General features: G+C 36.6%; 4 protein-coding genes, 1 long non-coding RNA gene and 1 other non-coding gene across 7 annotated transcripts; 2 read left to right on the top strand and 4 right to left on the bottom strand.

The window, feature by feature from the left end:
• Positions 1–1,378: 1,378 nt before the first annotated feature.
• On the bottom strand, positions 1,379–2,390 carry LOC127788091 (uncharacterized). The gene is made up of 2 exons (XM_052316206.1): positions 2,004–2,390; positions 1,379–1,903 (listed from the first exon to the last, which is right to left on the bottom strand). The coding sequence occupies exons 1-2, from the start codon at positions 2,388–2,390 to the stop codon at positions 1,379–1,381; spliced, it is 912 nt and encodes a 303-aa protein (XP_052172166.1).
• Positions 2,391–14,603: 12,213 nt separating this feature from the next.
• On the top strand, positions 14,604–19,552 carry LOC127789231 (dnaJ protein ERDJ3A). The gene is made up of 7 exons (XM_052318062.1): positions 14,604–14,795; positions 15,616–15,671; positions 16,315–16,388; positions 16,727–17,238; positions 17,341–17,682; positions 17,801–18,151; positions 18,934–19,552. Exons 1-7 carry the CDS (start codon positions 14,709–14,711, stop codon positions 19,219–19,221), a joined length of 1,710 nt encoding a protein of 569 aa, XP_052174022.1. The 5' UTR covers positions 14,604–14,708; the 3' UTR covers positions 19,222–19,552.
• Positions 19,553–25,426: 5,874 nt separating this feature from the next.
• On the top strand, positions 25,427–28,403 carry LOC127789346 (pyruvate decarboxylase 1). Its single transcript, XM_052318309.1, has 6 exons — positions 25,427–26,156; positions 26,236–26,399; positions 26,504–27,154; positions 27,252–27,369; positions 27,593–27,781; positions 27,896–28,403. The coding sequence occupies exons 1-6, from the start codon at positions 25,629–25,631 to the stop codon at positions 28,064–28,066; spliced, it is 1,821 nt and encodes a 606-aa protein (XP_052174269.1). The 5' UTR covers positions 25,427–25,628; the 3' UTR covers positions 28,067–28,403.
• Positions 28,404–47,932: 19,529 nt separating this feature from the next.
• On the bottom strand, positions 47,933–77,770 carry LOC127788689 (transcription factor bHLH140). Of its 2 annotated transcripts, XM_052317260.1 has the most exons (6): positions 77,574–77,770; positions 77,349–77,473; positions 67,301–68,244; positions 55,163–55,835; positions 54,887–55,057; positions 47,934–48,870 (listed from the first exon to the last, which is right to left on the bottom strand). In XM_052317260.1, the coding sequence occupies exons 1-6, from the start codon at positions 77,602–77,604 to the stop codon at positions 48,538–48,540; spliced, it is 2,277 nt and encodes a 758-aa protein (XP_052173220.1). In that variant the 5' UTR covers positions 77,605–77,770; the 3' UTR covers positions 47,934–48,537. The 2 variants fall into 2 exon arrangements, with proteins under 2 accessions (XP_052173221.1, XP_052173220.1); XM_052317261.1 differs by lacking the exon at positions 77,574–77,770 and having other exon boundaries at positions 47,933–48,870; positions 67,301–68,239.
• Positions 77,771–101,713: 23,943 nt separating this feature from the next.
• LOC127789395 (small nucleolar RNA R71) lies at positions 101,714–101,820 on the bottom strand. Its single transcript, XR_008020570.1, has one exon. It is a non-coding gene; the product is annotated as a small nucleolar RNA R71 (small nucleolar RNA).
• A 36,350-nt stretch (positions 101,821–138,170) lies between these two features.
• LOC127788304 (uncharacterized) lies at positions 138,171–138,748 on the bottom strand. The gene is made up of 2 exons (XR_008020315.1): positions 138,581–138,748; positions 138,171–138,423 (listed from the first exon to the last, which is right to left on the bottom strand). It is a non-coding gene; the product is annotated as an uncharacterized LOC127788304 (long non-coding RNA).
• Between the last annotated feature and the right edge of the window lie 5,431 nt (positions 138,749–144,179).

Genomic DNA, 144,179 nt, shown 5'->3' on the forward strand with positions numbered 1-144,179 from the left:
GATTGTATTTTGTTTTCTGTTGGACCACGACACTAGAGAATTTCCTAAAGATTGACATGAGCCATTAGTACTCTTTCTATCAATTTTACATCCATCATAGTTTGCACCAGTATAGGCTACAAGATTCAACTCATTTGATTTTGAATAGAATAATTCTAGATTTGATGATCCCTTGAGATATCTAAAGATTCTCTTAACGTCCTTAATGTGGGATTCTTTAGGATTTGATTGAAATCTAGCACATAGGAAAACATAAAACATAATGTCCTGCCGACTAACTATCAAATATAATAATGATCCAATCATACTTCTATATAACTTATTATCCACCATTTGACATATTTCATCATTGTCTAAGCTTAATGAACTACTCATAGGAGTGGCCATTGGTTTACATTCCATGATATTGAATTTCTTGAAAAGATCTAAAATGTATTTTTGTTTTTGTTGAGATAAGAATATACCTTCATCTTCTTGCCTAATTTGCATTCCTAGAAAATATTTTAATTCTCCCATTATGCTTATTTCAAATTCTCTTTGCATTAGATTTGCAAATTGATCATATAGGAATTTATTTGTAAATCCAAAAATAATGTCACCTACATAGATTTGAACTAATAGGATATCCTTGCCATGAGTTCTAATGAACCATGTTGTGTCTATTTGCCTTCTTCTAAATCTTTTTTCTACCAAAAATTTACTAAGTCTTTCATACCATGCTTTACGAGCTTGCTTAAAACCATACAATGCCTTAGTTAGTTTAAACACAGAGTTCCCATACTTAGAATTCTCAAAATTGGGAGGTTGTTCCACATATGCTTCCTCATTAATATATTCATTTAAAAATGCATTCTTAACATCCGTTTGGTATAGCTTGAAATTTTTATGGCAAGCAAATGCCAACAACATTCTTATAGCTTCTAATCTAGTAATTGGAGCAAAAGTTTCATCATAATTAATTCACTCTTATTAATTCCCTCTTCTTGGCTATATTCTTGAGCCACTAGCATAGGTTTATTTCTTATGACAATACCACTTTCATCCATTTTGTTTCTAAATACCCATTTGGTTCCTATAGTTGGGTGATCATTTGGTCTTGGAACTAGTTTTCATACCTCATTTCTTTCAAATTGATTTAATTCATTTTGCATTGCTATAATCCAATTTTCATATTTTAAAGCTTCTTTGATAGACTGTATTTTTACCAAGTATATATATACTCTACTTGGGTATAACTGTATGTTGCACGATAAAATGTCTCCATCACATCCTTTCGTTGTTTACATTGTTTCTTCAAGTTTTGCTTAAGGTGGAAGAAACAGAATACATGTGAGACATTGGGGAAGATAAGACTCATCGCATTCGCAATGCTTTGGTGTCAATCGGATACGATGATCAAATCCTCTAGCATGCCGATAGCCTCCCTTAATTTTGTCAAAAACCAAATCCATGATCTGTCAGACTCACCATATCCAAATCCAAAAGCGATAGGATAATTCATCTCCTCACCATCTTTGCAAATGGCAACAAAAATCACCCCTTTGTATTTACCTTTTAAGTGGGTGGCGTCAACGGAAACAATTGGTCTTATGTAAGATCGAAAACCCTTAAGGGAAGCTCTAAGAGCAAAAAATGAATATAATAAATGATTATTTTCATCAATTTCTATTATCGTGATACTGCCATGATTTGTTTCTTTCAACATGTGAAAATATGAGGGTAGCTGCTGAAATGGCTCATCTGCATTGCCGTAAGCAAGTCTCTTTGCAAACTGTAAAGACCTCCAAGCTTTAGTGTACATGATCTGCACACTATGTTGCTCTAACAACTCCCCAATTAGCATTCCAGGTGTATATTCACTGATTGCCACTCGTTTTGAGAACAAACTCCCTATGACAATAGCCTTCACACTTTAAAAATGTGAATCATAGACATTTGGAGTACATGTGACCCGGGATAAACTTCACCACATGCCAAAACGTACAACTAGGTCTGTATCTTACACGAAGCAGAAACTTGCAGTTCATATCTTTGCAACCGACCTCAAATCGAATAATGCACGAACGTCTGATTCTATAATCTATCTTCACATGAACACAATATTGTCCAAAAGCCAAAATCAGTTTCTGTTTACTTTTAAATAGTGCGCCTTGGGAAAACATATCACCCTGGTAGGGAATCAACACTTCAGGTTGCGTTGCCTCAATTACATAATTTTCTACTCCAGGAACAACCCAATTTCCATGTAAAGGGTTGTCATCAAATTGTGAATCTGAAAATCTTACTTCTAGGTACTCCGAACTGGCTCCTCCTTCATTATCATCACCACTGTCATCGCCACTACTATCATCACCATTATCATCTGTTTCATTATCACCATCATCATCCATGTGTGCAACGTCATCTGACAAACCAGTCGTACCATATGTACCGAAATCATCATTCTACATTGGATTACGTGATATAAGTGAAATGTCAACACCTGTATCTTGATTACCACCAAAAACTCCAGCATCTTTATAATATCCTAGTACTATGAGAATAATAATAATTAATTTTTTGTGTTATTTTTTTACATCCTTTAGATATTATAATTGAGAAAACTAATAGGTTTACAGTTGGTGGACTAAGTTGAAAAAGGAAAAGCTAAGTAAATGGGTTTAGAGTTAGTGGGTTAAGTTGAAAAAGGAAATGCTAATTAAATGGGCTTAGAAAGTGGGCTTAAAATTAATGAATTAAATGAAAAAATAATCTATTCAAAAGAAGATTTGAAAAATAATTAAGGTCACAAAATAATTAAAAATAGTGGGAGAAATAATTGAAAAATGTGGGAGAGAAAGTAGGGTATGAATAAATAATTAAAGATTATGGGTGATATTTAGTGAAAAATAATAAACAAAAGTGACAAAATAATTAAAGATAATGGGTGAAATAATTGAGAAATGTGGGAGAGAAAATAGGATGTAGACAAATAATCAAAAATAATTGGTGAAATAATTAAAAATGTGGGAGACAAAGTAGGGTATGGACAAATAATTAAAGATTATAAGTGAGATTTAGTGAAAAATAATTAAGAAATGTGACAAAATAATTAAAGATGATGGGTGAAATAATTTAGAAATGTGGGAGACAAAGTAGGGTGTGAACAAATAATCAAAGATAATGGGTGAAATAATTGAGAAATGTGAGAGACAAAATAGAGTGTGGACAAATAATTAAATATTATGAATGGGATTTAGTGAAAAATAATTAAGAAATGTGACAAAATAATTAAAGATAATGGGTCACTAGAATTATACTAAGGTTAATTCAACCTTCTATAAATAGAGAAAACTTGAAAGGTTTGAGAACTTAAGTTAAAAAGAGAAATGTTGAAAGAAAGATTTGAGAGTGAGAGAGATTTGAAAAAGAGAAAGAATGAAAAAAAGGGAAAAAATATAGAAAAAAATATCAAAAAATTCATAGAAAAATCTTATAGGCTGGGTTTAATAGTTCATGTAAAAATTTGTGACAGAAGGCATTGTTGGATACGCAAATCGAGGCTTCGTCTCAGTATAGAAGAATACCAAATTGCTCGGCGAGAAGGTGAGTTATCTTTAAAAAAAATTTCAAAAATATGATAATGATATTTTAGAAGTTTTGATGATGAAATTGGAAGAGAAATAAATGATTGGTATTTATTATGGATTTTTTTGAGACAATAGATGCTTTAAAATTAAAGAGAAAATGAGAAATAAATAGAACATGAATTCTAAAAATTATGAGGAACTTTTTGGAGTTTAGGAATATTGTTTTAAAAATTATTGTGAAGAGAAATTGAGAAAATTTTATGAGGAAGTATCTAATTCATAATTTGGAGGAAATAATAGGAGGAAATAGGAGAAATTAGGAAAATTAGAGAAAATTAGAAATCTGATTTTCTTAAATAATTATGATACCCAAGGTACGTCAAGGTTCATAATTGAATACGATTGGAAGTCCGACGTGAATTTTGAGACAAAATTATCTTTTTACAAAGTAAGTGGTACTTCCCAACTGGATTTAATTTTATGAAAATGCTTGATTTGTAAGTGGTTCGACCTAAAACCCAATTTTTATATAAATAATTTTGTCATGTTGTCATGCCTTGATGTGAGTATTTCATGTAGATTGCATTTACATGTATTGATGATGAAATATGCATATGAGTATGATGAGATTCACGGTCATACATTGCATGGGTTTGGGATTAGGTACTGACGTTGTTGCTTTGCCAAGGGTGCACCCATACACCCCGGTCTGGCAGGGAGACTGTAAAAATGACAAGTAATCTTAAGGTGTAGTTAATCCAAATATGAGAGTTATGATATTATGTGCATTACATACATACATGAGCATTAAATGTTTTGTTCCCTTACTTAGATGATTCATCATCTAACTTGGGTTTTGCCCCTAGAATATTCAAATGTTCTAGATGGAGATTGTAGCAGAAACGAAGTGAATGAGGCATGAAATAACACTTAGCAAAGTGCATGATGAGTTGTATGATGAGTTGAATGTATGTTATGTAGCCCATGTATTTAAGTTCTGCTACTTTGAATTCTGAACGTTCTGAGAAATGATGATGTATAGTCTCACTTATAGTTAATGATGATGTATAACCTTATTTATGGTTAATGAGAATGTATAACCTTATTTATGGTTAATGAGAATGTAAGAATTGATGTATGATTAATATTAAAATGTTAGGTTCGATTCTAGCTTCCGCATTTAATGTTTATATTGCTTCTCTTTCAAGATAAATGTATGGAAATTTTGGAATGGATAAGAGTAATGATATGGTTTAGTTCTAGTAGTATTGAAAAAAAAAATTATTATCCCAAAATTGTCTTAAGTTTTAATGCGCTCAAAAAACGCAGCGTTACAATTGGTATCAAAGCGAATTATAAGAAAACTTAGGAAAGATCATCAGGAATCTATGAACCCGAGGTTTAGAAAAACTTAGATTTAGAAATCCTTATTTATAAATTCGGGGATGGATGATCGAAGTCTTAAAGGTTACTGGATTTAAGTGTGGTATAGTGAAAATGCATGTCTAGGAAAGTTTTGGCTAAGAAAAGACTTGGTATTTAAGTGTGTCCGTTTGAAACCCACCTCTCTTTCTTGGGAACTTACCTGGTGTACTATTCACGAGCAAACAATATTCTAGTATACGGCTACTATTCTCAATAAATAGTGGAAGCTTGATGAAAGATGGTACAAGCGAAATGATCTAGCTATTAAAGTTAGGATTCGATGATATAATTCGGGTGTAAAGTTGACTCGGTAACCATGATTATGGATCCGAGAGGTTTAAAGACTGTTGATTTGAGGTCATTAGTCAAAATCCTTACAAGGAAAGATAGGATAACTGTGGTTATCGAGGATGATCAAATCATGGATAATTAGTCTGATGTGACATGGCCTAACTGATAAGTTGAGGATCAAAGGATAAGGATTTTTTAAGATCATTTAGTGTCTCGAAAATAAGATATGTAGATCAGGGATCCAACGGATTGGGTCAAACGAGAGGCCGAAGATGGCTAAGTGATGGCACGTGAGTTGCGTCAATTGATGAGGTGACAGTGGTGCAATCGATGAGACTCGTAGAGACGGGACAGGGAACCCTTGTAACGTGACAACACTACTAGTTTGGTGTTCGCAGTGAACAGATCTGGATCTAGGAACCCACTGTAAAAGGCTGATTGATGGCTTGTGGTAAGGTACGCGAGACCTGTCGACCAAAGCGTCATAATAGATGGCATGGGAGATGATCAGATACTGAAGATCTGGGACAACACAATAGGGTTTATACCTTGTAAAGGGTTCAAGTTCCAATGAACTGGAGTGCGAGGTGTGCCACTAGCTGGTGATATGACTACAGATTGTTGTTCAGATAGTTGTGAGAAATCTTTAGGACAATCATTTATGAAAATAAGGAGCCTGTTAATATGTGGTATAGGCACTTGCGGTCAGTGAAAAATCGTAAGAAAATTGAGGTAATGAGAGAAATACCAGGATGTGTTCTCGGAAGATGTATTGAAATTGTTTATTGACAAATAAAACTGCTATTAATAACTTGAGGTTATCTAATGATCAGCTATGTGTGGCTTGACTAAGGACGTAAATTATCAGGTTTTGAAAGAGATGATAATTAAGAGTCGATATTTTTATCTCGATTTGATGAATTATTAAACAGCTGCAAGAGGCTGAGATATTTATTATTGATATGCAATCAAGCGTAAAGATAAGGGAATGAGACATTAAAGTACTCAAAAATATAGCATTTGTTCCATATGTTCAATATAGTTACAAGAGATCAAGCCATAAGAAAAAAAAAACAGAGAGCTATACCCTAGAATGCTGCCAATGCTCAATGCCGATGATGACTACTGAAAATATCGGGTCCAAGCTCATCGACATCGTCATGATGAGGCCACTGGATACCGCTAGTTTCGCAGGGGTGAAATAGAGAAGTAGTCTCCAAAAAACTATAGGGAGTGAAGCATGTTCAGGCATAATGAGATAATGAGGCCACTAGATACCACTAGTCTCGCCAGGGTGAAATATAGAAGAAGTCTCTGGAAAACTAGGGAGTGAGGCATGTTCAAGAATAATGGGATATTCAAGCCACTGGCTACCGCCAGTCTCGCCAAGGTGAAATAGAGAAGAAGTCTCTAGAAAACTAGGGAGTGAGGCATGTTCAGGTCTAATGGGATATTCAGGCCACTAGCTACCGCTAGTCTCGCCAGGGTGAAATAAAGAAGTAGTCCCTGGAAAACTAGGGAGTAAGGCATGTTCGACCATAATGGGATACTCAAATCTCCATAATGGATTTGGATCATCTGCGGGTAGTGATCCATGCGAGATAGGTCCAAAAATGTCGGTAAAGCTCAGATCAGGTTCTAGAATAGGGTTTGGATGAGGTTGTGGGTGAGACCAAATTGGAATCGGTTGAAGATATGCAGAATGATTTGCAAATAGTAAATTTTGTAATAAAGCTATATAGGCTTGCAAGTTGACAACCTGTTATTGGAGATCGACAACCTGTTGTTCGAGGGAAAAAATATGGGATACACAGCCGTAAATAGGATCTTGAAGCCGAGCTAGAGCTTCCATAGTAAGTGTAACGGCTGCCCCAAACTGGTCACTTACCGAAAGTTAGCCCAGAATTTTGGAGGCATTACTGGTACCAAAGACCTGATGGATGACAATAAAATGAAAAGATGCTTTCTCATAACAGAAGTAAGCGGCAAAAACACACAATAACGTGTATCTCCTCCTCAAGACTTTGCATGCACTACATGGAAACCCGGGTCCTGACATGGATTTGGGCACTGGCTAGATCTAACCAGATCTGGGGACAAATAAAAAGGGTCGGATCTAGATGGATGGGATAGATCTAAGTGGATCGGGTCGAATTAAATTTAATTTAAGATGTAGATTGTAAGATTTCAAAACTAAGGCTATGAGGGAAAAAATGGCAGACCTGAAGAAGAATAGCAACGGGCAAGATCCGAGGGTCGGCGGTGGCCGAAAAGGCCAGGAGACGGTTGGTGGCTACACGAAGAGCAGGCGTAGGTGGCAGCAAGGCCAGATCTGGCCAAAAGGGCGATCGATGATGGTAGTGGGTTGTCGTGTTGGTTCAATCGACAATCACATGACTGTTGGAGGTGGCCAGAAGTTGCAGCGGCAGCGGGGCACTGTGCGTACAGGACGTTGAGGCCGTGGAGGCAACAGTCGGCGGTGGAGATCGAGGGGCCAAAGAAGTCAGCTGAAGGCGGACGCGGTGGCTGCGATGGAGGCCAAGGGTGGCCTGGATGGTGCGCGAGCGGTGGACGTTCGCGGAGGAGAAAACCAGAGGAAGAAGGAAGAAGAAGAAGAATAAAAAAAGAGAAAAAAAAAAAAAGAAAAAAATTATGAAAAAACGCGTTTTATTATTCCGGAGATGTTGGCAAGAAGAAAAAAAATATTCGGACATGCGAAAGTTAAGTTTGGGACTTTTCGGGTATTTATAATCCCAATCTTACGTTTCAAAACATGGAGCAACATAGATAGGTTATTCAACCAATCTGGTGCTAATATCGATGATGAAATTTTGAGATTTAGAATGTATAGCAAATTTTGAGGGCGGAATTTTTGTAAGGAGAGGAAAATGTAATATCCTAGTGTTTTGAGAATAATAATAATTAATTTTTTGTGTTATTTTTTTTACATCCATTAGATATTATAATTAAGAAAACTAATAGGCTTAGAATTAGTGGGCTAAGTTGAAAAAAGAAAAGCTAAATAAATGAGCTTAGAGTTAGTGAGCTAAGTTGAAAAAGAAAATGGTAATTAAAAGGGCTTAGAAAGTGGGCTTAAAATTAATGAATTAAATGAAAGAATAATCTATTCAAAAGAAGATTTGAAAAATAATTAAGGTGACAAAATAATTAAAGATAGTGGGTGAAATAATTGAGAAATGTGGGAGACAAAGTAGGGCGTGAATAAATAATTAAAGATTATGAGTGAGATTTAGTAGAAAATAATTAACAAAAGTGACAAAATAATTAAAGATAATGGGTGAAATAATTGAGAAATGTGGGAGAGAAAGTAGGGTGTTAACAAATAATTAAAAATAATGGGTGAAAGAATTGAGAAATGCGGGAAACAAAGTAGGGTGTGAACAAATAATCAAAGATAATGAGTGAAATAATTGAGAAATGTGGAAGACAAAATAGGGTGTGGACAAATAATTAAAGATTATGAGTGAGATTTAGTAGAAAATAATTATAAAATGTGACAAAATAATTAAAAATAGTGGGTCACTACAATTATGCTAAGGTTAATTCAATCTTCTATAAATAGAGAAAACTTGAAATGCTTGAGAACTTAAATTAGAAGGAGAAATGTTGAAAGAAAGATTTGAGAGTGAGAGATAGATTTGAAAAAGAGAAAAAAAGAAAAAAAAATATAGAGAAAAATACCAAAAAATTCCTAAAAAAAATCCTATAGGTTGGGTTTAGTAGTTCGTGTGAAAATTTGTGGCAGAAGGCATTGTTGGATATGCAAATCGAGACTTCGTCTTAGTATAGAAAAATATTGAATTGCTCCGTGGGAATGTGAGTTTTCTTCAAAAATTTCAGAAATATAAGAATGATATTTTAGAATTTTTTTTATGATGAAATTAGAAGAGAAATGCATGATTGGTATTTATTATGAATTTTTTTGAGGCAATAGATGCTTGAAAATCAAAGAGAAAATGAGAAATAAATAGAACATGGATTCTGAAAATTATGAAGAAATTTTTGGGGCTCAGGAATATTGTTTTAGGAATTATTGTGAAGAGAAATTAAGAAAATTTTATGAAAAAAGTATTTATTTCATAATATGGAGGAAATAATAAGAGAAAATGGGAGAAATTAGGAAAATTAGAGAAAATTATAAATCTGATTTTTTTAAGTAATTATGATGCCCAGGATACGTCAAGGTTTATAATTGAGTACGATTGGAACTCAAATTTTGATGCAAAATTACGCTAGGTTCAAAATTATCTTTTTCCAAGATAAGTGGTACTTCCCAACTGAATTTAGTTTTATGAAAATACTTAGTTTGTAAGTGGTTCAACCCAAAACCCGATTTTTATATAAATAATTTTTTCATGTTGTCATGCCTTGATATGAGTATTTCATGTATATTGCATTTACATTTATTGATAATGAAATATGCATATGAGTATGATGAGATTCACGGTCATACATTGTATGGGTTTGGGATTAGGTATTGAGTTTTAACGCGCTCAAAAAATGGGGCTTACAATCTTTACAAATCATATCAACATAAATCACTTTATATCTACCTCATTCGCACATAACAAATTCGACACTATAGCCGTCATCGATAGGGAACTTAGTACTTGGAAGATTGCTCGACGGTTCACTTAAAAAATGAATGTTGATGTCATACATTGTTTTATCAATTTCCGTCATTGTGTAAATAATATCAGTTAATTGACTAAAAGTCGCATTCTTGTTAGCCATCATACACTTCTTATTACCCCCAATGTACTTATCATCATCATTTCATTTCCCGTTCCACATGATAACCAACGGCACTTTATCCATTGCTGTAAAATTAGAAAGCAAGAAGTTAGGCTATTAAACTCGAATAGGTTAAATTCTCCAATTCTTTTTAACTATTAGTAAGTATAAAAGGTTTATTTTTTTTAGATTTGTACAATTCAAATGATTTTTGACTTATAAAACTATAATCTTATTATTAATTCTAATTATTCAGTTTATGTAGTTATGTAGTTTCTGACAAAAATTTAGTTATGTAGTTTCTGACAAAAATTTAAAATTCACTCTTAGAAATTTAAAAATTTTATGAAAAACTTATTAAATATTGTATTAAATATTTTAAACTAACTAAATAAATAAAAATAAATAATGCCCCTGATGGTAAAGTCGGCACCAGGTTTGGTGCCAAACCCGGTTACGGGTTTCATGGGCCACCAAACCCGGTGCCGGGTTTAGTGGCCCACGAAACCCAATTTCATTGTGTAGATCCGAATTTTTTTTTTCTTCCACATAAATTCTTCAGATCTTGAATAATAGACTAATCATATATTTTTTACTCACAATTATAATCATTCTACACAGTTTAATAAGCAATGTGAACATAAAAATAATTGAAAACCTAAATAGAAATCATAATCGATACCTTGAGATTGAGAATGCTTGTTGGAAAGGAAAGATGGTGAAACTTGGTGAATACGGCTTCAATGAAGTCTTAACTGTGAATGATGAAGAAGATTAAATGACCCAAGCAGCAAAATATTAAATTTAGGAAGAATGGTTGAATTTGGATACTTTCAACAATGGAGAAGAAAATAAGAGCGTGAATGTTGAAAGAGGAGAAAGAGAATACGTAAAGTCAAAGAGACAAGGGTATTTTCGTAAATGAAGATAAGGGCAATATAGGCTTTCCAGTTTAAAATCTCATTAAGAGTATTTTGGGCATCTCACATAAAAGTGGCTATAAAATGCAATTAATTTGTTTGATTTGTCAAAAATATTTTTTTACTAGAAAGTGGTTAAAAATAATTTTTTAAATTTCTTTTGAGTTATTTATGAATTTCTCCCAAATTTTTAATACATCCAATCCTCTTGGGTGTTCTTTCAAATTTTAAATTAAATTAAACGTATTCAATATTTTTCTAATCCTCCTTAATTAAAAAATAAAAATAAACATAAAAAAAAAAACTTTGCAGGAGTTAGCAATGCATCATTGTTCATTGCTAGCAACGTCAATGGCCATTAACTGGCTCATTTTCTATTGGCCCAAATAATTACCCAAGAATGGGGTTGAATTGAGTTTTTTAAAAATATTCATTTTTTTCTCAAATAGTAGTAAAAATATATGTTTGTGATGAGTAAAATATAATAGCAATAAAATTAAGTACAATAATCGAGTATTCAAACTTAAGAAAAGAGTGGATTTGTGCTCCACAAGATTTTGCAAGATTAAAGTGACTGACAAAGATGAATAAGAAAAAAGAAATTAAGTAAACACAACATGATAGTTATCATTGTTATTAAAATCTCGATTCAACGAATCCAATTTTATGATTTAAAGAATTTTAAGAAGCGTATTAACATTGGTTCTAATATTTAGAAATTTTATATTATTTAATATTTTTACAATTGATAGATGAACTAATTTTGAAATAGGTATATGTATTTTATTTATAGTAAGGAATATTAATAAGGTTGTAATAATTAGATTATTAAATAATATTAATTTATTTTTTTTATAAAATTATGTTATTATAAATATATATTTACATAAATTAAAAGGTATTTTTAATTATCTCTAAAATATTACGATTTTACAATTCAATTTTATAGATCCTCTTTCAATCCCACTTAAAATCTAGATTTTAACAATCTTGGTATTTATATATAGTGGTTTGACGACTTACTTGTGTCCACTACCTTGACTCCTTATTTAGGATTTTCAAATATATTAATGGAGTGCTTTTTGAAAAGGTAAACACTATCATCTATATAATCATTTTTCAATGATGTACTTTTTACGTAGGCTCAAGCACCTAATCAGCTGTGTGCCTTTTCACAAGGTCAAGCAATAACTTTTACAATAATTTTTAAAGAGCTAAACCAATAACCCACATGCAATGTTTTTTTAAGGCTAAAACAATAATTTTACAAAATAAGAATTGAAATACAAATGGAGAGAAAACTCTCATACTAGGTGTCCTCATAAAATAAGCTCAATATAGTTGGGAGGGCACTCAAGGTATTCCACATGAAAAATGCTATTGGTACACTTTTGTATATATTTTGAGCTATATAAAAGTGTACCAATGACAAAAAACTCCCTCATGAGGCGCATGGAGATGAGGGATATTTTGGTCATAATACCCCCTTATGTAGCCCAAAATATACAAAAGTGATATACATCTAGCATGATTCTTCTCACATAGATAAAAAAATGAATGAGAATGAAGTACTTGTTCTTTGCGGATGAGAATGATGAGAATCACTTAGACATTGTTCTTTTTAAGCTATTTTCTTGCTCTCTTATTCTTCTCATCACTTTTTCATGTTCTAATGCAGATATATATATATATATATATATGAAAGCTTTTCAGCACTCTAGAAATTTGTTCAATAATAACAGTTATTTTTCCTTTAGATGATTAGATAAAACATTCTATTTGAAGGAAAAAAACATATTAGAGTTTGTAATCTCCAGGAAATCAATTAAAAAGAATATTTCAAATATTCAATCTGAGAGCATTAAATCTTGTTTCGAACTGCATTAAATATGACCCAATGGTTATAAATGACTACAAATTTTTTTAAGTTTCACGAGCCGTACTACCCGAGTAATGTATGAGTGTTATAAGTAATGTTTTGAACATATTTTGAATTCCTTTCAAGTTATTCGAATAATAATTATTCATTACTCGACTAATTTTTTAAGACTCTATTTAAGTTACTCAAGTAATAAATATATATTACTCGAATAATTTTTTGACACTCTTTATTTCTCTACAGGTTATGTTTACATTACTCAACTAATACTTTAAAGCTTCTAGTTTCTTTACAAATTACTTGAGTAATATAAACCATTACTCAACTAATAATGCTTGTTACTCTAGTAATGTAAAGCATTACTCAACTAAATTTTTTCTACTACTTTGTAATCTTAATTTCTTAATTAATGTAATTACTCAATTAATAAACTTTGATTCTTGAGTAATGTCCTCAAATGAAGGATAAGCTAGATTTTCATAAACAATACTCGATTAACATATGATCAATTGTTTGATACTCAATTAAATTTTCATCATTCTTGATTTCTTGGTAAAATAATCAAATAACACAACTCAATACTTTGAGTAAGACTTTGCTTTTGTAACATTTGTCTCAAAATTTCTTGAAGTTATTCGAGTAATATATTTTTTTGGGGAAAATACTCAAATAATACTTCCTACAAGCATTTAAGCTTTAAGATTTAATGTGATTACTCAATTGATGAAGTATGATACTCAAACTTAACTTATGTAATACTCGATTGATGCATATTCAAACACTTAAGATTTCATTTCAAATCATTCACATGTATCCCGAAATAAGTTTTAACACTCTGATTTTCATAAAACATTCAATTTTGTTTTTAAGCCATAAATACTTAGGTAATCCTTGAGATTTCAATTAAACACTTAAACAATGTTTTATTAAACATCAAAATGAATCCAATAAGGGCTTTAATAGATTCAATATTTTCATTTGAGTTTGTTAACAATGATAAGAAAGAGTGGATTTGGTTCGTTGTCGACCTATTTATTATGTATGTGTGTAAAGAGAAAGAAGAATATGAGTACTCGATTTGGGGTTAATAACTCATTATTTAGGTTTAGCAAGCCTATTTTAGTCTTTTTCTTTTTTAAAAAGATAAAGAAGAATAGTAAAGTAGAACATAGTAGAGGAAAGAAAGAAAATGAAACACAATTAACGTCTAACGATAATATTTGCAATGGTGATGCCTACGAATATAATGTCAGTGATGTTGGTATTAATAAAGGTGATGTTATCGCTACTTGTTTCATTTTTTGATTTTTTATTGTTTAATTAAATAGGATTAGAAAAATACTAATTAAATTAACTTTAATTAACAATGTTTAACCTAAAACTGATGGAGGGGTGTCCCAGTACCAAAAAAAAATCACAAAGATACATAGGAACAAGAGAAAATGACAAGATAATTTCGTACAAATAACTTAAAATACAAGGAATCCGAATGCAATTTACCAAAAAAAATCATCAAGGACTTGTGTCCAGATCCATGAATAATCGGGTCGAGTATGGGTACAGGTAACCCACTCGGGGCGCCGTGGCCCGCGACAAGATGAAGAAACCACGTCGACTCGGCCCACGCATAAGTCGTTTGACGCAATCGAGAATTCTGAAATCCTATTGGTCAGTCACCGTGGAACTGTATCCATCGGCCACGTGTACGAAACGCCGAAGCGTCTCGACCTTTCTTCACCTCGCTTATTTCTATATCTTCTCTAATTCTCCCTCCGCTTCTCAAACGGATACGACGTTCCGCAATTCTCAGAGATTTTCCCCCAAACTTCACTGAGAAAATTCTCAGCCTTCGCGTCTCCAATCTGCAACATGAAGATTCGTTCAGCGTTTCCAGTCATCTTTTGTGCCTCCTTCCTGATTTTCTCGCTGGCCGCTAAAACCCTCGACCCCTACAAGGTACGTCCCACAATTCAGCGCGTTTCGACTCTGATTTTGATTTGCTACCCGTGCTTGCAATGTATGATGATTTCGCCACGGTGAGGTTGTAGATGCCAATTCTTTTCAGATTCAGTGTTTTTTCGCCTGACAATCGTTGGAATGGATTGAGAATTTTGTTTGCATTGGATGAATTATGGTTGATTCTTGTTGGACAATACTGGAGCTTGAAATTGCAGCTGTCTAGGTGGGAAAGGTGATTTATTCGGAGAATTTTTCTTTACTCGAGTTTGCAAATTTCTTGAAGGCCACGTTTTTTCGAAACTTTGGAGGATTTTTTTTTTCTGTTTGGTTATCCGTAAAAATATATTCGGATTGATAGTACTGTTTTCCTCTTCCTTGACAAATCAGTATCTTAACACAGTAGCAGAAATTTGTTATTTCACCTGAATCGCAACTTCTGGATTGCGTTTTTAGGATTGGGTTATTGAAACCCTAGCAATTCGGCGAGCTTCACTAAAACGGTTGTCTTGAACCTGTTTGGTAGTTTTTTTAGTCAATCGGGGAATGCTATCTTATATTAGCTCTTAGCTATGGTTGACAAGACCTTCTGTTTTGTTCTTGATTGGGTAGGTTGATTATTGGAAGGTTTCGGTTATAATTTAACTAGATTTGATTGCATGGGTTGAGTATTGGAAGGTTGTGTTTATATGGTTTTTGTGTTTATTATGACGGATTTTTTCAAAAGTGTTTGATGATTGCAGATTATTTTTTGCATTTTATTTTCTTCCTTCCCATTTAATTAGACTTCTTAATTATTGTGAAGTATATTTTGTTTCAGGTTCTTGGGGTTGAGCGAAATGCCAATCAACGTGAAATCCAAAAAGCTTTCCACAAGTATGTTTTTGGTGAAATTCTTTCTAGCATCTGGTCAATATGATCTTGTTACATAGAACCACAGCACTTGAAAAGCGAAACCAATGGTTTTTTCTTCAGATCTAATTTTTCCAATTGGAGGCTTGTTTTATCTTATTTTATGATAACCACGTAGCAAAAAGAATTTGGTGTGGGTCGTGTTGGAAGGGTTTCATCTGACACTGGTTTTCTTTTTTGTTCTCATGCTACTTTATACATGGTCGTATGTTTTATATCCTACTTCTTCTAACCATTTGTCTGTGGTTTGAACTCATGCCCTACACTTTTATATCATAATCAGAAGTGGTCGGTTGATAATATTTTAGTTATATCCTATGCTAATGGTTGAAGAAATTATGGTGAAGTATTTGCACATTCAGTGTTAACGATAGCTTAATTCTAAGGTCCAACGTTATATAGCCCACAAAGTTTTCAGCCTCCACAACATACAGTCAGACAATTGACCAATTTTCTTGCTTTTCCAGTCCTGAAATTGTGTGGATTTTCTTTTTCTTTTGTCCTTGTAATAATGAGGTCCATACACCATAGAATGATGTTAAGTAAGATCCACTGCTTGCTTATATGGGATCTTACAAACTGATGCGTTCTTCCACTCCTTTTGTAGGTTGTCTCTGCAATATCATCCCGACAAAAACAAGAACAAGGGTGCTCAAGAGAAGTTTGCTGAGATTAATAATGGTAAAATAATTATTTATTTATTTATTTTTTGCCCTTTTCTCGAACCATTTTTCTTCAAGGCTATTTATTAATCCTGCAATGCATAATTTGAAACCTGTACAAGTGGAGAAAGACTTGTTTCATTGTTTCTCTTCTCCCGTAGTCCTTGGATATCTCATGGGTTATTAAAATGTTTAATACAGCTTCTTCTTTTTTTTTATCATCTCTGGGCAATTTCTACATAACCATTGAGATGGAGGATATAGGATGTTCGACTGTTTTCCCTGTCTGAGAGCTTCTCTTGTTTGTTTGGGTCTTTCTAAGTGCTAATTTTTTGCCTTTTATTTTCTGATTTTTAGCATATGACATTTTATCGGATGAAGAGAAGAGAAAGAATTATGATCTATATGGTGATGAAAAGGGTAATCCCGGATTTCAGACTGGGAACACGGGGGACCAGGGTGGGTATACTTACTTCACAAATGGTGGACCAGGACAAGGTGGATTTACATTCAGGCCACAAGAATGGCAAACTATGGGTGGACATGGAGGTTCAAAGTCGTTCTCATTTTCTTTTGGTGGCCCTGGTGGCCAGAACTCATTTGGTTTTGGCTTAGATGATGTTTTCTCAAACTTATTTGGTGGTGGTATGGGAGGTGAAAATTGGTTTGGGAGTTCAACTCAGGCTAAGTCTGGTTCCACGAGGTCCCATAAGAGCATTCGTGCCGTAAACTCTCAGGTGTACAAGAAAGAAATAATTGATAAAGGAATGACTTGGCTTTTATTGTCTTATACACCTACATTGAAAGGGACCGAGTATTATGAATCTATTATAGAGGAGGTAGCTAACTCATTTCAGGGAGCCTTAAAGGTATTATATATTTATATACATGTATTCTTTCTAATTGTCCTCTGCTTTACATCTGTGCTGATTGTAGTGCTTACAAAAATTTCAATATATACTACATTTCAGGTCGGAAGCATAAACTGTCAAACTGAGTTGTCTTTTAGCAAGGATCTGGATGTCTATGCCCGCAAAGCACCTAGGGTTTTTGTATACTCTTACAGAACAAGTGACAGTGGAAGCTTGCTAGAGTACAATGGGGATCTGACTGCAAAAAATTTGAAAACATTTTGTCGAGAACATCTCCCTCGATTTTCAAAACATATTGACTTGAGTGATGTTGAGTTATATTCCAGTAATATGCAAACATTACCTAAAGTGGTACTTCTGTCAACAAAGAAAGATACACCTGTTATTTGGCGCGTCATTAGTGGCTTGTACCGCAAACGTTTTGCTTTCTATGATGCAGAGGTAAATTACAAATTGTGATTGGTCCCTAATTATTTTTTCTTTCCCCCTCCCATGCAAATGAAATTTCTTCTATTATGGCTTGTCAAGTGCCATTTCTACATTTTTTTTTTTTTTGTAGGTCCATCATGTTTCAGATCCAACAGTGAGGAGAATGGGAGTTGACGCACTTCCTGCTGTTGTTGGTTGGTTACCAAATGGCGAAAAGTATATTTTGAAAACAGGCATTTCTGTGAAAGATGTAGAATCTGCAGTTCAAGATCTTAGTGCTTTACTTGATGGCTTTGAGAAAAAAAATGAGAATACAGCTTTTAAGTCTAAAAATGCATACAGTGAATCAGGGGATAAACAGATGCCCCTACTTACGGGGTCTAATTTTGGCACACTTTGCGGGGAGACAACTCCTGTCTGCATTGTTGGTGCTTTCAGATCAGCCAGAGCTAGAGACAAGCTGGAAGCCATATTACTGTCGGTTAGTAAAACTTTGCCAGTTAAAATACATAATGGTTCTTTGATGGATTGACTTAATTAATCATGTTCTTTGGCTATCTGTGTGACAATATTATTCTCACTAAATGAACGTTCAAGTTCTCTACCCATTATGTTTTTCTTATAAAATGCATTGTAAAGTTCTAAATGTCTTCCAGTGGAGCCTGCCTGGCAGTGACTCTACAACAGGACCCATTCTTCTTATCCCTTTTCCTTTCTCCCGTTCATTTACATCATCTCTTCTCCCATACTTCCTCCATCAATGAGTTTCGGTGGATTTGGATTTCTTCCAATCTCCTGTTAGTTTGTGCCCCCTCCTTCGCTTATCGCTTGATTATAATAATGTTTGATAATCATCTGCCAGTTTTCATCACAATGTTCCAAAATGTATGGTCGCTTAAATAAAAAGTAAAACGGACAAATTTTTGCTTCTGCATTCCTAGTGATGACGAAACATTTAAGAATTGATTTTTTTTTTTTTTTTTAACTTGAAAAGAAGTTGATAATGAAAATGGTGACATTATTTACTTGTATTCAACGTTCTACTAGTCTGGGTAACTTAAAATCTTTATTTATTTTCAATCAATTTTTAGATTTAGGTGGTAGCTGATTATGCATCCATCCTCAAATGCCAATTTACTTGTAAATTTGATTTAAGATGCTTGACGCATAGCTGTTGGTTATGAAACATTATGTTTCTGAGGACTCGTGTGACTACTCTGCTCTACTAATATCTTCAATTTGCTGCATGATTTGTGCTTCCAGGTCTCACAGAAATCCTTCTCAAGACGACGCAATTTGGGCACCAGTGGTGGGGATTCAATATCCTATTCACTTGTCGATGCATCCAAATACCCGTCGTTCTTGAAGTCATTAGACAGATCTGGATTCAGATCATCAGACAAACTATTGGTTGCCTACAAACCCCGAAAGGGGAAGTATGCAGCATTTGCCGGCGAGTTAACAGCAGAGGAAGTGGAGAGGTTTATCGGTTCAGTCCTCAACGGGGATGTGCAGTTTACCAAGACCCGGCAGAAGCCCACATTCAATTGAGGGATATGAATTCCATATAAACGGCAGAAAGAAATTGCCGGTATGTATAAATGGAGAGCCAACAAGGCAGGCCGGTTTGCTGCTGCTTGTGCCCAGCTATAAACCGGACCAGCAGCTGGAACAGTGGTAGTAAGACGCCCAAGTGCCATAATTTTCTAGGATAGTAATGTACCATTCATTATAGATAAAAAAAAAAAAAGTTAATGATGAGATACTTGAAACTGTAAGGTAGAGTGTAAAGGTGAAGCCTGGGAGATGGAAGAAGAAGAAGATGTTCTCTTACGATTATAACGGTTAGTGAGAAGGGCCTTTTTGACTTAGGTATTGTAAATCCTTGGATCTTTTTCTTCCTCGACCATTCTTTGAGGCTTTTTTTTTTAACTTGTAGAGAGTACAATATGCACATGGGGGTTTTGACAGTTTTGTGTTTGCATTTGAATCCCATTTCATGCACTCCGAAGAGTAAAATGCGACTGAAATGCCTGCAATTATTCCGGAATCCAATTTTATAAGGGGCCTTCCTTTGGTGCCTTAAAGGCGAATACATATAGAGAGAGGGAGAGAGAGAGAGGCGAGGCGGCGCACACACACATCGGCGGCTTTTCTATGATAACCTTGGGTTGTACGGCGGACGAACGAACAGATTCCCCATGTCACCCTGGATTTGAAAGTGTTGTGATTAATGCCAAGCAAGTAAAGAAAATGCTATGGACAATAAACCTCCGTTTTCATTCGTGTTTTAAATTTTAGTTTTTAATTTTAAATTTATTTTTAATTTTATATTTTGAATGTTTGTTTTAAAATTTTTAGAAATGTGTTTTTTTGTTATTCTGAAAAATTATTTTTTAAAATAGAAAATTAAGAAAAGTGTTTAATTTGAAATTTAAAAAATTATTTTATGATATTTTATTTAATAAATTTGATTATTAAATAGTAAAATTAATTATTTTTATTAAAATTTTATTATTAAAATAAAACAATAAATTTAATTAATGAATTATTAATATACATTCTAGTAATAATTTATATTAAATTATACACTTAATAATATATTATATGTTATCTTATATTTTTAATTATAATATAAATATAGTATATTTTTAAAATTTTAAATAAATATATAATTTTATTTTCAAAAATTGAATAAATTTTTCTTATTTTTTTTTCTTTTCTTCTTTTATTCTTCATTGCCTTACATCTTCTCCATCATCAGCGACAATCGTCGACCGAAAATTCACACAATTAGAACCTACCATTAGAAAACTTTAAACTAAGAAGATTAACATATACAAAAATGTCAGATTTAACGATTGAATTTTCGTAAATCTAATTTTTAATTTTTGGCCATAAGTAAAAAACGCACTACCAGTAGCCATCGCCCATCGTGGCCAATGATTTTTGGCAATTAAAGGCAACCACTCGACGTCTAAAGGCTCATTGATCAACATACTAAAAAATCAACAAAATTTAATGGCTAAATCTCCTTAGATCTAAGTTTAAACGTTTAACCAAACCCAACATTCGCCTATATACGCATTGTCAATCCCCATCGACCACTGTGGACGATGATTTCTAGTAATCAGAGACAACCACCTAACACCCAAGAGCCCATCGACCAACATACCTAAAAATTAGTAAGATTCAACGGCCAAATCTCTTTAAATCTAACATTGAACATTTGACCAAACCCAACACCTGCCTATATACGCATTGCTAGTCATCACTGACCACCATGACTAGTGATTTTCAATGATCAGAGACAACCACCCAACACCCAACACCCAAGGGCCCATCAACCAACATACCTAAAAACCAGCAGAGAAGGAAGATAAGAGAGGAGACAAAACTTGAGATTGAACGGTGGTGATGGCGATGGCAGTTGCGGGTGTAGTCGACAATGACTCATGGCGGTGACAGAGATGGCAAGCGTGGTCGACGACTGAGACTTGAGAAGGAAGGGAAGAGAGAAGAAAGTAAAAGATAGAGAGAGAAAGAGAGAGAGAAAAGATATGCAAGATTGGGTGGGTAAAGGGGAGTGTTTTTCGCGTTTTGGTGTTTTCAGCGTGTTTTGGTTAAAAACATTCAAAATAAAATGTTATTTTGAGTTTTCTTTACAAATTTTGTTCTTATTTTTTAAAATACGTTTTTAAAAATAGCAAAGTAAATGTATTTTTAGTATTTTAAAAAATTAAAAATTAAAAATAGGTTAAAAGCAATAAAGAGAAGGGAAATTCTATCACCAGTCCGACAAATTATTTTCCACAGCCCACCCCATGCAAAATTCTATCAAAAATTAAAAATTCTCATTTTAGCCCCGCCCACTATCTTCTCCGACCATCACCGTCGCCTCACCTCTATCTTTTTCTCCCACAACATATACACACAAATACATAGAGAGAGAGAGAGAGAGAGACAGAGAGTTGGTCGGCTGCCATGGTCGACCCCCCCCCACATATATATATATATACACATGCGCGCGTATGCCGTGGCCATAGAAGCCAAATATAGAGAGAAAGATAGAGAGAGGGTCAGCCATGGCCAACCCCCCCCCATACACATTTATATATATATATATATATACACACACACTCACACACACATATATATATATATACACACACATACACGCATGGCCGAGGCCATGGAAACCCCCGCACCGCACCGTGACTCATGGCAGTGACAAAGATGGCAAGCGTGGTCGACGACTGAGACTTGAGAAGGAAGGGAAGAGAGGAGAAAGTAAAAGATAGAGAGAGAAAGAGAAGAGATATGCAAGATTGGGTGGGTAAAGGGGAGTGTTTTTCGCGTTTTGGTGTTTTCAGCGTGTTTTGGTTAAAAACACTCAAAACAAAATGTTATTTTGTGTTTTCTTTACAAAATTTGTTTTTATTTTTGAAAATACGTTTTTAAAAATAGCAAAGTAAATGTATTTTTAGTATTTTAAAAAATTAAAAATTAAAAATTAAAAATAGGTTAAAAGCAATAAAGAGAAGGGAAATTCTATCACTAGTCCGGCAAATTACTTTCCACAGCCCACCCCATGCAAAATTCTATCAAAAATTTAAAATTCTCATTTTAGCCCCGTCCACTACCTTCTCTGACCATCACTGCCGCCTCACCTCTATCTTTTTCTCCCACAACATATACACACAAACACATAGAGAGAGAGAGAGAGAGAGAGAGAGAGTTGGTCGGCTGCCATGGCCGACCCCCCCCCACATATATATATATATACATGCGCGCGTATGCCGTGGCCATAGAAGCCGAATAGAGAGAGAAAGAGAGAGAGAGGGTCAGCCATGGCCAACCCACACACACACATTTATATATATATATATATATACACACACTCACACACACACACACACATGGCCGCGGCCATGGAAATCCCCGCACCGCACCGCACCGTAAGGTGCGAGGGTTTCAGAATCCTCCGCACCTCGCGGTGTGGAGGTTTGAGTCCATGGCTGTGGCTATGCGCGTGTGTATATATATGTGTGTGTGTATATATATATATAAATGTGTGTGTGGGCCGACCTACTCTCTCTCTCTCTATTCAGTTTTCATGGCCGCGGCCATGCGTGTGTGTATATATATATTTATGTGTGTATGTATATATATATAAAAATGTGTGTGGGTTAACCATCTCTCTCTATTCGACTTTCATGACCACGGCATATGCGTGTGTGTATATATATGTGTGTGAGTGTGTATATATATATATATATGGTGTATGTGTGTGGGGGGTCGGTCATGACAAATGACCCAGTCTCTGTCTATTTCTCTATGTGTTTGTGTGTATGAGTGTATATGGTGTGAGAGAAAAAGAGAGATGTGAGACTGCGATCGGGATGGTCGGAGGTAGTGGGCGAGGGACTAAAATGAGAATTTTAAAATTTTGATAAAATTTTGCATGAGATGGGCTGTGGAGAGTAATTTCACGAGTTGAGGATAAAATTTCCCCTAAGAGAATGTAATTTAATTCCTTTCGAGAGTTGGCCTTTTTTTTTTTAAACCAAATATACAAATAAGCAATTGATTTTTTTTTTTTTTTATAACAGACAAGACTAGTGTTACAAGATAATAATGACAATAATAATGATAAGACTTGTAATCTCATCAAAGATCAATTGAGGTGAATTCCCACGCTGATTTGTGTATTTAATTAGTACACAAAATTTATGTTTTTTTGGCATATGAAAATAGTAAAAACTGTTTATTTTTGGATTGTAGCATTAATTAATGTGAGATATAAAATAATAACAATTGTATAGGCGATGTGACTATTAAAAATTAAAAAATTGGTAGGTTTGAGACTTGGTGACGTACGTGGGTAGGGAACAAGGAATCCACTAAGATTTATCATTTTAATTTTAATACCATTTATTTATTTATTTTGTATTCCCATCATGACCTCCTCACTCATCAGTCAAAAAAGTGATACTTATATAAATAAATTCACACCTTTCATATTCAATCAATATATATATATATATATTCATTTATTTCACCTGAATCATGCTAAAAATTTGCCCCGGTTGAATTTAGGCTGTTGTCTTTGCACTTACCTAATCACCAGAAGTCATTTTCATCTTATTTTCTTAATTAATAATAAATATATCTTATTAACTAATAAAATTATTTAAATATATAAAAATAAAATGCCTTAATAGGTACGAAAAATAATCAATATATTAATAAAAAAATATCCCCCAAAATATATTACTCTCAAATATCTAAATAACATTTCGCCCTCTTCATAACCCACAGATTAATGGCACCAAGGAAGGAAGAACGCGAGACGAGTGGAATGGAGTGGCAGGGCGGGCAGGCAGGCAGGAACCAAGGGGAAAACTTTCTCGTGAATGGAGGCGTTAAAGCAGCCGTAACCTTAGCGTGTCAGATCGACGGAGCTCCACCCACCGCCCCCTGCATGCGCGCCACATGTCCCTCCGTACCCACTTTCCCATTCTGGGAGCTTCTCAAACAAACAGGTCGGCGCCCAGCCCGGCCCAGGCTAGTGGTGGACTGGATTTCGCTGGATTTTGAACCGCCGCCGATTTCAACTCCGGAAACCACTAACGGGACTCGAAGACCGTGCCGCGTAACCCCCCGAGACCGCGTCTGGAAGTGAATAATTTATTCAATTAATTTCCAAAAGAAGTCCATCTTTTCTTGTATTTTTAAATATATGTGGTACGCTTTAAGCTTTTTAAAATAATTTTATTTAAAAAAGTTACATATTTAATATAATAATAATATAATTATAAATAATAAACCCATAATCATAATCAGGGACATATCCATGTGTGTGAAGCACAGGCCAGTTCATAATTAAAATTAATTTTTAATATAAAAAATAAAATTTAATAATAAGTTAATTAAAAAATTACAACTCATCTCAAAATTTATAATATACAATTTTACATTTAAAAAAAAAAAAATTCAACCTTCCTTTAAATAAATTTCTGGATGCACCCTGCTGCCAGTAATGAAAATGTATTTCAGCTGCCCTCTACTTTGGTTTGGTTTGGTTTCTAGCACACAGATAGTTTTTACCCGCTTTCCCAAATTGGTAAATTCATGGGTCCATTCAACCGTTTTAAAGCACAAAAATTCTAGTATTTTCTTCGTCAAACAAGAGTTGCCAATTTGATTGTTTTAAGGAATATTTATTCCGAGATTTTATTTACTTTTTTTATGATTTAATTATTATTATATTTTTTATCAGCATTAGAAAATCAAATGAAGGCGCCTCTAGCCGCCCGCCAAAGTGTTTGGCAATGCTATATTATTATTATTATTATTATTATTATTATTATTATTTCCCTTGCCTTACTTATTTTTACATAGTGTATGTATGTTTATTAAAAATATTTTGTATTTATTATAATTTAGTATTATGTCTACACGTGTTTATTGGTTAGTGTTAAGATAATACATTTACTATAACAATTCAAGTAATAAAAAATATTTAGACCTAAGAAAAAAATAGATTTCATCTTCTGTTAAAAATAAAATTAAATATTAAAGAAATTAGATGCAATTGAGCTCTAATTTAAAACATCACGATCAATTAGGGACAACCAAACAGAGACTAGGGCTCTTTTAGGGAATTAAGACAGGGCAGTCTTTACATAAAAAAAAAATGTTTAAATGGAAAAGGGAAAAAGGGAAAGTAACAAAATGCAGCATCGTTTTCACGATTCGTGTTGTCTCCCCCAACCAAGAGCCCGCCCGTTGTTTGTAGCTTTCTTCACCCAAACAGGCCCTTATAAATCTCTCTCCCATTTCTCTCCTCTTTCTCCAACTCTCTCTCTCTCTCTCTCTCGTTGTTCCTTCAATTCTAGCTAAGCCGACCCAATTAGCTGCTAACTGTTCATTTTTGGTGAATTTGGTCGCCATTGATGGATACTAAGATCGGACCAGTCGACACCTGCAAGGCCATCTGCAGCGACGTCGGCTGCCTGCCCCAGAACGGCGGCGTCTGTGCCATCCAGAACACCGCCCCGGTGCCGCTCATCAACTGCGCTGAGTCCACGCTGGGCCGCCACCTGGCGCGCCGTCTCGTGGAGATCGGCGCCAACGACGTCTTCTCGGTCCCCGGCGACTTCAACCTCACGCTGCTCGACCACCTCATCGCCGAGCCGGAGCTCAACCTCGTCGGCTGCTGCAACGAGCTCAACGCAGGCTACGCCGCCGACGGTTATGCCCGCTCACGCGGCGTCGGCGCCTGCGTCGTCACCTTCACCGTCGGTGGCCTCAGCGTCCTCAACGCCATCGCCGGTGCCTACAGCGAGAACCTCCCCGTCATTTGCATCGTCGGCGGCCCCAACTCCAACGACTACGGCACCAACCGGATTCTGCACCATACCATCGGCCTCCCAGATTTCAGCCAAGAGCTCCGCTGCTTCCAGACCGTCACCTGCTTTCAGGTCAGCTCACAGATTACGTATTCCGGTACACGAGTTGATAATATAACCAGTTGATAACATGAGTGGTGGATTGAATCAGGCTGTGGTGAATAACTTGGAAGATGCACACGAACTCATCGATACCGCCATTTCAACCGCACTGAAAGAAAGCAAGCCTGTCTATATAAGTATAAGCTGTAACTTGCCGGGGATTCCTCATCCCACTTTCAGCCGGGAGCCAGTCAAGTTTTCCCTCTCTCCACGGTAAACCTAATTTATAAAGGTTTTGGGGTTAGGATTTAGGATAATGAGTTTTGATGTTCGGATAATCTGTAGAATTTGAATTTTTTTTTTTTTTTGGTGGATAGATTGACTAATCAGATGGGTTTGGAAGCGGCGGTGGAGGCGGCGGCGGAGTTCCTGAACAAGGCAGTGAAGCCCGTGATGGTAGCGGGGCCGAAGCTGCGGGTGGCTAAGGCAGGCGACGCCTTCGTGGAGCTCGCCGAGGCGTGCGGCTACGCGATGGCGGTGATGCCGTCAGCGAAAGGACTCGTCCCGGAGCACTACCCGCGCTTCATCGGCACCTACTGGGGCGCCATCAGCACCGCCTTCTGCGCCGAGATCGTCGAGTCTGCCGATGCCTACCTCTTCGCCGGTCCAATCTTCAATGACTACAGCTCCGTCGGCTACTCACTGCTGCTCAAGAAGGAGAAAGCCATCATCGTCCAGCCGGATCGGGTGGTGATCGCCAACGGCCCGGCGTACGGCTGCATTCTGATGAGGGATTTCTTGAAGGCTCTGGCGAAGCGGCTGAAATGCAACACCACAGCCTACGAGAATTATCACCGGATCTACGTGCCGGAGGGGTGCCCACCGAAGTGCCAGCCGAACGAGCCGCTGAGAGTGAACGTTCTGTTTCAGTATATTCAGAGGATGCTTTCCGGCGACACCGCCGTGATTGCTGAAACAGGGGATTCATGGTTCAATTGCCAAAAGCTGAAGCTGCCGAAGGGATGTGGGTGAGTGGCCGGAAATTGATGGATTATGGGTTTTAGTTAGGGTTTTGATCTTATTATTATAGTATTGTTTTGTAAGATTTGAAATTGGGATTTGCAGATATGAGTTCCAGATGCAGTATGGATCGATTGGTTGGTCGGTGGGTGCCACTCTTGGATACGCCCAGGCTGCCAAGGACAAGCGAGTGATTGCTTGCATTGGCGATGGCAGCTTCCAGGTAACTACTTAACTGTGATTCGGCCGCCTTAATATAGTTTTTGTAGCTCATCGTCATCGACATTTCGAGAACTCTTCTACTTGTTGACACTCAAATTCACACTCACTGGACCCATAAATCCAATAATCAGTAATATGATCTCACATCGAAAGAAAGCACACATTTGGAACCCATTCTTTAATTATCATCGAATAAAGAAGTTTTCCCGGGAAATTGTTGGTAGGTGACGGCGCAGGAAATATCAACAATGCTGAGATGCGGGCAGAGGACCATCATCTTCCTGATAAACAACGGTGGGTACACCATAGAAGTTGAGATTCACGACGGTCCTTACAATGTGATCAAGAACTGGAACTACACCGGCCTCGTGGACGCCATTCACAATGGCGAGGGCAAGTGCTGGACCACAAAGGTACGCAGTCAGTCCCCATTACTTTTTGTATTTTCATTTTTATTTTTTATCTCTTCTCGTAGTAGTATATGGATCCTCCTTGAATAACACATTCTGGACGCACGCCCTGGGCAGGTATGCACCGAGGAAGACTTGGTAGAAGCCATAGAGACGGCAACGGGGGCCAAGAAAGACTGCTTGTGCATCATAGAGGTGATAGTTCACAAGGATGACACGAGCAAAGAGCTGCTTGAATGGGGGTCTAGGGTTTCTGCTGCCAATAGCCGCCCCCCCAATCCTCAGTAAATTGAATAATAATAACAACAATAATAGTAATAATAATATTCTTGATTTGTTACCATGGACGTTGGGGTGGAGGTGGAGATGGAGATGGAGATGGTTGCTGCTGCTGCTGCTGGGTTTTTGTTAATTGTCTTCTTGCGGGCGGGTACCTGCGTGAAGGTTGTAGTGCGTATTTGAGCTCCTTATTATATACATACATATAGAAGAGAGTATGATGGTGTTGCTTTGCTTACTGAGTCTGTATTTTATTTCACCGCTTTCTCAATGTTAAATCAATCTTAATGTATTCGCCCCCTGGGAATTTATGGGTTTATTTTATTGGGGGTGGACTTCACTGGCATCAGGTGTTTCTCATTCCAAGGACTGTTTTAGGGTGGAGTTGGATCACGGACATCTTTTGGCAAAATCAAGGAATTTTAGATTATTGCGCTAATTAATTAATTTATGGGGAAATGTTAATGTTTATAACTAAGCATGTCAAAATTTATTTATTCTATTATTAACGATCGCTTTATAAGACTTATTTATCAAATTTATTTATAAATACGAAATGAAGGAAATTCTAAAAATATGGTCTTAAAAACTATTTCTAATAGTATAACCTCTATACTCTTATAATTTATGTTATACGAAAATACCTCATAAGAGTTATTTTTTTGTTTTGAAAATGTTTTTTATTTTCGTTATAAATTTTATTTATATTTATTTTTTTAAAAAAATATTCATTTCTACCTTTCTATTTTTTATCCAAACATTTTCTATTTTCATATTTTTTGTGTAACATAACTCACCACCTACCACTACTCTTTTATCTCTGCTACTCATAATTGTTGGGTCACCTTTTCCCAACACCAGTGTATAACCTATTAAGGGCAAAAATCACCAATATTATTGCCACAACACAAGCAGTTTTCACTTCATGTTTTGAACCACCCACCCACCCACCCTAGCTAGCTAGCTACATCCCTTCCCCACTTTAGAATTGCATTTTTGAAAGTCAAGACTCATCGTGTGTCACAAACCGAGACGAGACCACATTTTCTCTCAAAAACTCAGCTCACTCTCCCTCTGTTTTCAAGTTCATCTATCATCATCCTACCTCTACTTTTTTACGAGCTACATGATGCCTAATCCCAAAAAATAGCCATGCATTCTGTGTTTTAGATCTATATACTTGGTATTTATAGCAAGGATGATGTAAAACCCAAATGTCCTTGTGCATGTTTAATGGGTATTTTAATGGAACTGGTAGAAAATAATGGGTGTATAGAATATATAATGTATTTTTGTGGTGGAAAATAATGAATTTTATATAATATGGTGATGATGCGGTGGCTGATCACCTTCTTCCGTCTCCTCTAATGTGCCTGTAATGGAGATGTGGACTCGCTCCCTCGGTCAATCTCCGACAATTAAGTCAGATAGGCCCTTTCCGAAAAACCCAGTGAAATTATTTATGCTCTAATTATCAAAAGGTGATTCGATGCCTTACCTTTATGCTCCTCCTTCTTTTATCCTTGTGTTGAGATCAAGATTCCGGGTAAAAATCTTCGGGATCTTTATCCCACTTTTCTTGGAATCTTATCATAAGGATTCCATAATAGTCGCCCTCTCCGAAAAGTTCGAGATAGCTTTCTCCCTTCGTCATTATCGACGAGAGGGTCTTAGGGACTTCCTTACCGAGCATCCTACCAACTGGCATGGTAACACATATCTGCCACGTGTCCTTCGAGATTCAAACAAAATTGCATCTGGAAAATACCCCTTAAGCGAACACGTGGCTTGACTGCTATAGGACGCTTTCCCCGGACATGAGAGTAATTATGGACTCGAGGGTTTTTTCCTCATCATATGGAGATGTATTTTTTAATGGTGTAAATGGTTAAGAAAATTATTTGGGAGAATGATCCATCTCGTTGTCTATGATGAAGTCAGATTATGAATAAATGTAGATGAATATTATTTTTATTAGTTAATAAAATTTGATATGTACAAACAAAATAACAACTTCTAACATTATGCAGTTGTGTGAGGGGACTTTTGATGAACTCCTAACCACAATATACTTAGAAATGTGGGGTTAACTATAATATACCATAAATGTGGGGTTAACTTTGATTATGAGTATGACATCAAAGTGGTGACTAGATTACCTTTGTGGTATGATAGACTGTGAAAGTCTAAGTTATACAGAAACGAAAACGAAAACGTATTTTATACGAAACGAAAATGCGAAAATAAATATTTAAAAAAAAATGTATAAATAAAGTCTGAAATATGAATATAAAACGTTTCAGAAACACGAAACGAGCCGTTTCCATGCAACCTTGATGGAAGTGTTTTTCTCTTATTCATGACGTTGCATCTTTGCACATGCTAATATGCTTTTTTTGTTTTCGATATTATTTTGAGGATGAAAAATTTTTTGTCTTTGGATTTTTAAAATGAAACAAAATCTATATATTTAAAATTTAAAAATAAAAACTTCATTTATTGCCTAAGGATATTTGTTATTCCAAATACTTTGTCAAACAATGTAAATCCTTAGTGGCAAATTCTATATATTGAAAAATATCGTTTTGCCATTTAAGAAACATGCTTTTTAAATCAAATGATTTTGTGTATGAGGTATGTTAAGATTTTTTTTTTTTAAAAAAAAATCAGACACATCATTTAAAATCAAGCGAATTTGTCAACTTTTTCATCCCATCTCTCGAGCATTTTGTGCCTTAGTTGTATGGGCTGAATAAATGTTAAAAAACTGTCGACTTTACTGTGAAAACAGTCCATCGTTTCTAGTCTTTGAGCAAGAATAGTCGACAGTTACTAAAAACTACCGACAAACAATTTTTATGATTTCGGTTATTTGTATGTTAGTTCAAAATCGATTAACAGTAACAGTATAATATTGATTTTCTCTCAAAATTGTTAGGTTGTAAAAAATTTTGATCGTTTGCCAAAAGAAGTTGACATCTTTTTGAAAAATGTTGAAAGTTTTTCAAAGCCAAAAGATTTTTTCAAATGTCTCGATGGAAATAGTTAACCGATTTGAAAAATTGTCAACAATTTTTTCACTGAAAATTTCTAACTACTAGTTTTTGCAGGCATTTAATGCTCTCAACCGCTCCTAGCAATGGTTAATTCAAGCTTAGGAGAAGACTATAAATATAGCCCAAAGATGCATTGAAGAATGTTAATCAACTAGTGCAAGTGTCAAAGCTATATCATTCTTCTTCAATTACACATTTGTTCAAATTTTTCTTTCAAAAGGCTAAAGATATCATTTGCATTATTCTGTTTTAGCCTTTATATCTTCATTTGAAAGACCTTGTGACTGAGAGTTTTATATCTCTCAAATCATCTCTGTGATAAATGATAAACACCCAAGAGGAGGGTGAATTGGGTTCTCAAAAACTTTTTAGAATTAAAGTTTTGAAAGATGAATATAAGAGATTTTGTTGAAAGTTGAAAGTCTTGGTGCTTTAAAGAAAAATGATGCAAGTATGAATTGAATGACAATGAGCTTTGGAAGATCAATTTATATTTTTGAAACTATAAACTTTGAAAACTAGAAATAAAAACTAACTTGCTGAAATAATGATGAAAGTGCTTAAATGAAAATAAAAAAATGTAAATAATGCAGCATACAAAGATTTATAGTGGTTTGACTCAACTAGCATAATCCACTCCCTTGACTATTCATCAAGCACTTTAACAATCCACTATAACTTTTGCAAGGTCAGTTATAATCTCAACTTTTCAAGTGTAGTTGTAATCTCTACTTTTTATAGGCTCAATAGTAACTAAATGCAACTAGTTTTTTAAGACTCAATCGAAACCACTTTCTTTTAAAGCATGAGGTATAACCATTGCCTTTTCAATGAATCAAACACAACCTCAACAAGATAGAAAAAAGATTACAATTTAAAACAACTTTGACTAGCTCTTACAAGATAGAGAACGAATAATAAATTTGGCTTCTCACAAAGGAAAAGAGAGATAAAAAGATTATATAAAAGACAAGCATTCCTTTTCTCTTTTTCTAATTGAAGATGGAAACTTGAAGAATTTCTTTAGCTCAAAGTAATAAAAAGAATTCTTGAACGACAGCCTTATTTTTCATCTTCATCTCATTTTATAGTTGTTGTCAAATAGAAAGATATCTGCAAGGACAACCTTCTTTTTTCATAAAATAAAAATTAGAATATTTAAATATCATGCTAAATGATTAAGAAAAAATTTAGAACCTTTTTGAAGTCTTAACGGTCCAAATTGTGCATTAAAAGCACTTGCAACGGTTAGTTTAACGCTATATTTTTCATCTTTAGTGTAAAAATAATTAACTAATTTTGGTCTATAATTGAGTAAAAAAGCTTATTAGTCAACTAATAGATTTTGATAATCGAGTAACTTTTGACTACACTTTATTATACTTTTCAACTACTTGATTATATATGCACTACATGCTGTCAATCGAGAGATACATAAAATACTCAACTATTATACAATAATAGTCGGTTGTCCATCAACTTACACTCGATTGCACATAAAAAATACTTGATTAAAACCCTCATAATCTCAATCGAAGCAATCATACTTGACTAAGGAAGAGAGATACCCGACTAATACATGACTATACTCGATTATGCTTATCTTCTAGTCAATTACAAAGGTACAACACTCAACTATCACTTTGATCACTCAATTTCATTTGACATAGTTGAACCTTGCAATAAATACTCAATTTAATCTATATATTACTCAACTATCATTCAAACACCTTTATCATAAACATTTAACATTGAACTTAAATATAAAACTCAATTTTCTCATAAACTTAAGCTCAAAATACAAAACACAAGTGTTGTTTGTGAAAGTTGGTTAAAACTAACTTTCCAAATACATCTACTTGGTTACATAGAAATCTTTAGAAGATAGATGAAATATTCTTAAGGCATAAGGATGAGATATTCTTAAGGTACAAGGCTTTGATAACAAGTTGAGAACAATATATATTACTCAACACAAAGCTTATCTTTTCTAGATTCAAATAAAAATCATTCTATTTAGCATACGATATGACATATTCTAAAGAAATACCATTACACAAATAACTATTCATTCATGTATCCAATATACAAACATAAGTTAAATAGTTTACTTTCTACTTAACTAAGACAACACATAATATACTGAGCACACTTGTTAACAACATAACACAACTTTTAACAAAAATGCATCATACATATTCACAATTACTTTATGAAGCATATTCACACGAACTTCATAAGTCAACTAACTCACATTTACTTGATTGAAATTGTAAGAACCCATATTTTCAAAGAGGTTACCACGTAAATTTAAGTAAGTTTAGAATACCGAAAAAAAATTGACTTGATAGCAATTATAGGTACCGAATCGACTGCAGGGAGTGCCCTGGAACCAAGATATTTAAGGAAAATGATACAATTTTTTTGAGCATTTCAAGGCATGATTTATGATATCAGAAGAAATTGGATTCAGAACGATTTTTGGTATAGCAAAAAAACAGCTGCCATTTAGGCTACAAAATCGAATTTTTATAAGCAACTCCCGGGAAGTCAATGGAAGCTTGAGAAGAATTCGGTTTTTCATAAGAAACAACCCTTCAGTTGTTTCAGGAAGAAACGAAAGAGTTTGAGGCGAAAACGAAGATTCGGACCTAAGTGCAATTTTTTGAAATTACTGGAGGGAGGTTGAAATGACATTTTTTCGAAATCTATGATGGTTAAATGGATGTTTTAGGACTTGAAGGTCTTAAGTGCAATAATGAAAAGTTAAGGGGCTAAGTGAAAAGGCTAAAGTGAGAAAAGCCAAAGTTGAGGGGCCAAAATGCAATTTTGAGAAAATTTGTAAACAACCATGGTCGACCAGCACATGGCCAGTCGGTGATGGCCAAAATTAGCCATTGGGAACCCACGAGGGCTGCTCGGGGACCCTTTTGGGTCAAGTCGTGGCCGACGACGGCCACTTGGGTGGCTGAAATTTAAAGAAAATCCGACCATAAAATTGGCCAGTTTGTCGCATGCCTACAAGTGGTATTTTTGGTTGGTTGAGGCCACTTGAAGGTCAATCTAGGGCAAGTATATGCTCTAAGGCTCATGGGTTGGCTGATATCGGGTATTTGAAGCATCGAAGATGCCTATAAAAAGACGTCTATGATGGGCAAAAATTTCAAGAAATAGAGCTTCAAATTGAGGGCTTTATCGAAAAAATTGGGCAAGGAGAATAAGGGGCTTTTGTTTCCCATATCCTAAGGATGGTTTCTAGAAAGTTAGAAGCATTTTGGTGAAGGTTTGATGGTGTTTTTGGCTTCGCTGGAGTTAGGACGCGGGTAGTTGGGCCGAGCCTTTGGCCGAAAAATTGAAGCCCTTCCCGAGCTCCTTTCGAGGCACAAGAAGCACCATGTTGATCGATTGAATGAGAGCTTTCGAGGGGTGGAAGAAACCAGCATCGTTGGCATGGCCGTCGCCGGAGAAGACGATCGGCGCGTGCCGGCCACATGTTGGACCTCACGCGCCACCAGTCGCCCTAAGCGCGTATGGGCACGTGGGTGGTTCAAAAATTTTGCAAAAAATGTAGAAAGATCAAGAAAATTATTTTACTGGGTTTGTGCAAAAGTTTTAAAGTTTTCCTTCCCAATGTCTTAATTTTCGCACCAACCAGCCTCATTTTGGGTGAAAAAGCAGCATCCGGGTAAGTTCAGTAATTTTCCTTTGAAGTTCATAGGATATTATGAATTTTTGTGGAATTAGATTTGAAAAAATAGACCCGAAGGTATTTATTTGAATTTTTAGAAGGGAAAATGGAAGAAAATAGAAAGAAAATGCAAGAAATTATGCAAAAAATAGATTTTAATACTTATTTAAATAAATATGATGATTAGGGTGCTTTGAGACTTAAGTTGAAGTGACTTGTGTAAATATTGAGGTTGGCATGCAAATCGAGACGATGTACGTATTTCAAGGCAAGCGCATGAGTATCGAGGTAGCCCGAGAAGCGTGAGAAGGTAAGTGATATTTCTCAACTAGATTTAGTTTTTATGAAATGCTTGGTTTGTAAGTTATTCGACCCAAAACCTGATTTCACGTAAATGATTAGATCATGTTGTCATGCCTTGATATGAGTATGTCATGTAGATTGCATTTATATGTTTAATTTATGAAATATGCATATGAGCATAATGAGATTCACGGTTATGTTGTATGGGTTTGGGATTAGGTGCTAGCTCCGTTACTTTGCCAAAGGTGCACCCATACACCCCGGTCTGGTAGGGAGACTGGAAAAATGACGGGTAATCTTAAGGTGCAGTCGACCCAAACCTGAGAGTTATAATGTTATGTGCATTGCATACATACATGAGCATTAAATTTTTTATTCCCTTACTTAGATGATTCATCATCTAATTTGGGCTTTGCCCCTGGAATATTCAAACGTTTCAGATGGAGATTGTAGCAGAAACGAGGATGAATGAGGCATGAAATGGCACTTAGCAAAGTGCATGATGAGTTGTATGATGACTTGAAATGTATGTTATGTAGCTCATGTATTTAAGTTCTGCTACTTCAAATTCTGAACGTTTTGAGAAATGATGATGTAGAACCCTATTGAGGGTTAATGTTAGTTAAGAACTTATGTTATGTATTAAGTCATGTTGAGAAATTTATGTTTTTGTGATGTAAGAACTGATTTATGATTTATGTTAAGATGTTAGGTTCGATTCTAGCTTCCGCATTTGATGTTTATGTTGATTTTCTTTCGAGATAAATGTATGTAAATTTTGGGATGGAAAAGAGCAATGATATGGTTTAGTCTTAGTTTTATAGAAAAAATTTATTATCTCAGAATTGTCCTGAGTTTTAACGCGCTCAAAAAATGGGCGTTACAGAAATAAACACATAAAACATATCAAATATAATGAACACAATATATGTTACTCGTATATCACAAAGATGCCCTAACTTGATCAACATGATATCTCATTTATATTTATCAAAACAAGAGCATACATAGGCAAATAAATCATATCTATGATATATATATTCTATAAGCTCTAAAGCATCAAGCACACATATAAGCTTAACAAAGCATATATGAATTTTATCCTATAAATTCTAAGCCATCATAAATATTACTAATGTATACTTCTAAGTAATTCTTAGAATATGAAAATTTTAGATTTCTATTACTCAAATGCAATCAACTTAAACATGAGCAACACTAGGAAGTATTGCATGGAAAGTATACAACATTCAAAAACGTTCAAGAATAATTCCACTTAATTGTATCTTCATTTTTATTCGAGTGATTAATCATTACTCGACTATAAGCCTGAGAGATTGGATTTTCAACAACTTTACCAAATGTTGCTTGACATCAACAATCCTATAACTACTTGAATCAAGACAACCAACATTTAACTAGATGATATCAAATATCATATAGGTAATGTAGACTCAATGAATTAGACCTTAGGATCTCTGCCCAAGTATATACATATTTACTCAAGAGCAAAGATGCTAGATACTCAAAGTTGGGATAAATCGAAGGGAGCTATCATATGCAAGGTGTGTGTATTTATATATGGCAGGTGAACTAAAGCCTTGCAATTATGAGAAATAAGGAAATTTAATTAATAAATATATGTGATATATATATATATATATTTATAGGATTGAAGGGTAAAAAAAAGGCAATTTGGGAGATATTCTTGAGTTTGGCGGTGCAAGCTCCTTTTCTTCTTCTTCCTTTCTACTTCTCTTCTTTTTCTTCTTCCTTGATCATTAAAGTTTCAAGAGGGGATTCAGTAGGCTAGTTGTTGTTTTTCATCATCTTCCTTCCTTCTTTGATTGGCTTCTTCTACTTTGATGGTGGTGGTGGTTGGAATATTGGGTCCTTGGAGAAGCTTTTCTCAAGCTAAAATCAAAAGAGAAGCTAGATAAGGCAAGTTATAACTCATTTCTTAATTCTAAAACCTTGAATCTTGAGATCTTAGTGACTTATTCATGAAAAACTCTCTATTTTGGATAAGAGTTCTTGAAAATGTTGTTTATGTAAAAAGCATTGTCAATTTTCCTTGATTCTTGGTTGATCTTGTTGAAGCCTTTTGAAACTTCAAATAGGGTTTGTATCACCCTATAATTTCTAAGGAATTGTGTTTTTCTTGGTTAGGATCAATAGCAATGCAAGATTTGGTAATCTTGTGTGTATTGGTTGCGGTTCTGTTTTCATTTCTCACATTTCTGTCTTTAAAAAGTCAACTTTTATAGTTTAGGAGTTGACTATAGTATGTAAGGAGTTGACTTTTAAGGCCGAGAGTTGACTTTCCCCAAGCAGAAGTTGACTGTCTAGAAATCAGTTCTTGGCCAAGTCGACTTTACATATCGAGCTCTCGATCAGGTTGGCTAAAGCTATGAAGAAGTTGAATTTCCATTGTCAGGAGTTGACTTCCCAGTTCCAGAAGTCGACTTTCCATTGCCAAGAGTAAACTTTTTGGTCCTGTTAAAATCAAGCTGCTTCTTAAGTGTTTTTCTCTTGATTCCACTTCTTAGGTAAATGTTTTTGGAAGATAAATGTGCATGCATGAGCATGATATAAAGAGCTATTATTGAGCCATGTGAAAGCTAATGATTGGAAAGCATTTCATATGCATGTTTTCATATATTATATTGTATATTCTACTTGTGTGCCAAGGCTTTGTGTTGAGCTAATGGACCTTAAGGTTTGTATGTTGTATATGGGCATAGTCTTTAAGTTGAGCTAACAGGCCTCAAAGACCTCGTGGTGTATGATATGATAAGATTTGGGTTGAGCTAATGGGCCCCAATGATCATATGCTATTTATGGGTATAGGCCTTGGTTTGAACTAAAAGGGCCTTAAGAATCGCTTGATATATATATATATATGTATGTATGTATGAGTTTATGTGGTTTCAAAGATTTGCAAACCTCATTCATTGAGCATATAAGGATGGTGCATGGCATGGGTGCATTTCATATGGCTAACGGTTGGGTATTCCATGAGTATATCTATTGTTGCAATCCTTACTCTTATGCTCTTTTGTTTCATATTATAATTGTTGAGCCTTATGACTCATTCTTGTTTTGCACTTGTTGTTGCCAAAAATACAACAATTAAAATTTTTGAAAGGGGTCCACTCAAGCTTGGTGTCGGGTGAAGTTAGGTTGTCATAAGAAAAGTTGGCTCAAGGGAGTTCACCGTAAGGATTTCGCCACAAGCTCCTTTGCCACAAGGTCTTCGCCACAAGCTCCTTTGCTACTAGCTATTTTGCCACAAGGGCTCGCCACTAGTTATTTTGTCACAAGGTTTCTCCACTTGCTTTTTCGCCACAAAGTCTTCACCACAAGCTCTTTCGCCACAAGGTTTTTAGCTATAAGCTCTTTCTCCACAAGGTTTTGCTTTCATCGTTAGGTCTCACTGCAAGAATTTGGTTTCGCTGCAAGGATTTAAACCTGTTGATGCTCAGAAAATGGGTTAGAAGGCTACCGAAAATCTTCCCCCACGAAGACCCTCCAATGCCTAAGTTAGTATTGTTGGAACGGGAGGTGCTATGGTACACACTAAGAGGGGGGTGAATTGGTATAATTTAAAAATCTTGATAGAACTTGAAAACTTTTTGACCCAATTGAGGTTTTAGTGATTTAAAATATAGAACATATGAAATGACAAATGTAAAGCAAGAAGAATAAATGACACAAAGGATTTATAGTGGTTTGGCTTAAACCAAGCCTAATCCACTACCTTAGCTCCCACTAAGGATTTTAAACCAATTCACTAAAATCTCTTACTTACACAAGTAGGCCCTCTAGCTACACAAGCTAAGAAATACAACCTCCTACTTAAACCAAGTAGGCCCTCTAGCTACACAAGTTAGGAAATACAAGAAGGGTACAATTGGAGAGAATCTAAGAGATGAATCTCTTAGTTACAATGTCTCTCAAAAATGATACAAGGCTTGAATGAAATAATACAAGTTAAAATCAAAGCCTTAAAGAGAGAAAATTAAAGCACAGTTAATATAAATACAAATGTGTGTACGATGTAAGCTCAAATAATTTCCTTTCCTTCCATTAGCCTTCTCTTGATCATCCATGACTTGTATTTATAAGCTTCCCAAAAGATTGAAAAGAAATGTAGCCGTTTGTGACCGTTGGAGATTGAAAAACTAGTCGTTGGAAGCTTCCTGCAAAAGATATAGTCAATAGAACATAAACACATAGTCAACTATTTTTTTTTTATAAAAACTGAAACGATAAATGATAACATGAAAAAGAATATTTTGAATTATAAAATTCTTTAACATTGAAATCTCATAACTTTATTTCATCATCAAAATACAATTATTTTTCATCATCAAAATTATATCAAATGCAAAACATCAATCTCCCCATTTTTGATGATGACAAAACATTTTATGAAATACCCAAAAGTTGGATCAAGATGATTATTTTCGAAAACAGTAAAGATGCAGTCAATATGTTGAAATTTTACTGAAAAAATGGGAGCCCTTTTCAATATCCTGTAGCTGGGTATTTATAGGGTACGATTCTCAAGGATAGTTGGTGCTAACATGTGGAAATTGCTGAGCGGAGCTTAGGTTTCATCGAGAGGGGGAGTTTGCCACAAAGCTGTCGCAAGTTACCTCGCGGCAAGGCTGCTGTAAGTTGCCTCGCGACCAGCCCCTAGTTGCGAGTTGCCTCGCTGCAAGACTACCGCGAGGTTAGCACTCGCGACCTGTCGCGAGATGCCTTGCTGCAAGACTGTAGTGAGCAGTTGCCTCACGGCAAGGCTGGCCCTCACGGCCAGCCCTTGCCGCGAACGAAAAGCCTTTATTTTCTTTCAAAAATATTTCATTTCCCTCCCCCCCCTATTTTTCATAGCACAACAACACTATTCCAAGTAAAGGCAAGGCTAAGGTGGAGGCTGATTCTAGTGGGGTGTGATCTTTTTGGGTTAGATGTGTACAGAGCTCACCTAAATCAAAAGATCTTGGGATGTCAGTTGATTTGCGCCATGCTAATAATTTTGTTTTTGTCATTAGGGCTTGATGTATGTCTTTTGTAAAAGCCTAATGAGACATAAAGAATAATGTTTATTTTTCCTTTAATGGAAAAATGGTTGTAGTCTCCTCTTAGACTTCCTGGTCATAGGGATTCTAGGAGTGGGGTTGCCACACTAATACACATGAAAGCCACGTTGCTTCAAGTTAGAGAATATGTTATACAATCACAACTAATAACAAAATCATTAATCATTTTTTCCATGTAATTTGTTATTAACGTCACATTCAGTACATTATTCAACCAACAACCACCCACATATTTACTGTGAACATCTCATGTTTTGTGGCATGTGACTCACTACTCTTTATTATTAGTATTTCATACTAATCAAAGTAGTAAATGTCTGAACTAGTTCATATTCACTTAATCAAAATCCCCATTTAAGGAAGTTAAGGACTATGAACAATTTAAGACTTTTTGTATTAAAAAATCTCGTCCACATATTCTTAACAACTTAAGAATAAAATATTTAACAAAAAATCTAAGGACTCGTTCACACAAAATTAGAGAGTTATGAATGTAGATACTATACTATTTTATTAACAACAATATGTAAGAGTACATTAAAATGACCTCTTTGATATCATCTAGGTGTAGCATTAAGACATATCACTAACATAAGACTACCAAAATTTTCCACCCATTTAGGGTTGTAAGAAAAAAATAGATACCCAAGAGGGGGAAGAATTGGGTTTCCAAAAACTTTTCTTAATTTTAAAGATTCTTTGGATAAAACAGTTTGGACTTTTCAAAATATGAACACTAATGCTTTGAATATAAGTTTGACAGAAAATAATATGAAATAAGTGTAAAATAAATCCAATACAAGAAGATTGTTCCTTTTAAATTTTAGAAAGCTATTGCTGTGAATATTTAAAACTGATAACAATTTTGCTAAAAGACAACAATATTTGCTGAAAGTAGAATTTAAACTTGCTAAAACAAAAAGAAATGAATAATGCAACATACAAAGAATTTTATAGTAGTTCGACTCAACCAGCCTACTCTACTCCTTTGGCTGCTCACCAAGAATTTTAATAACCCACTATAGTTTTTTGCAGGATCAGGTATAACTTTTACTTTTTAATAACTCAACAATAACTGAAAACAAACAGCTTTTACAAGAAGCAAGTGGAATTTCTTACATTGTACTTTTTAAGGGATCAAACACTAACCTCAATAAAGTAAAAAAAGGTTTTCAATTTAAAACATTTTGAGAAGCTCTTACAAGATTGAGAATGAATAATAAAATTAGTTTCTCACAAAAAAAAAAAAAAGAGAGATAAAGAGAATATGAAAATAAAAACACTTTTTTTTTTCTTGAAATAAGATGAATGCTTTGAGGACACTTTGCTTGAAAATGATTTTAGAAAACTTTAGCTCAAGATCATCATCATCATCTTACTTTTCTTGAAGCTCATCTACCTTTTATAGCCTTTCTTGCTTCATAATCATTAGTCTTCTTGCCCATTGGGTAAAACTTGAAATATAATTAAGATGTATTCCATTCTATTGGATCCCAATGGTTAGATATTTAATTTATATTTAAATAATGTTTTGAAGGCCTTTTTGTATTAGTTAGAATCGAATCTAACACTTTTTTTTATGTCTGTAATAGTTAGTTTAACGGCTATAATTTTCAACTTCAGTACAACATTATTTTATTATTTTTGTTCTTTACTCGAGTAAACATAGTTTCTAATCAAGTATTTTTTTTGATTGCACTCAATTATTTTTAACGCATACTCAATTATTTTTGTTTGCACAACTTGTAGAGACATGAATAAAATACTCGATTATCACTCAAATATAGTCGATTATACATCAACTTTTACTTGATTATAAATGAAAAATACTCGATTATATGAGAATAATACTCAAATATAAATTTGATCACTCAACTACTTTTGATCTAGTCAAAACTTACAATAAATACTCAATTATGAGAGAATAATACTCGACTATTTTTAGCACAAACTCGAGTGAATTAGAATTTAAATCAATTAAATGTAAACACTTACTCGATTACAAAATATTTGTAATAGATTACACTTTCTCAACAGAAACTTGAAATAAATACTCAATTCCAACTAAGATTTTAATTGATTCAACTCGATTACATATTCATACAATCAACTACTTACAAAAACCAAAGATATGTCAAAATACTAGAGAGTTTATACTCGATTACTACCCTAAATTTACTCGAGTATACAAATATATTTACTCAATTACGAAACTTAGTGCTCAATTACTTTTGTTGTACTAGAGACTTACATAATCTACTAGAGTACAACAAAGTATTTAGTCAAGTACAAACTCTTACATACTCGAATAGAACTAAGATCATACTCGATTAAATAGATGAAGATATAGACTAAAATACCTAGATCAATAGATTACTTGAGTAACATAGAATATTTACTCTATTAATATTCAAACATACTCAATTTATTCTATGACTTACTCGATTAAAATTCTATCAAAAAACATCTTTGACATATTGTTTTTGAATATCGTCAAAACAATTTTCTCTTATCAACACCATCTAAATAAGAAACATAAACATTAAGTTTAAATATAAAATACAAGTGTTGTTTGTGAAAGTTGGTTAAAACTAACTTTCCAATTACATTCACTTAGTTACTTAAAAAGACTTAAAAGACCAAGATAATGAGTTTCACTAGATTCTTAAAGAACTCAACTAAAAATATTCCTTTCTAAATGTACACACACACACATGAAAATAACTTACTTGCTATTTGATTGAGACAAAACATATAGAATATTGCAAATATGTTGACCACAATATATGCTACTCAACTTAGAAGAATTCATTATAAAGACTTAGACAAAATTTATACTTATTCATCAAATAACTGCATATAACAACAAACATAGTAATATGATTTTTTAATAATTCTTATCAAAGCAAGAACACATATAAGTCGAATGGCTTACCTATCATTCGACTGAAACAAAGCATATATGATAAGCTTTGAACCATCATACACATACTACTAATGCATATTTTGAGTGATTCTTGAACGATAGAAACTTTGGAATATTATTACTCAAATGCATTGAAGCAGCACTTGAAAGTATTGCTTGAAAAACATCCAGCATTCAAATACTTTCAAATACTTGAATGGTTTTTCTTATCAAACAACACATATTCAACTTTGTAAGTTCTTCAAGAGTTCTTCCATTAAATTTTAGAACTTGAGAACTTTAGGGATTTGATATCAAATAGGCAATCTAAGATCATTGAATCAAAACTCAAGAACCATCTTATGAGTATATGATCATTTACAACACTTTGAATCACAACATAAATATTGATCACTTAGGACAACAAACTTAATCCTAAGATTACCTTAAGAATCATAAGATACCTAAGATTACCATAAGATACTTGTTAAGCTCAAGGGTTAGTAAATAAAATTTTGACGATAACAAAAATAGTTTTATCAAATAAATACTTTTTATTAGTCTCGTGATATAATAGTCTTGTTTCTCTTGTCTATATATCTTAAGTCGATTGATGATTTATCCCAAGTTAATTGAAGTGAGGCAGAATGATTGTATCTCGTTGTATATCGCTTAAGTCGATTGAAGTTTATCTTCAGTCGACCTAAGTTGGTTAGAATGTTTGTCCTGTGTCTTAAGTCGACTAAAGTTGATCTTTGATCGACTTAAGTTGGCCATAATGTTTAGCTTTTGTCTTAAGTCGATCGATCCTTAACTGAAGTTATGAATAAGATTGTTGGACGAGTTCAGTCGACCGAAGTCGCGTGTTCGGTCAACCAAAGTTTAATGATCGTTTTTTCTTTGTATTATTTTTTGCATCTCTTTTTGTTGCTTGCCCATGGATAGTTTCTTATATAGGCTGTCACATTCTTCCTCATTTTTTGGCTTATTTTCATCTTGCTTTGAATTAAAGGTAGGTTGTCTTTAGACATATCTCTTTGTTTTAATCCCTTTGTCGCAAGGTGCTTATGTTTGATTTTTCATCTCTTGATAAACATATTTTGCTCACGGGTTGTTGGTTGACATGTCTCCTTGTTTTATTCCTTGTTATTTGTAAACATCATAATTTTTTTTTTTGAATTTCAAACTTCATATTATCCATTTCTATAACAACTAGTTTTTAGCAGATATACATATATATATATATAAGGTATGTATGAAGGATGCAAGTTGAGAATAAACTTGATAGAGCATTCAAATAAGAGTGAGAAGACTCAAAATTAGAGATGGCAAACAGGCTGGGCCGAGCCGGACCGGCCCGCCACCAAGTGGCTCACTTAAAAACGGGCCAGCAGATTGTTGGCCCTAGCCCGGCCCTACACGGGCCTGTAGGCCAAGCGGGCCCAACGGGCCAAACGGGGCGCGGGCGAGCGAGGGCGAGGGCGAGAGCAAGGGGCGCGGGCAAGGGCGACGGCGACGGCGAGCGAGCGGCGCGGGCGAGGGCGAGGGCGAGACAGGGCGAGAGCGAGGGCGAGACAGAGGGCGAGCGAGGGCGAGAGCGAGGGGTGCGGGCGAGGGCGACGGCGACTGCGAGTGAGGGCGAGAGCGAGGGGCGAGGGTGACAGAGGGCGAGGGCGAGGCAGAGGGTGAGAGGCGAGGTTGAAGGGGGGTTTGTGGTCGATTAGCGGGTCGGGCCAAATCGGCCCGGCCTTAAATGGGCTAGCAAAATGCTGGCCCTAGCCCGATCCCGGGCTGGGCCCCAACGGACCAGCCTGTCGGGCCGGGCCCATTTTGCCATCTCTACTCAAAATGCTAGAAGTATACTGGCTAGTGAAACTCTCAACTGTTGGTTACTTATTTGTAATTATCTCTTATTGTAAGTTTGTTCTTTTTACTCACTTATTGTGTGAGGGGTTTTATTTGCTAGCAGTGTGCTAGTGGTTCTTGCTTATACAAGAGATTGTTTGTTGGTTCTATCTCCAATTAAAAGCTAGTGTTAATTTTACATAGTGAAACCTCAAGTTAAGTATTGAGAGTCTTACACTAAGTCTTGAGAGAGATGATCTCCTTAGAGATGAATCTCTAGAAATATTCTCTTGTTTTCTATGGTTGTTTGATTTTATTGTGTTTTATCTATATTGCAATTACTTCGTATTAAGATCACAAATTCAATGGTTTTCAACAACAGTTAAAATTAATATTTTTCGAAAATCTCAATTCACCCTCATCTTGGGTATTTTTCTGAGCAACAATACTTACGCAAGATGGATATTTGAAATATCTCTTGAAGTTCTAAAACAACCTATTAACATATTAAGCATATTGATAGATAACACAAATAATCTTAAAACATATTAATGTATTTAGGTTATCAACAAAACCTTAACATATTCTTAGGAAATATGAGAATTTAACATATCATTAAAGATAGAATAATTTCCTCATATATACAACTTTTGGATAAGTCTATGAGAACATAACATATCAAGATTTCTTAAGTTTATTCTCAAAGCATTCTTAACATGGCCTGCATTAAAGTTTTGCATAAAATAATTATCATCAAAACATTCAAGAGAAAACTCAACAATGGTGACTCTGGAGGGACTCAGACTGAAGTATTTGAAGATAGTAAAAATATGGTGGGTCAAGAGAAGGTGCAAACCTGCCTCCAGGGCATGCTCATACACTACCCAACTATTTACTGGGGCTTGATGGTTTAGGAGGCTATTGGACATAATATATTCATAACCATTGGTGGGAAGATTAAGTTTCTAATAAGGCTCTCTATCCACATTATCGAGTGCGAAATGGTCCTCGATCAAGTCATTGGGAAGATCCTAGGACTCCACGTCCTTAGGAACCTCAACCTCAAGTTTGATTGGGTAGGAGGAAGCCTTAACATGCCTTGCTACCTGCACATAAGACCTCAGTACATGCCTAGCCCTACTCGATTCTACGCTACTAGAGCTGGAGCTATTACTACTGTTGCGCGGACTAGACATTGAGACACTTAGTGTTTGATTTTGGGAATCACTAGCCAAAAGATACAGCTACTAGGGAGGTAAGATAATGTCGGAAGTAAAACTAGCCACAAGAAATTGAGCAAGAAGGATCGAACAAGGAGACACCGAGCACTTTATCTAAAATTGAAGGTCTGTAGAGAAAAGAATGAATGAAGCTGAAAGAATGAGACTAAGAATTTAAAGTTCAAGGAGGAACGGGAACCAACATATAGCCTCTTCCATTTCCTCCCGGTATAATGATGTGGTAAAATCTGGAGCCTCCATCCTGGCACCTCACTTACTTGTAGCTCCTTTACCCAATCTTTGGCAAGTCTAGCCAAGAGGAGTCATGGGCAAGTGGTGAAAGAGGTCCTTTATTTACCTCTTTCTGTAACAAACCAATCATGGAAAGACACATAGTCTCCATCGAAAGCTGCCATGTGTCATAATCTCCCTGACTACTAGAATAGTAACCTCCCAAATGATTTGAGAATTGCAGGTCGAGCACCCCCAGAAGCTATACCTATAAATCATGGAGGAAATCTCGCTGGAAATTATGCTTGGTTCATCCAAGGTCGGGTTATATAAACCCTAGTCATTTAGGAAAGTACCCAGGTTCATATACTAACTCTCTCGTTACTTTGATTAAGTGCTCGCTCTCCGAGTATTGAACACTCACTTAACCATTGGAGTCTATTCTAGGAGATGATAGAACCATAGCTAGACTAGGGTTTCGCACTAGTTAAATAAAGATGAAGTCAACTAATCAGGCTTTTTTTCCTTTCATGAAAGAAAAAACAATATAAATACAAGTGTGTATATATATAGAAACATGATGTATATGTAAATCACATAACTTGTCGCACATATATGTACCTTCAATCGTGTATCAAACAAAATTGATGCAACCTTAATCCATGTCAGTGCTTTACATGGGAAATTTGGCTGGAGCTAACTTTGGGTCGTCGAAAAGCTGTTGTTTGTTCTTTCTTGTAGGCTTATGTTTTCTAAGGCTTGGATTAAGGAAAACAATAAGAAAGCTTGATTATAATAAACTCCCGCAAGCAATACTACGTTGTTTGGTAAAACTTAATCGCTTCTAGTGAAGGAGGCTATTTGGAAAGCCATTTTTCCTTGTAGTTGTTCATTTTTGCCATACGACGTCATTTAGTATATAAGCCATTCATGGTACACTTGAATGACCATAAACGACTTTGAACTCCTATTGAGGAGGGATAGTAACAAAGGCATTGGTGGTACTACAGTTTGTCAGGGTAAAAATCTAGGCAACGTAATAGGTGATATGATAATAAGAGTTCTATTTTTTTTTTTTAGCTTCCAAAATATAGCTCAAGTGACAAACAAGTGATACGCTAGAATTATTATTAATAGATCATAAATTCGATACTCAATCTAAACAAGGATCAAAAACCCACGAGGATCAAAAATCCACCAAATCCCAGCATGTAAACTATCATTCCAATTTCACAGTTTCCATAGCAACACAAATTTCATCACAACACACACAGAAGATTAGCAACTATTGCAGTTACTAATTTGATTTCAAATTAAATTATCTTTTAAACGTGTATTAAGTAAATTTATTAAAGATAAATAAAAAAAACTCACTAAATATACACCCATCAACACGTACCAGATACATCCATCGAAACTGGGGCTGCCAAGTTTGAGATAAGTTCAATTTACGCCTAAATAAATGGATTTTTAAGCTCAAACACTCATGGAAAGGAACAATCACTAAATATATAAGTAAAGAATCAGGAAGATTCTCAAGTACGAAGGCATCATTTCTGCTTAGAGTCAACATTTACATAGAGAATCTAAGTAAATATGACTGTCGAACCAATTGTGTGATTAGGCAAATCAGACAGTGCTCTCAAAACTATTTTGGGTTTAATTCTATTGCTTGGACAGCAAGTATACAGAAATTTTAAAACACAAGAGAATAAAAATGTCAAATTATGATTCATTATCAAAAATCATTCTTTTACATACTGAGTTGCACAGTTAAATCGTGAGGCAAACGCCCCACAGTTAGCAGTTTCATACCTACTTTCCCAGAAAGCTAGAATTTAGGCATCTCTGCTTCCTTTTTCCTTTCTTTTCAGCTCTTTGAACTTCAAGTGTAAAAAATTCCTGCTGCTTGAGTGAGCGGAAAAGGAATGAGAGCAGAGCAGAGCTTCGCACAAAATCTCTTTTCTTGATTGGAATATGGCATATACAACCTAGCAATGCCCTCTCATGTTCCATCGATACGTTATGCATCTCATGCTCCAATGGCAGCTTATGGCAGAACTTGCAAGGATTTCAAGAATTACAGGCCAGCATCAGTGGGAGCCAAAAACCTTCAATGGGCGCCTATTGAGCGGTGCCATCTTTCTCCAGGACAAGCACTAGACGACCATTTTGGAGCAGAGGTGCGGGAAAGGGGGCTTGACACTGGGCTATATGAGATTTAAGGCGGGGTATGTTGGGGTGTGCACTTCGACACCGGTGGCAGCGCAACTCCATCGTCAAGAGCCTATCATCTTCCAAGGTGACTTGTCCATGCTTATCGATTTCCTCCATCACATCCACCGAGTCACGGAAGAAAGGAGAATTGAATGAATTCCAGTGCTTCTTATTCCTCAGATATTCAGAATTGAAGTCCTGACTAATTACATGAAGGTGCAATTGCCGCATTGATGGGCACTGCAACAAAAGAAAGTCATGAATCTACTAGAACGATAAAAACAGGAGTGTGAATTTTTCCAGCCACCATAATCTAGTTACCTTTATGCTTTACTCATATAATTATTGTATATAATTATTTTTATATCCTCACTCATTATTGTAGAGTCACAATGCAAAGTATACCTTATCTTTCTAACTCAACTTTGGAGACTATATACCTATTAGTAAAGTTTGTTTTCACCTACTCAGGGTGTTTCTTTTGACCTATTTTAAGTCGAGAAGGCTGTTTATTTAATTTTAAAATGTAATGTTTAATTTATTTTGAATTTATACTTTAAAATAAAAATAACACATAGTCGTTTGGTTGCATATGAACGAATTACTCAACAAAATGTTGTACCATGCATTATTAGCAATATGGAATCTCATGAGCATATATTATATAATAGGGAAAATTACACTTCGTACCCTTGGGGTATGGCATAATAACAAAAGCGCCCTTGAGGTATGAGAAATTGCAGCAACTACCCTATGCAAATCTGTTGCGATTTTCCCTTGCCATTAAATAACCACCATTAAAATTTCTTAAATACCCTAGTCTTCTTCCTCTCTATCTCAATCAATCAATTCTCTCTTATCTCACCATCTTTCTCACAGCTCCCATGGTTGACAAACCCACTGGGTCTCTCTCTCTCACTATATATACATATCTTCCTATGCATTCTGGAAAGGTCTAGAATGATGGGGCTCAATTAGTGAATAGAGAGATACCAAGAGGAGCTTTGGTATTTGACTAATTAGACGGAAAAATAGAGAAGGAAAGTCAGAGATGGAGAAAGAATTGAGAGAAATGTAGAAAGAGAATTTGGAAGGAGGGGGGGGAAGGGGGCAAGTGTGGTTCCATAGTGGCACCCAATCTTGTTGAAGGAGACGACGAACAGTGGTGAAGGCAATTGGCAGTGTTTGCCAGCAACAAAGAGAAATAGGGGAAATGAGATGAAGGGAGATGGGGGAAACACGATGGTTTGTCGATGGCCCTTAGTCATAAATTGGTGGGAGAGAGACGATGATTCACACTTCATAGTGAGTGACATCGGGCACGAATGGCGGCCGAATGTAACCATATGGGGAAAGAGATGGTTGCTAGTCTCAAAGAAAGAGAAAGAAAGAGTGAGGGATAAATCTGAAGATAATTCTGAAGATAGAGAGATCAAAATGATGTAGGTGACTGGGGGAGAGGACATTGATTACCATGGAGGAAAGAAGTGTTGGTCATCCAATGAAGAAGAAGTAGATCTGGTTATCTCCATCGGTGATAAGGGTTCCATGATTTCGAACAGATCTATGTCGAATCCTTGATCCGGCAAAGGTAACTCTCCTCTATTTAGAAGAGAATTAGGTAAGAATGGTAGAAAAGGGAAGGGAAATTGAGAATTGAGAGAGAAAGATCGAGAAGGAGAGAGAGAGAGAGAGAGAGAAGGGGGGGGGGGGGGGGTTATTGAGAAAATAAGAAATTCAATTGTATTCGATGCCTTTCAAATGAGCTAGGACTGAGCTTTTAAATTGGTCCTCCGCAGGAAGTTGGCGCCAATAAAACGGTAGCCACTCTTGAATTCAAATTCAAAAATGCACATCTAATTATAACTTATTACAGCCATAATTCCCCCTTAATACAATAGTTCCAACTTAGGTACACAACAATTCTCCCCTCCTTAAACTACTTCTTGTCCCCAAGAATGTAGAGAGGTTGGCCGCATTGGGAAACTGCTAGAGAAGCTCTGGCAAGTACTCCCAAGTATTATTGCCAGGGTGTAGTGATGACCACTGAACTAATACTTGGGTTAGGGGAGCCCCTTGTTGGTAGGTTACCTTTTTGTTCAAAATGACTACTGGTGTGGCTGATGGTTCATCCCCACTGAGATGAGAGGGAAGGGCTTGATTGACCACATTGTTTCTAGTTGACTTCTTCAAGAGATAGACATGGAACACAGGGTGAATGTGTGTTCTCTCAGGTAGTTGCAACCTGTAAGCTACTTGTCCAATTCTTGCAATTGGATAAGGGCCATAAAATTTGGGACTCAATTAAGAAACCGACTGCTTAGAGGGACCTTAGGTGAGGTTGGTTGAGCTTGAGATACACTTCTTCCCTTTCCTCAAACACCCTTTCACTCCTTTTCTTATCTGCTAGTTGCTTCATTCGATTTTGAGCCTTGGCCAATTCCGTCTTCAGGGTCTATAGAGTGTGCTACCTACGCTAAAAATAGGCATCCACGACTGCTACTATAGTCGGCCCTCAATAGATGGCAGTAGATTAGGTTTGTAACCATATAGGGCTTCAAATGGTGTCACATTAATAGAACGGTGGTGGCAAGAATTATACCACCATTGGGCTAAGGACAACCATTTGTGCCATCCCTTAGGTTGCAGAAAACAGAAACACCTTAGATAAGTTTCAAGACACTGATTTACTTGCTCGAATTGGCCATTCGTCTTCGGGTGATAGGTTGTGGAGCTTAGAGCCTAGGGACCTTAGTAGCTCTTGCCAAAATAAGCTAGTAAACACCTTATCCCTATCAAAAGCAATTGTTTGGGGTACTCCATGCAGCTTAACCACACTGTCCACGAAGAGCTTAGCTACTTCTTGTGCAGTAAATGGGTGGGATAAAACTCAAGAAATGGCTGAATTTAGTCAGCCTATCCACCACCATTAGGACACAATTCTTCCTTTTTGACCTAGGTAAGCCCTCTATAAAATCCATAGTGATATTAGCCCATGCCTAATCTAGAATGCGAAGGGGCTGGAGAAGTCCAGGTCGTGCCACTGACTCATGCTTGCACCTTTTGCATGTGTCACAATTGAGGACGAACTCCATCACTGATTTTTTTAAACTAGGCCAATAGAACACCTGCTTCACCTTCCGGTAGGTGTTTTAAATCCCTGAGTGCCCTCCAAGGGGAGAATCATGCATGGTTTGAAGGATTTTATTCTTCAAGGCCTCACAATTCCCGATCACCAACCTCCCACGATATCTAATCAACCCATTGAGTATAAAGTATCCCTGCCTGCTATTGTTGTCAATACTCAACTGCTCCATTAACTCTCTCGTCCACATCCCCTCGTCATAATTTGCTGCCACTTCCTAGTAACAATTCGATACCAAGGCAGTGATGGTTGCGCTAGTCCCCTCCTCATGGCATCTTGATAAAGCATTCGCAGCCACATTCTCTTTCCCTTCCTGAATTGTATCACATAATTCAACCACATTACCTTGGCCATACCTTTCCTTTGTAAGTTAGTGTGTAGCTTTTGTTGTAGAAGAAACTTAAGGCTCTCATGATCGGTTTTGATTATGAATTGTCTCCCTTCCAAGTAATATCTCCATTTATCCACTGCCTTAAATACAACCAATAGCTCTTTGTCATATGTGCTAAGCCATTGGTGCCTTGGGGCCAAGGCCTGACTAAGGAAAGCCAAGGGCCGGCCATCTTGTGCCAAAATAGCTCCCACCCTAGTAGCATTAGCATCAGTCTCCAAAGTAAATGGCCTACTAAAATCAAGTAACCCCAACACTGAAACCTCACTCATGGCCTATTTTAATTGACTAAATGCAGCCTCTGCCTTTTCATCCCACCTAAAACCATCATTCTTTAACAATTCAATCATGGGTTTGCTAATCACCCCATGGTTTTTCACAAATTGTTTGTAATAACCAGTTAGCCCCAAAAACCCTCTCAAAGCCCTGACATTAGCCAGTCTAGCCCAAGCAACCATAACAGATATCTTCTTGGGGTCTGTGTTAACTCCACTGGAAATCACATGCCCTAAGTATTCCACATGTTTTTGAGCAAAGGCACATTTGGACCTTTTGATATACAATCGAATGAATCTAAGGACTTGGAATGCAGTCCTAAGGTGCTAGGAGAAGGTAGGGTTGTAGATCAAAATGTCATCAAAGAACACCAGCACAAACTTTCTAAGATAGGGTTCAAAGATGTGATTCATTAGGGCTTGAAATGTGGCTGGTGCATTGGTTAATCCAAATGGTATTACTGTAAACTCATAATGTCCATGGTGGGTTTTAAAGGCTGTTTTGGGAATGTCAATTGGATTCATCTGGATTTTGTGGTATCTAAATCTCAGGTCTAGTTTGGAAAATACTGAGGCATGGCTTAGTTCATCCAATAGGTCTTCAAAATTGGAATAGGAAATTTGTCTTTCACTGTTAATAGTGTTTAACTGGCGGTAGTCAATACAAAAACGCCAGGTTCCATCCTTCTTTTTCACCAAGAGGACAGGTGAGACAAATGGGCTTCTGTTGGGACGAATTATAGAATGGTCCAACATTTCTTTAACTAATTTTTCAATCTCGGTTTTGAGTTTAGGAGGGTACCTATAGGACTGGATATTAACTGGTTTTGCATTAGGTTTTAGGGGAATAGAATGGTCAAATGGTCTTTCAGGAGGAAGGTCCGTAGGTTCTACAAATAAGTCTTGAAATTCAATCAGTAGTGTATCTAAGGAAGTCAATTCATGTACCTACCATGGGGATGTTGTCTGATTGTTGGTTGCCATCACACATTGTCCTTTCTGTTCCACTTGATCCTCCATCTTCTCCCTTGCCTCAATTGAAAATAATTGAGCCACTTGGGAGAGTTTGTATTTGAGCAAGTTCTGCAGTTGTTTTCCATAAATCATCTTGCAGACCCCTGATTCCATATTACCTTGGAGGGTTACCCTCCTTCCTTCCTTCTCCAATGTGACTTCCATCTTGTTGAAGTCGAAGTTGATAGGGCTTACCCCTTTCATCTAGTCAACCCTCAAAACGATCTGGCATCCCCCAAGCTTTAACAACCTTAGATCAGCTTTAAAGGTTTCCCCCTGTATCATTCAACAAAATTCCAAACGGGCTAACTTGCTCATCACCTTACTCCCATTAAGTACTATCACTAATAGGGGTTGTGTATTTGATAGCTCACAATTCACCCTCTTGGTTGTCCCTTTGTCAATAAAACTGTGGGTACTCTCACTGTTAATCAATACCATGGGAGTGCCTTCTTGAACTTTTCCCTCAACCTTGATGATCTTACTGTTGAACACTCCTTTTATAGCGTGCAATGAAATAGCTCCATTATCCTCCTCCCAATCACTCACCATGACCACGATTTCCTCCCCTGCATCTTCTTCTATCTCACCCCTTCCAACAAGATTAATTGTCTCTTGCATTGGTGTTCGGGGAAGTACTTATCCCCACACCTATAGCATAGTCTTTCTTGTCTTCGTTGCTCCAAGAGTTTTCTCCCTTGATGCCCCGTAGGAGCAGGAGGCGGCAACGACAGTGCTTGAAACTTGGTCCCTGCCCCTACTCTGAACATCTCTTTCCCTTATACCCTTCCCGTGGGTTGTGCTAAGCCATAATTTCCTCCCTTGCCTTGATTCCTCTGCTTCCTCATCAAGGCTTCTACTGTCAATTCCTATAATAGGGCATTCTCAGCTGCTTCTTGCATCGTTCTTGGCCTCATCATCTTCACCATGGCCTGAGATCATCACTTAGCCCACTAATAAAGCTTGACACGAAGAACTCTTCGGCCATGTAAGGATTCCGATTGAGCATAAGCGACTTCAACTCCTCGAAATGTGTGTGTGTTTGTATCCAAATGTTGGATTTATCTAACTCACGCCCTTATACAGGACACAACTTGATTTTGTATTTTATAAATATTTACTTATTTATTTTAGAACAGAACAGTGTTTTTAAATTAGCATAAAGGATTTTTTACGCATGGCATGAAAATTTTATGCATTCTTTCCTAGAAAACTCTTCTACTTTACCTTTACCCTACTTTGTGTGTCTCTGTGTGTTCAATTAGACATGCAGAAGCATTGAAAAATTCACCATAAGTACTTGCACACGCATGCTAAACAAATACAAAAGAATCCTGTATCCTACACACTGTCAAATTAACTCTGAAAATGGGAAAGTAAAATAAGATGATAAAAAGATTAACCAACAGCTAGAGCATTAAGAGTACATACCGAATGGTACCCAAGGCGGAAAACTAATGTTTTGTCTTCACTTAGATATTTCTCAGCCCACTTCAAGCCCACAGCATGCATTGTCCTTAATAGCTCAAGGTGTTCTTTACGGACATCAGCAAGTTGGTCAAGACCATTGCAACGTGCCAAAACTAAAAGGTGCTTTTTTGCCTGCAAAGAGGCATGGGCATTTAATTTCTTTTGAGTTCAATGCTAAGCATTTCTTTTGTGTGTGTGTGTGTGTGTGTAAGAGAGAGAGAGAGAGGGCTCATTTACTTTTGGATAAAGATCATTCAGCAAAACAATGTCATCTGAGATCTCTAACACAGTATCTTTATGCTTCTCAGGCTGCATGGCAATACGATAAAGAGCTTGAGCCCACGACCCCCAGGCCGCAGGCTTGCTTTCATTTTTCTTTCCACTACTTGTATTCTCCTTTATGTCTGTAGCACCAGTTGCTTCACTCCCACATTCTTCTTGAAGGCCTTTGCACTTTTTGTTTCTCTCGGATTCATAGATACCCTCTCTCTTGACCTTCTGATCAGCATTTGAATATTGATTCATACAACTTATCTGACAGTCAAGTGGGGACTCTGACAGTGCAGATCCATGTCTTTCAGTCGTATCCTTATGCTGTGGTTCTTGGAAACTAATTATAGATGCAAAACCATCAAAAACTGAAGTGTAAGCCTCACGAAGAATTTTGCAACCCTTCATATAGTCATTGTTGAGAAAGTTTGGCCTTTGTGGGTTCATATTTGGACCAAGAACATGTATGACATGGGTAACCCCTTCCCTAATAAACAAGGGAGAAGTTGAAGGAAGAGGTACAACCAAAGCTTTTCCAGGGGAAAGAGACCTAGCACGTTCCTTGGTTGCCACATCCAGGTCTGGACCTGCAGCACTATATACAGCAGCATTGACACCTCCACCTCCAGGTTTTAACCGCCTGCAGAAAGCTTCAGTTCAACAATTTATAAAAAAATACAACTTTACTATAGTATAATGTTTGATGCAATACTACAGCCGTTTTGCTAGTTCGCCAAGAAGGACAAGGAAGCAATCAGAACAAAGCATGCTTCATAAACTTAGCAGAAAACCATTCAACAACATAACAATTTTCTCTGCAAGTATATGCAGCAATACTGCTGGAATTATGCTCAATTAAGGCTGATCTCTAGGATCAGTGTTTTATGTAAAATATTATGTAAATATAGAAAGACAATAATGTAAATTAGGATGGTAGGATGCTGTCTATTATTTCTTTCCTTCTTTGCTAATAATCCTCTCCTTAAAAGAGGATAGTGTACACATTCATTTTTAATTCAATAAAGACATTGTCTTTGATAATTTCTGAGTTGGTATTAGAGCAGGATTAAATCACAACCATACACTGTGAAAAACCCTAGGCAGCCTTTTAATCACAACCTTCCATTTCTTGTGAAACCCTAAGCTGCCTCTTCATCCATTAGATCCGATACCCATCAGCCTATGGCCATCCCTAGCCACTGCCATCGGCCACCCTAGCCGCCGCCGATCTCAGATCCGATACCCATCAATGCGGCCGCTTCAAAGCCATTGGTCTACCATAGCCATCGGTCGCGGCCTCTTCAGAGCTCGTCAACGTGGCTGGTTCACACGCCGTTGACCGCCACACCCAACGCGGCCGTTTCAGACGCCATCCGACCACCAGCCACCACAACCCAAAGTCACCACTGCATCCTAGGGTTGTTGCTGTCCTTACACCAACAGCCACCTCCCAAGTTTTGTTAACCGTGTTTCTCTTCCTGTTCTTCCACTTCCAACTAGTTCAGTTATGTCAGAAGTTACATCTGAATCCATCCCAAATCTTGCCGCTGCCATCCAGAAAAAAATTCTAGCGACCCATTCTAGTACCCATTCTGTTCAAATCACCACCATTCGTTTAAATGGTGATAATTTTCTTTATTGGTCTCAATCTATCCAGATGTATATTTGTGGGCAAGGGAAAATTGGCTACATCACAGGGGAGAAGAAGGAACTTGCAGCAGATGATCCATTGCACTCCATTTGGGATGCTGAAAACTCCATGGTAATGACATGGCTGGTCAATTCCATGGATGAAGATATCAGTTCTAATTATATATGTTATCCTACTGCAAAGGAATTGTGGGATAATGTAAATCAAATGTACTCCGACCTGGGGAACCAATCTCAGGTTTTTGAATTGACTTTGAAATTGAGAGAGGTCCGACAAGGAGATGATTCTGTCACTAAGTACTTCCATTCTTTGAAGCGATTGTGGCAAGATCTTGATCTCTTCAACACGTATGAGTGAAAATCTACAGATAATTGCAACCACCACAAAAACTGGTTGAAGATAGTCGTATTTACAAGTTTCTTGCTTGTCTCAATATCGAATTTGATGAAGTGCGAGGAATGATCATTGGGCGGTCTCCCCTTCCTTCTATTGGTGACGTATCTGCTGAAGTTAGAAGAGAAGAAAGCCAAAGGAGTGTCATGCTAGGAAAAAAGATCACTGGTGACTCCCTTGAAAATTCTGCCATAATTACTGCCTATAAGGCTGCAAATTATCAGCGTAGGAGCAATGAGCGACCTCGGGTCTGGTGTGATCATTACAACAAGCCACGCCATACTCGTGAGACTTGCTGGAAACTTCATGGCAAACCGGTTAATTGGAAGAGCAGTAAGTAAGGAGAAAAGAACCACCGTAGGGTCCCTACTGCCAATGGGGTTGATACTGGTCCCTTCAACAAAGAGCAAATTGATCAACTCTTGTAGCTGTTAAGATCCAATTCCTCATCTGGTATTCCTAGTGTTTCCTTGGCACACACAAGTAGAAAACCTAATGCCCTTTCTTGTCTTCATTTCTCTCCATGGGTTATAGATTCCGGAGCCTTCGATCATATGACTAGTTCTTCTCATTTCTTTAATACCTATTCTCCTTGCTTTGGCAATGAAAAAATCCGAATCGCTGATGGTAGTTTTTCACCCATTGCAAGCAAAAAGCTTATTAAACTAACTGAGAATATTAATCTCACTTCTGTCCTCCATGTTCCTAACTTAGCCTGCAATCGTTTGTCTGTTAGTAAAATGTGTAAAGATTCTAATTGTCGTGTTACTTTCTTTGACTCTCATTGTGAATTTCAAAACCAGACCTTGGGGACAATGATTGGGCGTGCTAAGATGATTGAAGGTCTTTATTACTTTGATGATATCTCTGTTGGTAATAAAAAAGCTCAGGGCTTTAATAGTACTAGTTCAATTCCTGTTCCAGACACAATAATGCTATGGCATCTTAGACTTGGTCATCCTAGTTTTGCCTATTTGAAACATTTATTTCCTGATTTGTTTAAAGGAATAGATTATTCATTTTCTCAATATGACAATTGCATCTTGGCAAAAAATCATCGTTCTACATATTTACCAAGACCTTACCAAGCGTCCAACCTTTTTATATAATTCATAGTGATGTTTGGCGTCCACCTAAAATTTCTACTCTTTCTAGAAAACGATGATATGCTACCTTTATTGATGATCATACACGTTTGTGTTGGATTTATTTGATGCAAAAAAAATCTGAAGTGGAATACTTATTCAAAAATTTTTACACTATGATTGAAAATCAATTTCAAACCAAAATTGGTATTTTACACTCTGACAATGGCACCGAGTATTTTAAAGAGCACTTGGGGGATTTTTTTAAAACAAAAGGTATTCACCACACATCTACTTGTCAGAATACTCCTCAACAAAATGGCATTGCTGAACGTAAAAACAAACATTTACTCGAAGTCGCACGTGCCATAATGTTTTCTATGCATATTCCAAAATATTTATGGGGTGAACCTGTTTTGACGGCGTCCTATTTGATAAATAGGATGCCCACTAAAGTATTAAAGTACAAAACACCTCTTGAGTGCTTGAAAGAAGTTTTTCCCAACACTCGGTTACATTTGGATCTTCCTATCAAAGTTTTTGAATGTACTGTGTATGTTCATATACCTAATCAATAGGGCTATCAAATGTGTTTTTTTGGGTTATGCCTTACATCAAAAAGGCTACAAGTGTTATGATCCTCACACAAAAACATTCTTTATTAGTATGGATGTTTCGTTTTTTGAAAAACAACCCTATTTTACCCAAAATTCTCTTCAGAGGGAGAAACATGGAGTTGAAGATAATTTTGGGGATGTTTCTATCCCACTTCCAAACTCAATTTGTCCTGCTCAAGAACCACATGGTTCTAATAATGGTTACTTAAGAGATTCTGGTTCTAGTTCTTTGGTGCCTAGTGAAAGGGTTTCTTGTGCAAGGGGAGAAGTACTACAGACTGATCATCATGATCTGAATTCTGAGCTTCAGGTTTATGCTAGGTAGAGATTTCATCAAAGGAACAAAGACCTGAATATCAACTCTGCACAAAACCAGTTTGAAAACCCGAGCAATGAGACTGTAAGTTCAAGAAATCCCATTTCAACTTCTAGTTTACTTTCTTCAACTGTGCCCAATAGTTCCCCAGTTGATTCTTCAACTATTATCAATTATTTACCTACTATTCCTGATCTTGATGTTCTTATAGCCATTAGGAAAGGTGTCAAAAGTTGCACTAAACATTCTATTGCTAAATATCTCTCTTACCATAGACTATCAAAAAATCATAAAGCTTTCACATCTAGGATTTCACACTTGTTTGTTCCAAGGAATATACAGGAAGCTTTGGATGATCCGAATTGAAAATTAGCAGTCATAGAGGAGATGAATGCTCTAAGGCGAAGTGACACTTGGGAGATAGTTTATTTGCCCAAAGGTAAGAAAATAGTAGGGTGTAAATGGGTGTTTACAGTAAAGTGTAAGGCTGATGGGAGTGTTGATAGGTACAAAGCCAGACTTGTGGCTAAGGGTTTCACCTAGACTTATGGAATTGACTACTAGGAGACCTTTGCTCCTGTTGCTAAAATAAACTATCAGAGTCCTATTGTCTCTTGCAGTAAATTCAAATTGGCCTCTACACAAACTTGATGTCAAAAATGTGTTTCTTAATGGTGATCTTGAAGAGGAGGTCTTCATGAGTTTACCTCCGGGATTCGAAAAGAAACTTGGGAGTGACAAAGTATGTAGGCTGAAGAAATCCTTGCACGGTTTCCAACAGTCACCAAGAGCATGGTTTGAACGTTTTGGAAAGACAGTTACCAGTTATGAATTCCTTTAGAGTCAGGCAGATTACACTATATTTTATAAACACTAAAAAGATGGTAAAGTTGCAATTTTGATTGTTTATGTTGATGACATTATTTTAACTGGTGATGATGAGACAAAGTTAGCAGCCCTTAAGCAGAAACTTGCGAAGGAGTTCCAAATTAAGGACCTGGGAATTCTAAAATACTTTCTTGGAATGGAGTTTACAAGATCCAAAGAAGATATCTTTGTTAATCAGAGAAAATATGTTCTTGATCTTCTTGGAGAAACAGGTTTACTCGATTGCAGGATGTTGGAGACTCCCATTGAGCTTAATGTGAAACTACAGGCTGCTAAAGCTAACGAAGTGAAGGACATAGAACAATATCAGAGACTTGTGGGCAGGTTAATCTACTTGTCTTATACGCGGCCAGATATTGCTTTTGCAGTTAGTATGGCAAGTCAGTTTATGCACTCACCAGGGCCAAAGCATTTCGAGGTGGTCTACAGAATCCTAAGATATCTAAAAAGGACACCTGGCAAAGGGTTACTGTTCAAGAAACATGGTCACCTGCAGATTGGGCAGGAAGTGTTAATGATAGGAGATCTACTTTGGGCTACTATTCTTTTGTTAGGGGTAACCTACTCACTTAGCGAAGTAAAAAACAAAATGTAGTGGCTAGAAGTAGTGCAAAAGCAGAGTTTAGAGCTATTGCCCATGGAATTTGTGAGGGAATGTGGATCAAACGAATACTTGAAGAGCTGAAGTTTTCTCATTCAGTACCTATAAAAGTCTACTATGACAACAAGGCTGCTATCTCTATAGCTCATAATCCAGTATTGCATGACCGTACAAAACATATAGAGGTGGACAAACATTTCATCAAGGAGAAGATTGATGCTGGAGTAATATGCATGCCATACCTTCCAACAACCGAACAAATTGTTGATGTTCTAACTAAGGGTCTTCACAAGAAGCAGTTTGACACTGGCAAGCTGGCTATGGAAGATATCTACAAACTAGCTTGAGAGGGAGTGCTGGAATTATGCTCAATTAAGGCTGATCTCTAGGATCAATGTTTTATGTAAATATTATGTAAATATAGAAAGACAATAATGTAAATTAAGAAGGTAGGATGCTGTTTATTATTTCTTTCCTTCTTTGCTAATAATCCTCTCCTTAAAAGAAGATAGTGTACACATTCATTTTTAATTCAATAAAGACATTGTCTTTGATAATTTCTAAGTAATACTCTCAAAAGAGAGTGAACAACTAGAAATTTGACTCATACAGGCAAATTTCAACAAGTATTACATGCATGGATCTAGAAAACCCTACAAGCCAAGTATATCAAGAGGACTATAACTTATTCCCTAAAGTTTCTACTTTAATATATTATCTGTGGGGAAACAAATTATAGCAAATCATATTTTCATAGGGTACTTTGTCGAGCCAACTTGTACTTGTTTAGAGCAAATATACTAATGTAAAAGATAATGTTAACCCTTTATTTACTAGCTTAAACTTTTAGATGAAATAGTGGTTAGCAATTTAGCATGGAATTAGAGTAGGAAAAGATCTTGAGTTTAAACCTCACTGCTAATCCAATATTTAAATAGTTATATGTATTTGGACCAATTTGCAGCAAAGCCTAACCTCATGTGAGGAAGCCTGTTGAGAGTAAATATAATAATATAAAAGATAAAGGTAACCCTCTATCCACTAGCTTAATTTCATGACCTTGGAACCTATTAAGCCAATTGTGCAGGCACCTAACTCACAATCACCCTCTTAGTGATAGCTAAGTTGACCTTTCTTCGAAACCACTCTCGCCCAGGATCTTTAAGCCGCTAGAACTACCACCACAAGAGAACTCAAGAGAGCAAAAGAGAAAACAAGAGAGCTTGTAGACAAAACAAAACTCTACTGAGAATGGAATGCATACAATTGAGGGGAGACCCCATATTTATAGCCTTTAGGCTGGGGTATAAAAGACCGGAATACTAATACTAATCTTTATCTACATCTTTACAATTACAAATTCAAACCCATCCATACCAATATCTTCCAATCAAAACACTCTTGAACCTTCCAAAACTTGTGCCATAGGTTTCCATGACACGTCCTATCACATTGTCTTGTGTGGCAAACATTTAGAGGAATCCTCTCACACCGTGGGACGCAGTTAACCCAATCCCCCCCACATGGCCAAATATTTGCATCCTTACAGCATGTCTAGTTACATCCCTAACGTGTCTCAATCATGACCCTATCGTGTCCTAGTCATTTGGATCATCAATAGAACTCTTCGTAATCGCCACATGCCGCTTGCATGGCAGAGCCTTTATTTCTCAATTAAATAACATAGTCCTTGATTTGATGGGTTGAAACATCCTCCCCCATCTTCTATGGCAACGTCCCTATTGAGTGCTAATAGTGACCAATTAGCTCGTTGAATGCCACAAGTCTTCCTCGACCTCCTAGTTGGCCTCGCTATTGGATAGCCCCTTCAACTAGATCAGGTACTCTGTGTGGCGCGACACACTACTCTTCTCCACAAACTAGTCTGCCAGAATATTCTTCATCACCTTCTTAAATGATTTAGTCACCACTAAAGGTGCCCTAAGTGACACGGTTAGATCTAGGACTTCATGATCTTCATGGTAAGGCTTTAGGAGCCTAACATGGAAGACCAAGTGGATCTTTAGGGTAAGGGGTAAGGCAAGTTGGTAGGAAACCTTCCCCACCTTTGCCAAGACTAAATATAGGCCCTTGTACTTCTAGATCCGAGACTAACATGAAAGACCAAATGGATCTTTAGGGAAGGGATAGGAAACCTTCCCCACTTCGCCAAGATTGGATATGGGCCCTTGTACTTCTAGATCTAAAAGGGTATCACTTTCACCATAACCATGTTGTCGAATTAAAACTACATCGAGTGCCTTTCTAATCCGCCCATTTCTTCATTCATTTCGTTTCCTTCACAAGGACAGCCCGAGTCTCATTAGCCTTCTCTTGCCAAGATGTCACCATGGAATAGGCTTTTACAGTGGTCCTTTACTATAAGTGGAATCATGGATTGTTTGACCCCTAGCAATCTTAATGAGCTTTTATCGTGGTCTTACTCTATTATAAGTTTTAAGAAAACTGTGCAACATCCAGTAACCGCATCCAACGATGCAAGTTGACATAAACAAAGTGCTGCAAATAGCACTCCAATAGACTGTTGACCCACTCCATCTAGCCATTTGCTTGAGGGTGAAAGCTAATAGAGAAATGAAGCTTCGAGCCAAGGAGTTTTAACAACCCCATCCACAATTTCTTGATGAATCTGGGATCTTAATAGCTGACAATAGTTTTTACTCATAATACTTTACCACAGCAGAATAACAGTCGTGCTGCCCCCTTTGCCTTGCAATCTAGCAATGCTAAGATGAAAGTATTGTACTCGGAAAAGCAATCCACCACAAGAAGAATGGACTTGCATCCCTCTACCTAAGGCAATGTTGAGATAAAATCCAAGGAGACACTCTCCCAAGGTTGCTCCAAGATGGGTAATGGCTCCAATAGCACACTTGGAAAATGATGCTCCCCTTTGTCCTGTTGGCACACAAGACACGTCTTCACATATAACTCCATTAGCTCGGCAGCTCAGCCTTCCATCAGCTCGGCAGCCTGGCCTCCCATCAGCTATAAATTACGAATTGTTGATTGATTGTAAATTAAGGATTGATTGTCCATGGATTGTTGTAAATTAGGGTTGACTGATTGGGGATAGGTTTACATTAGGGATAATTTTCCTTATGCTTGTTTATGATTCTATGAACTTGTAAATAAGTATAAAATATAGATGAAAAATGATATCTAATTATTTGTTAAAGTTGTAACCCTAATTCTTGTTTAGTTTTTTTTAATGATTGCTTTTTTAATAGAATACGTTTTTATGCTTACAAAAGCTTGTACTCTTTATTTCATTTAATGAGGGCTAGAATGTACATTAACCCTTTTGGAATCTTCTTCACAGTTGTTGTCACCTTCACCACATTAAGGACGGTTAGTAAACCCATTGTAGTTGACCAATTTGCTCCCGAGTTTTGTTGTACATTCTCCAATGTAGCCAACTTCTCTAGTTTGGGGCAGTCTTTTACCTGGTGGGGACCTTGGCAAATTTAGTAGCTTGCCCATGGAACAAAGGATGACTTCTCCTCCTCATATTCCTTGCGCCTATGAGGTTGGCCCTCCTTACCCTTGCCTTTGTTTTTGTAAGAGTTCTTTCCCTTCTCTCCCACCCTTAGATGAGTGGGTCTTCGAAGAGTCCTTAGGTTTCTTAAAGGGACTCTTTTTAATATTCAATTAAGGACTCCACAACAGTGATGGCTTCATCCACCATCTCCACCTTTTGTCTCTGAACCTCCTGCTTTGCCCAATTCTAAAGTCCTCCTGCTTTGCCCAATTCTAAAGTCCATCCTTGAAGAAGAATAGGGCTTCCTCAACAAAGTTGAAACCTGCAAGGCTACAATAGTATAATTCGTAATGTAGTCTTGGATTGATGACTTGTGTTCCAATCTCTTCAACTTCATCCTTGATTCATAAACCACATTGTCTGAGTAGAATTGTTTCTTCAATTCTATCTTGAACTTCTCCCTAGTATTGATTTGACACTTCTTTTTGTCTGCATGTTTGCTTTGCCACCAATGCGCAGTAGTACTAAAGAGAAAGTAAGTAGCAATATCAATCTTAACAAACTAACCGTGGATGTTGATTCCCTTGAAGTAGCATTCCATTTGCCATAGAAAGTTCTCTGCTTCGCTAGCATCCCAAACCCCCTTGAATTCTTTGGGCTTTGGTAGTAAATCCACAAATCATCTTGAGTCCCACTCGATCTTGGACCAACACCAACACTCGAAGTTGTCTAGAAAATGTCAATCTAAGTCCCTAACATGGTGATGGCCTCCATCAACCTAGCCTCCATTTGGTCTATCAGCTAGTAATCTATCTACCTACCTCTGGGAGAGACTTAATGTCTTCCTTCATCTATTCGAACTAGGTCGTGAAATGATCTTCTAGCGTGCCTATTTTGTGCTCCACTCTTTCCATCCTCTAGATTAGGCTCTCCAGCATAGTTTCCACTTCTCCTGAGCCTGATGTCTGTTGAGCTAACTGCCTTCTTATGGGACTTGTTTGAAGCACGAGTCCTCCTTTCCATCCTCTAAATTTAAATATTGGGTTAGCAGTGAGGTTTTAACTCAAGACCTTTGCTTATTTTGATACCATATTGAATTGTTAACTATTATCTCATCTAAAAGCTTAAGTTCTTATATAAAGGCTTAACTTTATCTTTTATATCATCATTTTTACTCTCAACACATCACCCTCTTGGGGTGGTTGAGTTAGCCTTTCTTCAAAACTGCTCTTGCCCCAAGATCTTCATATCGCTAGAACTACTACCACAAGAGAATTCAAGAAAGCAAAAGAGAGAACAAGAGAGCTGAGAGCTTGCAGAGAAAACTCTAAAAACTCTATTGAGAATGGAACGAATACAACTGAGGGGAGACCCCCCTATTTATAGCCTTCGAACCCGTGTATAAAGGAGTAGAATACCCCTTTTGATCTGTTAGGATTAGGAGTTCTTTAGAAAACTCAATCAATGTTTACACATGCCAATCTCTCACACTCCTCACCCGAAATCAACCCAATCAACAGAAATATGAAACTAAAATGCATGAACAAAATTAAAAGGAATGAAAAATAGTGAAAGAAACAACCAAACCAACACAAGAGGCGCACGATATATCCTGGTTCAGACCGACGAAAATCAGCCCTACATCCAACTTACTCCAATCCAAAGTGCAATCCACTAGAACAAGAAATCAGTACATAAGAGTCCTTCTCTTCTCACACCCACGAGTACAATCCTCTCTCACGAGATTACAAAAACTATTCTACTCACAGCCTTTCCTCTCCTTTACTATACTCGTTCAACAACATGAGAATAGAATGATTGATGCCAAGCGACTACCCTATGCCCTCTCATTTATCGACATTTTGGGCAGACTAACCTAGAAGTACATAAGACATCACAATCTCCCACATACCCCTAATACATTAGTTACCGTTAGAAAAACCCTAATTAACTAATCTGTCGCTTGTATATCATAATCAACTCCACTGATTTCTTCTAAGTCTCCAAAGCTAAAACTCGAGCAAAACTGTAACATGATCTTTATCCACATCTTTACAATTACAAATTCAAACCGTCTATCCTAATCTCTCCTAACCAAATAACTTTGGAACCTTCAGAGCTTGTCCCACGAGCTTCCACGTTGCATGTCCTATCATGTCGCCTGCATGGTCAATGAATCATGAGGACACTGATGCAGGATAAAGAAGAAGAAGAAAGTGGAAGGAAACTAGAAAGAGAACAGAAAGAAGAAATCAAAAGGAAGGGAGAGAGGAGGAGAAGAAACAAATAGGGGAAAAGGAACCAAGAAAGGAGATGGGAAGAACCAAATTAGAGACTAAGTAATCAATATTCAACTATCCTTCTGTTTACATCAATAATCCCTATTTGTAGAATGAAAATCCTAGAACAACTAGGACTAATTTCAAACTATACCTATCACAAAATCTATTACATTCAAATTACAAAATTTAAAATCCTAATCTCATAAACAAGAAAATTAAAATTTGAAGTACAAAAATAAAAAACTCTAAATTTAACTACATTAGATACTATGTTTTTAGCTCAAACCTCACGAATGTTGTGTCAAAAGGCATCCCCAATGTAAGAGACTTCCCACTTTACTAGGGTCATATTCATATGCAGCCTTCCCCTAATTTTTTTTTTTTTTCTTTTTTTGTACAAAGGTTGTTTCCACTACTCAAATCCATTACCTCCTGGTCACAAAGGAGCAACCTTGCCATTGCTACTAGGGCTCACCCTCAGGGATTGTTGTAATTTACCCAAATAGAGAGGACTCAAAGCCATTGTTGAAGTTTCAATCTCTATGGTAAAAATTAAGACAGGCACTTTATGGTTATTACTGCATGGATAACAAGAAAAAATAGTGGGCAGAATCTGATCCAAACCTGAACTTTTGGGAAGCAGTGCCACAGTTACTGATTCTTAAGACTAGCACTGCATGTATCAAGCCAAAGAATACAAGCTTCTAATTTCTAGGAAGAGATAAATGTTTATACATGAAAGAAATGAAATTTTTCAAGGAAAAGCTTACCAATTAGCAGCATTAGCTATCACATTGCAGCGTAAACCTCCTTCAGAATATAGTCGAGTTATATTTCCCACAAACGTCAGGAACTTATCAGAGTTAATATTCTTCCATCTAGCCTTAGCCCTAACCAAAGCCAAGATCTTGGATTCACGAGATAAGTCAACAAGAACAAGCCTAGCATTTCCAAGCTTAGTCACAAACTCCTCAACTTTCTCAACAATAATATCAGATGCCTTTTCAAGATCAAACTGGAAATCAGCAGTTGAAATAGATGGAAATGCCAAAGTTGGAATATTGCCAAAAGAAGAATCGCAATTAACAGAACCCACAGCCAGATCTTCATGTTCCTTTACCTTACCAGCAGTTCCACTAGCATCTTCTGGCCCTTTAAATCCAGAATCATTGTCTTTGACAAAATCAGTGGTCACAGAATCTTTTGAGCTATTTTCTCTGGATGCAGTATTAACAGGGGTATTCACTTTTTTGAGGAACTTCATTATACCAAGCTGAATTTTGGTATCAGGGTTTTTCTGGCCAAAGCAGCCACTTGGAAGGGAATCCATTGGGCCAAGAGCACTATAGATGCTAATAGCCCCTTGAACATCATTTTCATTCTGGCAAAAAGTGATCCTCGAAAATCCTTCACTGAGTTTAGGTAATTCCTTCTTTTGCAACATTCTATTCACAACAGCTGCAGCTTTTCCACCTTGTAAATTTCCTTCATGCCCAGTCCTCTTTACAGAACGGGATATGCAAAGCTTTGCAGGAAGATCAAGCACCAGAGCATGCATATCTACTTGTGGGCTACCAAGCTTCATAAAGTTAGCACGTTGTTCCATATCAAGATTGCATCTGTCGATAAATACACTTTTTCCATCTTTCAATGCAGCAGCTGCAGCTGTAAGACACTGAGTTTTTGTTCCCGCTTTACCGGCACCAATACTGTCCTGTGCATTGATGTAGAAGAGTCTAGCTGAGTGGAAACCATATCCCATCAATAAAAAAATTACAGAGGGTTAAGATAACCTTATAATATAATGAACTTGCCATCAATCAAAAGGGCCTTTCATACTTACAAAATGCTTGCCCTAGGTTCCAGAGATATAGAAGGTTCTTTGTCAAAAGAGTTTAGGGTGGGTCCGCACCCATGTACCAGACTACCAGACTCATTCACAAGGATGGTGGCATCTTGAATAAAAGTCAGAAATGGCTTCCATGGTAGTGAGCTTTAGGAAAGTGGATTTAGTACTGCATTGCATGTACTGATTTTCAGCTAAATAACATCTTTGTCAGATTTTGTTTTTGAAAGTTTGCAACTCAGCAGAGTGTATAAATAATGGTGCCACTAAAGTATCACAGTGTGCACTGCTTTTATCTCCACTCTTCTATTGGAAGTGAGGAAAAGTGACGAAGAAGAGTAAGCTTGCTTTATTTTCTGTCTCGTTATTCATCAATGTTTTTGAGTAGATGCTTGGAACTTGAAAGAGATTTATGTTTGCCAGTTATTATTAGTGAATATCACATATCTATCATGTTTCCTCCTCATTTGGTGGTGTTCCACATAAATTTGATATTGATGTTGTTTCCTCCTCATGTGGTGGCATTTCATATAAATTTGATATTGTTTACTGCGAAGATAACATAAGTTCCTAGCTTTTATATTCTTGGCCTATATTATTGTGTCCTTCAATTGACATTTGACAAGGTTATAATGATGTCTTTCAACAAAAATCATATCAAAGTGCCTGCATTACGCACAAATAGTCTCAGAATTGTGCTTCTCTCTCTGTGAAATGAAATGAAAGATGTTAGCCCATGATTAATTAAACATCTTAAAATTATGTAATTACAGACAAAGAATGAAGGATATATTTTACTGCAAGGATCCCATTGATCCCCCTTGAAGGCAATGGAATCAAGTCTTAAGGCAAGAATAGTAAAGACTGGGATAAAACGCTGGTTAGTGGGAAGGCAGATCAACTACACTGAGTTCAACCATGTTGTTCAGAACACTAATGTTTGAGTCTCTACAAGAAATAATATGTACTAAAGGCACATCAGACACATAATGCCGCCTCCTTGAGGTCCGTAAATTTGAAGTTTAAAGATGGAAATTTTGTTGCAAATTGTGAAATGATATGCAGAACTGAGAGAAAAGAAGAGTGGGAAAAGAGAGATTGGAGGGAAAAACCAATTCAGATCTATTTAGATAGAGGTTACAAGTATTTATACTAACCTGCTGTAACTGCTATGTACAAATCAGCTAAGCTAGATACAACTACTATATACAGCACCTAAGCTAGTACAATAATATGGATTCTCAACACAAATTACATGACCCATTATTAGGGTTTAGTAAAACAAGAATTCAGTAAGTTGCCCTAAATACGATATTGCGATATTGCATGACAAGGCGCGAGTTTTGCAGCTAACCTCCTCACAGGAGACAATGATTGATTGTCAAGCAACTCTATTCCTATTGCAAATTTGAGCATGATAATGGCCAAAGAAGTTTTTTATGAAGAGGCAAGGAGGGAAAACATGGGATTGGATTGATGTTTTACTCTTGTGTTTAGTTTTGATGATGAAAAATATCAAATGGTTTTACACTCTAAATCAAAGTATATGATTTGGAAACAAAAATCAATTTCAAGTATCTTTGTGAAAATGAAAATCAAATGATTTATAATTTTCTATAGATGGATATTTGCACAAACAAGTATTAAGATCTAAAAGAATCTCCTAAATAATTTTACCAAATTGGTTTTGAATAATTGGATAGTGGATGCTTTTACCTTTAATATAATTTTTCTAAGTCTGGAAGATTAGTGCATTATAAGGGAATATATAAGAAAACGTTTTCATTTTGAAAAACTATCTTCTGGTATTTTGATAGTTAATATTCATTGTTGATAAAATGATTTTTAATGAATTTTTCAAGAAATAGAAGGTACGTATTTTTTGGGTGGTAAAATCGCTAAATCCCAAGTTTATATCAAAACCAAAATTCTATTTTCTTATTGTTATGGATTTTGATTTTTTAGATATTTTTATTGAATCCAAAGGGGGGTACTTTCTTATTTACATTTATGTATTAAAGTAAATGGACATTTACTTAAACTAAATAAATGTAAATATGCTGTAATGTGGACATTTATGTATCAAATTCATCTGTCGACTAAATGCTCTTCATTTGTCGACTAATCCTTCAAACTGTCGACTAAAGTCATTACATCTATCGACTAAGTCCCTCACTCTGTCGACTAACTCTTTTAGTTTGTCGACTAACAGAATAGATAAATTGGCTCTGTCAACTAACTACTTTCATCTGTCAACTAAGCCTTAGGCTCTGTCGACTAATCCTTGCTTCTGTCGACTAACAGTAAGTTATTTTGTATATATTTCTTTGTTAGTCTCATTTTGTCAACTAAAGCTTTTCATTTTGTTGACTATCAAAATATAGAAATCAATTCTATCAACTAACTCCTTGGCGTTGTCAACTAACAAAATTAATAAATTGGTTCTGTCGACTATGTCTTGTTTTGATACTTGATTCTGTCGACTATCTATTTTAGTCTGTCGATTAACCCTTTTCACAAAAAGCCATAACGGTTAGTTTTTCAAACTCCAATGATCAAAAAATGGCTAGTTTTGGGCAAGGGTCGTGGAATGCTTATAAATAGAAGTCATGGATGAACTTGAGAAGGCAAATGGATGGGAATGAGTTGATCTAAAGATTGCAAATCATTTTACTTGAAGCTTACGAGAGTTTGTGCTTTATTTTTCTCCCAAAGGCTTTGTACTAAATTTGTTTCATCTTATTCAAGCCTTGTATCTTTACTGAGAGACATTGTAACTAAGAGTGTATACTCTTAGAAACTCTCTTTTGTATCTACCTTGTATTTCCTAACTTGTTGTGCTAAAGGACTTGCTTTTTGAAGCAAGGGATTGAAATACCTAGCTAGGTGCTAAAGGGCTTGCTTGTATAAGCAAGAGGTTTGTAATTTCCTTAGTGAGGAGCTAAGATAGTGGATTAGACTAGGTTAAGTCGAACCACTATAAACCCTTGTATTCACTTGTGCTTGTGTTCTTTAATCTTTATCTTTCCAAACATTTGTTTATTCCTCACTTGATTCACATATTTATCTTTCTTAATTTACATTTGTCATTTTATATGTTTTATTGTTTTAAATCACTAAAACCTCTATTTGTATCAAAAAGTTTTTCAAGTTCCATCAAGTTTTTAAATAACCCAATTCACACCCCCCCCCCCCCCCCCCCTCTTCCCTTCTTGGGTTGGTGCCATAGCATTTCAAACCTATCATGGATCACTCATGAGCTCTTCTCTACCTATGTATATAACAAGAGTTCATTCCATATTTTCCTATCTCATGACCTAATTTCCATTTTCCCCTTGATCATTGTATGTATTTCCATTAGCCTTATTTTACATCCCTATAGTTTACCTATAAGAAATGAACTTAGACATCATTCAGGTCTACATATTGTTATCTATGTGTTTTGCTGATGATATTGTTTCTTTTCAAAGAAATTTGTAATAGCTAAATTACCTAATAAAATATTTTATATAGATTATGTCCACCATTAATAATCAGTCTATGCCATAGTTAGAAATATCCATAAAGAATGAGTTGATAACTAAATGTTATTATGAAAAATTGAGCACATCAAAGCCATTTTGAGGCATTAATGATTTTTACAATGTAAGCTAAGAACAAAACAAGAGGGTGTCCCTAGTGCACAAGGGTCTTCACTTTGTGAGGGTTGGGGGAGAATGCATTCATGCACAGTATTCCCCTTGCATTTCTGCCAACAGCTTGTTTTCACAATTCAAACCCATGACCTTTGGGTCAATGAGCAACCTTACTGTTACTACCAAGGCTCACACACTCAAGCTAAAAACAAAACTATATATCTTAAATTTATAATTTAAAATAATAAAAACATCCCAAGAATATTAATTGCATTTATGAAAAATTTCAATGATTTCATTTAGTTTATATTTTAGTCACAAAATAATATAGAGAGACAAGCCCACTATCACATAACATAGACACAGATATCGAGGAGCAGACTAAAGAACAATTAAGGGTTAGGATGGCAGTAAATCTGAAGATGATATGGATTGATCAAGGACCAAAATTTTGATACTACCACCCAGGCCAGAAGCTAGAGGCGGACATTTGTTTGTCTTTTGTTGTAAACTTCATTAGGAATTATAATTTCTTTTTTAACTGAAACTATATCTGGTGTATTAGAACCCTTCAAGTTTAGTAACTTGAGAGATTCTTTGCTTGTGGGGTTCAATTATTAGTTTGAAAGCATTTCTCCTACTACCAGAGGGAAAAAATCCTCCTATTCATAGACAGTCCCAAGTGATAATGTGGGAGAGTTGCATTAGGTAGAAAACAGCTAGGTTAAAACTCATCATATCAAGAATTCTAAACAAATGAATAAATTGTTCGGGCATAATCCTCAAGACGACACGCATTACTTAAGAGCAATAACAGTCTGTGGCTAATGCATCAAGGCCTGGATGTAATGTTAAATCTGCAAGAGTTCTCACATTTTCATGGGTGGATGCAAGGCAAAAAGTTAGTCCAGCATCAGAGATTAAGGATTTTGTGCTAAAACATCTAAGCTTTGACAGAAAAATCAATGGAAGTAGCGGACAAGATGATCAAGAAAAGAATTAATATTATATGGGTCCAAGAGACGGGATTGGTTTACTAGAAGGATGCAATGTTGACTTGAATCAAAATATAAATGTTAGTACTCAAAGAATGACTGTACAAGAAACGGGGTAGGGGTTATTGTGAATAAGCCTTTATAGGATGGGATTGTACATGCAAGAGAGTAAGAGACAGGATTATTGCGATTAAGCTTGTTTCAAAAAAAAGACTGAATATTGTTAGTACATACACACCACAGGTTAGATTAGAAGAAGAGATCAAGACAATTTTGAGGGGCTTAGTCGGTGCGAATAATACCTAGAAGAGAGCAGATCCTTATAGTAGGAGACTTATACGGTCATATGGGCAGAGAAGTAAATGGGGATAGAGATGTACATTGAGGATACAGATTGGGGGAAAGAAATAATGAGGATAATGCTATTATAAATTTGGTCATGGCACATGAGCTCATCATAGAAAATAGTATGTTCAAGAAGTGAGATGAATACTTGGTCAGAATAAAAATGGCTTATCAACTAGCTAAATAAACTACTTTCTTGTGAGACAAAAGGATCCATTACGCTGTAAGGAGTGTAAAGTTCTGCTCAGAAAATGCCTAACCACTCACAACATAGTTTATAATGATGTCCATATCAAAAAATGGAGGGAAAATGGCACAAAACAAAGATCAACTATCAGATAACGGGATTTAAAAAGTAAAAAACAAGCTATTTTCAAGACAAAAGTATGTGGCTGAAGAGATTGGACTATAGAAGAAGAGACTAAATATTTTTAGATTGAGATAGCTACTACAGTTCAAAATAAAGGAAAAAAAAAATCTAGGAGAGTCAAAGGTAAAAGTTGCAATTGGAAAAAAGTCTTGGTAAAATAAGAAGATACAAGAAAAATTCAAAACTAATAAAGTTTGCTTCAAGACTTTACATGGATGTTATAATGAACAAAACTTAAAGAGCTATATTTTGTCCAAAAAAGAAGTAAAGAAGGCAATTAATGAAGCAAAGTTAAAAGCTTATAAACATTTACACTGCCAACTTAAGACAAGCAATGGGGAAAGTGATACATATATATGAGTTACCCAAAGTAAGAGAAAGAAAAACAGGGAATTTGAGCCAAGTGAAATGCATAAAAAACAAAAATCAAAATGTGCTAGTAAATGAGACAATCAGGGAGAGATGCAAGAAGTATTTGTCAAAGTTGATTAAGAATGTGGAGAAACAAGTGTTACATTGGGACATCTTAGTAACTTTGAAGAAGATAGGAATTACGTGTGCTAAGGATGTATTTATTCAAACAAAAGAAACAAGTACTGAGAAAGATGAAGAATAGTAAAGTAGTTAAACTAGAGAATATTCTAACAAAATCATGGAAATCCATACAAAATAGGTATTTTTGGTTAATAAAATTATCTAATGCGATCCTTTATCCTTAAATAAAAATTATGTCAGACAAGTTGAGAAATAACACTTTAGGGACTATTTATCATAGTTGTCAAAGGCGTGTCTGAGGCATGCAGAGGCACAGCTTTGTGCAGCCCTATACACATAGGTGAGGAGCTCACCTGGGCACTGAGGCACACGCCTCATGCGGAGATATCAAAGCTTCTTCAATTACAATGGCTTACTTTAAGAATCTATATTAAGCCCTTACCTCTTTACTCTTATAGTGGATTAACTCACAAAGCACATCTATGATGTGCCTAGGTATATATTCGTAAGGAGTGAATAGTAATAAAGAAATAACTTAGAATCCAAAGGTTTCAAGTTGAGCAGATTGAAAACTAACAGAAGCGTGGATTATTAAAGTGATGAATAGGATCAAGGTAGGATGGTTAAAGTGGTGAAATGTGTCCAGCATTTTATGCAATCATCAAATTCCTTTAAAAGTTGAATGGGAAGTTATTTATTTATTTATTTTTTAATCAAACAGCCATAAGATAGTGTTAGAATTGGGAGCACTGGCAGCCTTGTAATCCTCACAAGAAACTGATCAAACACCCCTCAACACACTCTCAACTCACCCGGCCAACATACAACCAACACAACAGTCAATTAAGAACAGAAATAAAAACATAAATAGAACAAGAAAGACAATTAAACCACATGAGATGCAGCCTTTTATCCTGGTTCAAGCCAATTGAATTGGCTCTACATCTAGCAGTCCAACACCCTCAATCGAGTAGCCTTTATTCAATAGAAATTGATCAGTACAAAACCCAAGCTCCCATACAATCCTATCGCTCAAGTACAATCCCTCATTCACTCCAAAAAAGCCCAAGAACTCATATACAAGCCTCACTTTCTCTAGAACAACATGAACTCACAATAACAACCTAGAGCTTGAAAGAATATTAGATCTCTCTCGACTACCGCCTTGCCCTCTTATTTATAGAAGAGGCAGAACCCCCCATATAACTAATCAAATATGGGATATTACAATTAGACGCCCAAAGATATAACAATTACACTTTGAGAAATAAAACTCTAACTGTCTAAAATAAACACAGCCGATAAATCTTCAAAACTTGCACTGATCTCCTATCATCTATCTTGAGGCAAACATAACAGATAGGACCACTTTTTTGGTATATGGCTCAAAATGTTGAGTGGCTGAGCATAGTTGAGATAGAATGTTATGGTGGATGTGTGGCCCTAAAATAAAGATAAAATGAGATAAAACTGAGTAACAGAGTAAGAGTAGCTCCTACTGTAGATAAAATGAAAGAAATGAGATTTAGATGGCTTGTACATGTGAAAAAAAGACTAATAGGTGTATTGTCATGACCCCAAGGAACCCCAAGGATATATTAGTAATACATGTCGTGTTTTCCTTGTTAGTTGTATTTTCTGCTATTGTTAACATTTTCAATTGTAAGCCTATAAATAGGCTTGAGTAGTTAGAGGAAGGGGCTTAATGAATGATTTGAATCTCAATTCCCTCTCTCAATACTCTCCCACGGCTTCTCTCTCTCCCCCTCAATTCTGTTTTGTTCTTCCTTGCCCTCTTCTTTGCTCTATCTTCTTCCAACTCTTATCCAAATTCCTTCCTAGACCCTAGCTAAACCCTAGGGTCATGACACTTGTGAGGCAAGTGGGTGAACTGAAGCAAGTTTGTAGAGAGAGGGAGAGCAAAAATAACTTGTGTAGCCCTTAAACATGATATATTGACCTTACAAAAAATATGGTCGTGGATAGAGATAGTTGGAGGTTCACAATTCATGTAGCCAACCCCACCAAGTGAGATTAAGACTTCTGATTGTTGTTGTTGTTGTTGAGATTATGACTTACTACTAACTTTATTAATTACGGATCAGCAAGGTGATTTGTGGATTTTCTTATAATAATGACGTGGTTAGACAATGATATTATGGTTGATAGTTTTTCATGTTTCATGTGTCAAGGCATTGTGATTTTCAGTCAGCATGAATGATGAAGTACCATTGTGCTCAACAAAGAAATCAGTACAACTCTGCAATTTTGATAACAGCACAGTTCCTGGTGCAATATGGGTGGGTGTTAATGCTGTGCAGTGTTGGATCTTTTGGATCTTTTGTTTTTCATTCAGTTTCATTCTATTACATGCAGTTGAAAACTTGATGTGTGAGAAGAAAAGGAAACAAAAAGAAAAGAGACATAAAAAGAACGTAAAGAAATTAAAGTTAGTCTATTTATTTTTCCAATTGAAATAGAAATCAGAAGTAAGCTGATAGGGTTATTAGCCAACAGATATTTGTCCAAGGAAAAACTAGTTTCATCGACAATTGCCCAAGATTTCATTGTTATTGATAGAAGTCAAAATCAGAGTAGAAACTTTGCCGGTTGGCTCTCATCACGCTAATGATACTTGGGACAGTAGTGATATGCTGATTTTCCACTGACACTGCCAATTTTACGAGGACAAATTAGCATTTAGCCATACAATCTCACGTAATAATCTACCCAATCTAGGCTTCAGTTCAATTGAGTTCATTGTTCTCATATTCCCAATGTTCTCAATGCAGTTTTTGACATGAGATTCAGCAACCTGCTAGAATAAAGTCTGTATTAGACTTTCCACCCACAGAACCGTACCCGAGTTTTACTCGTGAAGTCTTATTATATTTGTAGGATGTTCCCCAAACTTCGATGCACCTAATAGAGGTTCTCACTAATTCCAACTACTGGACACTGTCTTAAATTTGGAAATCTATATTATTAACCCTGTAGAAGAAAGAATAATAATTGATTAACTTTACTAATCGAAATGTGCACAATAAATAGTACTCAAACAACGACTGTGAGGCCCAGTTATGATTTTATCAAACACCAACAGGGTATTGCAAGAGAGAGAGAGAAACAAACCTGGCAGATACGAACCCAGGGGCGGGTAGAGGCTTCCATGACGAGGTCGCAGAAGGTGGACTTGCCGCTACCGGGCGCACCCACCAGTATCACCATAATTGCCTTGCTCTGCTCGTCCTTTTCACCTATTCGACCAAAAAAGTACGCATTCACTTGAGCAAACACTTAGCTTTGTTAATGGGGAAGGTAATCAAAACCGCAAATGAAATTTGTAAGCAATCGTACACTTGATCGAGGATTCGGCGTCGACTTCCATCACTGCTGCAGAGTTATATGAACCAGATGAATTTAATTTCGTACATTAACGAGGACGTCGTGGCGTTCCATAGATACGTTGCTGCAGTGAATTTCAGGGCTCAGGGTTCTCTGGAATTTTAGGCCATGTTTGGTTTGAGACTGTGTTTGGGAGAGATTTAACTGAATAGAACGTAATGGATTGAGTGGAATGAAAAGAATATTTTTTTTTAACAGAAAATGTGATGAAAAGTAATAGAAATTTAGGTTGCACGAAAATTAAAATAAAAAATAAAAAATATAAATAAAAATAATATTTTTTTTAAAAAAATAAAAATGTAGAGAAAATGAGTAAATAAAAAATATTAGGTTTTTTATTAATTTTCAATATATAAAATTATAAAAAAATTATTCTATTAAACATAAATATAAATATTATCATCTATTTAAATAAATATAAATACAAATTATTTTTATGTCTATCATGATCATTGAGACAGTAGAAACGAAATTGCTTCTATCTAATATGGTCATGGAACATAATGTATTTTCAAATTAAAAATGCATTCTTAATATTTTATCAATATTGCAAAATAATTCTAAAATATTTTTAAAATTATAAAAATGGCCTGGACATTTTATTTTTTTTTTGTGTTTGTTGACAATTTGGGATAAAAAAATGTTTTAAACGTGTCGAAACAACAACCTTTCAAAGTTTTTGTATATCATTAATAAAAATAATAGATGACAACCTTTCAAAGTTTTTGTACAACATTGATAGAAATAGTAGATAAATAAGTCTATTTTTATTTAACCGTACTAATTTGAAAGAGATTGAGTGAAAAAAGTTCCATTCAATCTCTTTTCATTTTGTTACTAATAGATCTCTCAAATAACAAAAATCCTTTTTTATCACTTATTATTACATATAATTTAATTAATTTACATCTTCAACAAAATTTGTCTCGAACCTAATTTGGTATGCAACAATATTTTACCATACCTAAACCCTTGTTTAGAGAGCAGGTTTTATAGTAGCCAGATAAAGTGCTCTTCCTTCTTCTCACCTACCTTATCTTTATTTACATCCTAATTTAAGGTATATGGTTGAGAACTCTAAAAACCCTTTTTAATAAATTAATTATCAATGAACACCTTGATGTGCTAATATTTTCTATATTATTCTTACTTGATTTTATGCTTAATTCTTATACTTATATATGTTTTCTATATTAATTTTAGGTAATTTATCATATTGATAGAATTTGAAGGAAAAGTGATAAAGAAGAGCAAAAGTTATGGATTTTCGCTACTCAATGGTCCGATTAAAAATAAAAGTTGTACCAATTGGAATGTCAAAAAAAAAAATTTAAAAATATATGTGAGAGCTCTATATGTCTACTTTTTTACGCTTCAAACGGTGTGTAAATCTGAATTTTCTACAAAAAATTATGACTGTTGAAGTGACAGAAGAATAAAGCTGTTAAAAATTCAACATTACTTACGAATTTTTCATACAATTTTCTCCAAGTTAGACTAATTTGTAGATGGATTAAGAGGTCTTTTAAGGGTTATTTGGGCTACCTATTTCATGAAGAATTAGGCCCAATTGGACCTAAAAAGGCTAGCCCAAAAGTCTAATCAAATTAAGCCTATATATTATAAAAATTCCTAAATTGTAATTCTTTGATATTTTGAGGGATTATTTTATATTGAATATGAGACCTAAACTTTTGAGTGGACACGGGTAATATAAAATATGGAGAGGAAAATATGGAGGTAGAGTATCCCATGTTTTAAGGAGAAAATTAAGAGAAAAAAGAAATGAATGAGTATAAATAGAGAAGAAATACTAGAAATGTAACATCCCAGAGATTCGGGAATAGATAATTATTAATTTTTGTATTTAAAGTAATTTTTAATATATTAGAGTTGTGTGGTTTGAAATAATTTAATGGAAGAAATAATTATTGTGTTTGTGGTGATTATTGAATATTTGGGAAAGCTAAGAGAAATATTAAATTATTTGGTAGTAAAAGAAGCGGGTAAGTAATTTTTGAAAATTTAGGATTGTAAGAGTTATTAACAATTGGTATGTAAGTGATAATTTCTAGAAGTGTGGGGGTGTAAATGTAATTTTTAAAAACTGTCTTGGGATTACTTTAAATTTAATGATGCGTCTATTTGTGTTGAAGAGGTGGCTGGAGCGGGTGGCACACGAGTGCAAAGAGGCAAGCGTGGTCACGGGATCGCGGCTTGTGGGCTGCGCACGTTGGGAGGACTCAAGCAGAATTTTACCAAGCTAAGGGCGCCCAAAACGGCGCCGTTTTAGGGCTTGGAGGCGGTGGGTTGTGCTGGTTGCCACGCGGCAGCTTCTGATGCCTATTCTTTTTGCCTTTTAAAGGTCGAGAACAGGATGTAATTAGGAGGATTTTAACAGCAAACAGAGGAGGAAATTACAATGAAGAATAAGCAACGCACCGAGATTGGAAATAGGAGAAAATCCAAGAGAAATGGTAGAAAAATTCCGTATAATTGAGGTTTAAATGTTTAGGTAAGTAGGGTAAATTGTGTAAATAAATTTGTACAGTTGGAATTTAATTTAGGGTGTAATTTTACTAATTTTGGTTAAATTAAACTATTTTGCAGCATGTAGTAATTTAGCGACATGTGGGTATAAAACCCCTAAAATCTGGAAATTAAAAGCAAGCTCCTTACTCCCTTTGTGAATCTCCTTCGATTATGGATTTCATTTCTTTTCTTGACTCGATTTGGTTTTAGAAATTATTTATCTACGTTATGGACATTTACTGTGGGAATTTTATTAAGTTAAATTAAATAGGACACTCCCATGGTTTAATTTGGTAAGAGCTTACGGGGTTTTGTATCGCCCTACTTCCTTGGGAATGATGTCGAACCTGGTTGGGGCTAGGTTCTTAGTGAGTCAGTTGTGGTTGTGGATACCCTCCGGGGTGAGTTGTTGTAACTGGGAGTCTCGAGATTTGTTTGTATGAGTTGTAGGGTGTGGGATACAAAGTTATTGACTGTTGATCGTTAAATCGTGGTAGTTGATGGATGGATGTATGGGTGCCAGTTATCAGCTGTTGCGATAGACTATAGATGAATTAGGCAAGCTGGTATCGCCGGACACCCACCATTGGGGTTGAGCGTATCATGATGTGAATGTGGTTTCCTATCGATGCAAATGGTAATAATAAGAGGCGTGAGCTATCGTTTAGTAAGGTAACGTGTTGACTGTTTGGTGACACTAGGGAAAACCGTCATAGAACCGGGGGCAGCTGTCAACTAGTTGTTCCTAGTCACTGATTATTGGTCGATACTTAGTAATTGTCGATCGGCTCTACCATTATGTGACATATTGCATGACAAAACAATGCATGGGATTGGGTTACATTCATTGGGGGTCATGCTTTGTATGTACAAGGAAGTGTGCACATTGGCATAACTCGGTTGGCCTATTGAGTGTCGATTTGGGTATGATAGGTGAGCATGTGCCTTTAGAGCATTTTGGCTGTGTGAGTTCTTATATGGGCGTAGCACGGCCTGATGTTTGGTTTATTGGGGCCTTGTCATCACATTAATGTTACAAAAGCCATTGTATCTATTATATGTTGCATTGCATGATTATCGTTCGATATGAACTGTGATATGGAGTTGACCCTCGATAGCTATGAGTGGGAGCTGAGCTCTAGATAGCTATTATTCGGGAACTCCAATATGTGATTATGGATCGTGGTATGGAGTTGGCCCTCAATAGCTATGAGTGGAAGCTGGGCTCTAGATAGCTATGACTCGGGAACTCTAGTACGTGATTCTGATAGGAACCTCGGGCTCATGGACTTTATGCTAGCCCGCTTATGGCTGTGGCAAGTTTGTAAATTGGGACTTGGGTGCCAAGATGTGCATTTCTTATGTGGGCCCCATGAATAGTTACGTGCATTGTTATATTAATGTTGAGCACTGGTTACCCTGTTGCATGGTATGGCATGGCATGGCATGTTCATATGCAGCATAGCACTTTGTGTGAGTATATTCTGGGTAAAGGATATATTCCCAACATTGTCATTGTTATGTTGCGAGGCATATTTCGATTGTGGTTTATTTATGGTTTTATTTTGTCTTACCTACATTTGGTGGGATGTACTCTAGTGTGGAAGATCTATACCTAACCTTATCTATATTTTTTTGTTATACTTGTTGAGTTTTGTGACTCATCTTGTTTTTACCATCATTCCAAGTGTGGGAGCTGACGTCGTGGTTAGACCGTTTGGCATGTTAGTCTTGGGTGACTGTGTGTACAGGGCAATTCTGACTAAAAAGATCCTTGAGGTGTGAGTTGTGATCAGGGGCTCGGATATTGTGATTTGATTGGTTGTTGTGTTGTTATGTATGATTAAGCCCCTAGGTGATTGTTTCATGTTCATTTTGCTTCCGTTGTTGTATTATTTTGGGACAGAACTCAAACCCATGTATTTGGGGCTATTAGCTGGATGTAATTATAAATTGAGGAAATTCATGTGTCGTCACAAAAATTTGAAGGAGTTGGAGGTGAGAGAGCTTGAAGGATTGGAGAATTGGAGCATTCTTGGTGGAAGATTTCTTCAAAAATTTGTGACAACATTTTTGAAGAAGGAATCCTACACATCAAAAGAGTTTTATTCTCTTCTTTCATTTCCTTTAAATTATATATTCATGTTCATTTGTTTTGTTATGGATTCTATCATTTGTAGTATGAACTAAACTCTAGAACTATGGTGTTTTGATGTAACTTAAATATGATAATTTGATTTTCACAGATTGATTTTCTTTATTCATGCAAGTGTTTATTATTGTGCTTAATACTATCGAATACTTGGTAAATATTTGATTGATATGTTGATATAGATTTAGACTGAAAAAAAAAATCTATAACTTGATCTAGATAATAAACACCACAAGAATATAATTGGAATGGAAGTAAAAATTTGACTTGTGTGGTTAATTATCATTGCATGAATAATTAAATTTGGATTGTTAATTATTTAAATTAAATTGAATTAATTAGGTGAAATTAAAATACCCTAGTGCTCTCCAAATCTTGAAACTCTCCATATTTACTTTATGTGTTATTATTTTATTTTTTTAAATAAATTTCTCTAAATCAATTATTTAAATAACATTTGAATTAATATAATTTTGATAATTATTACCCGATCCTTGTGAGAACAATATTTTACTCATTACTCTATTACTTGTGTGATCTATACACTTGCGAAAAATTGCTATCACACCCCTTACTCAACCAAAAGTATGGAATTAAGCCCAATAAAGCATTATTAATCAATGAAAAGAAGGAATGTCTATAAATCCTTGTAGACGCTATCATTATAATGAGAAGAGGATTCAATCAATATATGATGCTAATAAACAAAAAGGACCTTCATTTCTTACACTAAGCCTTTTTCATATTTTTATGACATGCTAGTGTGTAACACCCCACTTTTTCAGGCGTGCTATAATTTAGGAAATTTCTTCTCATCTTTTTTTTTTTTCAAAAAAAAATCTCAATATAATACAAAATTCTCAAAATTTTTATCTACCTACCTAGCATGAGATTCATACATCATATAAGCTAGGCTAGGTACTTAATCGATAATGGAAGACAAGAATCGAATCTTAATTTTAACATTAACCATAAATAAAGTTATACATCATCATCCTTCAAAACATTCAAAATTCAAAATAGCAGAACTTAAATACATAAGCTGTATAAATATATAGTCAATACATCATGCACTTTTGCTAAGTGTCGTTACATGTTTATTCTATGTTTACTTCTATACAATCTTTATCTGGAACGTTTAAATATTCTAGGGACGAAGTCTAGTTAGATGCTGAATCATCTAAATAAGGATACAAAATTTATATTTCGCGCATGTATGCAAAATGTAAAATATCCTCATTCTTTTCGTTTGAGCCGACGAGGCATTAACCACACTTTTACTGCTACTCTTCATTTTACATCTTTACTAGGTCAAGATGTTGTACAACCCCCGTGGTAGAGCAATGATGCCTATTTGTATTCTCAAACATATGCGATGCATGATCAATAATATTATCGTGAACATATGCATATTTCATCATCATGACATGTAAATGCAAACTACATGATGTATACATATTAAGGTATGTTAATATGTCAAAACAGATTGTGTAGCGTACTTGTATATACGAATCATACTGATTTTTAGACATACTATTCCCAAACATTCGTAGACCAAATCTTTGCATAAAATAGGCTAGTTTAGATACAACCACTTACCTCGACGTATTTCAAAATATCTTGATTCTCGTGCCAGTCTTCTAATGTGCTCAATTTAGAATCTCAATGTACCCTGACCATCATATTTATTCAAGGATATCAATATTCTATTTTTTTAATTTTCTTATAATTTTTCTCTATTTTTTCATAATTTCTCATATTTTTCATAAACTATTTTTCTTTAAAATTCCATAATAAATATTTTTCTACAGAAAATCTTAAAAGAATTTTTTAAAAATAATAAAAATAATTTTGAATTAAACCCGTACGTAACCTGCCAATCGCATGAACTGAGAGTAAAGTCCGCGCGTGCACTTCAGACGCTGATCATATTCTCTAACTTCAGTTGTCGATGACTGCTTCAATGACCAATCTGATCCTACCTCCTTGAAGTACTCCTCAAGTCAATCCTAAGGGTACCTTTGAATGTCCTGAAAACCAATCAAAAAAGCCTTATACAGCTGATTACTAGTATGACTTTGGTAACCTTCGATTTTCTAGTGAACTCACTAAAACCCACTCAAACCTATAACAAATGCTTCCAAACTCTCCAGAAATGCTCTCTAAGACACAATAAACAAAAGCCCATTATCCATAACACTCGATTCACTCTAAAACCCCATGAATTGAAGCTCCAACTTGAATGAAACCATCGGCCTCAAACACTCTATTTATAGGCAAATTTCAGCCGAAATCTGTCAAATCCTGAGCTTACTTAACTCATAAGATTCAAATCTAGCCACTAAGTGGCTTGTGTAGCCCTCAATGATGCTAAAAATCATTCGATCCATTGGTTAAATTTTTTGATCACTTCCGCAATTAAATTATGTCAAATCACGGCTAATCTCTAGGCTAATGGCCACTACCAATCGACTCATCATGGCCTGGAGCATGCTCTGGGACCCTTGGGTGACCTTTCCGACGACGACAGGTGACTGGTAGGCAATGACAACGCGGTTGGCTGAAAAATTGCAAGTTTCACACTTAACTTTCAGAAATTACACTTTAGTCTCCCATCTAATTTCTAATTATAGTTTGGACCTTTCTTTGAAACTCCTGAGCTTTTCAACAATTCCATTAAGCCCTATGAGTTCTAAATTCTTTATTTCATCCTTTAAAATTTAGAAAAAACATCTTTTTGACCTCCCTCGGCCAAAATTTATAATTTGTACTTAGGCCCGAACATATGTAAGATCACGTTTGATCCTTATCTCGCGAATCCTTTGAGTTTATGACTTCCTAACTTCCTTTCCACATTTTATCCCCCAAGTTTCATCTTTTCCATTTTCGACTAAGATTCATAAATTACACTTAGGTCTGAAAAATCACATTTAGGCCTATCCTCTAAAAATTCCCATTCAAACCTACTTTAAGGTTCTTCTACTTATAAAATCAAAGTCGTTTCTGGGTTCTGTTGATTTTTCGGGTGTCCCTCTCGACCTTTCAGTTTTCTGGGTTATATTTTAGTTATACCGAAAACTGTCTTTGGTTTGATTCCTTTCAGCATCATAAATCTTGTCTCGAGACACTTGTCAATGACATACCCTATCTTTAGACATTTACATTCCGGGGTACTCCCATTGATTGGGCTGCTTAAAATTATTAAACTGTCTTCTAAATCTTTAAACTTCACTCTTATAACATCACAAATATGGGATATTTCACACATTAACGATATATTACTTATTTTAACTTAGGGTATTACATAGTGTTGATTAAATAATGCTTAATATTTGAGTATGGTGTAATGCTTAGTAATATTAGAAAGAACAAAGGTTTAAATTGACCCTCTTAGTCATTTCAATTAGTTTTATTAAACATAAATTTAAGTTTTCGGCCTAATAAACTCAATTCTTTTATTTACAGGTCTATTGAGTCCAATTTTTTCCTTCCTCTCATGCATGACTGTAACGTCCTAGAATTTTGGAGATGAATAATAAATATTAATTCTGGTATTTAAGGTATTTATGGATTATTTGAGAATTTTAAAGGAAATATTAATTTATGTTATTTTGGGAAAGTGGATAATTAATCCAATTAATTATTTTATTGGGGGTATTTATGGAAATAATAAAAGAATGAAATAAATTAAATTGAGGGATTTTTGAAAATTTCGAGGTGAAAGTGAAATAAGCGAAAACTATAATTTGGGGTGAAAGTAGAGTTTCTAGAAAATTGGGGGTTGAAGTGCAAATTTGGGAATTGGCCGTGGGGTTTCTTTATAATTAATGGGGGGCGTTTATTTACTGAGGGAGCAACCAGCCCAATTGGTCGCTTGCGCATGGGTGATGGTGGTGGACGTGGGTTCAAGGCCAAGGGGAAGTAGGCCCATGCAAGGGAAAGAATTGCTGATAAAATTAGCAAGGCCAGCCCAAAACGACGTCGTTTCGGGCTGGGGCCGTGGCAGCCCCTGGGCCGCCCATTGCGCCTTACGCTCCAAACAGCATTTTGCTGCATTTTTAAAGGCTAAACTTAGCCATTTTTCAGGCCAAATTGAGAGGAGGGAGAAAGAAGTTATGGGAAAGGAGAATGAAGTGCAGCCAGCAGGGAAAAGGGAAGAGAATGGGAGAAAATCAAGCGATTTTAAGAGTATTTAGTGTTAAAAGTATCATGGTAAGTGGGTAAAATTGTTAGAGATGTTATATATTTAAATTATAGGTTTCACACGGTTAGATTAAGTGGATTATGCAGTTAAATTTAATTAATTTAAGCCATAATTTTATTAATTGCTAGGAAAAGTTTTACTTCGCAGCGGGAGTGCTAAAAGTTTAAGAATTGGCCAAATAAAGGCAAGCTCATAACCCTCTCCTCATGTTCTTAATTTCCTACAAAAGGCTCCATGGTTTCTCATATTTTATTCCCCCCCTTACCGTGACTCGGTTCCTTGTATTAATAATATAAATTAGCGTGGTAACCATCATGTGCCTTATATTTTATTAATGGGTTTATTGTTAATTGAATGAGTTAAGTAGTGATGTCTTGGTGTCTTTCACCACGTCCGTCACGGGGCCTTGTATCGCTCCACTTCCTTTGGGAATGATGCTGAACCATTGGGGCTAGGTTCTTAGAAGAGTTAGGTATGGTTTTATCAGATTATGTTAAGAGTCTTAATGAGAAAAGTGTAGTGACCGGTAAAATGTGTATTGAGACAGTTTCTATGTTTGAGAAGAGATGAGAATGAGAATGGTATCATGATGCCTATGTGGCTGTGTACATGAAGAGTTATGGAGAAAGGTTAAGAAATGCTAAGTCTAAAAGATATAAATGTAATGTGATCTATGTGGGTTTAAGGGTATGGGGTACAAAGTCACTGACTGTTGACTGTGGGTTGTGGCAGTTGATGGCTGGATGTATGGGCGCCAGTCATCAACTGTTACAATAAGCGTTAAACGGGTCAGAAGAGCTAGTATTGCTAGATTCCTGCCTTGATTGTGTGCATATCATGATATGTGTGCTGCAGGGGGTTGGGTTGCATTCATTGGTGGGACATCATTTGTGTGTGATGGGATGTGTGAGCATTTGCATGACTCGGTTGGTCTAAGAGCCAACTTGGGTTCCTTAAGTGAGTTGGTGCATTTAGAGCATTTCACATGTGTGTATTCCTATGTGGGCGTAGCATGACCTGATTTTTGGTTTATGGGGGTCTTGTCATCACGTTAATGCTGCAAAGGTCATTGCAGTTTCTAATTATTGCATTACATGGTGAGGATGTGTGGCTATGAATGATGGGGATGGGTGACGCCCACCACGGAACGTAAGACATGGAAGTGGATCATAATCGCGGAAGGATATGATGATGTGATGGATGACAGGAAGAGTAAGTTATGAATGTTAGGAAAAGTTGACCAAGATTACGAAAAGGCGGGTCTTATTAATGAAGATATGGTAGCCTATATTAGGCTGTAACAGGATTGTGTGCGGGACTTGGGTGCCAATGTGTGTGCTATGTGGGCTCCAAGAACACTTTATGTGCAATTAATTTTATGTTGTGCATTTAGAAGTAAGGCACGTATGGATCATGATATGGTGTGGTTGCATTGGCATGAATTGCATGGGGTATTATGGGAAGAGTCCTGTCTTTAACCTACAACCTTTATTTCATGAGCTTGCTGAGTCTTGTGACTCACGTTTGCTTTCCATCATTCCAAGTAAGAGTATCCTGAGATCGCAGGTGCGTTCGACAGCGTTGGGTCCAGATAGTAGAGTCATGAGAGCAAGTGCAGAGTCTTCTCGAGACTAGGTCCTAGGTGTCATTGTGCTTGTGTTAGAGTAATGTTTCATAATTTTGAGATGAATATATGTTATGTAAGCCAGGTGGGCTCACGGTATGAATGTTTATGTAAGAATGACTATGAAATGCTATGTGATTAAAAAGGTATGGTTTTAATAAGGGTGGTGTTTGAGTTTTTAGTTTGTGTTATTATTTTATATCACTCAGGTAACAACCTTCTCACGAATCCTCTATGCTAGCAGGGCTCTAGAAGATGGGCCGTTACAATGACTTACACACCTTGAATGCAATGAGTAAGAAGGAGGGAAATTTCTAAAAAAAAAAAAAAATCAATGTAGTCATTGGGATTGACCTTTAAACTATGTAAAAAGATACAATAGAGGGAAAAAGTTAGGTTTATCGACAAAAGATTCAAGATAGGGATGAATTTATGGTTTTACTTCACTAAGTAGATTGGAGAATGCATTATCCCATTTTTTTTAACCGTTGAATGTAAAAATTTGGTACAAATATGCTTGGAGGATTAGTTTTTGCTCTACCTATTTTGGAGAAAAGCCGAGAATTAAGGATTGTCAAGCTCATTTGAGGGAGCAAGAACCTCCAATATCTAATAGGAATCGAAATATAACAGAAAATATGCTTTTGTGTTTATTTCATTGTAGAATAAATAGTAAGAAGTTACAACTAATTTCCCCAAGAATAGGAATGCAGATACCTAACATTCACAAGTTGGTTTTAACCACCCTACAAACAAGGCTAGACTTATTCAAATAGCTGGAAAAATTCAAAAAAAAAAAAAAAACTATATAAAAAAATAAGGCTCGTATTAGCTCACTTCCTCTTAAATTTCAGCCTTGTCCTCTAGGCTAACATCTAGAAATTGATTTTTAAGGATTTCATGATCTTCTCAAGTTGCTTCAATTGGAGATAAACCTTGCCAATGCACTAAAACATGTTGTCTTCTACCTTTCATTCATTTGTCTAGACCTACTTGTGGTAGGTGAATTACTTTCTCTTCAACTTGATCCATGACAAGATGTAACATCCCATATCGGGGACCAGAACAACTTACCCTGATAGGCATACGCTTACTTCCCAGGGAGTCACCCATTCTTAAGCTTTCCCAACTCAAACATACTTAACCGGAGAGTTATTTGCCTACATTCAGCCCAAAAGGTATTCAGCTGATGTTATTTCCTTCTTTACTATTATCGATATATATACTAGCTTCTCTAGGGTCTCGTCTTGAACGTAACCTTGGGCTCTCGGGGTATTACATTCTCCCCCCTTGAGCACGTAATGTTCTTGTCATGTGACATTACAACTAGTCCCAGATCTTCTCCCTTTAGGGGATTGCCATACTAGAAGTTTACCAGAAATCGCTCCTTATACAGGCCCTCGAGCCACGGCGCCACTCCCCTCCTTCATCGAACCGTCTTCACCAAGGGTCGGCTCTGATACCACCTATAACATCCCGCATCAAGTAATAGGAAAGCCCGAAACAACTTACCCTGATGGGTCTATGCCAACTTCCTAGGGGATCACCCATCCTTAAGTTTCCCCATCTCAATCACGCTTAATTTGGGAGTTCTTTGCCTATATTCACCCCCAAAAGGTATCCAGCTGGTGTTGTTTCATTCCTTACTATCTTCAATATATATACTAGTTTCTCTAGAGTCCCTTCTTGGACCTAACCTTGGGCTCTTGGGGTATTACACAAGAAGTTGTGTTAGGACTAATTGATCACTAATTTTCTTCTTTAATAAAGAAACATGGAACACTGGATGTAATTTTGAGGATTCGAGCAATTCCAACTTATAAGCCACTTTACCAATCCTTAGCAGTACCTTGAAAGGCTCATAGAATTTAGCAGAGAGCTTCAAATTTTGTCTCCTTGCTAATGATAATTGTTTATAAGGTTGAAGTTTAAGAAATACCTAATCACTTTTTGAGAATTTCCTCTCCTGGCGCTTTGAATCATATATCATTTTCATTCTTGCTTGTGCCTTTTTTATGTTGTCCCGAGCAACCTAGATAGCTTGGTCACGACTCTTAAGCTCCTCTTCCATTATTACTATTCTTGTTGTACCAGGAACATAAGTCAAAAGAGAGTGAGGAGTTTTTCCATATACCATTTCAAAGGGAGTGCTTTTGATAGATGAGTGCCAACTTGTGTTATAACAAAACTCTACCCATGTAAGCCATTTAGTTTAATGCTTGGGTTGTGAACTCGTGAAGCACTGTAGATACATTTCTAATATTTTGTTTACCACTTTAGTTTAACCATTTGTTTGAGGGTGGTAACTAGAACTGAAGTTGAAATCTGTACCATGAAGACGAAATATCTCTTGCCAAAATAAACTGGTGAAACTAAATCTCTATCACAAACAATTGAATGAGGCATGCCATGCAACTTGAAAATATGATCAAATAGTATTCTAGCAACTCCAATAACCATACATGGATGGGACAAAGCAATAAAATGGGCATATTTAAATAAGCAGTCAACTACAACGAAAATAATTGATTTACCATTAGAGGGTGGGAGTCCATAAAGATATCTTTCCAAACTTGTTCTGGAATGGGGAGAGGTTGAAGAAGTCCTGCTGGTGCCATATGTTCGACTTTATTTATTTGGTAGGTATCACAATTTTTTATGTAGCTTTTAATTCCTTGACTCATGCCCACACAATAAAAATTCGACCGAACTCTTTATAAAGTCTTAACGAATCCTTTATGTGTATTACCATGAAATTGATCAAGTAAGGTAGGAATCAAAGATGAATCAGCAGCCAAGTATATTCAATCCTTGAAGAACAAAATGCCATCTTGAAATTTCCAAGGTCCTATGGCTTCTCTAGTTTGGACACGCTACACCAAAGCTTGCAAATTTGTATTGGATTGATTTTCCTCCTTGATAACATCTAGCCAATCTGGTACAGCTTGCGATATTGCATAAAGTTACTTATTTTCCTCCTCATACTTCCTTGAAAGAACATCAATAGCCACATTTTCTCTCCCATTTTTATATTCCACCTTGAAATCTAATCCCATCAACTTGTATAACCACCATGGTTGTGATTTTTTGAGTCCACAAGTGTTTCAAACTTAGATTATCACTTCTCACAACAAATCTCTTTCCCAACAAATAAGATCTCCACTTCTGTATTGATAATACCAAAACCAATATTTCTTTCTCATAAGTGCATAACAAGAGTTGTTTACTTTGTAGGGCATGGCTAAATAAGCAATAGGTCGATCTTGCATAAGCATTGCTCCAACTCCTGACCCTAAAGCATCACACTCCATAATGAAAGTTTTTTGAAAATCTTGTAGAGCCAAAACTAGTGCACTAGTCATGGCTTTCTTGAGTTTGGAAAACGCCTCCATCAATACTTTATTCCACTTGAAAGAGTCCTTCTTGAGCATTCTGGTAAGAGGATTAATGATCTTACCATAATTTAATATGAAGTTACGGTAAGACTCGATCAATCCCAAAAATCCTCAAAGGGCCTTAAGTGTTTGGGGCCTAGGCCAAGTAAACATTGTCTCGATATTTGATAGGGTTTAATTGTATACATATTTTTATCTATTTTTTATTTATAAGCTTGTGTTATTTTTTCTATATAAATGTGTGTTTATATAGATTTTATATTATTTTAATTTTTTTTTGTAGGAACCCTGTAAAGGATATTATTTCGAAGATTTGGGCGTAAAAAGAAAAAAAAAGATATTATAAAGTAATTAGTAAAGTTAATATTATATTAATTTAATATTATAATATAATTGAAAAATTAATTAATTATTTATTAATAATTAAACATATATATTATAGTACTTTATCTATATATTATATAATAATTATTTATTTATTTAATAATTAAATATATAATATATTATATATATTATATTAATTGAGAAATTCAATAATTCTTATTTTTTTTATTGCCTAAAAAAAAAGAAGAAATATATAATGTGCATAAATGATGATTTTCTTTAGAATTGTTTTTTCATGTCTAGGCCAATTTCATGTTTCCTATATTAACTTTGATTCAATGCATAGTTAATTCAAGATTGAGAATTGTTCTATTAGATTATTGATACAGAATTGATTATACCAGATTATCATAATTGTTAAAATATATACTTCTTGACAAAATTCATGGGATTTTGTGATCATGCATGATTGATTATGTGAGAATAATATTGTGATTATTTCTCAAAACTAGGCCTAAACAGAGTTGAAGTAAAATGAGATGATATAAAACAAAAAAAAAAGAAAAGAGAAAAAAATTTGGTCATTACTATTTATCTACTCCTATATTTTGAGCTGCTTAGTAATAACTAAGGGTTGACAGTGTGCTTCTGCATCATCCTTCATGTCAAATAGTGGTTCAAAATATGAGTATGCAAATGCATTCTAAGCAATTATTTAAGGGAGCAACCTAGTGTCTTCATCACAAAATGTCGACATTCGTGTCAAAAACCAAGTAATGCTTAGAAATGAGTGATTTAAAAAAAAAAAAAATCATTATCCCTGTTACTCTTTATGTTTGTAGTAGTGGAGAGAAGTAATTGTAAGAAAACTATTGCATGATTCAATTGTGTTAGTTGTAAGGTTTCATGAATTAATTTTGATGTATGGCATAAAAAATGAGAATTTTGTATGATTAATTCTTTCAATTAATGCTTTTGGATTTAGAGTTGATATGATAATATCAAGGGTAACCAATTTTGTGATTAATTATGTAATACCCGAGAAATTATTAAGAGTATAAATGATATTTAATGAAGGGTATAACTAGAATTATCGAAAGAATAAGGCTATATGACACACTAACGCAGTTTTAGATGATTAAATCAGTCAGAGGGAGTAACCCAGACCTTAGATAGCTAAAGAAAATTGTACAGTATCTACAAGTGATTCGAATTATGATTTTTAGTGATGAAAGAAGTGGGATCGGGAACAGTTTTCGGTACAGCTGTCGATCGGGCTGAGAAAACCGAATCGACGTAGGAAACGTCCAGAAGATCAACGGAGCACGTCAAGGACTAGTATTTAACATGTAGAACAACCCTTAAGCGATTTCGGGTTGAATCAAATGGATTTAGGGTCAATTTGACCAGCAGGGCCTAAGCGCAGTTTTTTAATTTTACCCGAGAGAGGTCAAAACGGTAATTTTTCAGGAGTTTCGAGGGTCAAATGAGATGTACTAAACTTGTGAAACTTAGTGATATATTTGGATTTATCAGGGGTGTTGTGAAAAGGGCAGAATTGTTATTTGAAGAAAACAGGGGTGAAAGTGCAATAAAATGAAAATTCATAGTGTGAACACAAGGGAGAATTCGACCGCCGCACTGCCACGCACATGGCCACCGTTTCCGGCGATGGGACGACCGAGGGATGACTGGGGGAGGTTGCAACTGGCAGTAGGAAGCTTGGGGACCAAGCTTGGCCGGCGATTGGTCGGAAAATGGCTGGGTTTTGGCTATAAAAAGGCGGTCGAAACTTGAAGAATTTTAGCGTCGAATTGATCGATTTTGGGAAAGAATCGAAGGCAAAGGATAGAGGGCTTTTGCTCCTTAGGGTATGGGCATCGTTTCTGGAGAATTTGGGAAGTAATAGTGTGCGTTTAATGGCCATTCGAAGCACGGTCGGAAAACCCTAGGCGGACCGTCGCGAGCCACCTGCAACTGGCCGTTTGGGCCACTTTTCGGTGGCCTTTCAGCTTGAAATTAGTGCCGTTGTGATCGACTTGCAAAGGGCTTCAAGGGGGTGCCCTTATTTCGGCCATCGGAGTGACTGCCGGAGATTGGTTCAACGAGGAAGAAGGTGGCGCGTGCAGTCACGCGCCAGCCTCCACACATACCCACGCGCCAGGCGCGTGAGGGCACGTGAAATGGGCATTTTGGGTATTTCGTCTTCCAGTATTTTTAATTAATTATTTTAGGATTTATTGTGTTGAAATATTTCGAAAAATAGTTGAAGAAATAATTATTTTGGAATTATCGAGGAGAAAATTGGGAGAAAATAGAGAAAATTATGGAAAATTGAGAAAAATGGATTTTAATGCTTTTTTAATTAAATATGGTGTTTAGGAAGTATTGTGGCTCGAGGTTGAGTATAAGTTCAAGCATTTGGGATTTGGCACGCAAACCGAGGCGTTACACGAGGATCGAGGTGATCTGAATACATTCGAGGTGAGTGGTCTGATTCTATCTTTACCTTATCTTGAAAACATGTTGGAAGGTGTGTAGTGGGTTCAGGTGGGCAGTGTTACCCTCCCGAACTTAGGTTACACGCAAATGGGACCAGTTTTAGTGAGCGATTTTACCCTCCGGAACTTGGGTTGTACTGCAAAAGCATTTCATTTATGTATTTATGTCATCATTTGCATATTGTACATGTGATATATTACATCAACTGTTTTTACTTACAAAAGAGTCGGTGCATGGCGTGTGATTTTCATATCATCGGGGTATTGATATTCGTGTCAATGTTGTTTTCTGTGTTGGACGGGTTGGGGTCTACTTGAGAAAGAGACAATGTTAATCCAGGTGAATGGGTGTCACACTGGGGCACTCGAGGGAACAATGTTAAACCAGGTGAACAGGTGTCACGACGGTGCACTCGAGGGATTAACATTAGACCAGGTGAACGGGTGTTACGGTGGGGCATTCGAGGGATTAAGTATGTCAGGGGAGTTTCTCAGGTTAGACGTGTTTTGCATGTTGCCGCTTGTCTGAATATGCCATGTTCGTGTGTTTCTCATGCATTGTATAATCTGTCTCAATACCATCACTTAGATGTTTTATCATCTAACCTGGGCTATGCCCCTGGAACGTTTAATGTTCCAGCCAGGGACTGCTGCGAGGGCAAGGATATGGCCGGTTGAGGGCCAATGGTGCTTAGTTTGTTAAGTCGTTGTAACGCTTGGAGGCTTTAATATGCATTTTAGGTTGTAAATGAATAGTTGTATAATAGCAATTTTACCATTTGATCTGTATTACGTATTTTGCTATGGAAATACAAAGTAAGAACTATGGTGTTTTGGTATTAATGTATCCGCTGCGTTGTATTAAGACTCGTTTAGTTTAAGATTATTGATCTTGATAGTTAAACGGGCAAGGCTGGGGTTCGCGGGGTTTTGTATCTGCATGTGAAGATTGTTCTTGATATACCGCGCGTGTTAAACTGGAAGAGAAAAAAAAAAAAAGAAATCCCGGGAATACCCTTATAGTGACACGCCTGGCCAGACAGGGTGTTACAAATTATGCATTGATATGTTATTGGATTCTTGATTTTGGCCTACCATGAAAATGAAATGTTTATTTTTTAATTTCTTCTTTACTTTGCTTGAAAATAAGAAAAAAATTAAGTGTGAGTTTGAATGCTGTTTTTTCCATATTTTTCGAATTTATTCAGATTTGGTGATACCCCAAGCATAAGTCGAGCTTGGAAAATACTTGTGCCCCATGTAATTCATCTAAGAGCTCATCAATTATAGGGATCGAATACATAACTTTGATGGTAATCTAATTTAAAGCTCGGTAATCAACACACATCTTCCACAAATTGTCTTGTTTCTTTACCAATATAACTGGCAAATAATAAGGATTGTTGCTATGTCAAACTATGCCCATGGAAAGCATCTTCAAAACCATTTTCTCAATTTTAGCCTTTTAGAAGTAAGGATAACGATATGGCTTCCTTGAAATTGGTCCATACCTAGGTTCTATTGGTATTTTGTGGTCACATGATCACTTGGGAGGTAACCTTGTTGGTTCAGCAAGCACCCTGCTAAATTTTTTGCAAAATCTGTTATACTTGTGGATGAAGTTCTTTGTGGACTTGGCCTTTCTTTTCCACTGGTACCAATTCGAGCAAAATTCCTTTCATTAGTATTAGCTTGTGAATTTCTTGGTCACTAACCATCATGTCATAACTACTTTTCAATCCACATAATCTAATGATCTTATCATATAATTCAAACTTCATTAATAATTTAGAGAAATCCCATTCAATTTTTCAAAGTGTGCATTATGCTCCTAAAACATCACAACCTTCCAATGGCAATAAATAAAAATCAGCCTGAATGGGATGGCCTTGCAAAATTAATTGAAGGTTTTTGCACTTATCCAGGCTTGATAATCTTTCTCCAGAAGTCGCCATTACCTTCAGATTTCCACATGAGTAGGGTTGAAGGCCAACTTTCTTTGCTAGTTGTTCATTGATGAAGTTGTGAGTGCTTCTTGAATGGATCAACACTATAATTGGTTTGTAAGAAAGACAACCTCTAACTCTTATGGTTTTGGGATTTTAAAATCCAACAATCGCATGGAGTGAAATCTCTAGCCTATCAGGAATTTTCCCATCAAATAACCCATCTTCTTCCATCTCAATATCTTTATAATTGTCTTCTAACGGGGCTTGGATTAAGAAAAACTTCTTAGACACATGCCTAAGGCCAAACTTATCGTTGCGTTTGAAACGCAAACCTTTGTGATGCCTTTCGTTTAACTCATCGGTGGTCATTCTCTCAATGGGAATTGTTCTTAGATTTTGCATCAGCGGTGCTGGTGTAATACGAAGAGCAGTTTGCATGTTCTTGTGTTATCTAAAATGTTTGGCTTCAAATAACCTTGCCAACCCAATTGCTAAGGACAAAGTGGTTGGCTTGTTGGCTCTAACATCAATTCGAAGGGGTTCTTGAAGGCTTTCTACGAAACAACTTACTTGTTGAGATTGCTCCATTGGTCGCGCCTTAGCTAATAGTTTCTCAAATTTATCTTGGTAGTCTTATACTAAACTTATATGTTGTAAACGAGTTAGTTCAGAATAAATAAGTTCAGTAAAGAAGTCCAAGAACTGATTTGGCCTATACCTTGCATTTAATTTGTCTTTGTATTCTTGCCATATGATCGTATCCAGTTCTTGCTTCAGTAGTTGGTACCATAGGTGTGCATCACCGTCCAAATGAAATGAAGCTAGTGCAACTCGATCTTGAACGGGGATTCCATGTAGTTTAAAGAATTACTTTGGCTTGCACAACCAAATGGTTGGATCTCCTTTTCCTTCATACCGAGGAAAATCAATCTTGACGGTCTTTGGAACATAAGAACCTGATATTGAACTCTCAGAAGCATTTGAACGAACAACTGGTGTGCGATGAGCTATTATTGAGTCTCCAAGTCTGCTTAGAGTTTACATTTTGGCAGAAGAGTTCATAGGAAGCTCGATGGTCTGAATGGCAATTTGCTCCACTCGATTAGTGAGTTTATTGACTACTTCTGACAATTTTCACAAGATCTCCTCCTAACCTGTCATTGTGCCCATAACTATCTCCAATTATTCCACACTATGCCCCATTCCCAGGCTTTGATACCACTTTGGTATAGATATGCATAAGGGATTAGTTTTCCCTCTACCTGTTTTTGAGAAAAACTGAGAATTAAGGATTATCAAGCTTGTTCGAGAGAGCAAGAACCTTCAATATCTGATAGGAATCGAAATATAGAAGACAAGATACCTTTGTATTTATTTCATTACAGAATAAATAGTAGAAAATTACAACTAATTTCCCTAAGAATAGGAATACATATACCCAACGTTCACAAGTTGGTTTTAACCACCCTACAAACAAGGCTAGACTTATTCAAATAGCTGGGCAAATTCAAACAAAAATAAATATATATATAAAAAAATAAGGCTCGTACCAAGAATTTTATTGCAAGTTAGACCTAAATTCCGTAAAATCATGTTGTGGAAGTAAGGTATGCTTCATTTTTCTGTATTGTGATGTTAGGCATATACCCTTCTTGTTACTTTATTCTATTATTTTATTGTTTCTCAAGGTTTAGGGAATGCAGACTGGATTTTTTTTTGTCTTCTTATAAGAAAATAATCTTATTTAACAATACTATAGGGCATAGTTTATATGAGGGAATGGGTGGTATGACCGTATGAGGTGTAAAATATATTGGGTTTGAGGGTTTTTATACATGGCATAAAAAATTTGTTGACCATGTGGTGAGAGTGGAATTTGAAAAATGGAGGACCCATTTCTGTGGTCCTCATGTCTCTTGGAATAGAGTGGAATTTGAATAAAAGAATATGCCCCCTATATTCCCGTGGATGTAGGCGATGTTATAAGCCGAACCACGTAAATTTCTTTGTACCATACCCAGAGGGTACGGTTGGCCTCTTTCTTGTTGAGAGGCAATGCAGAATGATGGTGGGAGATAGTAAGACAACGATACAATCATAAGGAACCCATATGAACAGAATTTCAGGAAGCCTTTAATGGCCACTTCTTTCCTGATTGGGTGAAGAAGCAGAAGATTTATGAGTGCATAGAGTTGTAGCGAGGGAGCAAGACAGTGGCGCAGTACGAGTTCGAGTTCATATCTTTGGCTTGATTTGCCTTGGACCTGGTTTCCACCGAGGCCAAGAAAGCTGCCAAGTTCCAGAGAGGCTTATGCTTAGAGATCTGGCATGCATTAGTAGGTGCACAAATTACTGATTATTCTGTTATGGCACAGAGGGCTTATGCTATAGAGCATAATAGAAATGAGTTGAAAAGTAGTTAAACCAGTCAGAAGGGAGCTGTAAGCACATAGTAGGGATGCAGTGGCGACATAAATAGGAGATGGGAATCCAGTTCGTCACAGTATGTAGCAGGACTCGCAGTATATGGTGTGTGTAGGAGGTAGCACTAAGGACCGTCTCATGGGACTTCAGGAGCGTGTTACTTATGTGGACAAGAGGGACATATACAGAGAGACTGTCCTTAGTGACAGAGGATGGTTGTTGCTCTGAACATTATATGCTACAGATGTGGAAGGAGAAGGCATAGAGCTAATACCTGCACACAACCGCCACAGTTTAGAGATCAGAGCTCGGGGCCAGAGACCTGCCCAACAACCAGTAGGGGTCATGTAAAGGAAAGCCCCATAGATAGCGACACTGTCTATTTAGAGGTCAGTTTCTATAGATCGATGATAGAGCACATATTTTCATATTATTTAGCCCTCATATTTAGTCTTTTTGCACGTTAGTTGTGTCATTTTATTCATCTTGATTTTATTTTATTTTATTTTATAGGAATTGAGCTTCACACTATTTTATTTTATTTTGGACAGATTTGGGCTTCCTGGGTCATAAGGAATTTTGATGGCAAGAAGGGAAACAAGGAGATTGGAGACAAAGAAGCAAAAGTGTGCTGACATATTTGACCTTCTGTGATTCTTTCAAATTTTTGGCCAAGTTATAATCCCAGAACGTGAATGATGTCTTCAGAGATATTGTAGAGGACTTCTTAGGCTTTCTGGAATAGTATGTTTTGTCCAAATCCGAGTTCGTTTGGGCCTCCAAACATCTCTTCAAAGTCGGGACCAGATAGCTGGGTTAAATTAGGAAAGTTGCACAGACACTGAATCTTTAAAAGGCCATAACTTGGACGTCCGATATCCAAATCAAGTGATTAAAAATCCAAAATTCATATAATCTTCCTAATATACAATTTCTATGAAGGGGCCGAAGCCCAGAACGCACGTTATCCTATTCGAAATCAGCTGTGAAGTTTCAGTTACCTAGGGTTTCCTCCCTAAGCTCTATTTAAGCACATTAAGAGACCATTAGGGGGAGATTATTCTTTTCTCACGTGAACAGTAGCCAATTTTCCTTTTCTCCATTGTTCTTGTCAAGATGAAAGGCTAAGGATTTTGTAACCGGTTGCATGCCATACTCCTTATCCGGTTTGAATCTTTGGACGTTTTTGTATATCTGTTTTCATCTTTAATCTTATGGTTTTGTTTCTTTGCTTCTTCTCAAGTGTGTATGTATTTTATGCGATCGTATGAATGCATGCATGATGTTTGGGTAGATTTGACTAATAGGCTCGATTGGGGTATTGGTTTGCAAGAAACAACATAAACTTAGTGGGCGATTGTTCATGTCGGTTTCAGATCTGTGTGCTAAAAAATTGAAACTTGTATACTGATTAAGAAGATCTTTTGTGATTTTTATATTTGTTTCGATTTAGTCTTCGGCGATTGTCAAGCATCTTTTTTAGATCTGGGGATTAAAGATAAATAGGTTCGTTATATGGTGGATGATGATACCCGGGTAGGGAGGAAAGGTTGCAACTGGTTGCATCTCGGTTTACTGTGTTCTTGTTTATTTTGTTTTCTGTTTTTCATAAAAAAAAACCCCCCGTTTAGTCTTGTTTTGACAGATCTGTTTGAGGTTCGTTGGGAGACGACTTTGGGTTGCACCCTTATTGCAAATCCGAATCATTATTCATCTAATCTATCGGTGTTCGATAGCCCGACCAGATTTTGGCGCCGTTGTCGGGGAACCGTCAAAACTGTTTCTGTTATAACAGGATACTAATTTCTAACCCTTTTCCTTTTTTCCTTCACTGATTTTCTTCTAATATTACTAACTTTCATTTTTTTTTTCTTTTTCTGGTTTCTTTTTAAGTGATCACCTAAGGAAAATTGGTTCTTTCTTTCACTTTTCTTTTCTTTATTTTTTTTTATTTGTGTGTGTTTCGTTTTTATTTTCCTTGCCTTTTGAGTGGTTTTTGCATTAAAATAGTGGCATTTCCTAATTCGTTTGCACACTACCAGCACCCAAAGTGACTATCTCGGTTTGGGCCGAAACTTGGTGTCCAAAGGAATGGGGGTGTGAAGATAAATAGTCACTTCTTCACGATGAGGAGGGCGTTTTTTGGCCAAATTCCAACATTTAGACCACTTTTAGGACCATTTTGTGTTTTTTGGTGGCTAATTTTGTGTGGTTTTTAGTGTTTTTAGGTCCCTCAATGTTTTTGTGTTGAAATTTTGTGAAAAACTGCATAAAAAAAAATCATCTAAGGGCTTCTTGATTGATACGTTTTGTGTTTTTGTGTTTTTGAGTTTTTGGTATGCATAGGCCATTTTGTGTGCTGTTTTTGTGCTAATCTTTAGTGCATGACCAGGTCCTCTAAGGGAAAATTAATTGATTTGGATCTTGAGATTGAATTAACCCTTAGAAAGCAAAGGGCAGAACTTAGATTCAAGGCTTCTACTACTGTTGTTGACTATCATATACTATCTGAGCCTATTCCAGAACATATCAACATGGCTGATAATGTAAACAATGGAAATGGAACTGGTAATGGTCATAATGGGCTTAATGGAAATAATGGCAACAATGGAAACCGTGGTCATTTAGATGGTAGAACCATTAGAGAGCTGGCTGCACCTGATGTGCATTACCAGCCTTTATGCATTCAATACCCCCAGCTAGATGCCAACTTCGAACTTAAGTTTGGACTAATTCATTTGTTGCCTAAGTTCCATGGTCTTGCAGGAGAAGATCCACATAAACACCTGAAAGAGTTCCATGTTGTTTGCTCCACCATACGGCCACAACATGTAGATGAAGAGCAAATCAAGCTGAGGGCCTTCCCATTTTCCTTAGATGGGGCCGCCAAGGATTGGCTCTACTACTTGCCACCTGCCGCCATCACAAGTTGGGATGGGTTGAAGAGAGTATTTCTGGAAAAATTCTTCCCAGCCTCTAGAACAGCAGCCATAAGGAAGGAGATTTGTGGCATCCGACAGCAAGGTGGAGAAACATTGCACAAATACTGGGAGCGGTTTAAGAAATTGTGTTCCAGCTGTCCACACCATCAGATAAGCGACCAGCTTCTAGTCCAATACTTCTATGAAGGATTAATACTAATGGACAGATATCTTGTGGATGCTGCAAGTGGAGGAGCACTATCTGAAAAGACCCCAACTGCTACCCAGGAGCTGATATCCAAAATGGCCCAAAATGCACAGCAATTCGGCACAAGAATGAACACTCCTACAAGAGGCATCAATGAAATTAGTGCTGCATCAACCAATGACCAGCAAAGAATAGAGAACAAGTTGGAGGAGTTGGCTTCCATGGTCAGGCAGTTGGCATTAGAGAGAAAGCAACCTCAGCAAGTATGTGGAATTTGCTCCTTACCTTCACATGCCACTGACCAATGCCCCCAGCTGTAAGAAAACACAGAGTCATGTGCTGGAATCTTTCCTAGTAGACCATTCCAGCAACATCATCAGCCACAACATAAGTATGATCCATACTCAGCCACATATAATCCTGGATGGAGGGATCACCCAAATTTCAGATATGGAGGGTCTTCAAATCAGCCATTCCAGCAGCACAATCCATACTAGACTCACGACTTCTAGCAGCAACAATTTTAGCAGCCACAAAGATTCAATCATCCTCAAGGTCCAAGTTCCAGTAACCATGCCCCAACCAGGCTAAATCAAACTATGCAGCCCGCACAACCACCACCCAAATCGGAACCTAGCTTGGATGATCTTGTCAAGCAGCTAGCAGCCAACACACTCCAATTCCAACAGAGAACAGAGACTACCATTCAGAATTTGGAGACACAAATTGGGCAGCTAGCTTTCAACATAAATGAGCTAAGGAGTCAAGGTTTGAGGCAGCTTCCTTCACAACTAGTTGCCAATCCGAGGGGTAATGTTAGTGCCATCATGCTTCGAAGTGGGAAAGAAGTGATCATCCCAACCCCTCCACCATCATCAAACATGAAGCAACATGTAGAGGGTAGCAATGAGTAGCAACCCTCCTCAATCCAAGAAGCCAAGCAGCCCAACTCCAGCTATCAAGAACAAGGAGAGTCTTCCAACAACCAGCCCTTGCCATTCCCACATCGAGCAACACAAAACAAGAAAAGAGCAGAGGCTGAATTAGATAAAGAGATTTTGGAGACATTCCAGAAAGTGGAAGTCAATATACCCCTCCTTGAAGCCATCAGACAAATCCCCAAGTATGCAAAATTTCTCAAAGATTTGTGTACGCACAAGAGGAGATTAAGAGGGAACGAACAGGTCAACCTTGGGAGGAATGTTTCAGCTCTCATACAACCTGCCATGCCAAGGAAGTGCAAAGATCCAGGGACGTTTTCCATTCCTTGTACTATAGGAGACATGCAATTTAGCAATGCTTTACTAGATTTAGGTGCATCCATTAATGTCATGCCTAACTCTATCTATGCTTCATTGCAGTGTGGTCCTTTGAAGCTAACAAGAGTGGTTGTCCAGCTAGCCAACCGCAGCACAGCCTACCCCTCTGGAGTCTTGGAGGATGTCTTGGTTAAGGTTAAGGATTGTATCTTCCCTGCTGATTTTTATGTTTTAAATATGGAAGATGACAATTTGCATGAGCATGCACCTCTTATATTAAGTAGGCCATTTTTGAAAACTACAAGGACTATCATCAATGTGCATGAGGGTACACTTTCCATGGAATTTGCTGGTAGCACCATTCATTTTAACATACTTGATGCCATGAAATGTCCCCCTGAAGATCATTCCACTTTGCAAGTTAACTTGATTCAATTGTTGGTTGATGAAGCATGCACTAAGTCTTGTGATTTGATTGATGCATTCCCCACTATTCATGACCTTCCAGATTCCTTCATCTGTCCTGATTGTAGTAATGAGAGTGATCCATGTGATGCATGTTTTGAGATTGCTGCATTTTTAGATAATCATGATTCTGAAGTTGAAAATGAGCATGCACATTCTGATCTTCATGGCTCCCCCATAGAGGATATTATTTCTACTAACCTTGCTGCCATTGAGTTAGAGCCAAACAAGTTAGTCCCTTTATTACAGCAACCACCTACACTTGAGCGCAAGCCCCTACCCGAGCATCTCAAGTATGCCTACTTGGAGGATGGCGAGAAGTTGCCGGTCATCATTGCAAATAATTTGCAGCCTTACCAAGAACAGAAGTTATTGGCTCTTTTGAAACAACATAAGAGAGCCATCGGCTGGACATTGGCAGACATACCTGGGATTAGCCTTTCCATATGCATGCATAGGATTCATCTAAAGGAAGGAGCTAAACCTGTGAGACAGCCCCAGAGGAGACTCAACCCCACCATCCTAGATGTGGTAAAGAAAGAGGTAAGTAAACTACTCTCAGTTGGTATCATTTATCCTATCTTTGATAGCCAGTGGGTGAGTCCAGTGCAGGTAGTTCCCAAGAAGACGGGCATCACAGTTGTGCCTAATGAGAGGAATGAGCTTGTTCCGATGCGAGTACAAAATAGTTGGAGAGTGTGCATTGATTACAGGAGACTCAACCTCGCCACGAAGAAGGATCACTTCCCTCTCCCATTTATTGACCAAATGTTGGAGCGGCTGGCAGGTAAGTCACACTATTGTTTTCTTGATGGCTTCTCTGGATATTTTCATATTTGCATAGCACCGAAGGATCAGGAAAAGACCACCTTCACCTGCCCCTTTGGCACATTTGCCTATAGGAGGATGCCATTTGGTCTTTGCAACGCTCCAGGTACATTTTAGAGGTGCATGGTAAGTATCTTCTCCGACCTTCTTGAGCATTGCATGGAGGTGTTCATGGACGATTTCTCGGTGTATGGGACCTCCTTTGATGACTGCCTAGTTAGTTTGGGTCGAGTGTTGGAGAGGTGCATTGAAAAGAATCTTGTGCTGAATTATGAAAAATGTCACTTCATGGTAGAGCAGGGGATTGTCTTGGGGCATGTAGTGTCCAAGAGGGGTATAGAGGTTGATAAGTCTAAGGTCGATATCATTTCTTCTCTGCCTTACCCCACCTCTATGCGGGAGATTCGTTCTTTTCTTGGACATGCAGGATTCTACAGGAGGTTTATCCAGGATTTCAGCAAGATTGCCCGTCCCTTCTCCAACCTACTCCAAAAGGATGTGGATTTCCAGTTCGACGAACATTGCAAGCAGGCATTTGATGAGTTGAAGAGACGCCTGACTTCCCCACCCATCATATAGCCACCCAATTGGGACTTGCCATTCGAGCTCATGTGTGATGCTTCCAATTATGCAGTTGGTGCCGTTCTTTCACAACGAGTGGAGAAGAAGTCACATGTCATTGCCTATGCCTCGCGCACCTTGGATGCTGCTCAAGCAAACTACACCACGACAGAGAAGGAGCTTTTAGCTATTGTGTTTGCTTTAGATAAATTTCGCTCCTATCTTCTGGGTTCTAATGTTGTCGTGTTTTCTGACCATGCAGCCTTGAAATACCTATTGAAGAAGCCCGATGCTAAGCCCAGGTTGATACGGTGGATGCTCCTACTTTAGGAGTTCAATGTTAAGATAAAAGATAAGAGTGGGGCCGAGAACCTAGTAGCTGATCATTTGAGTAGGGTCCCTCATTCTTTAGATTCCACAGTCATGGGCTCACAGCCTATTCGAGATGATTTTCCATATGAGTTCCTCTACCACATTCATGGTATTGAGCCCTGGTATGCAGATTTGATAAATTATTTAGTCGTTTCTGAATTACCTGCATATCTTAAGAAAGAGCAACTAAACAAATTTAAGAGTGTGGCTCGGTATTATGTGTGGGAAGATCCCTATTTATGGCGCATATGCAGTGACCAGGTGATTCGGAGATGTGTCCCTGACCATGAGTTTGCATCTGTCCTTAATTTTTGTCATACACTTGCATGTGGTGGTCATTTCGGTCCCCAACGCACAGCGAGGAAAGTCCTAGATTCTGGATTATATTGGCCATCACTCTTTAGGGATTCATAGGAGTTTTGCAAGCATTGTTCACATTGCCAACACACAGGCACTATCTCATTTAGGAATGAAATGCCCCAGCAACCCTTGTTGTTTTGTGAAATCTTTGATGTTTGGGGCATTGACTTCATGGGTCCATTTCCTGTGTCATTTGGTTATGTGTACATTCTATTAGCTGTGGATTATGTTTCTAAGTGGGTGGAAGCTAAAGCCACCAGGACTGATGATGCTTCTATGGTTGCAGATTTTGTTCGTTCTCACATATTTTGCAGGTTTGGCATTCCCAGAGCCATCATCAGCGACCAAGGATCCCACTTTTGCAATAGAAAGATAGACACCTTACTTCACAAGTATGGGGTAATACACAGAGTGGCGACAACATATCATCCACAGACCAATGGGCAGGCTGAAGTGTCCAACAGAGAGATCAAGCACATCTTAGAGAAGACAGTCCAGCCCAATAGGAAAGATTGGTCCAAGAGATTGGAGGATGCATTATGGGCTTACCGTACCGCATTCAAGACTCCCATTGGCATGTCCCCATACTGGCTTGTTTTTGGCAAAGTAGGCCACTTACCAGTGGAGATAGAGCATAAAGCATATTGGGCGGTGAAGAACTGCAACATGGATCTGGCTCACGTAGGTGCCCAAAGAAAGCTCCAACTTCAAGAGCTTGAGGAGATTAGGATGGACGCATATGAGAACTCACGCATCTACAGGGAGAAGACCAAGGCTTTGCATGACAAGCTTATTGTGAGGAAGACATTCGAAGTTGGCCAGAAAGTTTTGCTATACAATTCCCGTCTCAAGTTGATGCCTGGTAAGTTACGTTCCCGTTGGACTGGTCCTTTCATAGTTACTCATGTTTTTCCCTTTGGTGCAGTTGCAATCAAGGACGAGTCCAATGCAAAGCAATTCACAGTGAACGGGCAGCGACTTAAGCCATTCTACAAGAGCTTTCAGGAGCATACTGTGGAGGAGCTGCATCTCCTCAACGCCGCCTATAATTGACAAAACCAAGTTGTTTCTCTCTTCTTACTTTTCATACTTGTCCTATACATGATTCTTGATGCATGCTGACATTGAGGACAATGTAATGTTTGAGTGTGGGGGGGGGGGGGGGGGGGAGTTTTAGAATAAAAAAAAAATACAAAATGAGGAAAATTGAGTTTGAAAGAATTTGGCATGTTTAGAAAGTCGATCTTATTTTTTTGGGCTTTCAAGTAAATTGGAAATGAGTTTGGCTTGGTGGGTTGATTGAGGTAGTCTTTGTGAGGATATTTGTGCTCATGCATGTTCTTTCTTATGATATGCGTGCATTCGCTAATTATGGGTATCACTCCAGAGCTTGTTTTGAATATTTATTGAAGCTATCAGTGCTCATGCATGTGAAAAGATGATTAAGACATTTTTTCATTTTACTCGCAATTTTTCAAAAAAAAAAAAAAAAAGATCTTTCCCCTTCTTTAGGTTGAAGAACATTCATTGCATCCCTTGATCATGGCAACATATTAAGCAAGTCCTTTGGAATCAAAAGAAAAATAGATAGAAAGGCCAAAGGCCAAGGTGAGATGGAGCGTAAAACGCACTCACAAAGGTTGGGATGGAGCGTAAAACGCACCCATCATTCAAAAAAAAAAAAAAAGTTCTATTTTCTGCTTGCTTAATAGTTCTTCATTGATCTTGGATTGTCTTGAAAGTTTTCTTCCTAAGGTTTACTTTACTTTTCATTGTTATCTTCCTATCCTTTTCAAAGCCATGAATAAAAGTCCTTTTGATTTGCATGCAAAAAGCATTGAGAGTGGAGATTTAGAAGATGAGCATAACTGGTAGTGGAATTGTGATTGAGTGGAGTGAGGCATAGAATTTGAGGAACTTGAGAGCATATTCTTATTCTATGAGGGTCTGCTTATTTTGACTCGTCTTGCCAAGTAAAATTGCCATGCTACTTGTTTGTCTGGGAAGTGTAAGAAAGATGATCTTTGCGTGTTGAATTCCTATAAAACTTGCCGTGCCTCTCATTTTGCATTCTTCACATCCCTTTTGTTATTGAGTGTTAGTGTCTAGTGTTTTGCCCAGGAGTGAAAAAGTCTAAGTGTGGGGGAATTTGATAGAGCGCATATTTTCATATTATTTAGCCCTCATATTTAGTCTTTATGCACGTTAGTTGTGTCATTTTATTCATCTTGATTTTGTTTTATTTTATTTTATAGGAATTGAGCTTCACACTATTTTATTTTATTTTGGACAGATTTGGGCTTCCTGGGTCATAAGGAATTTTGATGGCAAGAAGGAAACAAGGAGATTGGAGACAAAGAAGCAAAAAGTGTGCTGACAAATTTGACCTTCTGTGATTCTTTCAAATTTTTGGCCAAGTTATAATCCCAGAACGTGAATGATGTCTTCAGAGATATTGTAGAGGACTTCTTATTCTTTCTGGAATGGTATGATTTGTCCAAATCTGAGTTTTTTTGGGCCTCCAAATATCGCTTCAAAGTCGGGACCAGATAGCTGGGTTAAATTAGGAAAGCTGCACAGACGCTGAATCTTTAAAAGGCCATAACTTGGGCGTCCGATATCCAAATCAAGTGATTAAAAATCCCAAATTCATATACTCTTCCTGATGTACAATTTCTATGAAGGGGCTGAAGCCCAGAACGCACGTTATCCTATTCGAAATCAGCTATGAAGTTTCGATTACCTAGGGTTTCCTCCCTAAGCTCTATTTAAGCACATTAAGAGACCATTAGGGGGGGATTATTCTTTTCTCACATGAACAGTAGCCAATTTTCCTTTTCTCCATTGTTCTTGTCAAGATGGAAGACTAAGGATTTTGTAACCGGTTGCATGCCATACTCCTTATTCGGTTTGAATCTTTAGACGTTTTTGTATATCTGTTTTCATCTTTAATCTTATGGTTTTGTTTCTTTGCTTCTTCTCAAGTGTGTATGTATTTTATGCGATCGTATGAATGCATGCATGATGCTTGGGCAGATTTGACTAATAGGCTCGATTGGGGTATTGGTTTGCAAGAAACAACATAAACTTAGTGGGCGATTGTTCATGTCGGTTTCAGATCTGTGTGCTAAAAAATTGAAACTTGTATACTGATTAAGAAGATCTTCTGTGATTTTTATATTTGTTTCGATTTAGTCTTCGATGATTGTCAAGCATCTTTTTTAGATCTGGGGATTAAAGATAAATAGGTTCGTTATATGGTGGATAATGATACCCAGGTAGGGAGGAAAGGTTGCAACTGGTTGCATCTCGGTTTACTGTGTTTTTGTTTATTTTGTTTTCTGTTTTTCATCAACCCCCCCCCCCGTTTAGTCTTGTTTTGACAAATCCGTTTGAGGTTCGTTGGGAGACGACTTTGGGTTGCACCCTTATTGCAAATCCGAATCATTATTCATCTAATCTATCGGTGTTCGACAGCCCGACCAATCGACTTTGTGTACGAGGCTGAGTATTCACCTTGACAATTGCTGATGTGGAGAGGAGTCATGAGACTATCCAAGGTATCCTTACTTTGTTTGGTAGTGGTGTGAGTGTGTTTTTTGATACAGGTTCTTCTCATTCATTTGTTGCACTGCGGGCTGTATGTCATATTCCTACACATAGGGTTGCATTGCCATACTATTTAATTGTAACCATGCCGAGGGATGTAGAATTAGTGAGGAGAGATGTATTTCGGATTGTGAAATTAAGGTTCATGGTAAGGATATGTTAGCTGATTTGGTGGCCCTCGATATCCGAGATTTCGACCTCATTCTTGGTATGGATTGGTTATCACACCATTATGTTAAGGTTGATTGTTGGAGGAAGATAATCTATTTTGAGTGACCTCAGTAGTCTGTTGTTTTATATAGGGGTGTGAAACTAGTGCATTCTACCCCGATGATATCGGTAATGAGAGCTAAACAATTGGTGCGTCATGGATGTGAGGTGTACCTTGCTTTCATGACTACCACTAGGAATAACAAGGTAAAACCATCTGAGATCCCAGTAATGTGTGAATTTCCTTATGTATTCCCAGATGAGCTGTCAGGACTACCACCTCAGAGGGAAGTGGAGTTTTTTATTGAACTAGTGCTGGGCACCTAACCTATCTTAAAAACTCCTTATAGAATGGCTCCAAATGAGTTGAATGAGTTAATGGTTAAGTTGCAGGAGTTAATTGATAAAAGGTTATCCGTCATAGTGCGTCGCCATGGGGTGCTCCAGTCTTATTTGTTAAAAAGAATGATGGATCCATGCGTTTATGTATTGATTATCGCCAACTTAACTAAGTGATTGTGAAGTATAGGTACCTTTTGCCGCAATGGCCTCTTTAGCTTGCAATATTGTATAAAGTTACTTCTTTTCCTCCTCATACTTCCTTGAAAGAACATCAGTAGCCACATTTTCTCTCCCACTTTTATATTCCACCTTGAAATTGAATCCCATTAGCTTGTACAACCACCTTTGTTGAGCCATGGTTGTGATTTTTTGAGTCCCCATGTGCTTCAAACTTTGATGATTAGTTCTCATAACAAATCTCCTTCCCAGCAAGTAGGATCTCCACTTCTGTGCTGATAAAACCAAAGCCAACATTTCTTTCTCATAAGTGCATAACAAGGGTTGTTTACTTTGTAGGGCATGGCTAAAGAAGGCAATAAGTCGACCTTGCATAAGCATTGCTCCAACTCCTGACCCTGAAGCATCACACTCCACAATGAAAGTTTTTGTAAAATCTGGTAGAGCCAAAACTGGTGCACTAGTCATGGCTTTCTTGAGTTTGGAAAATGCCTCCATCAATACTTCATTCCACTTGAAAGAGTCTTTCTTGAGCATTCTGGTGAGAGGACTAGCAATCTTACCATAATTTTGTATGAAGTTATGGTAGGACCTGGTCAATCCCAAAAATCCTCGAAGCACCTTAAGTGTTTGGGGCTTGGGCCAAGTAAGCATTGTCTCGATTTTCTCTAGATCTACAACAACTTCATTAGTAGTAATTAGATGGCCTAGGTATTTAACTTCACTTTGGCCAAATTGACATTTTTCTAATTTTACATATAACTTAAGTGTTTAGGGTCACTGCATCGGCGCCCAGATGTAGTGACAAATGAGCAAGGGTCCTCGCATTTGATTGGACGAATGTGGGTAAAGAACCTAGTCCAAACTCAAAATCAAAATAAAAAATAAAATCAAATTCAAAGTCAAAGCCAAAACCAAAATCATATATTAAGGATTGGGTTATGGAACATAGGAATATTAACAGGCAAAGCTATGGAAGTGGTAGATTAGGAGAAATATTAATATTATGTGCCTTCAAGAGACGAGATGGGTAGAGAAAAACGCAAAAACTTTATCAGAAACTGGATATAAAATATGGTACACAGGAAATGATTAAGCGAAAAATGGACTGGGGATTATTATGGATAAAAGCTTAGTAGATGAGGTAGTGGATGTAAAGAGAATAGGGGATAGGATTATTATGGTGAAGGTTGGTCTAGAAAGAATGACTATGAATATCTTTACTACATATGCACCACAAGCAGGATTAGGTGAGGAGATAAAAGCAAAATTCTGAGATAACCTAAAGGGACTCATACAAATGATACCAAGAGGAGAGAAAGTGATTATAAGAGGTGACTTAAATGGTCACGTGGGTAGAGACGAAAACGGCCATAGAGAGGTACATGGAAGGTATGGATTCAGAGAAATTAATAATGAGCGTAAGTTTATTCTAGATTTTGCTATGGCATATGGGCTCGTCATAACCAATACTAGGTTCAAAAAACGGGACGAACACTTAAATCACATATAAAAATGTCACATCAAGCAGCCAAATAAATTACTTCCTCATGAGACAAGAGGATCGGTTATGTTGTAAGGATTGTAAGGTGATATCGGGGGAGTGTTTGACTACTTAACATAGACTTTTGATACTTGACGTCCAAGTAAGAAATTAGAAGAGAAAAAATCACATAAACAAAATTCAAAAATTAGGTGGTGGGATTTAAAAGGGGAGAAACAACTAATCTTCAAAGAAAAATTAAGGGGTAGAAGATACTGGAATGGAGAAGGATAGACAAACCAAATGTGGAGGGAAATGGCTACTGCCTTGAGAAGCACAACAAATGTAGTCCTTGAAGAGACAAGTGGTAGAGCTCCAAACCTTAAGGAGTCTTGGTGGTGGAATGAAGAGGTACAATTGAAAATTAGAAATAAGAAAACTTGCTATAAGATTGTATATTAGTGCAACAATGAAGAAAATCTAAAAAATTATAAAGAATCAAAAAATGCAACAAAAATAGCTGTTAGTGAAGCAATGTCAAAAGCATATGAGAATCTATATAAACAACTTGATACTAAAGATGGAGAAAGGGATATATATAAATTAGATAAAGCAAGAAAAAGAAAAACAATGGATCTAAACCAAGTGAAATGCATAAAAAATGAAAAGTAAAATGTATTAGTGAATGAGGGAGCGATTAAGGAGAGATGGAAGGAGTATTTCACAAAATTATTCAATGATGGTGGGGACACAAGAGTTAGGTTGGGACATTTTAGTAATTTCGAAGGGAACGTGTAATGACCCAAATTTAGTTAATTAATGTTGTGTCATGTCTTGCGGTTGAATGGGTTAGTCTTGATGTTTAATATGTTATTTTTGGGTGTTTATTAATTAAGTGTTGCGCATATGTTTAGAGTATCGGAATGAATTTAATTGATATTTGAATAGGATAGTGAGTGATTGGAATCAAGGCTAAATTGGATGAAATTTTGTGAGTTTTGGTGAGTGTGATCCAAATTGGGAGAGAGTGATTCGAATTGTGTGTGTGTGCGATTCAGATGGCCTTTCTAGTGTGTAATGTTTGCAGTTCAACCCTATTTGGACCCTGATACATCCCGAATCTCTGAAAACCCAAAGCATTAAAGTTGTATAAATTTCTCTTAGCTTTCCATACCATTTTGAATCACCCAAATTGGAGCTCATATGAGAGAGTTATGGCCAAATTACTAATATGTGTCAGAGCTGTCCAGAATTTCGTAAATGCTGCGTTCCAGCATTCTGTCTCCTCTTTGAAGCTAAATTTCGACTGTGATTAAGCCCAATTCTCTCAAAACGTAAAACATAGAAGTTGTAGATCTGTCTCTTGGATTTCCATAACATTTTGAATCAACTCAATCGGAGCTCGGACGAGTGAGTTATGCCTGAAATTCGAAAGCATGTCGAATTTGTCTAGAACCCTCCATTTTTCATTTAAGTTTCTCAAATCCGGATCCGGGTCGGGCTATTCGGGTATCTTCTTAAATCCGATAGATGCGTTTTCTGGGAGCGAATTTCAGAACCATTATCTTGATTTTTGAGTGGTCGGGCGTGTTAGCCATTATTCATTGTCTCTTGCCTTGCCTATATATTTGGAGAGATATAAAGAGAATGGAGGATTTTTGCAGAAGTTTCAGAGAGTTGCCAAGAAAGAAAGAAGAAGAGAAAGAAGAAGAGAAGGTTTGGCTTTGCTTCTAGAGTGGTTTTTTCTTGTTCAGGCAAGTATATCTTCTCCTTTGCAAGCATTCACATTCTATTAGATTTTGAGAGAGAAAATCCTAGGGGGAAGAAGATGTATTATTATTCAACCCAAAATGAAACTGATTACAATGTTTTGTATTTATAATAAACTAACATACTAAAGCTGATACTAAAATGACATCACTAATACACACACTCTAATACTCCCCCCTCAAGCTATACATCTACAGCGTGATATTACATGTACACCAAAAGTACAACAAAAACAAACTAAGAAGAACAACAAACAAAGAACAAAACAACAGCAACAAGAACCGCAGTAGCCACGAATAGTGAAACACGCCAATGAGCAGATCTGATAAACATGCCGAAAATCGAAACTGATAACAATGGGTTGGAATGGACATCAGCAACCAAATAGCTCTGACAAGAAGGTAATGGCGACAGATCTTGAAGTAGCAAAATGACAGCAGCAGCTATTCTTATTTTGAGCAGATCTGGAAATGACGAACAAGGAAGTCGATTTGTAGATCGTCGATCGAAGGAGACCACCATTATAGAAAAAATGGAACTTTGAAATTGATGGACAAAATCGCAAAATCGACGGAGGAAAAAAATGATGGAAGAAACACAGATCAGAAAGAAAAGGAAAAAAAAAATAACAGGAAGCAAGATTTGAAAAAAAAAAAAAAACAGAACATCAAAGGAAATTTAGAGTGGAACGAAGAAGAAGAACAAAACACTAGACATAAAGAAACATTGAACTAAACGCAAAGAAACAGAGATTGCAAGAAGAAAAATAGCAAGATTGCAAAATAGAAACAGAAACGGAAGAACAGATCATTGAAGAACAAATCATGATGAGACATATTGCGAAAAGAAACAAAATCCAAAGAAGAACAGCAATCAAAGCACGAACACATGTCTCGATCAAAAAGAAACAAAACATAGAATACCTCCAAACAAAGGAGGAAACACAGGCGAATAGAGCGCCGGAAGACCAACGGAGTAAGAGAAAGTCGACGAAAAGAAGCCGACGGATGCGTAGCAAAAGCTAGGGTTTTTCTAATACCATATTAGATTTTGAGAGAGAAAACCCTAAGGGGAAGAAGATGTACTATTATTCAACCCAAAATGAAACTGATTACAATGTTTTGTATTTATAATAAACTAACATACTAAAGCTAATACTAAAATGACATCACTAATACACACACTCTAATACATTCCATTTCCTTTCTTATGCAAGTTCATTCTTCTTCTCCTTCACTGATTTCACAAGCTTTTCTTCTCATTTCTTTCTTAAAAATGGATGTGTTGTGCATGAGTTAAAGTCTTCCAATCTTGAGATTTAATGGGTCATTTCCCTTACTATTATGTTTTGTTGAGGCATGGAGATTAAATGGGTGGAGGTTAGCTTGGAAATGGAAGAGGTTGTGTAATAGTTTGAAGAAATCTCGTTGCTAGAAACTTGGAGAAGACGATGAACAGTAACCATGTCAATGAACAGTGCCGAGTTATGAATAGTGTCGAGTCGTAAATAGTATCGAGTTGTGAATAGTAACTGTTATTATTTTGTTTATTATTTTGCTTCTTTTAATCCTCAATAAATGCTGATAAATTGTTCTTGTCCTTGTACGGTTAAAACCACGATTAGTCAGGATAAGTTTCAATAAGCAGTAATCATGTCGTGAATAGTAACTTGGTTGTGAATAGTAAATTGGGTCTTGTTCTTGTTTCAATGGAGAGTTAGTTTCCTCTCCTATTGCTTTGTGGAATGAAGCTAAGGCTACATATAGGGTAGGTTTCAGCTTGGGGGTCCCACATTAGAGATTATTGGGATTATACTGTATTTAATATTTTAATGCTTGCTGGGGCATAGGATATACATTTGGAGGTTTCCATGAGGCTTGTGTGCTTGGCCATGGGCATATTGCATTATATGTGTCTTCCTTTCGGGGCGAGTAGAGCTTGATGCATGGCTTATGGGGGCTATGTATCATCGTTTGTGCTCAGGATGCCTTTGCATTACACGAGCACTGCATTGTATGTGATTTCCTATATGGGCGAGCAAGGCTTGATGCACGACTTATGGGGGCTTTGTATAATCGTTTATGCTCATTATGCCACTGCATTATATTTGTGCATTGCATGGTTACTGGCACCATGTGGGTGTGTTGTGCTGGGTTTACAGACGTGGATTGGTGTGCTGGATTTTACGGATGGTTATGCCATACCGGGTTTACGGACGTTATTAGCGTACCGGGTTCTTGGGTTTCGGTAACGCTGGCCCGAGGGAGCTTCAGCTTAGGAGGTTCATATACTGCCTTTCAGGGCAGTGACAAATTTGTAATAGGGACTTGGGTGCCGAGTGTCTTATGTGGGCCCCAAGGACCAGTATGTGCATATTTTATTATACTGCATTTTTGTATATCTGTCATGCAATTCATGGACATGTGATGTATGGTTATAGCACGTGGAGTGCGGATTACTCTTTAGCTTCCATACTCTTATCAGCCTTTCATTTCTTATATGCTTGTTGAGTCTTGTGATTCACTCTTGCTTATCTTCATTCCAGGTAAGGGCAAGGCTAAGTATGAGGGAGAGGCTAGTGGTCCTTGAGCTATTTTGATAGGTGGTGTACAGGGCAGTCCTATCAGATCCTATTTTGGTGTGTATCTTGTAGTGTTGTGCCATAAACATTTAACTTTTAAGTGCTTGGCACGATTTTGTATATGTGCATTTATATGCCATGTAACCCTATGACCGATTATCTTTTTATGCATGCCTAGGATGTATTATGCTTCCGCTGTTGTCTCTTATGTATGAGTATGGATGATCCTAGTTGTGCATGTCTGGCAGGTTATGGTGGTTTTTATTTTGTTTTTTTACTCCTCGTGCGGGCTCTCGCTTGGGTTCTTCGGCTTTATTGGGGTATCCGGAAAGGGGGTCCCACAGAACGTGAGCTATACATTTTATCGACGCATAAGTTCAAATGAAAAAAAGGCAAGCATTAAAAAAGATGAAAAATCATAAGGTAGTGGGACCGGATAATATACTAATAGAAGCATGGAAATGCATGGGAGAAGAAGGCATTTTCTGACTAATGAAATTATTTTAACGCTATTCTTAAATAAAAAAAGATGCCAGATAAGTAGAGGAAGAGTACTTTGGTTCCTATATACAAGAACAAAGGAGATGTTCAAAACTATAAAAATTATAGAGGAATTAAGTTAATGAGCCATATCATGAAAATTTGGGAGAGAGTAATAGAGTAGAGGCTTAGAAAAGAAACAGATGTCTCGAAAAATCAGTTTGGTTTCATGCTTGGTAGGTTAACAATGGAAGCTATATACCAACTGAGGCGCCTAATGGGAATGTATCGAGATCATCAAAAGAACCTGCATATGATGTTTATAGATCTAGAAAAGGCCTATGATAGGGTCCCTAGATAAGTATTATGGAGGGTTTTAGAGAAGAAATGAGTTTGAACAACCTATATATAACCTTTTAAGGACATGTATCATGGTGCAGAGACAATGATCAGAACATGCGGAGGGAATACTGAATCGTTTAAAATTACAATAGGACTGCATCAAGGTTTTGCACTAAGTCCATACTTATTTTCTTTAATAATTGATGAACTCACTAAACATATTCAGACAAAGGTGTCATGGTATATACTATTTGCAGATGGCATAATGTTGCTGGATGAAACAAAAGAGGGAGTGAACACTAAGCTTGAGTTGTGGAGAAACAAATTAGAATCTAAGGGATTTAAATTAAGTAGAAGGAAAACAGAATATATGGAATGTAAATTTAGTAAGAATGCAAGAGTGAAGGATGTTATAATAAAATTGGAAGACCAAATCTTACATAGAAAAGACCATTTTTGATATTTTGGATCAATGATTCAAAAAGATGGAGAAATTCACGAGGATGTCATGCATAGAATTAAGGCAGGTTGGCTAAAATGGAGAGCATCGGGGGTGTTATGTGATGGTAAAATCTCATTAAAACTGAAAGAAAAATTCTATAGGACAGCTATAAGACCAGTCTTATTATATGGCTTAGAATGTTGGGCGGTCAAATACCAGCATGAGCAAAAGACGAGCGTAGCAGAAATGAGGATGCTAAGATGGATATGCGGCCATATAAGAAAAGATAAAATTAGAAATGAGGTTATTCGTAATAAGGTAGGAGTAATGCCAATCGAGGAGAAGATGAGAGAGACTAGACTAAGATGGTTTATTCATGTGAGAAGGAGACTAAGAGACGCTCATGTGAGAAGAGTTGATGAAATAGAATAATTAGTCAAAAAAAGAGATAGAGATAGATCCAAGAAGACTTTGGTAGAGACATTAAACTTTGATATGAAGTGTATGGACCTAAATGAAGATATGATAAAAAAAACAGAAATACATGGAAGTCTAGAATTCATGTAATCGACCCCACATAGTAGGATAAATGCTAGATATGTTGTTGTAATCACAGAATACCTCATTCTTGAGGGCATGGAAAGTTGATAGGCATTACCAAGAACTCCTAATGCCCTTGATGAGTTATGAATGCTATTTTTTCCACGTTTTTCGGATTTATTCAAATTTGGTGATACCCCAAGCATAAGTCAAGCTTGGAAAATACCGGTGCACCATGTAATTCATCTAAGAGCTCATCACCTATAGGGATCAAATACATATCTTTGATGGTAATCTAATTTAAAGCTCAGTAATCAACACACAACCTCCACAAATCTTCTTGTTTCTTTACCAATATAACTGGCGAATAATAAGGATTGTTGCTATGTGGAATTATGCCCATGGAAAGCATATTCGAAACCATTTTCTCAATTTTAGCCTTTTGGTAAGTAAGGATAACGATATGGCTTCCTTGAAATTGGTTCATACCTAGGTTCTATTGGTATTTTGTGATCACATGATCGCTTGGGAGGTAACCTTATTGGTTCAGCAAGCACCTTGCTAAATTTTTTCCAGAATCTGCTGTACTTGTGGATGAAGTTCTTTGTGGACTTGTCCTTTCTTTTCCACTTATACCAATTCAAGCAAAATTCCTTTCGTCAGTTTTAGCTTGTGAATTTCTTGGTCACTAACCATCATGTCATAACTACTTTTCAGTCCACGTAATCTAATGATCTTATCATACAATTCAAACGTCATTAGTAATTTAGAGAAATCCCATTCAATTTTTCAAAGTGTGCATAGTCATTATGCTCCTAAAACAACATCACAACCCTCTAATGGCAATAAATAAAAATCAGCCAAAATAGGATGGCCTTGCAAAATTAATTGAAGGTTTTTGCACTTACCCGGGCTTGATAATGTTTCTCCAGAAGCCACAATTACCTCTAGATTTCCACATAAGTAGGGTTGAAGGCCAATTTTCTTTTCTTGTTGTTCATTGATGAAGTTGCGAGTGCTTCCCGAATCAATCAACACCATAATTGGTTTGTAAGAAAGATAACCTCTTAACTCTCATGGTTTTGGGATTTTGAAATCCAGCAATCTCATGGAGTGAAATCTCTGGCCTATCAGGAATTTGTTCCTCAGATGACCCATCTTCTTCCATCTCAATATCTTCATCGCTGTCTTCTAATAGGGCTTGGATTAAGAACAACTTATTACACAGATGCCCAGGGCTAAACCTGTAGTTGCATTTGAAACACAAGCCTTTGTGATGCCTTTCATTTAACTCCTCATTGGTCTTTCTCTTAAGGGGAATTGTTCCTGAATTTTGAATGCGCAATGCTGGTGTTGTAAGACCCCAAGAGTCCAGAAAAGGGTAGTATATATCGAGAATAAGTAAGGAAGGAAAAATACCAATTGGATACCTTTTGGGCTGAATGTAATGGGTGACCCCCTGGAAAGTTTACATAGGTCCATCAAGGTAAGTTGTTCCGATTCTTTCTATCACTCGATGTAGGATGTTACAGGTGGTATCAGAGCCTACCCGGACCGTGTACTAGGTAAGGGCTGGGGGTACTGGACTATGGACCGTGTACTAGCCCAAGGCTGGGGTTACTGAACTGGGGACACTAGATGGGGGAGAGCTGAGACCAGTTGTAAGGTCGCATGGCGAGGACATCACGTGCTTAAGGGGGGGGGAGAATGTAATATCCTAAGAGCCTAGAAAAGGGTAATACATATCGAGAATAAGTAAGGAAGGAAATAACACCAGTTGGATACCTTTTGCGCTGAATGTAAGCAAAGAACTCCTGGGTTAAGCGTGCTTGAGCTAGGGAAGCTCAAGGATGGGTGAGCCCCTGGGAAGTTCACGTAGGTCCATCAGGGCAAGTTGTTTCAGTCCTTCCTATCGCTCGATGCGGGATGTTACATGTGTAGTACAAAGAGTAGTTTGCATGTTCTTGCATTGGCTAAAATCTCTAACTTTAAATAACCTTGCTAACCCAATTGCTAAGGACAAAGTGGTTGGTTTATTGGCTCTAACATTAGTTCGAAGGGGTTCTTAAAGGCCTCTTACAAAATAACTTACTTGTTGAGATTGCTCCATCAGTCACACCTTAGTTAATAGTTTCTCAAATTTATCTTGGTAGTCTTGTACTGAACTTATATGTTGTAAACGAGTTCCTGTTTCAAAAGCTGATACCATAGGTATGCATCATCGTCCAAATGAAATGAAGCTAGTGCAACTCAATCTTGAACAAGCATTCCGTGCAATTCAAAGAATTGCCCGGGCTTGCACAACCAAATGGTTGGATCTCCCTTTCCTCATACCGAGAAAAATCAATCTTGATGGTCTTTGGAACATAAGAACCTGACATTGAACTCTCAAAAGCATTTGAACGAACAATTGGTGTGCTATGAGTTATTGTTGAGTCTCTAGGTCTGTCTAGAGTTTGCATTCTAGCAGGAGAGTTCACAACAAGCTCGTTGGTCCGAATGGCAATTTGTTCCACCTAATCAGTGAGTTTATTGACTGTTTTTGACAATTTTTACAAGATCTCTTCCTAACATGTCATTATGCCCACAACCACCTCCAACTATTCCACCTTGTGCCCCATTCCCAGGCTTTGATACCACTTTGGTATAGATATGCATGGGGGATTAGTTTTTCCTCTACCTATTTCGGAGAAAAGTTGAGAATTAAGGATTGTCAAGCTTGTTTGAGGGAGCAAGAACCTCTAATATCTTATAGGAATCGAAATATAGTAGAAAAGATGCCTTTGTATTTATTTCATTACAGAATAAATAGCAAAAAATTACAACTAATTTCCCCAAGAATAGGAATGCATATACCCAACGTTCACAAGTTAGTTTTAACCACCCTACAAACAAGGCTAGACTTATTCAAATAGCTAGACAAATTCAAAAAAAAAAAAAAACTATATCAAAAAATAATGCTTGTATCAAAATTTTATTGCAAGTTAGACCTAGATTCTGTATAATCATGTTGTGGAAGGTATGCTTGCTTTTTCTGTATTGTGATGTTAGGCATATGCCTTTCTCGTTACTTTGTTCTTTTATTTTATTGTTTCTCAAGGTCTAGGGCATGCGATCTAGATTTGTTTTTGTCTTCTTCTTATGTGAAAATAATCTTATTTGACAATATTGTAGGGCATAGTTTATATGAAGGAATGGGTGGTATGAGGTGTAAAATATGTTGGGTTTGAAGGTTTCTATATAGGGCATAAAAAATTTGCTGACCATGTGGTGAGAGTGGAATTTGAAAAATGGAGGACCCATTTCTATGGTCCTCATGTCTCTTGGAATAGTACTGTAACTGTTTTTTTTTTTTTTTTTTAATATTTTTTATTTTTTATTTTTAATTGTCATTTTTTCTTGGTGTAACTAACAGGATGGGAAAGGATGTGGGTGTGAAAGTGAGATTTTTTTCATGAGAGAAAGTTTGTTAGTAATCCTCACATTTCAGATGTAAGGGAAGGGATAGAAGATTTCAATGTTAATGATTTTGGGAACTCAACTACAACAGGATACTAAACATGACAAGGCAAATTGGTTATGCGGAGTTTATTGGTTGCTGAAGGGGAAACACATGGCTAAGAATAGCTTATATTGATGATGCAATTTATGACATGATCAAAGTGAGTAAGGTCAATGACATATTGGATTTGTTTTTTGGAACATTACATTGATACATCTAATCTTGCCCCCAGTAGTTCAAATGTGGAGTTCAATCCTATATATGTTAATGAATCTAGTAATGAAGTTAACGTGACAGCTGGGGTTGGCAGCAAGGTTGGTGGGAGAGTGAAAGTTTCAAGTGACATAATACATAGATTAAGTGAGAGTGGTAGATCATATATAATTGAATTTGACTTTGATGATATAATAGACATTGATTTCTTTGAGTTTGACTTAGTAAATAATGCCAACTGCGGTAGAAATACCAATGGAGGATTTCATAGCAAAGAGACATACAAAGGAACTGCTGGTATATTTAATGGAAGTATCAATGAGTGTGGACGTGGTTAGAGCCACGTTAATGTTGAGGCAACCTATAGCTCTAGACAACATGACGAATCAATAAATATTAATGCTGGTGATGAAACATCAGTTGGTCAGGAAGTTGAAAATGATTCTGATTTAGACTTCAGTGAATCAGAGCTAAGTTCTTTTGTAAGTGATGATAATATTGATCAAAATGATGAAGTCAGTAATGGTAGTAGGGTGATGAGAATTTAGATTTAGGGAGCTTTGAGGAGGAATCAGCAAATGATGGGGAGCTAAGATACAAAAGAATGAAGAGTCAAAGGGTTGTCTACGACCCTAACAACCCTATGAATGGATTTGTGCTTGGAATGATTTTTGACAATACTGATCAATTTAGGATGGCTTGCACTAGGTATCCTGTCACTAGAGATGTGGATTTAGCTTTTCAAAAGAATGAGCTTGGAAGAATCAAAGCTTTTGCAAGTTTAATGGATGTCCCTAGAAAATTTACGCAGTTAAGGACTCTAAAAGTGGAGATTTTATAGTGAAGACATGTTAATCAAAACATAGGTGGAGGGTCTTCAAGAACAAAAGAGTGACATGCAACTATCTGGTTGGTTATTTCAAAGGTAACCGATTTATCAAAAATCAACTCCAAAAACTCAAATTCAAAGCTAAGGAGTTAAGAGTGAATGTTAATCTAACTATGTGCAAGAGAGTGAAAAGGAAACTAAAAGAAGACATGGCAGGTAATCACGTTGAAGAATATGGTAGTGTTTTTAAACTAATAAAAGCGGTATGTAAAATACCTGGATCGCAGCGGAATGATCGAAACTGATTTGCCTAACAACCTCCGTGGAAGAAAACTATAAAAGCTTCCTTATACGTCCACCCCTTGTTCGCCCAAGGCTCGAATGGTGATGCCGAAGACAGTATATGAGCGATCAGAAATTAATTCTGATTGTCGTTGATTTTCCATTAGGCTCTATGTCTATTTATAGGTATCACACAGATAAAGATAGACATGTAGGAATTTGAATCTAATTCAAATTCCAATTACTTATCCCATCATATATATTGTTAAAATTCAAATGTTAATGAATTTGAAACAAATTCAAATTCATAACATTTATCTTATCATTAGGAACTTATCCCAATGTAACCGCAATTCTAACAATCTCCCACTCGGGTACTTGGGATAATGCTCAACTCATCTTCTCATACAGGACGTTAAGGGGTGCGACCTTGATGACAATGATAAGAGTACTATATCAAACAACCACCAATGCCAACATAGTACTGCTGCAAAAGGAAATAAACGAGGGCAATGCCATCCATGCCTTAGATAATAAATAACACATCTATCAAATGCTTCCAATCTCTCAAGATGAACTCTGAACAACATTTGATCATCAACCGAAGTTCTTGCACTCATGATCATCACACAGATGATCGTCCGGACTATGAGTTGCAAAACTTATATGATGTGGTATAAATTATCTTTCCCAAAATTCGAAACAATCCATTTCTTGGTTCAACCACTTGCCCAGACATGGCCCGCCTAGCTGCTTTCTTGCTAGCCAATTGGGTGACATGCTAAAGTAGTGTAATTGAACCTCAACTTCATGAAACAATTTTAGGTCAGAAGGCATATGTAAATAGGGTCCCACGCAGTGACAGAGAGAGAACAATCTTGTCACTTCCCTATAGCGGTCGTACAAGCGCATGCTGTATGATGTGCATGCTACGGTGGAGCTCCCACTAATCGGGGATGTCACACTCAAAACACCGTATAGATATCGGTCCAGTCACCTCATAGGCACTAACCCGAGTCACTCAACTTATGAGTACTCACATCCTGCTTTTCTCAGGCTTAATATGGAATTCAGAATATATCCATATTCGACTTCTTCAAATAAGTCTCATCTTAGCCGTACTAAGGCGACAATAACAACCTTGGATACCCCTCATGTATCAAGGCACTTACACTGACCACATAGGTCCAAGAGTCAGTTGTCTCATCCTGCACACCACACAGGTGTTAGGGCGATCGTCCGCGTGATTGGACCGATCTAAGCCTGGTGACATTCACGAACATGTGTAATTATTTTCATGTTTTCCATATCAACAACACAATGTCATATAATGAAAACAGAAAGAAGATAACAAATATCCATCAAATAAGATAACAAATATCCATCAGTATAAATCATAATGAATGTCGTAAACAGTGATCAAATGTAGAACTCAAATTCTACGTAATCCCATACGCCTCACATGGGATTCAAATACATTCCTGCTAAGTGGCTTTGTCAATGGATCAGCCAACATTTCAGCACTAGGAATATAACTTAAAATCACTTCGTTGTCCCTGATCAATCCTCTAATGTAGTGATATCTTCTTCTTATGTGCTTTCCTCTATCATGGAATTTGGGGTCATGTGCGAACTGCATCGCAGCTGTGTTGTCGATCCGAATTTCGACAGGTTCATCAGCCTGAGCTGTTACCCCAAGCTCTCGAAGGAAAGCACTAAGCCAAGATGCATGTCTTCCAGCTTCTGAGCTAGCCACATACTCTGCTTCCATGGTCGACTGAGCAACACAATCTTGCTTCTTGCTTCGCCAAGAAATAGAGCCTCCACCAAGGGTGAAAACATATGCTGATGTGGAGACGCTATCATCTTTATCTCCGCCAAAATCAGCATCAGTGTAACCATGTACTTTCATATCTCCACCTTGGAAAGCTAGGGCATAATCATGAGTACCACGTAGATACCTCATGATTCTTTTGACAACTTTCCAATGTTTCTCACCAGGATTACTTTGGTATCTGCTTACTAGCCCAACGGCGAAGCAGATATCAGGACGAGTACACTTCATAAGGTACATGAGACTCCCAACAGCACTGGCGTATGGTTTCTTTTCCATTAGTTTCCTTTCTTCCTCTGTTTTAGGGCACTGACTAGTACTCAAGGTGCAACCCTTATCAACTGGAGTATTAACAGGCTTTGAGTTATCCATATTAAACCGTTCAAGGACCTTACGAAGGTAAGTCTCTTGAGACAAACTCAAAAGCCTCCTTGAGCGATCCCTCGAGATCTTAACTCCGAGGATATAACTCGCTTCCCCTAAATCCTTCATCTCAAAGACAGAGGATAGCCATTCCTTAATGGTGTTGATCATCTCCAAGTTGTTTCCAACCAATAAGATGTCATCTACATATAAGGACAAAATCAAGAACCCATCTTTTGTCCGTTGGATATACACACAATGGTCTTCCTCCATCATGGTCAAACCAATGGAGGTGACGGCTTCATGAAACCGTAGATACCATTGTCTAGACGACTGCTTGAGACCATATATGGATCGTTTGAGCCGGCACACTTTGCGCTCTTGCCCTTCAGTAGCAAAACCGATGGGTTGATCCATATATATCTCCTCGTCTAGTTCTCTATTGAGAAATGCTGTCTTGACATCCATCTGGTGTAGCTCAAGGTCTAAATGAGCGACGATGGCTAGAATCACGCGAATAGAGTCAAATCTCACCACCGGAGAAAATGTCTCTAAGAAATCTACACCCTCCATTTGGGTGTAACCCTTCGCGACCAATCGGGCTTTATACTTGTCGATCGATCCATCAGCTCGGCGTTTGATTTTCAAGACCCACTTGTTACCAATCGCCTTTCTATTTGGTGGAAGATCAACAAGTTCCCACACCTTGTTCTTATCCATTGAGTCCATTTCCTCTTTCATAGCGATCAACCATTGATCTCGGTTTGGGGAGGTTAAGACTTCTTCATAAGAAGTCGGCTCACTGTCATCCGACATGGCACACATAAGTACCCTTCCCTCAATATCATCGAAATGACGACGAGGGATTAGCCCACGCTGGCTGCGTCGAATTACTTGAGTCACCAAAGTATTGTCTATGGGTTCACTCCCACTAACTGCAGGAATTCTCCCACTGACAAAAGGAACTTCCTTTTGTAACTCATACAATTGGGAGTCCTTATCAACCTCACCAATTCTTGGGAACTCATCCTCAAGAAACTCTACATCCCGAGATTCTGTCTCAGTTAAACCCCCATTAGGATGTTCACCATACATGACGTATCCTTTTGATCCTGCAGGATACCGAATGAACACCTTCTTGCTGGCTCTTGGTCCAAGTTTTCCATACTTGTGGGATGTGCTATGAACATATCCAGCTGATCCCCAAGGCCGCAAGTGTTCCAAGTTTGGACTTCTACCAGTCCATAACTCATAAGGGGTAGAAGGCACGGACTTGCTTGGAACACGATTAAGAATGTATGCTGCAGTCAACAACGCATCTCCCCAGAAACTAATCGGGAGATTCGCCTGCGCCAACATCGATCTAACCATTTCCAACAAAGTTCTATTCCTACGTTCTGCAACACCATTTTGTTGCGGAGTGCCAGGAATAGTTAGGTGTCGAACTATACCTTTTTCCTCACATAGACTTCTAAACTGATCAGAAAGGTATTCACGGCCTCTATCGGTTCGAAGAGTTTTTAAGCTCTTATCGATCTGATTTTCAACCTCATGCACAAAGCGTCTGAAGCAATCTAAAGCTTCTGACTTATGAGAAATCAGATACACGTAACCGAAACGTGAATAATCGTCTATGAAGGTAATAAAGTATGATGCACCATGACGTGCCCTCACATTCATAGGACCGCATATGTCGGAGTGTACTAACTCCAAAGGACAAGATGCACGGGAAGCCTTACCAAAAGGTTTCCTCTTGGCCTTACCAGCTAAGCAAGGCTCACACACAGTGAGTCTCACTTTATTGAGAGATCCCAATAGACCTTCTCTCGCCAGCCTTGCCATCCTTTCTTGACCCACATGGCCAAGTCTCTTGTGCCATAAATCACAATCAACATTTATGTTAGAAGAAGTAGAAGAAACTAAAGCAATAGAATGGTTATTAAAAACATGATCCAAATTAAGTTTGAAAAAACCATCTACTAAGAAACCACCTCCAAAGAATGTATCATCCAAATAGATGTTCACGCCAGTATCACGGAAAAGAAAAGAATAACCCTGTCCTAATAAACATGCTACTGATAATAGATTACACCGGACTCCAGGAGCATACATAACGTCCTTTAGGAGTAGAATCTTGCCATTCTTCATCTTGAGCTGGAACGAACCAACTCCAAGAACTTCTTCTTGTGTGCCATTCCCAAGCGTGACGTACTGAGTTCCCGCTGGCACCCGGTGGTAATCCACAAACCCTTCTTTCTCAACACTTATGTGTCGTGTTGCTCCTGTATCCACAATCCACTCAGGACGTGAGTATGCAACTAATGCATGTGAGCAAACATGAATCAAAGGGGAATAAGAAGAGAAATATACCTTCTTCGGCTCTGGACAATCCCGAGCGAAGTGACCCTTCTTCTTACAATTATAGCATTTCAATTTGGACAGGTCTTTCTTTCCACGTGTCCCTCTTTTGGCCTTCTTATTCTTGCCAACATTAGGTGTAGGCCCTGATGCCTTCGATCCTTGTCTCTTGCGTTTGGGCCCGAAGCCCTCACGTCTGTCGACTTTGGCTACAAAAGCCGCCGCACGGTTCGCTTCAACGCGCTCCGCCTCAAGCTCCAAGTGACGTGAAATATCATCAAAAGTTTTGATATTTTCACTGTGTGTCATAAGGAGCTTCATCTGAGACCACTCAGGGTCAGGCAAGGATCTGATCACCCCTAGGAGTTGTTGCTCATCAGTAAGCGCTACTCCCGCACTCTGAAGATCTCTGATAAGTGAACCCATCACTCTCAAATGCTCAGCCATGCTGTGCCTCGGGTCTTTGACATACTGTTGAAATTTTAATTGCAAAGCACGAAGCTTTGTCGCAGATGTCTGACCAAAAGTGATCTTCAACTTTTGCCACATTTCCATGGCAGTCTGGCAAGACTCAAACTGGCCCATGAGATCGGCCCGCATGCTAACAAGCATCGCAAGACGAGCATAACGGTCCCTCTCAAGCCATTTGTCATAGGCCCGCTGTGTCGCCAAGGAAATATTTTCCCCTTGTGGCACTGGATGTGAAGTCTCCAATACGTCCCATACTTTCTCCATCTGAAGTAGATACTGAATCTGCTTCTCCCATGTGGAGTAGTTGGACCCATCCAACTTATCTATCCTGGTCATGCTTCCAGCAACTGAACTGGTGGCCATTGATCACTGAATCAGGGATAACAAAAGACATTCAATGCACATGTTCAAAGCAAACAATTAAATCAAACATTTAGCTATGCACTTCGGGATCAACAGATTGCCAGGCTTCAAAGTCATCACCCTTAATGCACAACTAATATGTTATGATTCAATTGTTTATGTAGAACTAATCCACAATATCCAATAATATATAAGGTCCCACACAAGGCCCAAGATCGGTATTAAACCGAAATTAATTATCAATAAGCAAATAAAACTAATTATCAATAAGCAAATAAAACTAAATATTTGCAGACAATAGATAATTAATTAAGTTAGCAAAAATGCCACATCACATCTATTTATAATTTTAGACTTAAAATTAAACTCATTAATTTATGGTCTAAAAGAATAAATTAAACAAATATCATGACAATATTAAAACACAAAATAAAAGTCATGAAAACAATTTTTTTTTTTTATTAATTACAAAAATTAATATTCCAGAATTAAATATTCCTAAGATAATTCTGATTTTCTTTTTAATTCAAAAAATGAATTTATTATTTAATTTATAATTTTAAGCACAAAATTAAACTAATTAATTCATGGCCCAAAACTATAATCTAAATAATTAAATAAAAAATCCAACATCATGGCCCAATACAAAATTAAGCCCAACTAATATTAAATTAAAAAACATACCCAATTTAATTAAAACAAATGGCCAAGCCCAAAGCCCAATTTTAAAATAATAAATCAATAACTTAGCCCATATTAGATCCAAAAATAATAGCCCAAGCGCAGCCCAATTCAATTGAAACAAAACCAATTAATCAGATCTTATCTTGGATCTTTAAATTGGGCGGGCTTAACTGATTCAAATCTGACCCAGTGGGTCGACCCATCACACAAGTGGGTCTTCTTCTTCTTCCCCAACACATAGGGTTTGCTGGGCATGAACCAGCGCCGCCGCCGCCCGCTTCTCCTATGCCTTGCCTCGCCGTCGCCCACCTCTCCATCCCTTTCGCCTCTCATCGCTACTGGCCGCGAAGTCCGACGATGGCTCGCAACAGCCACCGCCATACCCGAAGACAAAAGGAGCCACGGCCATGGTGAACAGATCAAGCCATGGCCGTTGTCTTCCTTCCATTAACAGCAGCTACTGAGGCAGCCGTTCGACGACCCACGTCGAACCCATAACGAAGAACAGAAAACAGAGGCATCAGCCATGGCAAAGCATACACAGCAGCGAGCCATGACCCATTAAAATATCGGCCAGCAACCTGCTATTGGCAGCTCCCATGATCCGCGACATACGCGGCTATCCATTACGCTGGAGATTTCTCAAAAAATCCATGGGGAAGGCCCATAGGCTGCAAATCAGCAGCTGTGACATACACAACCGCCCGTGACTATCTCAGCCATGGCTGGAACGCAGTGGACAGAGAATATTTTTACGCAAAAATATCACGAGTTCCATACAAAATCGTGACTGAATTGCAGCAAACAGAGAGTATAAAAATTATTTCACACAGAATAATACTACACGTTAACCGATTTCACACAGAAAATAATTTTACGCATAAAATATCACAAGTTACAAAAACTCGTAAATATTAATAATCAATTACAACGGTGTAGGCAAATAAACAATGGCTCTGATACCACTGTAGTGTTTTTAAACTAATAAAAGCGGTATGTAAAATACCTGGATCGCAGCGGAATGATCGAAACTGATTTGCCTAACAACCTCCGTGGAAGAAAACTATAAAAGCTTCCTTATACGTCCACCCCTTGTTCGCCCAAGGCTCGAATGGTGATGCCGAAGACAGTATATGAGCGATCAGAAATTAATTCTGATTGTCGTTGATTTTCCATTAGGCTCTATGTCTATTTATAGGTATCACACAGATAAAGATAGACATGTAGGAATTTGAATCTAATTCAAATTCCAATTACTTATCCCATCATATATATTGTTAAAATTCAAATGTTAATGAATTTGAAACAAATTCAAATTCATAACATTTATCTTATCATTAGGAACTTATCCCAATGTAACCGCAATTCTAACAAAACTAAAAGAAGACATGGCAGGTAATCATGTTGAAGAATATGGTCTGCTTTGGTGATATGTTGATAAAATTGAAGCAACAAACCCAGGAAGCTCAGTGAAGGTTGTTCCTAAACGAGGAAAAAACAAATTTCATACTTTTTATGTATGCTTTGATTCACTAAAAAGAGGGTAGAAGGCAGGTTGTATGCTCATTGTAGGAATGGATGGATGTTTCTTGAATACACCTTGTAAAGGAGAGTTATTAACTGCTATTGGGAGGGATGCAAATGATCAGCAATATCCCATTGCTTGGACTGTGGCTAGGAAAGAGAATATAGAAACTTGGGTGTGGTTTCTCAAGTTACTCAAAAATGATATCAGTGTTACTGATGGCCATGATTTTGTAATAATGTCAGACATGCAAAAGGTATGTCTATCTTAATATGACTATTTGTAATGAAATCTAAGTTGTTCAATTGATTTGTTCATGTAACTATCTTTTATTTTTTTAAGGGTTTAATTGATGCTGCGCAAAAGGAGTTGCCAAAGGCTGAACATCATTGGTGTGCAATGCACATTTACATGAGATGGCAGAAAAAGTGGAGAGGGAATGAATTGAGGAAGCAGTTCCGAATATGTGCAAAGAATCCTTATTGGCAATATTTTCATGCAAAGTGTGACGCTGTTTACAATAACCTCTGTGAATCTTTCAATGGCATCCATGTAGAATCTAGGATAAAACACATATTAAGCATACTTGAAGAAATTAGGATAAATATGATGAATATCATACCAATGAAGAGGGCTGAGTATGAAAAATGGGTTGCAAATGTTAATCCTACAGCCATTGAGAGGTTGGAAAAAAATACGGATAGAGCTTGAAATTGTCATGCAGAGTTTAATGGGGATAAAGGTTATGAAGTGTGTGAAGGGAAAGACAAACATACTGTCAACTTAGGAGAGAGGTCATGCACACGTAGGTCATGGGACCTATCAGGCATACCATGTCCCCATGGTATTTGTGCAATTTATCAGTCAAGGGAATGTCTTGAAGTATATATCTAAATGGTATAGCAAAAATAAGGTCTTGAAAAGCTACAAGTACCCATTATACCTAATGAAAGGCAGAAACATGTGGCTCAAAAGTACCAAGCCACCATTAGAACCCCTTTCTCCCATTAAAAGTGCAGGAAGACCAAAGAACTCAAGGAATAAATATAATGATGAAACAAAGAAAAATCTCAAGATAGGGAAATTGTCTAGGAAGAGGATAACAATGAAATGTTATGTTTGTAAGAGCAAATGACAATGACACAACAAGAAAGGATTTCCATATAGGCAATCAAATCAGGAGATGCAAAGTGTAATTTTAATTCTTTATTGTATTATCAAAACAAATTAAAATGTAAGGTGTATTAACTTGTTATATTTTTATAGACAAACATTGATAGATCTGCTACTCAAGCAATTGATGAAGATGAGACTACACATGGAAACAGAGAGGCAGGAAATGCTAGAGTAAGATAAAATGTAATATAACTCTATCAATAATATTCTCCTTATCTTGTATAATTGATATTATTAAATTAACCCAAGCTTATGTAATTTATTTGCATGTTAGCTTCCTGATAAAATGACAAGAATCAAAGATTTAGATATTGTTTGCTTTGTTAATTAAATTAGTCAATCAATATTTTTAATGTACTGACCTAAAACATTCAAGAATTAAAGACTACGTACCAGACCTAGTGTTGGTATTAGAATTAATGAGAATTCTAATGCCAACAATAAGAGAAGTGGAAATGTGCAACAAGTGAGTGGAAAAGGAAATGAGAAAGTTACAAACAACTCAAGTGTCATGCAAAAATCAAGGATGAGGAGTAAAAAGGGGACCAATTGATGTTGGAATTTACTATGATGATATCACTGGCAGTCTAACATGGAATGGTGAAAGTATCAATGAGAATTCTAACCTCTTGAATTCATTGGATTGCAGCCTGAAATGTTGTCAAAGAGGATTTCGTCATGTGCCAACAGAGGAAAATTACTATTAATCCACCAATGAATATTCTACAGAGGAACCTAACCTATGGACAATTCCAAGCACCAGGATTGCAATTTATGGGACAACCAAGTGTGACAACAAGACAGTTATTTGAGCAAGCCAAACTTCAACAAGGGAACTTGAAGAAGAAGGCATTGGAAGTTGAACCATCACTTATCAGCTGCAACTCTACTTCTCTATCATCTCCTGTTGTCAACACTCCACAACAGCAATAGGAATATGTTCCCAAAAGAATAAAAACACAGACAATGGTTCCACCTTCAAGAAGCCAATAAGAAACTGCTAGAATTATGCCTTCCATGGTCACAAGGAGCAAGGCAACTAAGACATCACTTCCATCAAAGACTAGGGCATTTCCTCCTCCAATGTCAAGATTCAGTGATCGAGGAAGAAATATGCAGAGTGAAAATGTAAATACTAACAACCTTGTTGAACCTACTAACATGTGCCTCCTCACTTGAACATGGGACGTGCCAAGTCCAATATTCACACAAGCATCTCAGAGTATGACAGTCCCATAGAACCAACGAATCTAGAAACTGAAGTCAATTAGGCCACAATGGAAGCCATGACTTGTTTCGATAAATGTTTTTTGAACAATACTTATCTTTTGTAGTTGCTTCTACTGAGGTTGGAATATTGGAGTTAGATTATTATGGTTAGACTTTGATCGTAGGCTCTTTTTGATTAACTAACTTATCACAGTCAAGTGTGAATTAAATCATTTTTGTGATGAAGTTACATCTCCAGCCATTGTTGGAATGAGGATGTATACTGAAACAAATTGTCATCAATGCTTTATGTTGGATTGATTAATATATTGGGATAATTATTGTGTTGGTTTACTTTTTATTGCATTCTTAAGTAATGTTTGTTAATCAATATATGAGCTAGAAAAAGTGTGATATGGAAAGCATTTTAGACAAAAGTGTTTTCTATTATATTTATTAAATTTATCTGACGACCATTAAAAAAGAAGTCACGTAACTTCTTATTTTAAATTGTTCAGATAAATTTATCTCTTCCCTCATTTCAGATAAATTTATCTTGAACCATTTATAAGTCTCCCAACGCATTCCAAAAAATTTAACAAATAATCTGATAAAAACATTAGAATGTTTTTCAGTCTTATCTTGATCATTCCATACTTTAATCCAGAAAACATTTCAACCTTATTTTGATAAAATCTTATCTTGCTCATTTTAATAAACACTGCCTTAAGAAATAATTTGCAGTTTATACATTAGCAATAAAGATAAGGATAATTTGACAAGAATTGTATTTGACAACATATTTCATTGCATTCAAACGACCTGTTAGTCATTTACATTCCAGGCAAAAGATTTTACTCGTATAAGGTATTTGTTTGCAAAAACACTATTGATAAGATATACATTTTGGTGCCTTCATACAATATATAGTGGTAATACTTAGCATGCCCCTTATAGTTGAAGTCAAATTTATTGCTATTTCAACATCGTCGTGATGCAATGGAAACACTTGAAGCCAATCTCACTTGTGAGTTCATCGATTCTAAGATTTTCGATTTTGGGTGAAAAGATGATAGAAGTTAGGGTTTTTGTTTTCTTTTTCTTTTTACCATTAAAAAAGGATTTTTTTTATTTTTTTTTAATTTAACAACGAGTATAAGTCATACATGAAAGCCAAACAAAAATTGAACTCAATAGGCCCATAAATAAAATGATTGGGATTATTAGGTCAAAAATTAATTTTGCCCTCAGTGGACCTAATTGAAATAATGGGAGGCGGATTTGAACCTTCGTCCATATTAAAAATATGTAATAGGTGTTTTTTTAATATTTATTGTTGTGCTATAGATATATAAAATAACTAAAAAAGATAGTAAAATATTAAATAGTTATTTTGAAAAGTAATATAATTATGAAAATGGATAATAGGTATAAAAATAAATAGACTATTAATAGATGTGGGTCCTACAAATTTAGCCTATGTTTTTGAAAAAAAAAATGATTATACTTTAAAATACAATAATTCTTTGCCAAACGATACTTCAAAAAATATAAATAAAAAATTATTATACTTAAAAAAACAGAAAAATACTAAAGGAAAATATTATAACCACAAACAACTTTGATAAATAATCTTCACAGATATGATTTATAATAATTGTACCCAATTTTATAGTAATGGAACTTAAAGTTAATAATAAATCCACTTTTACTATGAACTATTGTTAATTTTAAATAAAATTATTATAAATTTATGCATATTATGTTTATTTATTAAATTTATTTATAAATATAGCATTTCTCAACAATAAAAGAGAGACTGAATCTCTTGTACGATGAAAAGCTTTTCAGCAAGGCAACCAATGGGCGAACAGATTTCAATTTAATTACTTTACTAGAAAACAAGTTTTAATTTAAGTTCATTTCGAATGGCTTTTCAGTTCATGTCTCCAACTTTATGGTTGTAATAAATTTAAGATAAAAGTTGTATTTACTCTTATTTTATCCAATATTTTTAATATAATGATCCCCATTAAAATTAAAAAAAAAAAAAAAACACAGATTCCAAACACCAACTACACCTATCTTATACTGACCATTTAACGGTTAGTCATGCCATTCCTACGTATATGATTATTTTTTTTTCTATGTACATATTGAGATCTCTATCAAGATGATGAAGGGTGCGGTTTGGGAGCGAAATGGGTGTTAAAAGACTTAAAAAAGAGGGATAATTTATAATAGAATTTAATTCAATTTCATATAATTGAACTTATAAAAACAGAATAAAAGATGATTGGAAAGATAAAAGATGATTGTGGACTCTGCTATCTATCAAACAAAAAGATCACATCACCGTTTGGGAATAGAGAGGATAATAGTACAGTACGAGAAAAGAACCAAGATCTGGAAGCTCTCTGCTCCGGAAATGCAATAGATTATGCACACATCAACACAAATTTAACACCCCCCACACAAAAAAAAAAAAAAAATCCAAAATTCAACCATACAGCGTGCAGGGACCTTTGATTGTGACCAATCTGAGTACAAGTCTTCAACCTTTGGTGATGGGACACAACACAAAAAGAAATATAGTGTTCAAAGGAGAGTAAAGAAGCCTCAGGCAGCCTGGGACAATCAACAAATTCAACATCTAAAATGCGGAATGGAAGGGGAGCGGAGACTAAACTATAAGGCAGAGAGAGGAGGGGGCAAACACAGTAGCACATACTAGAAGCGAAGAATGGAAGCACTAATTCACCAAAGCTCGAAGCCATAATGAGTTTCAATTTTGGGCCCTAGATGATTTTGCCACCCTCGACTTACAAAATATTTGAGAGAGAAGTGAGAAATCAATTAATTTGGGTAATGGCCTATGAGCTGGGTATTGGGGTTAGACATATAATAAGGAAGGGGGGAGGCATGCCAAAGCAGGGTATATATAATAAATACCATCCCCGCCGAATAAACTTGTTATAGTTATCCCTGATTCCTCAAGCCTAGTAAACAAATGTTGACCCTGTCCCAATCGTGTAGAAAAAAATTGTAGTGATACACTGATAAATATGTTACAATAACTCAAAGATTCTAAGATATGAAAACTTGCTTTCCTTAATATTTTGTTTGTCCAAAAATACAATGCACAAGGAATCCAAACAAACCTTCAAGATACAATAGAATAAAAAATAATGCTTGTTCACGAATGTACAATTTTCGAAAACAAACCCTAACACACGAAATTAATAAAAAAAACAAAAAAATTTGTAGTCTATTTCTGCAATAAAAGAATACAAAAAATAGATTTTTGCATGCACAAATATTATGAAGTTTTATGTAAGAATATAGGAGAAGAACAAGGAGAGAGAAATAATATGAATTCTCAAAATTTTTATCCAACACACCAATCTATTTATAGATAATGTTACAATTTTTCATTAAAGTTACAATCATTCATATGTATTACAATCCTTCACAAAAGGTTATAACTAATTCTTGTGTGTTACAATCCTTTATCAAAGGTACACCCCTTCACCAAAGGTTATAATTACTTAAATTAAATTTAAAACAAGTGAGGTACAACCATTTACTAAAGGTTACAACCAAAATTTTGTAAATAGAATTTGAAAGGTTACAACCTCTAGTCCTTGACTTGGATCACTTCCCAAACAAGTGAAAGGTTGCAACCATTCTTTTGAAAATCTCTCCAACAAATCGGGGAACAGTAATCGAGGCAAGTTAAATTGTCATCCCTACATATTACATAAAAATAAGAGAACATCCATCCCATGCCACAAAAAGGGAATTTTTATAACAATGACGATACTTGCAACCGTCTTGCAAAACCAACCCTATGGCAATGTGGTCTAACTTTTAGAGAGACCAAGCTCCAGCCCAACATTGGGCAAAAACATCCCTCTTTCTAAACCAATCCCAGTTGGCGTGAGCATTTGCCAAACAATGCCTCAATTGCCTAAAGACAATCCAATTTGCATTCTTATATGTATCGAGATTATAATGGCCAATACAACCAAGAATAATACTATATTTCTTAAGCCTTATAACTTGAGGTACAATAAAAGAATTGACAGATGCATCCATTCAACATGGAGGAATCTTAATAGCACGGAAAGATTATTCCCACGTGACTATTAGATCACAAGTTTGAATTGTAAAGTTGTCAAAAGGTGCAAGGTACACTAAGGCAGAAATTAGTCCTTGGGGCCTAAGTGCGAGGTGCAAGGTGAAGCACAAAAGGCACACATTTATTCAAAATGCTTATAAAATATTTATACACCATTCTTTTCAATATGTTCCTTTGAGGAGATAGATGTGAACTCATAAAATCACAAATGACAACTAACTCACCCTATAATAACAACTAATATTCTTGCAAGAAAACAATTAGTTTCCTCTAACTGCAAAAGAGATTAGAGGAAAGAAAAATTATAGCAGAACAGGAAAACAATTAATTCCTTCTAATTTATTTTGCAATTAAAAGAAAGAAAAAAAAAATTACTACATAACACACTGCAAAAAACAATTACAAGAAAACAATTGGTTTCTTCTAATTTCTTATGCAATTAGAAGAAAGAAGAAAAAATTACAGCAGAACATACAACACAAAAATTACAGAAAAACAATTACTTTTTTTTAAAAATTGTAGAAGAAATTAAAAGAGAGAAAAAAAATCCATAGATCACACAATGACAACATTTGTTTCTTAGAAAATTTCTAAATTGCAACAGAAATTATAAATAAAAAAAAAGAGTAAAACACACAGTCAAAAACAATTACAACATAGAATTAGTTTCTTCCAAATTACAAAAGAAATTACACAAAAGAAACAAAAATGATGCAGAACACATACATGAGTAGTTCTTTAGCGAGTGAACATCACTGCCAAAGTATTCCCAGTGAGTGAAAAGACCGCCAGGTTTCCCTCTCACTAATATACAACAATATGCAATCAAATTAACAAGAAATAAGATTTAGGATGACAAAAGGACAAGAAATAGGGTCTTAATACACATATACAAGGAATGCGCCTCATGCACCTTGAGCCTTGTGCCTTGCATAAGGCCTAGGCAGCGCCTCAAGCATGGCACTGCGCCTTAGTGGTGATGAGGCGCAGAGAGCTGCACCTCTGTGCGCCTCGTGCCTAGGCACACCACACCCTTGACAACTATGATTGCAAAAACTGCCTCTTTGCAAAGTAAGGGTTAGACCAAGTAAAAAACAACCTTTTCTCAACTCTTAAAAAGCAGGGAGCCCCGTGCACTTGAAATGCCTTTTTATGCATCCATTTAACAAAACTGATCAATAAATAAGATGCATCTACTAAGTCTGTTTCTTTAATCCATTATCCAAATAGCAAAGTTCTTGCCCCAACAATAATTGGGAGAGGAAAGGTAAAAAGTAGAACAGTCTCACTTGCAAATGCATATAAGCAATCAATTAAAGGAACATTCAATTCACTGGGGGTACAGGGTGATAGGTCATCATGAGAATTGGCCTTGTCAAAAACCAAACATCTATTTTTGCTGACAAGTTCCAAAATGAGATGGCACCACACGTCACAAGACTAAACTCTAGCAGAATTTAACTTTAAACAATCCAAACAAATGCAGGTGTATGCTTGTGCTCATCTAGATCATGCCCTCAGGGGTATAAGCTGAACAAAAAAAATAACATAACACCATTATCATATGGATTCAGCGAACGGCAGTTCAGTAGTAACAATCACCATAAACGATCTGAAGACAAAGATAAATTAATCCAAAAACATATAAAACTGTCATTAGATCAAATCTACGAAGTCTATCATCAAAACATAATCAAGAACTAGAAAACTCGTTTTCTTCGTTCGGAGAGACTACTTGGACCTCTGCCTCATCTTTCGGCGCTTCCTCTTCAACCTCCTCATCCGCTTCTTCTTCCACTGCGATAGCATAGGCACACGAGATCCAAGTACAAAAGTATTAGCACCAATATATACATCCATTACGTCAACAGACACTTCGAATACACTTTTGAATTAGATCCACCAAATAGGCAGAGAGATACAGAGAGATCGGAATGGGAAGAGGAGATGTTACCTTGGCTCTCATGGCTGCAAGTAGCTTCTGTAACCTGATAGACAGAGAGATGAAGGTCGGGTCCAAGGGAGAAGTGATATGCGAAGTAACAAAACCCTAGTTAGGGTTTGCAGCAACTTTATAGCAAGGATATAAGGCGGTTTGGACTTGGGCTTCGTCAACCCGACCCGCTCCACAATTGTAAATTGAATTTTAGAGTCGGGCTTTTAATAACAACTTATGTTATATATTTATAGTGAACTGTCGTGGCCAATCTCGACCCATCTCTTATGGCCTAGTCTCGGTCCATCTCTCATGGCTCAACCTTGGTTTGATTTTGACCATACGCTAGTCTGCAACAGTATCATTACAACCTCTATTGAGTATTCGTGTGTCTACTCTAGATCTCATCCTCATTAATGACAGATCCCATTCACATTAATGAGGGTCCCATCGATATTATACTACCACCTGAGAATCTCCATCGGCACCAGATACTCAGTTCCATCACTTGCAAATACATGACGCATGCATGTAGGAGATGTTTCTTTTTTCTATATAAGTCAGCTCTCTTCAGAGGTAAGGTATGTTATATTCTCTGACCTACCAATACACTGCTATTTCTTTATTCTCTTACTCACTTGAGTGTCGGAGTACTTGCAGGTGCCGGTTACCCCCCCGGACGAACTCGTCGTTGGAGCCCGCTCCCTATTGTTATGATCCCGTCTTCGATTGCTCCTTTTGGTCAGGAAGGAACATCTGGCGCCTACCGTGGGGTTCGATAAAACTTACCTACCCCATAATCTCACTATAGCCTTTCAAGCCAACCCCATCACCTTACCATAGTGCGAACCAAAAATGCCCCTGCCCAAGAGCCAAACGACACCGATCGCCTCCCACAAAACCCAATTGTCATAGAAGTCATTCTCCAGATTGTCCAACAATTCCAAAACCAAGTTACTGAGTTGACCCGAAACTAGCGGCATGACCAACCCAATGAGCGAGTTGACTGCGACATAGAAGGTAGTCGCCACCAACACCATCAAACCACCCACACCCCTATTCCCCTGTCTTCCACATCTTTGTATTCCTTAAGTGATCATTTCTCAGAGTTCATCATGGCAGTTCCTTTACTCGACGATTTTCGTTTCCCTAACAATTTGGAGCCTTACGACAACACCACTTACCCTCAGAAGCATTTCACCATATTCAACATCGCAATGCTACTAAGCGGAACCTTAGACTCGATCATGTGCTAGTCATTTCCTAATATGTTGAGGAAGTCCTGCTATGTTGTGGTTCTCATCCCTGAAACCAAACTCCATTCATGACGCATTTGCCAACCACATGTATTTAAATTATTGTTTCTGCGATATTCTTACTGTTAACATCACTTACCCATACTGGGTATTTTTCCATCATCAGATAAATTCAACATATCTTACTTCATAATGTTACCACATTCAAGATGTAATTTATGACACATAAATGCTTGATGTAATTTATAACATAGGAATAATTTTTGAGAGATGCTATTTAATATTAAATCTCGATTCACCAGTTGAGGAATATTATAAATTTAATAACTATTTTTCCCATCATATGATTGTTGATTTCATTTAACTAGTTATAGTATGCATTTACTCGCATTCGTGCTCATAGCTCAAATTCATGATTAGTTCCTATGTAATCAAATGACCACACCACTCGAAATTGCTGGCCAAACATAAACTTGAAATTTTTCTAAGGCAAATGACCAATTAGAACATATTTTGAAAATATCTTCATTTTGAAAAACTAACTTCCGGTATTTTGATAACTAGCATTCATTGTTGTAAAAATGATTTTTAATGAATTTTTCAAGAAACGAAAACTATGTATTTCGATGGTGGTAAAATTGCAAATTCATGAATTTATACTAAAACCAAATTTTTATCTTTTTATTGTTATGGATTTTGATTTTTTTGATATTTTTATTGAATCCAAATGGGGGGTACTTTCTTATTTACATTTATGTATTAAAGTAAATGAAAGGTAAAATATAAATTAAAGAAAATGCAAAGGCTTATGGGAAGAGCTCGAGATGAGTTTGCAATCAAGGCTTATGGGACGAGCTCGATGTCATGAGTTCGTAGCTTACGGAGAGAAAGCTTGTGGAAAGGACAAGCGAAAAGAGCTCGAGGTCATGAGGTGAACAAGAGTCCGCTGAACGAGCTCATGGTTAAGGGGTTGGCTAAGAGCTTGTTGGACAAGCTCGCACTAAGAGCTCGAGGTCAGGCGTGCGACAAGAGCTTGCGGCTAAGAGCTTGAGAGAATGAGCTCGTGAAAAAGACAAGCGGGAAGAGCTCGCTGGAACATCAATGAAGCTGTATGTGTGTATATATATATAACTGGATTTGCCGAACAGAAAAAGGGCATTCGAATGACTATTTAAGCATGAGTATATGGTGGATCGACTAGGCAAGGCATGGCTCGAATAAGCTTTACAAATCAGTGAGGGGTATCTGCTCATTACGCATGTATGTATATAAGTATTTATAAGTGGGTCTCATAAATGGGCGAACAGTATATATGTTTTTAGTTGAGCTTTTGCTGTTTGATACAAGACCTTCAAAGACCTCAATGAAATCATTCGAATGAGCAGCAGATGACTTAACATTTTACATTCCGACATAGCACTTACAACTATAAGAGGCATTTGGAACAGCTAGCTTCTTCAGATGTGATATACACGCAAATATATATATATATATACATACAGTTAACACTGCTTCTTTGGATGGAGAACGAGCAAAGGTTCTTATCCTTACCTAGCTATATAAAATGCCATTCACGAAGAAAGCTTTGGGTGAAAACAAACCCCATTTCGAGATCGCAAGAAGACCCACAAAGAGATACAAAAACATAGGTAGAACACAGTGAGCTATAATGAACACAACAATCGTAACAGAAGCAAGAAGATACAGACTAGCTCGCACAAGGATATAAAAGGATGTATAAAAGAACTTGCACTGAAAATCAAAGGGGAGTGCAACAAGAACTTGCCTGATAACTTCGCTATATAGAAAAATCCTCCATTCCTGAAGCTGCTATCATCCCAGACGAAAAATACAAGCAACCAAGAGGGAAGAGAAGAAATAAGAAGAAGAGGCCATAGATAGGAAATGTGGTACACTCAGGAGAAAGGTCGCCAGTGCAGGTGCAGCACGAAGAAGGAAAACGTGAAGTCTGCACCTGCCACTTGGTCGAAATAACCTGATTGCCCTTCACCTTTATAATGGTCAAAAGGAAGACCCAGGGCATTATTGACATTTGTTGGCCAATTAATTTATTATGATTTTCTTTTAAAGATTTTGTTATATGTATTTCCCGCATCACTTCTTATGGGCCAGACTCAGTCCAATGGGCCGGCCCAATTGCCTGGAGCCTAAAAGGTCCAGGCGACCTCCTCAAAGAAAGCCCATACACCACCGAAATTCGGAGCTCATAAAGCGAGCTCCTAGCGATCTTCCGGTGAAGCTCCTAGCGAGCTCTCAACGATCGACTAACGAGCTCCCAATAAAACCCTCAGTTCGTTGGACCATCCAGATCGCTGGCATAAAACCTCCAGCTCGCATAAATGGAAAAAACTGCTAAAAAGTTAGAGGTAGGGTCCATTTACCTTATCTGCAACGGCCCATGCTCCTCGTAATGGGAATCCCACTCCCAATTTTGTACAGATGATAAGGACTGTTTGTCCCCCGTTATATCATCTTTATATTTCTATATGTTATCCAAATTATAAAGGCCCCTCATTATAAATAAGGGTCAGAGATACCAGAAGGGGGCAAGGAGAGTAATCAGACACCACCATTCTGAAAGAATAATTAGAGTGCGGTCGTGGAGTAGGCATCGTTCCGACAGAACCACGTGAAAATTGCTTGTGTTTACTCATATCTGGGATCTTTGTTTTCTTCTTCTTGACATTTCGGACTCACTCATTGCGGCCCAAAATGAATCATGGTCGGCTGAAATTGAACGTCGACAGATTTCAAATTTCATTTCTCAATTGGGCTCAGCCCATGCCATGGGCCATTCCATGGCCCAACTTGCTAACCCAAATAAATTCTCATCATCTAAGCCCATTCATAATATAATTAAAATTCCAAACACATCTCAATGGCCCAATTTATTTGGACTTTCCCCAAATTTTTGGATCCCATTTGAATAGGCTATAAAATTCTTATTTCCACTTACTCTTTATTCCAATAAACAAAGGAGAATATTTTCAACCCTCAATTAATTAAAACAAAATTTTTTTGAACCCCAAAATAAAATACTTGAAAGCATCTAGACCCCCTAACGGGTCGTTACATATGATGTGATTTAATTTGTAGCTGAAAAATGATTTAATTTGTGATGTGATAATTCAATTCAATGCTCTAGCCACTAGCACGAGAAGCACTGGAATCAAACATGGAATATTTCATGTTGATCCCACTATAATTGCAATTGCTTGCACAAAATTCATAAATTAATTTATGTTTGGCATTAGGTGTGGAGTTTCATTTATGTTTGGCATGTTGACTGTGAGGGTTATGAGGTATCAAATTAATTTATCTTATACTCAACATTTTTAAATGCTAATGAATTGCGATACAAAAAATTAATGACAAAGTTTGAAGAGTTATATAATTTTTTTACATGTCTCATGTTTTGGGATATATAAGATATATGGGGTTTAATTAATGTTAAATTTAAATTATAAATTTAATTTTAATTATTAAAAAATTATAATTAAATAATAAAATGGGGCCGGTTAGGTGTTCAGGTGGGTGAGTGTTTTAATAATAAATTATTAATAAATTTTAAATAAAATTTTAATTTTATATTTAGTATTAATTATAAATTTTTATCTTATTAATATTAATAATATAGTTAAATAATTTTAGTAGGTAAAAATAAAATTATTTTTCACAATGGGGGTTTTAAATGTTTAATCTTAATAAAATTAGATAATAATATATAATTTTAATTAAATTAATAATAATAATCACAATTAGGGTTTTAAATGTGGTGTGGCTGGGGCTTTGGTTCACAAGGGTTTGGTTAATTGAAAATTTGGAATAAAATTTAAATTTGTAAAATAATTTATATTAAATTTTTATTAAGTTATTAATATTACTATAAATTTGGTTGTTAAATAATTTTTTTTGGGCCAAATCAATATTTTCTTAATTAATTTCGATATTTTAACTTTAATTTTAATTAAAATAATTATTCACAAAAAAAAAAAATTGTGTATTAGTTTTGTTCTTAAGAATATAGCCTAATTTTTTAACTTTATTTTTTTTATTAAATCTCTTATTAGAAATTAAAATAATTTATTTTTTTAATTTTATATTATAAATTTAAAATATTAAATATATGTTTTTTAATTTTTTAATAATAATGGGTTGGTTTCAAGATTTAAGCAGGGTTTAACTTTAGGTTTAATGAAGACTAATCTTAAAAAAATTATAATATAATAGATAATTGAAATAAATAAAAGCTTGTGGTCTAGTCTATGCCATTGTAAAAAATGATTAGTTTAACGATAAATAATATATTTAAATATAATAGTTGAATGTCCAATAATATA

Source organism: Diospyros lotus, chromosome 13 (genome assembly GCF_014633365.1).
Source record: "Diospyros lotus cultivar Yz01 chromosome 13, ASM1463336v1, whole genome shotgun sequence".
NCBI lineage: Eukaryota > Viridiplantae > Streptophyta > Magnoliopsida > Ericales > Ebenaceae > Diospyros > Diospyros lotus.

Bases quoted from the DNA above. Each gene is read 5' to 3' on its own strand.
- LOC127789346 (XM_052318309.1), top strand. From the start codon at position 25,629: ATGGATACTAAGATCGGACCAGTCGACACCTGCAAGGCCATCTGCAGC. The intron at 26,157-26,235 runs GTCAGCTCACAG...GGATTGAATCAG, and splicing joins AGACCGTCACCTGCTTTCAG to GCTGTGGTGAATAACTTGGA. The intron at 26,400-26,503 runs GTAAACCTAATT...TTTGGTGGATAG, and splicing joins AAGTTTTCCCTCTCTCCACG to ATTGACTAATCAGATGGGTT.
- LOC127788689 (XM_052317260.1), bottom strand. From the start codon at position 77,604: ATGGAAGTCGACGCCGAATCCTCGATCAAGT. The intron at 68,245-77,348 runs GTTTGTTTCTCT...ATCAATGCACAG, and splicing joins CCTGGGTTCGTATCTGCCAG to GACAGTATTGGTGCCGGTAA. The intron at 55,058-55,162 runs GTAAATGAGCCC...GCCTCTTTGCAG, and splicing joins TGAATGATCTTTATCCAAAA to GCAAAAAAGCACCTTTTAGT.
- LOC127789231 (XM_052318062.1), top strand. From the start codon at position 14,709: ATGAAGATTCGTTCAGCGTTTCCAGTCATCTTTTGTGCCTCCTTCCTG. The intron at 15,672-16,314 runs GTATGTTTTTGG...CTCCTTTTGTAG, and splicing joins ATCCAAAAAGCTTTCCACAA to GTTGTCTCTGCAATATCATC. The intron at 17,239-17,340 runs GTATTATATATT...ACTACATTTCAG, and splicing joins CATTTCAGGGAGCCTTAAAG to GTCGGAAGCATAAACTGTCA.
- LOC127788091 (XM_052316206.1), bottom strand. From the start codon at position 2,390: ATGGATGATGATGGTGATAATGAAACAGATGATAATGGTGATGATAGT. The intron at 1,904-2,003 runs GTAAGATACAGA...TAAAGTGTGAAG, and splicing joins ACTGCAAGTTTCTGCTTCGT to GCTATTGTCATAGGGAGTTT.